The following is a 144,179-nucleotide window of genomic DNA, read 5'->3' on the forward strand; positions in this document are numbered from 1 at the left end:
AGTACCCTCATCTGGCTTCCATGGGCACCAGACATGCATGTGGTACACAGACATACTTGCATGCAAAATACTCAAATAAATACAAAATAAAAAAATCTTTAAAAATTACATTTATTTTAGTGTGTGTGGTGTGCATGCCATAGTGTGTGGGGTGGGAGTTGGTTCTCTTCTTGCACAGTGTGTCCTAGGGATTGAACTCAGGACATGAGGCTCAGTGGCCAAGAGCCAACTTTATTTGTTTGAATAGCAGATCAAAGAGACTTCTTCAGTAATTCATTATATCCACAACTGGAAGAGAACCATATAAAGAGGTTCAGTGTCACTCCCTCCCCCAGTTCATCTTTGGGGCCCTGGCATAAAGTTAGGTTTAATAAGAGAACAACTGGCATACATAATTGAGCAGCATTGACCAAGATACTCTCTTCTTTACCCATCTCTCCTACAGGTTGTCAGACCTTCAGCAGCTCTTCCAGGGAGAACAGTTCCTTCCCAGACAATAGCGGTGTATGGGCATGTGTGGCCTGCACTTCTGGGTCCTTGGAGTGTCTGTGTAGCTTGAACTGGGTCCTCTGGAAGAGCAACCTGTGCTCTTGCTGGGTGAGATTTGTCTCCAGCTTTCTTCAGCCATTTGCAGAGTCTCTGCCTTGGCAGAGCAGTCTCATGTTAGGTTTTTTTTCTCTCCAGTGGTAAGATGGAAGGACAGGACCATAATACCAGATGCTTTAAAAAATACAGATTCTGGAGCTTAGAGAGCTGGGGTTAAGAGCACTTGCTGCTCCTCCAGAGGACCCTGGTTCAGATCCAAGCACCAACATGGCAGCTGCCATTTGTGACTCCATTTACAGGGCATCTGGCCCCCTCTTCTAACCTCTTCAGGCACCAGGCACATAGGCACACACACCAGGCACATACATACTTACACATATAAAGTAAAAAAATAAACACATCTTTAGATAATAAAGATTCTTTCTAGTATTGACAGAGAGATGCTTTGAGGTGGGTTTCAGGTGCCAGACATGGGGGTGGAGGTGTCACTGTGACACCACGGAACAAAGAAATCCCTTGCATTTGTGGGCTTGACAGAGGAGGGCTCTGCACTTAGCATTCTAGTGAAAGTACTTTGTGGGATGTGAGATCATAACTCAGCAGGCATGGGACACACACCTTTAACCCCACCACAGGAAGAAATCTTTGTGACTTTGACGCCAGCCTGGTCTGCATATTAAGTTTTAGGCCAGCCAGGACCACATAGTGAAGCTATGTCCCTTTCTACTTTTCTACTTTCATGGCTTTGTTGTTGTTGTTGTTGTTGTTGTGTGTGTGTGTGTGTGTGAGAGAGAGACAGAGACACAGACAGAGACAGAGAGAGACTTAACACAGTGGCTATATCAATAATGAGAATGTCCTCCTTCTCAGCAACCATGAATTGCCTATAGCTCCTTTTCGAGGGGTGGTGCCTCATGAGCCTTCCACAGCAGGTGTTGACAGCCATAATTGTGTGCGTAATGACAACTGCTGTGAGTTCAAGAGTACTATGGTGGGGAGGATCTGAGAGAAGTTGGGGGGAGGGGAAAATATGATAAAAATATAATGTATGAATAATTTTAAAAGTTATTTTAAATGTTTAAAAATATTTATTTAAATTTTTAAAGTAATTGAAAACATTTTTAATAACAAAATATTTATGGAAAGAAAAGATTACAGCAGCCATGTTCCATGCTGTGCCAGCATTCTACAGCACTCCTCTGCTTCCTCTGGCTCTTACATTCTTTCTACTCCCTTGTCTTAGTTAGAGTTTTATTGCTGTGAATAGATGCCATCACCATGGCAACTCTCATAAAGGAAAGCATTTAATTGGGGCTGGCTTATAGTTCACAGGTTTAGTCCATTATCAGCAGGGTGGAAGTATGGTGGCACTCAGGCAGACATGGTGTTGGAAAGAAGTTGAGAGGTCTACATCTGGATCCACATGCAGCCAGAAGAGAGAGTGACACTGGGCCTGGCTTGAGCATTTGAAATCTCAGAGCCCACCCCCAGTGACATAGCTGTCAACTTGATACAAAACTAGAGTCACTTGAGAAGAGGGAACCTCAGCTGAATAATTGCTTCCATCAGATTGGTCTGTGGGTATTTCTTGATAATTGATGTGGGAGGGCCATGCCCACGGTGGGCAGTGTTATACCTAGGCAGGTGGACCTGGGCTACATCAGAAAGGTAGCTGAATACAAGGCTGCAGGAAGCCAGTAAGCAGTGTTCCTCTGCTGGATTCTGATTCAAGCTCTTGGCCTTGGCTTTTCTTGATGATGGCCTGTAACCTGTAAGACAAATAAACCCTTTCCTCACCTGTGATGACTGTTCTTGGTTGTCAACATCTGGAATTAACTAAAACCAAATTGATTGGGTACACCTGTGAGGGATTTTTCTTCATGAAGTCATTTTTGGGAATTAGTTGAAAGTGGAAAGACCCACCTTTAATCCAGATATTTTGAGATGGGAAGAGCCATCTTTAATCTTGGCCACACTTTCTGGTGGCAGCCTCTACAAAGAACGGGAGAAGGAAGATTTTGTTTTTTGCCTGCTTGCTCTCACTCACTCCTCTGTCGCGTTTCATTACCGGTCGCTGCAGCAAAAGAACAGCACTTATGACGTCACAAGTTGATTGGCTAATAAAATGAATTCTCAGGATGAGTCATACTTCTGGGTTTCTGGGGTTAGCAGAATTTCTTCTGAGAGTCTCATCAGCATTCTTTGAAACACCACTAGGTTTTCTTCTTGCCATTCATAACTCTGAGGCCTCAGCTGAAGGTTCCCATGCGATGTCTGAGGCCTCAGCTGCAGGAACACTTTTCCACTGCTGGTGGGAGTGCAAACTTGTACAGCCATTATGGAAATCAATATGGTGGTTCCTCAGAAAACTGGGAATCTATCTACTTTTGGCCCCAGCTATACCAATCCTGGGCATATACCCAAAGGACACTCCACCCTACCACAAGGACATTTGCTCAACTATGTCCATTGTGGCTTTATTAATAATAGCCAGAAACTGGAAACAACCTAGATGTCCCTCAACTGAAGAATGGATAAAGAAAATGTGGTACATTTACACAAAGGAGCTAGTTTTCAAATGCTCATAAAATTCTAACTTGAATTCAAGGAGCATCTTTTTGCTCCAGTACTCTAGTGATCTCCATTGTGATTTGCCAGTAGAGTTTGCCTAGATGTTCTCCATGACATTTTTCCTACCACTGATGCTCTTTGTGAGGTACTGTTTGCCCTCCCCATTACCTCAAGAGTAGGGCTGCTGCTTTTGGTAATCTGTTTTGGAATGCTCGCCTAGATTCAGGAGCTTCGTGCTTTTACAGTGAGGACTCTACCCACTGAGCCATCCCTCCAGACCCCAGGATATGGACTTTGACACATCAGACCTGCTTAGGCTAAAACACTTTAAATTATGCTACTCTTTTAAAAATTTATTTATTTATTTATTTATTTACTTGTTCATTTTGGCATCAGGGAGGAGAGCTTGGGCTTTGGGGTCACAGGTCAACTTGAGGGAATCAATGTTCTCTTTTCATCATATGGGTCCCCGGAATGGAACTCACTAGCCCTGGTGTTCTTATACTTAGGTGAAGAGTCCTACTTTGAGGATTTTCCCCTTCTTTTTCTGTCTTCTGCCTAGAAGAGATAGTAAGTCTTCATACACACCAGGTGTGTGTATGTGTGATCAAGATTTCAATGTCTGTGATCAGAAGTTCAAGACCAGCCTCAGCTACATAGTGAGCAAGAGGCCAGCCTGGGTTACATGAAACTAACAAACAGTCAAACATGGCTCGGGGAATGACCCAGTTATGTGCTTGCCATACAAGTCTGAGGACCTGGACTTGGTCACCAGTGCTCATATAATTTTAGGTTTATTTCCTATGGCTATGATGAAATATCCTGACAACTTGCAGGAGAAAGCATTTCCATGATTCACAGGGAAGTCTATGCAACAGGAACTGAAGCAGTAGTCATATACATCCACAGATGACAGCAGACAAGGGCCCTTGAGATGGCTGAGTGGGTAAAGGTACTTGCTGCCACGTCTAGTGGCCTGGTGCCTTTCTAAGGTGAAGCAATGATACTCAGAACCACCCAATTCCATTTTCCTATCATTAGTCTTCCCCAATCTGCCAAAACCCTGGGTGGCTCATTCCCTTGGAGTATTCTATCCAAGTTTGCTAGTGAAAACTGTCAGCAGTTTATTGCAAGCTGGGAGCTGGTAGTTCTCCAGTGACGGAGTCTTCACTGCCAGATGGAAAATATGTGATCCAGTTCCAAAATCTAGTATTAGCATTAAAGGTCATTTTTGTTGTTGCTGTTTTGTTTTGAGATTGAGTAGTGCACAGCCCAGGGTGGCTGAGGATAACCTTGAACTTCTGATGCTCCTGACTACATTGCATGAGTGCTAGGATCACAGTTATAGGTATATGCCACCAAATCTGGCTTTATGTGGTCCTGGGAATTAAATCCAGGGGCTTGTGCATGCTGGGTAAGCACTTCACTATCTAGTTATGACCTCAGCTTTGGGATCTATTTCCTCAAGCCACTTTTTGCACCAAACTCTCTTAGGTTGGATTGTCCAGGAAACAGATAGACATGAAGATTTCTGCGCAGATGATTATGAATGTGTGTTTTCCAACTTAACATCTGTAGAACTCTGGAGAAGGCATTGATGTAATCACAACAAAACCAAAGTGATTGTGGAGTGAGCGTATGTCGCCCATGGGCTCTCCTCATCCCTGTGTTGAATAGTCATCAGATTCGGGCCTGCAGGCTGTCCTCCAGGACATGTCCTTGGGGGAGGTGGCTCTATCTGCAGGAAGGCAATTCCCAGAGAGAAGGTATATGGGAGCTGTCACTCCCATCCTTCCCCGAAGCTGAGGGGTGATCTGGGTGATACACCAGCACTTACCTCAGGGATTATAAGGAAAATTGCAACAGAGGATTAAACTAAAAAGGGAGTGAGAAGGAGTCACTAGAGAGACTCCTACAGTAATGGACAATAGGAACAATTGTCCAAAAAGTAGATGCCAAAAGCCAGACATGGTGATGTACTCCTGCTGTCACAGTCTTTGAGAGACAGAGGCAGGAGGACAAGAAATTCCAGATTGTAATCAGTCTGGAGTACATGAAACACTATCTCAAAGCAAGACAAAAGTAGTCCTCAGGAAGAAGAGGGAGCACAGGGAACCATGGGAGTTATCTGCAGGGCACAGGAGGTTTTAATCCAATGGTATAACTTAAAATGAAAAGTTCCAGGCGGGCCCAGCCTGGTGGCTCACACCTGGAACGCCTGCTTCTGGGAAACTGATGCAGAAGAGTTACCAGGTAGAGGATAGCCTTGGCTACAAGTGAGGTCAAAGTTAGCCTGGGCTACAGGAAAATACCTGTCTCAGAAAGAAAGAAACAATAGGTCAGGACAAACACTTGAAGAACTCCAGGGCAGAAAGACCACAGAGTTTAATTTTCCTTCCTTCTTCCCTCCCTCCCTCCCTCCTCCCTCCTCCCTCCCTCCCCCTCCCTCCCTCCCTCCTCCCTCCCTCCCTCCCTCCCCTCCCTCCCTCCCTCCCTCCCTCCCTCCCTCCCTCCCTCCCTCCCTCCCTCCCTCCCTCCCTTCTTTCTTTCTTTCTTTCTTTCTTTCTTTCTTTCTTTCTTTCTTGGTTCTTTTGAGACAGGGTTTCTCTGTGTGGCCGTAGCTGACTTGGAACTTTATCTGTATACCAGGCTGGGCTTGAACTCAGAGCTCTACCTGCCTTTGCACCCCTGCCTCCACCCCAACTGCTGGGATTAAAAGGCTTGCACCACTACCACCACCACCACCACCACTGTTGCTAGGGGTTTTGACAGACTCTATGTAGCCTAGTCTATCTTTTTGTCCTTGAATTCCCAATGATCCTGCTTCCACCGTAGTGTGTGTGTGTGTGTGTGTGTGTGTGTGTGTGTGTTGGGGGTCTGGGGCTTGAGTTGGGGATTCAGCCCAAGGTCTCACATATACTTGCTGGACAAATGCTCTATCTCTGAGCTACACATCCAACCTCACATTTTTATAAAACAAAATTTATCGTGGTATGCCAAGGAAGTTTAATTGAAAAACACTTACCAGATGCAAGGGATTGAGCTATCATCGAAGTGTTGCAAATTGGAACTGTTAATCAGTCTGGAGCATCTAGACTTGTGATTATTTTAGAAAGAAAGATTGAGAAAAAAATTGGTGTTGGGAAGCATAAATCATTTCTTTTTTTAATGAAATGCCTCTTGGGCTTTCTTTTAATAACTTATTTATTTTTATTTTGTGTACATTTTTCCTTCATGTATGTCTGTGTAAGGGTGTTGGGTCCCATAGAACTGGAGTTACAGACAGTTGTGAGCCACCATGTGGTTGCTGGGAATTGAACCTAGGTTCTCTGGAAGAGCAGTCAGTGCTCTTAACCATTGAGCCATCTCTCCAGTCCCATAATAACTGTTTCTAAACAGCTTTAGGGTTTGTCATGAATGGTCTCTTGGCTACTTTGAGGTATATCAGCTCAATATATTAAGAAGATATGAAAAATGATGGCTTAAAAATGCTCAGATAACTTTGTGGGCAAGCACTGCTTTCTGAGGGCCTGTTATCACCATCCTCTTACCCACAGTTAAGAATGTATATGCTCCAGTTGTGTGAGGACTGCTTGGTGTACAATTAAAAACAAGCCAAAATAAGTCTGCTGGGTGTGGTGAAGCTCACCTTTAATCCCAGCAGAGGCAGGAGGATCTCCATGAATTCCAGGATACCTGGGCTTCATAGTGAGACCTTGTCTCAACAAAACCAAACAAAGAAACCAGGTGTCAGTGGTAGGAGGGCTCAGAAGAGACAGGAAACCCCCACCCCCAGAAGATGGGAAGGGAATAAACTTCCTATTTCATTTATTTTATACAAATGATAATTAGTTTTTAAAAAATGTATTTGGATGGTTTGCCTCCATGTATGTCTGTGTATCATGTGTGTGCCTGGTGTCCAAGAAGACCACTAGAGGCCTTGGAACCCTGGTACTGGAGTTAAAGATGGTTGTGAGCTACCATGTGGGTGCTGGGAATTGAACCCAGGTCCTCTTAACTTCTGAGCGATCTCTCCAGTCCCAACAACCTTTTAAAAAAGACTTTACTACATATGTACCTGATACCCACAGAGGCCAGAGGGTGGCTTCAGATGTCCTAGAAATAGAGTTATAGGCAGTTGTGAGCCACCATGCAGGTGCTGAGAACTGAACCCAAGTCCTCTGCAAGAGCAGCCAGTACTCTTAACCGCTGAGCCACCTCTCCAGCCACCCACCACTCCTTATTTGTTTGTTTGTTTGTTTATTTTTTGATGAACTTTTAATTCTCCTGCATCAGCCTGCTTAGTGCTAGAATTATAGGTGCCTAACTGACAATTTCTTTTAATAGGCTACTAATTATTGAGGTCTGTAGACACATATTAAAAGATACTCAGAGGGGCTTGCTGGAAAGAGGCTCAGTGGTTGAGAGTCCTTACTGCTTTTTTTGAGGACCAGTTTGGTTCCTGGTATCCCCATCAGACAGCTGACAGCTACCTGTAACCAGCTTTGATGCATCTAATGCTTTTTCTGGCCTCCATGGTCACTTGCTCTTGTGTACACATGTTCACAGACACAGACACAGCATTAAAAATAGAATACATCTTTAAAAGTATTATTCTTGGGTTGAGGAGATGGTTCAGTTGGCTAGCTGTGTCAGGATGAGAACCTCAGTTTTCAGACTTCATTTCTTATTGTCAGTGCCGACATAAGAGCCAGGCATGGAGTGTGTCTGTAACCCAACACTAGAAGGCAGAGACAAGACAATCCCTGGGCTTGCTGGCTGGCAAGTTTAGCCAGCTACTGAGCTCTGGGTTCGGTGAGAGAGTTCTCAAAAATATGTGGAGACTAAACTGAGGAAGATACCCAATATCAATGTGTCTGGCTTACACACATAAACACCACAGGACACAGACACACAGAGAAAAGTCTTGGAGATGTAAGTCATGGGTAGAACCTATGATTAGCAAGTTTGAGGCCCTGGTTTGATTCCCAAACAGCATGAAAAAAATTCTGGTCAGCAATGTATCTGTACAATACCTAATGATTCTAAGCACACGTCACTTCAGTTTGTTCATGTGCTGAATCTTGTGGCTGATTCCAACAAGGCCTAACTTCAACACACCGGGTGACTACAAACTGCTTTTTAAAAATTTATTGCTGTTTCTGAGACAGGGTCTTGCTCTGTAGTAGTGAAACTCACCATGTAGCTCAGGTTGACCTTGAACTTGCAGTAGTTTTCCTTCCTCTGACTCCCAAGTCCTAGGGTTGCAGGCACATGCCACTATACTTGGTCTAAATTGTCAGTGATATTGAGCAAAACAGATTATGTTTCCCTTTAAAATATATTCATGTATAAATAAGGGAAAATATGAATGATTTTCAATTCTGAAATGGGAACATAACCCCCCCCCAAGACAATTAATTCCAAGACTTGAGATGTTCATTTATGTTTTTACACTAAAATATATATATGGATCCAAACATATGGCCACTGCTTTTGAAAATACCTGAAGACTGCAATGTTTTGTTTTCAATTAGAATCTGGGCCATCTTGTGTGGAGACCATTGAGAGGCAGCTGGCTTTCTCAGGAGGGAATCCACATTTACTGAACTCATCAGGCTTCTCTGTAAAATCCAGACTCCAGTGCACGGGTTCACAGTGAGAACGGAATCTTTCCCAGACCTAAGACCTTCCATTAGCATCAGAACTGCATTGTCTCCCAGTAGGTGGACTTTATTTCTGGCTGTCTTCTACACCATAAAACAAGTTTCAATAATTTTGAAGTTTTTGTTTTCTTTTCTGTTTCCAGTCTACTTAGAGCTAGAATCAACCCCAAGGCTTTATGCATGCTAGGCAGACACTCTCCCAAATGAGCTTCATCCTGGAGGATGTGGAGGTTTAAGTTAGAAACCTCCCCTATAGGATCAGGCATTTGAACTCTTGGCCCCCATTTGATGGCATTCTTTGGGAGATGCTATGGAACCTTCAGGAGGCATGGCTTTGGAAGATGCATGTCACTATGGTCAGCCTTGCCTCATGCTGTCATCTCTGCTGCTCCCTCACCTTCCCCCCATGATGGGCTCTCTTTCTGGAACTGCAAGCCGAAACAAGCTTGCACTCCTGTATGTTGCCTTTGATTGTGGTGTTTTTTATCACAGCAATGGGTAAGTATCAACACACCAACCAAGGCTCAAAAATTTGGAAGGGTTAGGAGTGGTGGTTAAAGAGTTTGGTGTAGCCAGGCAGTGGTGGCGCATGCCTTTAATCCCAGCACTCGAGAGAGGCAGAGGCAGGTGGATCTCTGTGAGTTTGAGACCAGCCTGGTCTACAAGAGCTAGTTCCAGGACAGAGCTCCAAAGCCACAGAGAAACCCTGTCTCGGAAAAAAAAAAAGTTTGGTGTAATTTCAACAATTAGGAGGCTGAGGCTGGAGGATGGCTGGGAGTCAGAGGCTAGCTTGAGCTACATAGTGATTTTCAGGCTAACCAAGCCTACAGAGTAAGGCATTATCTCAAAGGAAAAAACTGAAAACTACAGGAAAGCAAGTTGTGATGGTTTGTTTTTGTCATCAACATTAACTAGGGTCATCTTTGAAGAGGAAGCTTCAACTGAGACAAAGGCTCCATGTGATTAGCCTGTAGACAAATGAGTGGTTTCTGCCTAATGAGCAATAGATATGGAAAGGGCCTAGGCCACTATGAACACTGTCACCCCTGGGCAGGCAGTCCTGGGCTGTCTATGAAAGCAGGCTGAGCAAGTTATGAAGAGCAAGCCAGTAAGCAGCAACCCCCACCCCCAAGGCCTGTGTTACAGTTCCTGCATTGGAGTCCCTCAGTGGTGGATGGCGATCAGGACATGTAAGCCAAATATACCCTTTCTTCCCTAAGTCGCTTTTGGTCATGGTGTTTATCACAACAACAGAAAGCAAGCCAGGTCACAAGTCAATGTGTTTCCTCCAGCTGAAATAGAACTGGGTTAGAAATAAGAGAAAGGGCTTTGAACAGCAACTCCAAACACCTACAAACTAATAACATGGTTTATACAAGTTGTGGGTCAAAGAAAGCAAGCTACTCATCCAGAAAGTTAGCTCCAGAGGTGAAGATAGCAATGTTGGTTTTACAGGCTGTTTCAGACCCTCTGGAGCATGAGGCTGCAGGACAGGGCAGAGTCATGGCCCCACAGCTGCTTCCAGGAGACATAAGTCAGTCACTGCATACAGTGAAGTGTGGCCTGAGGATGGGAGCAGAGCAGCCCTGGAGGCTAGTTGAAGATTACAGTGTTTCAGATGTTGCAGAACTTCCAAGCCCAACTTCTGCTCTAGGTGACTATGAGCAAACAGGTCATTCATCTGTGCAACAGCTGTGGATTTTGTCAAAATCCTTCACAGAGTACGAAGGTTCTGTGGGTTGTGTACCTGGGCAGCAAGGAGCTGGTTGTGGGTAGCTTTTGACATCAGGACGTAATCTGTTCCTTATGTAGGCAGTAACCTTCACAAACTTTCCTTTGCTAGGATCAGTCTGAACACATATATTTCCAATATCAAAATATGTGGCACTCTTGTATGCAAGTTCTTCATTTACAAAAGCCAGACAGTCTAAGAGCTTTCTGTGAACATCTTCTTTTGTGGAACATGCACACGATATTCAGGAGCCTGGCCTCTTCACTTACACTTTTGTTGAGGTCTATCTAGCCAGCTCAATGAACCAGACCTGAGGCATCTGTCCCAGTGTAGGGAGGTTAGGCTGTTGAAGCTCCTGATTCAGGCGACACCTGTGTGAAACCCTCTGACCTCTGCTGGAGAAGGCAGCAGCAGGTATTCTTCAGACTCTGGTCTTAGTCTAGGGTAGGCTCACTGACTCCTAGCTAAGTACCATCCTCCTTCAATTGGTATGTAAACTGCATCTCTGTTGTGTAGGACTGGCTGTACCACACTGTCAGGCTGAGCCTGACACCTAAGTGAAGGGTTAGCGTGGTTTTGTTTGTTTGTTTGTTTTTTAGAAACAGGGTTTTTCTGTGTAGCCTTGGCTATCCTGGAACTCACTCTGTAGACCAGTCTGGCCTAGAACTCATAGAGATCCACCTGCCTCTGCCTCCCAAGTGCTGGGACTAAAGGCATGCGCCACCGATGCCCAGTGTGAAGGATTATCTTCTATACCTTGGAGAACCTTCAAAAATTTGGGGGTTCTTTTGATGAACAATTTCCCCAGCTGTGTCCTGTGTTGAGGCAGGAATAGAAGGACGTTGAGGGAGTGAATGAGCATGGCCATGTCAAGTGCCTCAGGCCTGTGTGAAAGGCAAAGCTTTCCTGCTATGGGTCAAGCTCAAAATGATAAAGCCTTCCTAGAACCCAATTACAAGTGTTTACCAACAATTACCCAGTGTGAGGGAAAACTAGCAACTGCAGCTTCCTCCTGCCAGGTGTTGATAGCCAGAGGCTGCTCACCAACAGACACCTCCGGAGTTGTACCTAATAAACACATGGCTCCAGGTTAGTGCAGTAGTTCATGCCACTCCATCAGAGTTGTGCACAACCCACCTGACCCAGGTTTTCTGTGCACATGTCTGTAATTTCTTCATTTCTGTGACACCCCAGTCAGATTTCCAGACCTAAGTCATGTGGGATTTGGTGGGACATAAGGCCAGTGCATAGCTGATCTGCACCAAAACCCTTGGGTCCCACTGGCAACTGAGAAGTCACAGTTTGATGACCATGTGCCGTTGTGTGTAGCTGTAACTATAGGAAATTATTTACCTGAAACCCCAGAGTGGGAAGACCTCATGTTAAAGACCAGCTTAGGGTACATAGTGAAATGTTGTCCCATTTCTGTCTATCACCCCTTTGGGGGAAAAAAATAAACATAATGTCTTAGTGTTTTTATTGCTGCGATTAAACACAATGACCAAAAAGCAAGTAGGGGAGGAAAGGGTTTATTTGACTTACACTTCCACATCATAGTCCATCACTGAGGGAAGTCAGGGCAGGAACCTGGATGCAGAGGCCATGGAGGGGTGCTGCAGACTAGCTTGCTTCCCTTGGCTCAACCTGCTTGTTTTCTTTCCCTTCCTCCCTCCCATTCTCCCTCCCTCCCTCCCTTTCTTTCTTTCTTTCTTTTTTTTTTTTATTTTGTTTTTCAAGAAAGGGTTTCTCTGTGTAGCATTGGAGCCTCTGCTGGCACTTGCTCTGTAGACCAGGCTGGCCTCAAACTCACAGAGATCTGCCTGTCTCTGCCTCCCAAGTTCTGGGATTAATGGCGTGTGCCACCACTTCCTGGCTCAGTCTGCTTTATTATAGAACCCAGGACCAGCTTGGGCTTTTGAAACCTCAAAGTTCACCCCTAGTGACACACTTCCTCCAACAAGATCTTGCCTCCTAATCTTTTTAAAGAGTGCCATTCCCTATGCATTCAAATATATGAACTTCTGGGGGCCTATTCAAATCATCGAATTCTACTCCCTGGCCCCCATAGGGTTATAGCCACATCATAATGCAAAAATGCTTTCAGTCCAACTTCAAAAGTCCCCATAATCTGTAAGTCTCAATGCTTTTTAAATTCAAAGTCTCTTTTGAGACTCATGGCAATCTCTTAACTGTAACCCTCTTGTAAAATCAAAAAGCAGATCACACACTTCCAACATACAATGGCACAGGATATACATTACTATTCTAAAAGGGAGGAAAGGGAGCATAGTGAAGAAATACTGAACCAAAGCAAGAGCTAAAACCAGCTGGGAAAACTCTAAACTATATATCTCCATGTCTGATGTTAAAGAACTCTTCAGTTCTCCGACTCCTTTCAGCTTTGTTGATTGCAGCACAGCTCTCTCTTTTGGACTGGTTTCACATGCTTAACAGCAGCTCTCTTTGTCAGGTATCCCATGACTCTGTTACCTCCAACATCTTGGGACCTCCAGTGAAATACAGGCTTCACTTTCACAGCTTCACACAATGGCCTCTTTGGGCCTCCATACAGGGACATCTCTGGCCTCAGTGGCTTTCCTTAGTTATAGGGGAATATTCCATAGCACCTTTCTTCTACCCTTGACTCTCAATCCAGAGCCATGTGGTTGAAGCTGAAAAATTCTGCTGCTTGCTGGGCCTGGAACATGGCCCCCTCATTCAATTACATCTGCATTAGCTTTCTGTTGTAGATTGTTTCCTTCATGGCTTAAGTTTTTCTTTAATTGCTTTTCATAAGTTGGAACCTCAGCTGGGTTGGGTCTTGCCCTGAGGTTACCACCTCCTTTATTCCATTTAGCTTTTTTTTTTTTTTTTTTTTTTTTTTTTTTTTTTTTTTTTTGCTTTTACATTCTCGAGCACAGGACTTAGCTTCATTATACTTCCTGGGCCTCCTGTTCTCCTCAAACTGTATATTTTGTATTTTTCCATGCTCAGCTTTCTCCTTTTCATTATAGATCTACACAAAACTGGCTACTATCAATAAGCAATGTATTTTTATGTGTTTGAGAGAATGGGAAGTATGGGAATAGGGAACATAAAATAAAAAAAGAGACTGACCACTAATAACCACATGACACAGTCAACACTAGGCTGTCTTGAAATCTCCTTTGTCAACATCATTAATCCAAAACTCTTCAATTTTCCCCATACAGATTTTTTCTTTTTGGATAATGGCAAGAAACAGCCACATTCTTCACCAAAATATCACCAGAACAGTCTTTAGAACACTTACTAATATTCTTCTTCTCTGAAACCTCTTGAGACAGACCATCATAATCTGTATCACTCTCAGTCTTTCATGATCCTGATAGTCTGGACTATTAGGCCTGGCTTAAAGTGTTCAACTGTTTTCCTAACCCAAAGTCCACAATTCTACCAACAAGCAGCATGGTCAGACCTGTTGTAGCAATACCCCACTCCTGGTACCAACTTCTGCCTTAGTCTGTGAAGAGACACCATGACCATGACAACTCTTATAAAAGAAAGTATTTAACTGGGGCTTAGTTACAGTTTCAGAGGTACAGTATCAGCATGATGGGAAGCATGGTTATTGTGGAATATTAGTTTACTTATGTAAAGATGTATTATATTTGTTTACCTTCCTTGCCTAAGGCACCTGACTGGTCTAATAAAAAGCTAAATATCCAATAGTTTGGCAGGAGGTAGAGGCAAGATTCTGGGGCAAGAAGAATAATCAGGAGGAGGAATTCAGGTTTGAGGAAGAAAGAAAAGGAGCCAGTAGGAGTCAGCAGGTGCCAGGAGGAGCCAGCCAGATAGGGAGGAAACAGGAATGCAAGATGAATGGTACATCGATGAGGTAAATAAGCCTTGGGATAGCACATAGATGAATATTAATGGGACAATCTAAATTTTTAAGAAGCTAGCTAGAAACAAGCCTAAACTAAGGCTGAGTATTCATAATTAATAATAAGTCTCTGGGTCATGATTTAGGAGCTGGTGGCACACAGGCAGACAGGGTGCTGCAGAAGGAGCTAAGAGTACATGCAGATCCATAGGCATCAGGCAGAGAGAGACACTGGGTCTGGCTTGAGCATTTGAATCCCCAAAGTCCATCCCCAGGGCCACAGTTCTTCCTATAAGGCCACACCTTCTAATCCTTTCAAATAGTGCCACTCCCTAAGCATTTAAACACAGGAACCCAAGGAGCCTTCTTATTCAAACCACCACAGTCATCCAAGTAGAGAAGCCTCAACTGAAGGATTGTCTTGATCCGATGGACCATGGGGTATTGTCTTGAGTACTAATTGATGCAAGAGGGCCCAGTCCACTGTGGGTGGCACCATCCCTAGGTAGGTGCTCATGGGGTGTACAAGAAAGCTCACTAAGCATGAGTCTGGGAGCTATCCAGAGAACAAGCCAGCAAGCATCATTCCTCTGTGGTTCTTCTCTCTAGGTTCCTGTCTTAACTTCCCTCAATGATGAATTGTGGCCTGAACTATAAGTCAAACAAATCCTTTATTCCCTAAGTTGCTTTTGGTCAGGAAATAGTAACAGAATAAAGCTACAGCATTTTAGTTAAAGATCTCTAGGAGTTTATTATAGCAACAATGCAATTAAAAGGAGGTGTTGCAGGGCGATGGTGGCACACACTTTTAATCCCAGTACTCGGGAGGCAGAGGCAGGTGGACCTCTGTGAGTTCAAGACCAGCCTGGTCTATAAGAGCAAGTTCCAGGACAGCTTCCAAAGCCACAGAGAAACCCTGTCTTGAACCCCCCCAAAAAAGGGAGGTGTTGTTCGTCTTCTGTGGTATACAATAGATTAAAATAGTAACTAGAAATTTGACCAGCTAAATATTAAACATATAGCTGTTCAGGAATTCAACAAACCTTCTGGAATGTTCATATTTGTGATATGTATCTAAATACACCATAGAAAAGGTTAAATGTCACCTTTACTCAACAATGCTACCCATGTACAAACCTACTCAGTTCACTATTTCTTTCTCTAGAAGGAGAACACATCTTTTGAGATTCTCCATGGGCCCCATGGAAAATCTCACATTTAATTTGAGATCAGAAAGACAATATGGAATTTTGTTTCAGGGGCTGAGGAGATAGCTCAGCAGGCAAGAACACTTGTTTGAAAGCATGAGGACCTGAGTTCAAATCCTGCCCTACCTCAAAAGAACAAGGTGGAGAGTGATACAGCAGAACATCTGAAGCTCTCTCTGGCCTTTGCATGCTCTCTCTCTCTCTCTCTCTCTCTCTCTCTCTCTCTCTCTCTCTCTCTCTCTCTCCTTCTCTCTCTCTCTCCTCTCATGCAAGCACACACGCACATGCACACACGCATGCATGCACAAACACACAAACATACTCGCATGATTTTTTTTAATGTTTTTTGAGACAGGGTCTCTGTTTTTGCCTTTAGGAATCTTAACTACATACATTCCTTTTCAGTGCCACATAGACCCCAACACTGCATTTGCCTTTGTGACATGAAGTTGCAAGTATGTCAGCTTAACCTTTTGTTCAGTACTATGTCTTACTTGGAAATATCTTAGATATTTGTGGAACATCCATAATTTTATTTATTTATTTAGACAGGAGCTCACATATCCCAGGCTGGCCTCATCCCTCTGTGTGGCCAAGGATGCTTTGTGCTTGTAATTTCCTGACTTCACCTCTCCTGCAGAGCGTCACTGGCCTGTGCTGCCACACCTGGTTCAACCAGCACTTAGTTCAACTTGGCATAACATTATTGTTTCTGTTGTTCAACCATTGAGCTCTTCGTCTTTGTCTCTAAGATTTCAGCCGCTCAGCATTGCTGAGGATAGGGCTCAGGCCTGATGCACACTGCTGACTTACTGTCTCACCACTGTGACAGAATCCTGGACAAAACCAACTTGAGGAAGGAAGGCAGGGTTTACTTTGGCTCAGAGTTCAAGGGAGCAGTGTGTCCTGGTGGGGACATCATTGTGGCAGGATTGAGGCAGCTGGTCACATTGTGTCATACTCAGAAGGCAAAGGGAGAGGAACACTGGTGCTCACTCAACTTCTCCTTTTTCTTCAGTCCAGAAGTCAGCCCACAGCATGGTGCTGCCCACATTTATAGTGTCTTCTCACCTCCACTGACCTAATGTAAAATCTCCTTCACAGACATGCCTAGAGGTCTGTTTCCATGGTGATCCTAGATCTTAACATGTTAACAACCATGTTCACACATGGCAACAAAGAGCTCTACTACTTGAGAACACCCCAGTTGTTAGCAATTGATCTTGACTGTAACTTTTATCTTCCAGTTAAATTTATGACTTTGCAGTCTTAAACATATACAAGGCTTATGAGTAGTGAATCTGGGTAAAAGAAAGTTTTATACTTGATGTGGGCAGATCTACACACTGAGCCACATCTCCAGCTTTTGGTTTTCCTTTTGAGACAGATTCTAAGTTGACCAGGTCAACCTGGCATTTGTGATCCTTCCTCACCCTCCGCAGTAGGTGAGATTATACATCAGCAGGGCCAGGTGTCTTAGTTACTGTTCTATTGCTGTGAAGAGACATGATGATCAAAGCAGCTTATAAAAGAAAGCATTGAACTGGGAGTTTATGGTTTCAGAGGATGAGTCCATGACAATCCTAGTGGGAACATAGCAACATGCAGGCATGGTGCTAAAGCTTACATCCTAATCCACAAGCAAAGTAGTGGGGAAGAAAAAGGAGGGGTGGGAGACATAGAAGAAGAGGGAAAGATTGAGCCTGGGCTCTTGAAACCTCAAAGCCCACCCCCAGTGACACACCTCCCCCAACAAGGCCTCCTAATCCTTAGTCATCAGTTCCAACGAGCCTATGAATGGAGTGTTTATCTAATTATTCTTTATCAATAAAAACTCAGGATTCAGATATCAGGGTAAGTACCTGAAGGATCAGAGAAGTGACACAGAAGCCACCAGTGACTTCCTCCTTCTCTCCCCTTCTTCCATTCAAAAAGGCCAAGACCTTCTCTATGTCCTCACCCTACTACTTCCTGTGTCTATCCGTCCTCAGTTCTGCAAAACCTCTATGGCTAATTTTGGTCAGCTAGGAGTGAGCTCCACCCTCTGATTAAAAATGAACTTTATTGGCAGTCTCAGGAGTGTCAGAATGCAATCAAAATATTATACAACATTTCCCCTTTTTGGTCTAAATAACAAAGGAAGATTTTACCTCTAACATAGTAAAACTACATACAATAAGAACAAGTATCAGGTAGAAATTACATTTACAATGTCCAATCTTATAAATTTTGAGATAATATTTATGCATTAAGAAATGTTTTAAAGAGTAAAAATAAAACCAAAGGATTATGAGATTAGTGACAATAGAATAGTCCCTTAATTTTGTTTTTCCTTCTATGCCATACCAGGTGACTCTTCTGACATGAGGCAGAGATTTTGAATTTTCCTTTAACAAGCATTCTTGGGTTTAGAGAGGAAAGGTCCACACTCCAACTCAAAAAGCTAGCTTTAATTTTTAATTGAACTGAGACTACAACAAACATTTGCCTTAGATGTCTGTAGAGAACAGCAGAAACAAACATTTGGGAAGATTTATGAAATTTTATTTTGTTGGAAATGTGCTATACCAATAGGACAATTTTCTCTTTTTCTTGGGACATTTTCTCTGGATGATTCTCCCTTCTCCTTCAGATGTCTCATTTGTCTCAGGGCCTTTAGATTCCTTAGTTGAAAACTTCATTCTCCTGGAACGACAAAAACAAAACCCTGCCCCAACACTAACTTTGGAAAGTTTCCTTTTCGGCAGGTTATATCTAATCAAATGAAAGGCATTATAAGTCTTATAAGTTAATTGAGAATGAATGTCAAGCTGTTTGATGAACTATTGCCTCTTTTAACCAAGAGGTCTCGCCTGTTCGAATCTAATCTTTATCAGTTTTGATGATATCCATAGCTATTCTCCTATGGAAACAAAAGCAAAATATCTTCCCCAACATAACATATGTCCTGATTTCCATTTTGAGGTCAAGACATCTTTAATGTATACAGGCTGGTTTAATCCAGCAGGTTTTTCTAGCATCCAATAGCTCTTCGTAGCTGTCATTTCTTTCTCATTAACATTTAAAAATTTAAAGTTAATAAAGCATTGTATAACCTATATCTGGAAGTCCTTATTACCCGTTTCTGTTTATTAAGCATATCTTTTAAAGTGCAATTAGATCTTTCTATAACTTCTTGCCCTGTAGGACTGTGTGGTGTACTTTAATATTCTTTATGTTGTAATATTTTTCATTTTACTTATCAGTCATAATTGTACAGATATCCCCATGATGGCCTTAACTTTTAATAAATGTCTAATTATAGAATCAGTCTTTTTAGAACTCAAAGCAGTTGCCCACTGAAATTGTGAATATGTATCTATGGTATGGTGTACATATTTTAATTTTCCAAACTCTACAAAATGAAACACATTCATTTGCCAAATTTCCTTTCTCTGAGTACCCTTTGGGTTATCTCCTGCAGGTAGTGGAGTTTGGTTATACAAAGAACAAGTAGGACATTTTCTTATAATTTCCTTGGCTTGTTGTCAAGTGATAGAAAAATCTTTCTTCAAACCCTTGCTATTAACATGGTGTTTCTTATGAAATTCTGAGGCTTCTAAAGCCCATTTCCTTCCAACACTTGATCGATTTCATCATTAGTTTTTGCTGGGTAGACCTGTGTGGAATCTGATATGTGCAGGCAGAGTTTCTCTGTTTCTCAGCAGCCATTCCCAAAGAACCAATCGGAGTCTTATCATTAATTATAAATGCTTGACTGATAGCTCAGGCTGGTTATTAGCTTACTCTTACATTTTAAATCAACCCGTATTTCTTACCTACCCTCTGCCACATGCCTGTACCTTCTTCTAACATGACAAGTTTACCTTGCTTCTCTCTGAGTCTCTTGGGACTTCCCAAACTCTGTCTTCCACCCTGTTTCTTTTGTCTGTCTGTCACACCTATACCACCTGCCTAGCTACCAACCAGTCAGCTCTTTTATTAAACCAATCAGAAGGTGCCTTGGCAAAGACACATCTTCACAGTGTACAAAAAGTTTATTCTAAAACAGATATGTGTTATATACAAAGGATAATTTCTATTTTTGATTATTTCTTGTAATTGAATAAATAACAAAGTTAATTTTGAATCATCTGGAATAAGTTCAGCAGTTTCAATATGTAAAACAACTCCTTCTTTGTACTGAGAATCAGTAACTATATTGAGAGGTTCTGGGAAATATAATAGTAGCATGAGAATAGCATGAACAGAATCATAAGGGCTTAGAGCCATTTTACTTAAATTTCCTGACTTATAACTTGCCTTTCCTGATTTATTTGCATCAGTATAGAATGTAGGGGCTCCAGAAATTTGTGTTCCATATATATTGTGAGGAAGGATCCAATTAGTTATTTTTATAAACTGAAGTCTCTTGGTTTTGAGATATTTGTTGCTAATCTCTCCAAAAAAATTATCGCAAGCTCTTTACCAATGTTCATTTTCTGTTCATAATGAGGAAATGTCAGCACTAGTAAAAGGTACCACAATTTCTTCTGGGTCTATTCCTGCTAATTGATGAAGTCTTAATTTTCCTTTCAGAATCAATTCAGAAACCTTTTCTACCTGGGTCTTTAATTTTTTACTCTGTTTGTGTGATAAAAATATCCATTCTAAGATATTGTTTTCTCTCTGCATAGGAATTCCTGTAGGGGAATATGTAGAAGGTAAAATAACCAGAATACACTCAAGCTCTGGATCTAAGCAATCCACATGTTCATCCTGTCATTTCTTTCCTACCAAAGAAACTCTCTTCCAGCCTCAGCTGATAATTTTCTTGTACTATTTAATCCTTATCATCTTGTAATGTTTGAAATAAATTACTTAGTTCTTGAGTTGCCAATCCAATTGTGGTCCATAGCAAGTTAATGTCTCCCAGCAATTTTTGAAAATTTTTAAGAGTTTGTAATTGATCTCTCCTAATTTGTACTTTCTGTGGTTGATTTTTTTTGTAAACCTATCTTATATCTTAGATAATTAATAAAATATCCTCTTTATATTTTTTTTCAGGAGCAATTTGTAATCCTCATTAAGGCAAAATTTTTCATCTTTAAACATTTTCTCTAATGTGTCTGCATTTGAATCAGCTAGTAAGATATCACCCATATAATGGTAAATTATAGATTAAGGAAACTAATTATGAATTATTTTCCATGGTTGTTGTACAAAATATTGACACAAGGTAGGGCTGTTCAACATCCCTTGTGGAAGAACTTTCCACTGATACCATTTAACAGGCAGGGAATTATTGTAAGTAGGCATTGTGAAAGCACACTTTTCCTCTATCCTGTTCTTGTAAAGGCATACTGAAAAAGCAGTCTTTTAAATCAATCACTATAATAGGTCATTCTTTAGGTAATGAGAAAGCAAGGTAATGCAAGGCTGTAAAGAGCCCATTGGCTGGATCACGTTACTAATAGCTCTCAGATCTGTTACCATTCTCCATTTTCTCCAGATTCCTTTTTAATAACAAATATAGTATAATTCCAAGGACTGGTTGATTTTTCTATATGAAGAGCATTTAGCTGCTTCTGTACCAGCTGTTCTAACACCTGTGATTTTCTTTTCTTTTCTTTCTTTCTTTCCTTTTTTTTCTTTTCTGGTTTTTTTTTTTGAGACAGTGTTTCTCTGTAGCTTTGTATCCTGTCATGGAACTTGCTCTGTAGATCAGGCTAGCCTTGAACTCACAGAGATCTACCTGCCTCTGTCACCTGAGTGCTGGGATTAAGGCAGGTGCCACCACTGCTCAGCAATGTCTGTAATTTTTCTGATGTCAAAGGCCATTATTACACCCAGACAGGTTTGTCAATTAACAATTTTAAAGGTAGGGCTGTTGATACCTTTGATAGATCAGCAGCTGTTATGTTTTGTCTTTGTACAACCTGAATGGTCAGTTGCAATAAAATAAAAATAAATTTAAAAATCATTAAAATACAAATAATAATAATAATAATAATAATAATAATAATAATAATAATAAATTAAAATAAATTAAAACCCATCCTTGATAACACTTTTCAATATTTTTTTGGGGGGGAATCATACATTAGTCTATGGTTTGTTTCTGAGATTAGAGCAATTTTTTAAAAAGATTTATTTACTATGTATACAGTATTCTGCTTGCATGTATCCCTGTAGGCCAGAAGAGGGCAGAAGATCACATTACAGATGTTTGTGAGCCACCATGTGGTTGCTGGGAATTAAACTCAGGACCTCTGGAAGAGCAACCAGTGCTCTTCTTCTTTTTTTTTTTAAGATTTTATTTATTTACTATGTATACAGTATTTTGCTTGCATGTATCCCTACAGGCCAGAAGAGGGCACAAGATCTCATTATAGATGGTTGTGAGGCACCACATGGTTGCTGGGAATTGAACTCAGGACCTCTGGAAGAGCAGTCAGTGTTCTTAACCACTGAGCCATCTCTCCAGCCCAAGATTGAAGGAATATTAATCTAGGCATTCTATTGCTGTAACAAATCATGTCTCCATAAATTCATTGCTATATTAGCCACATATAGCTTTAATTTTCCTCTCTGTCCTCTGGCCCTATACACTTGTACCATCTTGTGCTTTGTTTTACCTAAGACAAAGTTCAATCCCTAGAAACTGAACATTTATCTCCTGAAGAGGCCAATTTGGATGCCAAGATTTTGGTGCAGTTATTGTTACATCTGTGTATATCAAACCCCTAATTTTAATGCCATTTATTTATATTTTTAACTTTGGTTTTTGATCATTTATAGAAGTTGGCCAAAATACTTGTTTTATGGTCTCTCTTCAAAATTTCATTTCATCAAATGAAACTGATCAATATAGCTGTTGGGTTTTTTTTCTATCCAGGGCACTGTCTTGACTCTTGGAGGAGTTTCCCCAATGATTGAACCAAATTTGACATGGGGCCTGTGAGAGGCCCCCTAAGGCATTTCTAATGGCAAAAGGTTACCTTGCCTATGGCATGTCAGTCTGTATTCATTAGTCCAATGTCAGCCTTTGCCAGACTTTCTGCATATCCCAGAAGGCTGAGTCCTTCTGTTTGGATTATTTCTAGAAAAAAAAAAAACATTGTTCTTAGGAATGCCTTGCCTACAATCACTTTTCAGATGGTGTGGTTTTCCACAATTAAAACATCTAACTTTTTGATTTTTCTTAAAATTTTTAGAAATCACTTCTCTATCCAAGTATCATCATAAGCGTGAGATCCAATGTCAAATGTATTTCTAATCCACTAACGACCTAATCATCCTTTTACATTCTGAGTTAGCATTTTCAAAAGCCAAAGATTCAATTAATATTTGTCTAACTTCAGGATCTTATATCATTCTATTTTCAGTTGAAGTCAATCTTTATTAAAGAAAAAAAAACAATAGTGAAGGCTTCTTTGGGGCCTTGTATAATTTTAGTAAATGACTTAGTCCTTTTTTCTGATTCTTCAACCCTGTCCCAAATATTCAAAGCTGCTGTACGACATAGGACCAAGGTGTGATCATCAAATGTAACTTGTCTTTGCAAACCAGCAAACTGGGCCTCATCAAGAAACTGTTCTTAGGAAATTTCCATACATTTAGCCCTACTTTGTTGTTCTATGAGCCTAGCTTCATTTCCCTACCATGTTTTCCATTATAACTCAGGACCAGATTCCAATACTGCAGTAACTTAGTCTTTCCAGTCTTGTGAAATAATTCTGTTCCAAATAGCCCGTGAATTTAACATCTGCTTTACAAAAGGTGAATGCATACCATATAATACTATGGCTTCCTTGAATCTCTTCAAATCTAACATTTCTATAGGATCCCATTTAACTGTTTCATAGTCTTGGGTGGTGGTCATTTTTGAATGGTAACTGGATAAATTAAGGTTGGGTTTCTACTAGCCTTGGGCCACTCTTTAGTTTCATAATGCAATGGTGCAGTAGGTTCTAATCTAAATGCTTCTGTGTGTGATGTTTTTATTAATTTCATTAGTAGGTCTTTCTAAGAATTGTACTTTGCCAGTCAGTTTTTCAATATTGACACCAATATCAAACGACCTTTTAAAGGATAAAACATGAATTACCAAATTGATAATGATTATAATTGACATTATGTCAATCGCAGCTAAGTTGATTATTTCTTCATTTAATTGCTCTATGTTTAAACCATCCATTGTGGAACTGTACAGAAACCTAATTCCCTCTATCATAATATTGTTCCCCATTCTTTTTTTTTTTTTTTTTTTTTTTTTTTTTTTTTTTTTTGGTTTTTCGAGACAGGGTTTCTCTGTGGCTTTGGAGCCTGTCCTGGAACTAGCTCTTGTAGACCAGGCCGGTCTCGAACTCACAGAGATCCGCCTGCCTCTGTTTCCCGAGTGCTGGGATTAAAGGAGTGCACCACCAACGCCCGGCTTGTTCCCCATTCTAATGTGGGAAAAAGCCTTTTAAAAACAACAAAAACAAAAACTAATTCCAACCCCCGCCTTAAGATTCCCAGGCATCTCATCAGACTGCTGACAGTAACAGTGAAGTGTGAGGCTGGCTGTCGCTGTGCAGCGTGGCTGAGCAGAAAACGCAGGCAGTGCACGGCTTGGCTGAGGGCCACTGCAGCTGACCTGGTGTGGCAGTGGCCTAAGGAGGGAGCCCACGGGAAGCCTGTAACTCATGGAGAGAGGGGGCCAGCCACCTGAAAAGTGGACATGGGGGACATGCAGAAGCACCTGCGGTGGAAAGTTAGGGCACGGTTGCCTGAAGGATAGAGTTGGCACGCAGTGGAGATGGGCAGCTAACTCTGGTGGCATTCAGAGCCCAGGTACCTGTGGAGTTTGAGGTTGGGGCCAAGCAGTAAGCTAGAGGCTGTTGTAGAGAGACTGCAACAGGAAAATCCTAGACTCACTCAGAGGGCCTGAGGTGAAGGAAGAAAAGCCAGTCAGTGTTGGCCCTATCAGCTTCAAAGCCGGAGAGAGTGGTTACCTCACGATTTGGTACCCCAAGTTGCATGCCAGATGAAGTGTTTATATAATTAATCTTTATCAATAAAAACTCGGGGTCAGATATCAGGGTAAGAACATGAATAATCGGAGAAGCAGCAGAGAAGTGACTAGTGACCACCTATCTATCACTCCTCGATTCAAAAAAGCCAAGAAGACCCTCTCTACACCCCACCCTATTACTTCCTGTGTCTCTCTACCCTCAGTCTTCCAAAACCTCTATGATTAATTTTGGTCAGCTAGTAGCTAGCTCCATTCTCTGATTCAAAACAAACTTTTTTGACAGTCTCAGGAGCATCAGAAAGTGATAAAAATATCACACAACATATGGGGCCATTCTCATTCAAACCACCACACCAGGCTAAATATAACTTTTACATCTATCAAAAGTATTCTAGAGCTGAGCTTGAAAAGTATTTTGTTTCCACAGGCAAAACTACTTCAGCTGTGACTCAAAACCAACAAGTCTTTTTGTGGCTTATCACTGATAAGTCTTGTGTGGTTTTGTCATGAACACAAGAAGTATCCCCAAAGCAGGTACAAAACATGCAATCCTCCTTAAAATCCAAAGTTTATCCAGAGATAGTCCAAGAATGCAAAGCCCTGAACATCAACAAAGCAAAGAAGGTGGGACAATGAAGACAAGCTTGCTGAGGTTGGCACGGTTGGATAGATGACTGGGTGGACTCCTGGCTGGCCTGAGAAGCCCGGAGAGGGTGTTCTCATGGCCACAAAGACATAAAGACCCCAAACAAGGTGAGAAGAGAACTTCATTCCTACTTCTTTTTTATGACAGGCCACACAAATGGAAGATACGAGGAATAAGAACTATTCTTTGGGCAGCAGGCCATCAACCAAATGTATCATAACAAAACTCCTGAGAGTCGCAATTTGAAGAATTGATTCTAACAAATGTTCTCCTGGCAATCCAAAATTAGAAAGGAATAGACAAGAAAAACTTTCCATCTTCCATCCTCATCAGCTTTCTGTTGCTGTGATAAAACAAGTGACCCAAAGAAACCTGGACTTGGCTGCCAGATAACAGTCCATCACCGAGGGAAACCAAGGCAGGAACTCAGAGTAGGAGCTTGAAGCAAAAACCAAGGGATGGTGCTTGCTGGCTTCTTCCAGGCTCTCTGCCAGTTATTTTTCTTCTATAACCCAGGCCCACTGGCTCAGGGATGGCAGTGAGATGGGCCCTCCTACATCAATTAACGACAGGGAAATGCCCCCACAGCCTTGTCCATAGGCCAGGCTCATGAACGAAATTCCTCTATTGAGGTTCCCTCTCCCCAGGTGCATCAACTTGACAGCTGAAGCTCATTACGACGCCTTTCTTTTTCAGTGGGGTGAAACAGAGATCTGGGACAGTGCTAAGAATTCTGCCATGCTGCCATGCTCACTCTGTAGAGGCTGGACTCATTGTAATCCTTGCTGGGGGTGGGGGGATCAAAGTTACAGTAATCCTCCTGCCCCAAGACTCCAAATATTGAGATTACAGATATGAGCTACCATGTCCTCCCTCTCGCTACTGGGGTTTGTAGTTTTTCAGGACCCCACCTGAAGACGTGGAGTAAGGAAGGTATTGTGGACTGTTGTCCTCCTAGCCCAACAGCCATTGCTGTCTTAGAGAAGTTGAGGTTAGTCCTAAGAGACCCCAAAATTAGATCTGTTAACTTTCCCACATAGGAGGGGGTGCACCACCAGATCCTCACCTGAGACCCCAGCTGTCTCCTCTATGCCTCCCTCACCGATATGAGTAACTCTACCCCAGCTGGGTGTGATTTGGAAAGCTGAGAGTACACAGAGAATGGGAAGTTAGCTGAAAAGGCTCCACCTATGCAGCTGGGGTGAGATTTCAGTGATATGGCCATCTGGGAGCCACTCACACTTCGGCCGGTAACCCTTCCCCATTCTCCTATACAAAGCCACACGAACTCATTGATTCACCAAGCTAGAGTAGAATGGAATCCTTTGCTGCTGCTGGCACCCTATCGGAGGTGACCAGGTATTCATTTGCCCTTCTCCAGGAGAAATTCAGGCAACAAGGGGTGCCTCAGGCTTTCAGGATCCCATCTCTGTTGCCAGAAACTGCAAGGCAGAAAAATTCCACTTCTGCCCTTTGAGTGTCCCTGCTGGGTCTAAGATTAAACAGAGATGACAGAGATTAGCAGGAGAAAAGTATAAGACAAATTTTATGTGACATGGGAGCCAAAAGAAAGAAAGAAAGAAAAAAACCCAACTCTGAAGACCAAAACAAAGAGTTACTGTAGGTCATGTATGTAATGTCTTGATCAAAGGTAAATGAGCTGTGAATATGTGATGAGGCACTGGGGCTGGGCAGTTGGAAGGCCAGGGCAGTTATCAGGGCTTGTGTGTGCAGAATTCCTTCCACCCCGCTTCCTTTCCTCCAGAGCAGGGATGCTACTCTTTTCCAGGGCCAGAGTGCATCTTTCACAGAGGGTGGTTGGCTTCTGCTTTTAACCAACAGCACTGAAGGTCAAAGTGATTTTTTAAATTGGTGTCTAACTTGTAATGGCCTATTATTATTACTATTATTATTATTGTGAGGAGGAGGGGCTGCCAAAGCACTCCTGTGGAGGTCAGAGGGCATATTTGGAAGTTGGTTTCTCCTTGATCTCAGGTCTCCAGGCTTGCTCAGCAAGCCTCTTTACTTATGAGCCATCTCTCGAACTTTTAAAAGGGGGTTAAAAAAGGCATAGATATAACATATATATATATATATATATATATATATATATATATCCTTATTTACTTTGAGACAGAGTCTCTCTCTGTGTAGCCCTGGCTGTTCTGAAATTTTCTCAGCAGGTTAGGCTGGCCTCAAAGCTACAGAAACCCACCTGCTTCTGAGGACTGGGACTAAAGGCCTGCACCTCCTGGCAGCATAAATATTTTCAAATTTTATTTAATTTTATGTGTATGTGTATGGGTGTTTGAGCATACTGTGTGCCCCATGTGTGTAGAGATAAAGTTTTTAAAAATTAGTGAAACTTGGGGCTGGAGAGATGGCTCAGCAGTTAAGAGCACTGACTGCTCTTCCAGAGGATCTAGGTTCAATTCCCAGCACCCACGTGGTGACACACAATCGTCTTTAACTCCAGTTCCAGGAGTTTCAATGTCCCCTTCTCGCCTCTGTGGGTACTGCATATGTATGGTGCACAAACATATACTCAACTCCCCTACCCCAACACACACATAAGTAAAAAAATGAAGGAAATAATAAAAAAAAGAGTGGAACTTGCAGAGAAATGACTCACTGTGTAAAGACACCTGCCACCAAGCCAGATGGCCTGAGTTCGGTCTCTGGGACCCACATGATGGGAGCTTGACTCCTGCAAGTTGTTTTGTGCCCTTCACCTGTGCACTCTCCCAACACAATAACGCACTCAAAGACATAATAAGTAAATGCAAAACAAAATTTGGGATTAGCTTTAGCAACAGGGCCACTTGACTTACGGTTGTATGGACTAAAAAAATAAACAGAAAGCATCAAGAAGAGCATTGATCTGAAGGAAGTATAACACGGAGAAAATTTGTTTCTGAAAACAAATCTGTGGCTTTGTGGACAGATCACATGGTGCTGCTGGGGACCCCTCTGACGCCACAAGGACTCGTAAGTCTCTTGGATAGTCTTACATTTGTGTTTGATGTATCTGGAGATGTTTGTGCCATAACAAAGATGTGGTTGGTGGCAGATGCCTTTAAGTCTAGCACTTGGGCAGCAGAGGCAGGAGGCAGGCAGATCTCTGAGTTTGAGACCAGCCTGGTCTACATAGTGAGCTCCACACCAGCCAGGGCTACATAGTGAGACCCTGTCTTTACATGAAGGATTTGGCATGGATAATGGGCACATTACCCTTTTGGAAAAGCTGGAGAAGGGATATTGTGAACATACTTTAAAAAAAAAACATATATATGTATGCATGTGTGTATATGTGTGTGCACATGTGTCCATGCATGTGCATGTGTGTACATATGTGATGTGGGTTCTAGGGACTGAACTCAGGTCATAGGGCCTCTGAACAGTAAGTCCTTTAACTGTTGAGCCCCCTCGTCAGCCTGAACACATGTTCTTTTCAAGCAGGTTAGTTGAGGAAAGCAGTTACACAGGCAAGGATCAAATACTGATGTCCCTAAAGCTCTCTGTGACTGAGCACTCCTGGAAGCCTTGTCCTCATAGGGGCCTGGGAACCCCCCGTTTCGAGACCACTGGGATAAAGGAAGAAAAGGGCAGATCTGCCTTAAGAATATATTGCCACCTAGTGGTGACTCCTCAAGTCATAGACACAAGGACCTAAAAGTTCCCTTGACCTTTGGAAGGACAAGTGTGGGAAGGACATTTGAAGGTTCAGCTCCTTGTATCAAAATGCCCATCGCTGAAATGATATGAGACCCATTTCTGAAAAAAGTCCTCCGGGTTATGATGTGTTATTCCCACAGACGAAGCCATGGAGGATAAGCGAGGGTTAATTAATCCACAATTCTGTTTTTATTTATTCATTCAAAATCCATCTAGTAAGCATTATTACAGAACCAGCACTATCCTAGGCTTCAAGCAGGGGCTTGGTTCGTGGGTGAATTAAAAACGCCTGAGATGCCTGTTCTTAAATCAATCATAGTCCGATGGCACTGAATTGTGAAAGGTGGAAGCAGGGTTTTATCACAACCACTAAAACAGGACAGTAAACACAGATGTCAGAGGAGGTCAGACATGGAGAAAGTTGATTTCCAAGCAAAATGACTCACTGGGTGACAATGTCAGCTGAAAGAAGGGCTTGCTCTTCCCTCCCCTCTGACTCTGCTACTTGTAACCTGCTGCGGCTTGGAAAGCAGAGAAGGTACCTTGTATTTATTGTGAAGGTAAGTGGCCCCAGTCCCGGCAGCTCCCTGGTGAGGGGGGTTAGGTACCAGTACTAGTGAGGGCTACATGTATGTCGCCCTGTGCTGAGCCATGGCAGCTGAGTTAGCTGGTGCATGCTGTGTGGCAGCCTCATGGCAGAACAGTTGTACTGTAGTGAACAGAACTTCCGGAAGTGCTCTGTGTTATCACAGCTGTCTCCCTTCCCAGCCTTGTATTAGGCCCTCCCTCCTTGAGCAGGACACTGTAGAAATGAGGGGCACTTTTTGTTTGATTTTTGCTTTTCTGTTTCCTGAGCATTCCCAGCTCCTGACTCAAGTTGCTCTGGTAGCTCTATGTGACCCTGTCTGTACACGAATTCCTTCGAATTCATCTCAGATTTCCTTCTCCATTCCTCATCCGTGCTATCTACACGCTCTTAGCTGGTGTCCTGCAGACAGACATGTCTCTAGGAGAAGTGACACTTTAGTGTTCAGAGTACTTCTAATGACATTACTGGGAGCTGGGCATGGTGGCACACACCCATACCAGTACCCAGAAGTAAGAGGCAATGGATTTCTGTGAGTTTGAGGTCAGGTTGGTCTATACAAAGAGTTCTAGGCCAGCCATGATTATATAGGAAGACTCTGCCTCAAAAAAAAAAAAAAATCAACAAAACAAAATAACTCTTCTTCACAAAACAACAAACAACATAGAAACAAACAAAAACACCCACTATATTTACCTTCCCTCTCCCTACTGGGATGTGAGCTTCATGAGGACAGGTGTTGTGCTGGTTTACTGAATCAGACTTGAAATGAGGTTAAGTGCTCAATAAATATTTGTGAATGAACTTCGTGAAAATCCTTCCCATGCCTCATACGGCCAATCTTAATAAGCACAGCCACTCTGGCCCAGTTTTCCTAAACAGATTCCAACTGTTTCACTTGGCAGCTCATGAGGGCTGCTACTGTCTTGGTTCCAGAAATGGATGTGAAGGCACAAGCTCAGGGCCCACGCTTCTCTGGGACTGGAAGTGAGGTATGGATGAGGTGCACAAGGCTGGGACTTCTAACCGATGAGGCCAAGCTGAACATGCCTATAAGTGCCAAAGGTGGAAACAGCTCAGCAGAAAAGTGACTGTCTCAGATTGAAATACCTACCCCATATGTTGACCTGGCTATGATAACTCACAGTTAACCTTATAGAAGATGTTGGAGAACTACTCCCTCCCTTTTTTTTTTAACTAGGTTATATATAGCTAGGAGATATATATATATATATATATATATATATATATATCGCTTTGGCTGTCCTGGAACTTAATACATAGACCAGGCTGCCTTCAAATCCAGAGATCCAGCTGTCTCTGTCTCCCAAGTGCTGGGATTAAAGGTGTGCACCACCACAACAGCATATCTTGTTTTTGTCTTAAAGGATACAGAAAAAAATTTACAAATGAAATAAACATAATGTTTGGAATTTACTTCAGGATAATCTTGGTGGAGAGAGTAGCTAGAAAAGTAAAGTGAAGCTGACTACTGTGAAGACTGCTTGTATGCACATAGAAATTCGTTATATGAATGCTTATTTTATGTGTTAAAAGTTTTCAATAATGGGTCAGAATGAAAACATTAAGAGAAAAGGGAAAACATAGTATTTCTCCTGGTCTTCAATATATCAGACCCAAAGCTAATACCTAAATTTCAGGAGGCATGTTTACAAAAATGTATATCTGGCGTTCCAGATCTGAATCTTGGCAGTTGGAGGCTTTCGAGAGGATTCATCCCCTCTGACAGCCGGGAATCGCACAGTACATCAGGGGCCCTGGGCTTTGTCCTGCTCCATCTACACAATCCAGACCACAGAAATAGGCTGAAAACAACGGGCTTCATCTACTTTAGAATGCTCTTGTACAACTCGATTTCCAAGAAGAAATTTGGATTCAGGACAGTTTTTTTTTTTCAGCCCGGCCTAAAAAAACAAAAAACCAATTTTTGGCTCCAGTTCTAGCATCTCAAAACGACGAGTAGCAAAATTCCTGAGAGCAATTAGATTTTTATTGAATGGAGGCAAAGAATGCAATTATCCAGCATAGAGCAGTTGCTACACAGTGGGATTTTCTGCAATGAGGGAAGAGCTGTGTGTCCAGCCACATATGGCTACTGACTTGAAATGTGTTGATGTGATTAGGAGACAGAATGCCTGTAACCCAGGAGTTCAGTAGAGGCAGAGCATCGTGAGTCCAAGGCCAACTTGAGCCACATGAGCCTCTGCTTCCAACTAACAGGAGCAACTGCATTTTTTTTTTTTAATTAATTCAAGTTAGGGAACAAGCTTGTTTCACATGTAAGTCCCTTCTCCCTCTCCCTCCCCTCAGCCCCATCCCTCCTCCCTCACCCCCAACCTTCCCCCCACCCCATCCCCCATTTCCCCAACTGCATTTTTTATAAAACTTTATTTAAATTAGAAACAATCTTATTTTACATATCAATCCTAGTTCCCTCTCCCTCCCATCCTTCCATGCCCCCCACCAACCCCACATTCCACCCCCCATCCACTCCCCAGAGAGAGTGAGACCCTTCCATGAGGGACCATCAAAATCTGTCATTTGGGGCAGGGCCTAGGCCCTCCCCTGTGTGTCTAGGCTGAGAGAGTGTCCCTCCATGGGGAATAGGCTCCCGAAGTCCATTCGTACACTAGGAATAAATACTGGTTCCACTGCGCCAGAGGCCCCATAGACTTCCCAGGCCTCCTAACTGACACCCACATTCAGGGGGCTTAGTTTGGTCCTATGCTGGTTCCCCAGCTGTCAGACTTGGGTCTGTGAGCTCCCACTCGCTCAGGTCAGCTGGGAGCGACTGCATTTTAAGTTTCGCTTAATTTAATTTTATCTTAAATTTTTGTTGTTATTTGATTTGTTTTGAGGCAGCGTCTCACTTTGTAGCCTTGGCTGCTCTGGCACTCACTATATAGAGCAGGCTGGTTTCAAACACACCCCCACAGGCCGTTAGTTGACTGTTGTATATGACCGTTGTGTATGACTGTGGTGTGCATGGCACGGTGCATACATGGAGGTCAGTTGACAACTTCGTATGTCAGTGCTCATCTTGAAACAAGGTATTTTGAGCTTGTCTCTACCTGCCATCTTCCCTAGAAGGGACTACAGATGTGTGGGTGCTCTGTATGTGGGTTCTGGGGATTTGAACTTTGATCCTTACACTTGCATATCAAGTACCTTACCCAAGGAGTCATTTCTGCAGCTCCAATTTTAGTTTTTGTTGTTCTTGTTGTTTTAAGAGTAAAGCCATTCTTTTTTCATTTTTTAAAAAAAGATTTATTTATTACATATACAGTATTCTGTTTGCATGTTTGCCAGCACACCAGAAGACGGCATCAGATACTATTATAGATGGTTGTAAGCCACCATGTGGTTGCTGGGAATTGAATTCATACCCCTGGAAGAGCAGTCTTACATAAACAAACAGATCCAACCCTTTCAAAACAAAGCTTGTGTGGGTTTTGCCCATGCTGTAGGAAGACCTTATCTATTCCACTCCCGCCCCCCACTTGCTTTCCCCCCTTCTTTCTTATTTCTCCCCTCTGTTTCCTTCCTTTCATGGTAAGGATACAGTCAGGGCTTAATGCATGCTAGACCATGGCCTTATTGAACCACATCTCCTGCCTATTTGTTTGTTTGCAGTCTTTTTTGAGACAAATTTTCACTTTGTAGCCAAAGCTGTCCTAGAACTCAGCCTATAGCACAAGCTAACCTCAAATTTGCAGTGTTCCTCCTTCCACAGGCTCCAGGGTGTTGGGATTATAGGCATAGCTCCCCTCCCTCTCTCATAGGCCCAATACAAACTGTAGTGTCCCTCTGACAGCCCAGTGCTTGTTCCACTGTGTCATCAGGGGAATAGAGCCCCCAGCCTGGGTGGAAACTCTTTGGTCAAGCATCCATCCTACCTCAGGTTTCCAAGGCTCTCCCCTGATTGGTTCTTATTTTTTCCTTATTTGCTTACTAGCTTTAGCCAATCAAGGACTGTGGGGGCCTACATCAGCCCCTTCGGCTTTATCAGCTGGCTTCCTGTTCCTCAGAGGAAGATAGCCTCAGAAGCCACTGTTCCAGCCAGGGAAAACCTGCCATTCTCCAGTCTGAGAACCAAGAGTTCTCCCAGTCCCTGACTCTCAGTCCCTGACTCATTCTTCAGAGACCCCTCCTGTTTGGCATCTCGATGCCACCAAGAGCTCAGAGCCATGGCACCCAGGGACAGCTCTTCTTGTGGCGTCCCATACCTATCAAAGGGCTCAGACCTCTCTCAGTTGGTGTCCTGAGTTTCTGAGAGCTGAGACCGGGAAGAACTGAAAGCTTGGTGCCTCAGGAGTTGTCATCCTCTAGTGAACAACACCCCTGTAGTGCTGGCGAGATGGCTCAGCAGGTGAAGGTACCTGCAGCCGTGCTGACAACCTGACTTCAACCTCTGGGACTCTCAGAAGTCCTCTGACCTCCACACATGCACTGTGGTACATGTGTGCATACACAAACACAGCACATTAAAACAAACAAACAAACAAAAAAAAAACGTAACCCAAACCCTTTCTGTTTGTTCACCCTTCACTGCTCACTTCATTCGTGGAGTGGAGAGCAAGACAAGAGCCCCACTCTCAGAGCAGTCACTTTCCCATGCTAACAGCGGCCTTTGAGTCAGCCATGCTTCTGTAAGTGACCACTCACTGCTAGTGAACTCACTGGCTCCTGGAGGAAACTCAGGAGAAATGGCTTCTTTTGTCTAACATCAGTGCCCTGCTGTGTTGAGTAGATGTTCTATTCATGTTACCCCAGGAAAGGCCATAACACTGCCAGTGAGCACAAGCCACAAATAAGGCCACAAACAGTCAATCTGGAAGGACAGTAGGATGACAGCTTGAACTGGTTTAAACAAAAAGGTGAAAATATGGCTAGAGATGTAGTTTAGTGATGGCATGCTCATCTAGCATGTGACCCCCCCAACACTGAACTAATACCCACAGGAGAAAAAGCATTGCTCAAGTAACCACACCTCCAGTTGGGAAGAGGTGGTACTGGCTTTAGGGGTTTGGGGACACACATTGCCATCAAGATTTCTTCTGGTCTTAGCCTCGCATCCTCTCAAGGTGACAATGGCTCTCTGAACTCATCTGCTTGTAGCTTCCAACCAGGATGAAGGTACCAGCTCCCTTCTAGCTTCAAGTCAAGAATGATCCCAGGGAAAGGATATGATTGGCCTGATTTGGGTAATGTGCTCATCCTTGGACCACTAGTGGCCAAGCTATGAGGTTTGGTACCCATCCTTCAACCAATCAAGGGATCTGGACCAATTAAAAATACAGTTGGAACTGACAAAATAGATCTGTGGGAAAAGGGCTCTTGTTACCAAGGCTGATGATTGACTTCACTCCTTGGGATTCACATAGTGGAAGGCGAGAACTGACTCCTGAAAGTTGTCCTCTGACCTCTCATGCTCACCACTGTGGTAAACATGCAAACACAAAAACATGGACGTACACACACATACACACACACACACACACACACACACACACACACACACACACACACGCTATAAGAGAATATAGGAGAAACTTATATTCATTATACTGTCTACAAGCTTTCTCAGCAGAGGTCTGTGTCCATTATGTTCCATCCTGGTGTATAGCAGCACAAAACAAGTACATGTTAAATGAATAGCAAAATGAATTAGCACAGCAAAAGCAATTATGTTCATTGTGTTTCTTCTTTCTGTCTTTACTTTTGGTTTTTTGAGATAGGGTTTCTCTGTGTGACAGTCTGGCTGCCCTGGAACTCATTTTGTAGATCAACCTGACCTCAACTTCTACCTGCTTCTCTCTGCCTCCCAAGTGCTGGGATTAAAGGTGTGTGCATATGACCAATGCATCCAAACAGGAAGATTAATGAATTCACAGAGGCTTTCTCTGACTGTACAAGTGAGAAGTTACTAAGGCATTTAGTCACTCACCCAGCCTTCTTTTTAAAAAATAGGGTCTATCTGTATTTCCCAGCCTGGCCTCAAACTAAGGAATCTCCTGTCTCCTGAGAGTTAGGGTTACAGGTGTACACCACAATGCCCGACCTGTGTTAGGGTTACAGGTGTACACCAGCATGCCTGACCTGTTTCATTCTGTAAACAATATTATTGTATGATGTTTAGGTGCATATGTGCCGCGATGTGCATTGAGAGGCCTATGGACAACTTTGGGTATCAAAGTCAAATCCTCAGGCCTATTCAGCAAGTGCCTTTCCTTGACAAGTCGTCTCAACAGCCCTGGCGAGTGTTTTTAAATTTATTCAATGGTGGAACCCCTTCTCTGAATCGAAGTAAATGTTCAAAGGGACACACCTGGGAAACATCAAATTGTGTATTCTGGGGGAGGAGAATCAGGCAGCCCTTTGGCATTTGTGGTAAGAGCAACCACAACCCCTGGGATGGTGGGGAGGAATTCAATAGTCTGAAGACTCAAAGAGCATCTGTTGATAAACATAACAGCCAATTAATATTAGACTCTTAATAATAACACAGCCTAGTGATCTATAGAGACTTAATAGTCCCTGTTAGTGATTTCTTGAAAACTCTTCATTGTGTATCACTGAACAGTTTTATAAACTCGCCAAATGGCTTTAGAAACTGAGTGACATGGCACACTGACATCCCAGCACTCAGGACATTAAGACAGGAGGCTCAAAAGTTCTAGGCCCAGCCTGGGCTCTCTAGAGAGATCCTGTCTCAACCCAGACAAACCCTGCTTTAGAAGATATCTCTAAAATAGTTCTTGGGAAAATCTGAGAGCACTTCCGCAATGCTGACATACAAGACTTTAAATAGAGGCATTTTTCTTTTGCATATAACCAATGCATCCAAACAGGAAGATTAATGAATTCACAGAGGCTTTCTCTGACTGTACAAGTGAGAAGTTACTAAGGCATTTAGTCACTCTGGGTACAAAGAGCTTCCAGATTAGAAGTCTGGATGAGTTGAGATCTTGGTTTTAATTCCACCTCTGCTCCTAAGCATTCCAGTCTTAGGAAGTTTCTAAGCAGGGACTACTTGCTGAAAGCAATAGGACCGAATGGAAAAGACTGGAAGGTTCTTCCAGCTGGGCTAGTCCATGGTGCTTATCTGGAAGCACTTTCAGCATCTACAAATGGCATAAATGGTGCTGAACATGAAGACCTGCTTAACGTGATCGATTATCGAATAGCCTGGTACAGATGCTAAAGTGAGGTTCAAATGCCATGAACTTAAATCATGGTTGTCCTTCAGCTGAGTGACTCAGAAGACTCTCACAGGCTTGAGTAAAGTGCCCTGATCCTCCATGTGCCTGTGAGAAGGAAACTGAAATCCAGTGAGGATGCCCTGAAATTAGTCTGAGCCACCCTTAGCAACTGCTGGTCATAGTAGGACCCACTCAACCTTAGTGTGAGTCTCTTAAACTCCCAGTACTCAATTTCCCTGCATACATTTCCCGGGGCTGCTTATCTTGCAAAACTAAGCACTGTGTAACAGATGTATGAGACACAGCTAATTTGACAGGAGGGAGAGGAAATCAACCTTTCAAGGTCTCTGAAGTCCTGAGACCAGAAAGCAAAGGATGAAGTCCTTGTTTTCCTTCAGTTTCAGTTTTCTTTTCCTGAACTTGTCTCTTCAGAACTGGCATGTAGAGATGCTCACAAACAACACAAGGACAATACTAGGCTGTGAGAAAGGTCACAGCCCTTGCTGCCAACAGACACAGCCTAGCTGGCTGCTTTAGTGGAAATTTACAAATGATAAAGGTGTACTGTCACTTTAAGAGCTGTCCTCACTTGGGGACTTCAAACTGTGGAGTAACCCTTGTAGCAAAGAAGTGCTCAATTCTTATCCTCTCTGGAAAGAGAACTATTGATCAAGCTTGTTTAAAGTTAATAGTTAATTCTGCACACTGTTGCAGTTTACTTTTGAGACCACAGACATTTCAGTACTTCTACATTGTCAGATTTCATTTTTTTTTTTTTTTTTTTTTTTTACTGTTGTGAAATCCCAGCTATGCTTATTAGCCCAAGCCCTACCTGTCAAGCCTAAAATTCTAGGAATTGTTTCTGTTTTTCTCCTGATTATGAGATTTAGTGTGCGTGTTATGGAAAACACAAATCTAATGACTGTTTTGAAAAAAATCTAGGCAAAGGGTCATGACAACAATTCACTACTTAGCACAACTCTAAACAAATCTCCAGAGAGAAGCTTAGTGATGCAATGATTCCGGCTCATTGTCAGCAAATAAACACCAGGCAGCTACAGACATGTTTAATTAATTCCTGCACTCTCCTCAAATACAAATTAGCAAAAAGTAGCATTTTGTGACTGGGAGGTAATTGCCCACGTGGCAGGGCAGGGATTCAGCTGTATAATTTAAGTATGGGTTTACATACCGAACCTAAGAGACTGAATACTCATTTGGAAATGAACATTTTATTTTACAGAAAAAGCAAGAGCCAGAGTAAATATTGGCAAGGGAGACACAAGTAACAGTAGGAGCTATACTGCTCCCCTGCAGGGACAAGACATCTGAAGAGCTTCACAGGGGATGCTCAGGCACCCTGGGAACACAATATCTTAGTTAGGGTTTTTACTGCTGTGAAGAGACACCATGACTATAAAGGAAACTCTTACAAAGGATAACATTTAATTGAGGTAGAGGCTTACAGTTCAGAGTCATGATGGTGGGGGGTGTGGAGGTGTGCAGGCAGACCTGGTGCTGGAGAAGGAGCTGAGAGTCCAACACCTGGATCTGTAGGCAGCAGGGAGAGAGACACTGGGCCAGGGCTGGGCTTTTGAGAACTCGAAGCCCACCTCCAGTGACACACTTCCAACAAGGCCACACCTACTCCAACAAGGCCACACACACACACACACACACACACACACACACACACACACACACACCTCCTAATCCTTCTCAAGTTGTGCCATTCCCTGATGACTAAGCATTCAAATATAAGCCTGTGGGGCCATTCTTATTCAAACCACCACAGATGGTAGAGATACAGACCCCCTAGACCTGCTAAACAAAAACCTGAGTGGCGCTTGTAGCCTGTTTTAACAAGCGGTGCCAAGTGAGTATGATGCCTGCTGAAGTTGAAGACTCTGTTCCAGCAGTGGGTATGGAAAAAATAGACAATTTTCTCCTTGTTTTTTAGTTTGTTTGAATTAGGGTTTTACTCTGTATCCCAGCTAGACTGGAAGAATTAGGGCCTTACACTGTATCCCAGCTAGACTGGAACTCACTGTGTAGTCCAGGTTGGTCTCAAACACACTGATCGTCCTGCATCAGCCTCCAAAGTAGACAGTTTTGTTATATTTGGCAAGATGGTTGGTGGTTCCGAATGACAGAGTACAGGTTTGAACCACCTCATCCAGCAGTTTTTCATTTTTGTGTCTTCATTTTTTAATGTAGAAGTATATATTATATATATATATATATATATATATATTATGAAAAGTAGTGGACATAGGAGTAGACTGTGTCTTGTGTAGCAGAGGATGACCTTGAATTCTGATTCTCTACTTCCTGAGTTCCGGGTTACAGAATGTGCCACTACATCTGGATTATGTGGTACCTAGGGTTTTGTGTGTTCAGGATGAGCACTCCAGCAACTGAGCTACATCCCCACTCTGAATGTTAGTCTTTTCTATTTTGCAACCCCAGAAATAATCAGTATTATTTCTGTAATTTTTGAGATTGCTAAAGTGCTTTCTAAAAAGTTTGCATCTCCTAAGATTTCTACTAATAATGGCTGCAGTTGTTCATTTTCCCAATTGTTTGCCAATACTGAGTATTTGCATTGTTTTAAATCTTTGTTAATCTCACAGATGAGAACACTTTAGTCTCTAGGCTTTTTCTATTTTGCTATGGCCAATATCCTTCCCAGCAGCCAGTACCCTGTTGCTCCCTGCTCCACCTTCAATGCTGGGGATGGAATCTAAGGCCTCATGCATGCTACAGGAGCTCTCTATCACCATACCACACTCTCAGCCCTGATGCTGCTCCCTGCCCCTTTTTGTTTTTTGAGACAGGGTTTCTTTGTGTAGCCCTGGTTGTCCTGGAACTTGCTCTGTGGACCAGGCTGACCTCAAATTCAAGAGATCCACTTGCCTCTGTCTCATGATTAAAAGCATGTGTCCCTACCACCAGGCCCTAATGCTGCTCTTAAAGAGAAAACTAGTGGGTTCGTTTCTGTGTTTTAGGACCATAGTTCTGATAGCAATATGGGGAAAAGGCTGACAGAACAACTAGTGAATTCATCATATAGCTAGAAAAACCATTATAACATTCCAGGCAAGAAGTGGCAAGTGCCTTACTTAGTGCTGGAGGCGTGTGCACAAATAGGAATGGATGCAGAGTTATACAATTATGCAATTGAGAAAGTTGGTATCAAGAAGGTGAAAGGCAAGGAAGCACTAAAGATTGGTCTCTGGCGTGGGCAGCTGAGTGGATTCTGCAAATTCATGACCATGATGAACCCTGCCTTCTTCCCTGCTAACGGGAGGCAGTTCTCATTCTTTCTTGCTTCCATCACTATTGTGTTCATCAGTTTCCAGTATTTTCTCTTTCCACATTATTGTGTGGGGTGTGTGTGTGTAGAGGGTGCACACCACATGGCATGTGTGGAAGTCAGAGGACTACCTATGGGAGCTGGTTCTCTTCTTCCACCATGTGTGTCCCAGAATCAATTTCAGATGGTCAGGTTTGGCCTTTACCCTCTCAGCTACTCCAGAGTCCTCAGTGTTGCCAACTTTGTGTGATTTCTACTTTCCCACGGGAGTCTTCATCCTAGAGTCTTTTCAAGATGCTCTTTCCTCAATCATTACACACCCAACTCTCTCCTTTATAACCTCCCTTGCTTCTAGTTCCCCCACCCCTTTCCCCATGGCAGTCCCATGGAGTCAAAACATAATCCAGTATGTAGCTGAGCTTGGATCCTAGTTGACACTCTGGAACTGTGTACCACCATGCCTGGTTTAGTCCATTTTTTAACAATCACCCATTGTGGATTAATAAATTCACTTATTTAATGTTTATTGAGAGCTTTGAACACACCAAGCACAATTCTAGAGGCGGAGAAGAAAACTCAGCAAATAAGAAAGGCAGTATCTCTCCTTCCTCAAAGCTCAACCTCTCCAGGACTTGCTGATGTCATCATTTCTCTGGAATTTTCCTTCAGAAGGTTGACACTGATTTCAACAATGTCAACCCCAAGAGTCCTTTCTTGGTGATCTTGACCTAGCTGTCTCTTTCCTTAACTTCCTTTGCTCTGAACACCTCTACCCCTTGTTTTCCTTCTTATTCCCTGAAAGATATCACTTCTGCTCCTTTCCTTCATTTTCCCAAAGACTAGCTCTCAGCCATGGAGTCCTAATTTGTATTCTACTTATTTGGGTATACATATTAGTTAGTATACTATTTTGTTTTCAAAAGTGTGCTCCATGGAACAGACATGTTTTGGGTCATTTCTAGATGTTATATAAAGTTTCAGAAGGTTCTGTGACCACATGCTCTTGGGAAATGGGTAAACACTGGGCTTGTCTATGTCAGAACATCTTAGAGAAACAGAGATGACAATGAGAATTAGGTTCTGCCTTGGAAGAAATAACATAGTCTGGAGAATAGTCTGTGTCCTGTTCTAAGTTGTATGAAACTGATTTTCCAGCTTTACCTGGCTATCCTGGCTAGTTTTATGTCAACTTGACATAAGCTAGAGTCTTTGGAGAGGGAGCCTCAGTAGAGAAAATGCCTCCATAAGACCATGCTATAGACAAACTTATAGAGCAAGTTCTTAATTAGTGATTAATGGGGAGGGCCCAGTAGAGGGTGGGTGGGGCCATCCTTGGGCTGGTGGTTCTGGGTTCTGTAAGAAGCAGGCTGAGCTGAGCAAGCCATGAGAGCAAGCCAGTAAGCAGCACCCCTCCATGGCCTCTGCATCAGTTCCTGCCTCCAGGTTCCTGCCCTGTTGGAGAGTCTCTATCCTGACTTCCTTTGATGATGAACAGTGATGTGAAGCTGTAAACTGTTTCCTCCCCAATTTTCTTTTGGTTATGGTGTTTCATCACAGCAATAGTAATCTTAAATAGGATACTTACCCTGAGTGACTCTGTTTTACAAACGGAAAGTTGCCTCTGATTTGTCAGCAAATACTGAAGTTGAGCAAATCAGTATCTTGTCACATAGATGCTACCACCCCCAAGGCACAGACAGATGAATTTATTCTGCAAGCAAAGAAGTACTGCCTACATGCATTCCAATTGTGACTATACTAATACACAAGAGTGTGTTAAAGCTGTATCAGAAGGGTTGGGTGTATAACTTTGTTAGCAGACTGCTTGCCTGGCATGCAGGAATCCCTGGAAATGATCTTCAGCATCACATAAACCCATCACTTGGGAGGGAGAGCTCAAGGCCGTTCCCAGCCACACATGAGTTCTAGAACAGTCTGAATATGATAAGAGAGAGGGGGGAGGGGAGGGGAGGAGAGAGGAAGGGGGAGGAGAGAAGAGGAGGAGGAGGGGGAAAGAGGGGAGAGAGAGAGAGAGAGAGAGAGAGAGAGAGAGAGAGAGAGAGAGAGAGAGAGAGAGAGAGACAGAAAAACCAGAAAAAACGGAACAGCTAGGGATTGAACCTAGGTAACCTTGAGCATGCCAAATACTCTACCACTGAGTTACAACCCCTGCCCTCAGGCCCATGAACTTACCTAACAAGACAGATCAAGGAGACAGAACTCTTACCTGGACCCCCCAAAGGAAGTATGATTAACACTGTCTTGACAATGGCCCCACCAACCGGTCAAGGGTCCAAGAGGCAGGGATGTCCCAACTGTCTGGGGGCAGGAGGGGCTTCAGATTAATGCAGTCCCACACTTCACCTGTTTGACGCTGCCCATACCTAGCTAATTTGTATTTTGAAGGACTTCTGAAGAACACACTTCAGGAAACAATAATTAGACAAAAGAGCTCTCTGAGAGTCGAGACCTTATCATATCTATTTGTTCATGTGTTCCCTAGGGAACTCTGAAGAATAGTTTGGTCCCAGCGGTATTTGATACATTGGAGAAGCTAGAGATTAAGCTGAACAATATAGTAAAAGTCTTAGGGGTCAGGCAAGTGTGAACTGTGTTTAGTTTGGTTGTGTGATAAGGAAGGAGGAGGAAAACTATGTCAGCAAATTGGATACAATTCCTGAATGACACGAACTACCAAAGCCATAGACAGCTTCAGTAGACTTACACAAGTGAATAGACCAAATTTCAATTTTAGATTGGGCCTGGAAGCATAAGCCTGTAAACCCACACTAAGGAGGCAGAGAGACAGGAGGAATATAGATTTGGGGCCAGACTGGGATGCACAAAAAGTTCAAATTCAGGTGAAGACACATAGTGTGAGTCTCTCTCTCTCTCTGTCTCTCTCTCTGTCTCTGTCTCTGTCTCTCTCTCTCTCTATATATATATAGTTATAGTTATAGTTATAGATATATAGATATAGATATCACAAATAATAAAAGCCCAGAGACAGATATTGGGGTTCAAGCTGAAAATCAGAGAATCAAAGCAGCCAGGCCACCAGAGAGCTCTCACCTCTATCAATTCTCAGACTGAAAGGGCAATCCACAGAACCTCAGACTGCATCTCCAGACTGCCATGCTCCTCACCAAATCTCACACAGCTCCTGAGACTGCACTGAGCTCCTTATGTTCTCTAAAGTTCTGGGATTAAAGGTGTGAGCTGTGTTTCTCTTTTAGGCTGATTCTCTCTCATGTAGCCCAGGGTGACCTCAAACTCACAGAGATCCATCTGCCTCTATCTCCTGAGTCCTGAGATTAAAGGTGTGTACCACTACTGCCCAGCTTCTATGGCTGTGGATAGCTTTGCATTCTGATTTCCAGGCAAATTTTTTATTAGATCACAAACAATAAATCACAAAAGAAAAGAAAAGAAAAGGAAAGAAAAGAAAAGAAAAGAAAAGAAAAGAAAAGAAAAGAAAATCCTGGGCCTAGATGGCTTTCTAGTCAAATTTAACAAAGTTACAGTTAGGTACTATCCAATGTAATTGTTAAGAAATTCATAACTACTGGGTCAGAAATGGACTGCTGATGAAGGTTAGGGAAGGACACATCTGGGAGGGACTAAATTCCTTGTAAAAGGAAGGATGTTGCTGAGCCACCTGCATCACCTGCATTCCTTACAAGGACTAGAGTGAGGTTGGCTCTGGATCCATTTGACATGGGTTCTTTGACATTTACAGTGTGATCAGACATTGACTTTAGTGTTGTTGTTGGGCTCTGTGTGTGTGTGTGTGTGTGTGTGTGTGTGTGTGTGTGTGTGTGTGTGTGTGTGTTTGATGTAGAGGACTGAATGCAGGCCCTCAAGCTTGCTAGGCAAGCACCCTACCTAACACCCCCTTCTCTCCTCTCTCTCTTTTGCCCTCTTCCTCATCTCCTCCTATTTTTCCTTCCTCTCCCCCTCTCTTTTCTTCTTGCCTTGTAGACCAGGCTGGTGTTGAACTTGTGGTAATCCTCCTGCCTCCTCACCTACTGGGATCACAACTATTCCTGGTCCCTGGTCCTTTTCTACTTCATTTTGAGATAGTCTCTTTGTTGTCTAGGTTGGCCTTAAATTTGTGATCCTCCTACCTCAGCCTCCTGGGTAGCTAGAACTGTAGCTTTGTAGTCTAATTCTTTTGAGCAGAAATGGGGTATGAGGAAGTTATCAATATCCCAAGTCACCAAATCTCCAGCAAAAGGAACTTAAAGCTATCTGTCTGTGTAGAGATTAGCTTTAAGGTGTGTTATATGAAATGGGCTCAGGAAATAGGAGTTCTTCACTCTGACTAAATCAGGTCAAGCCTGCATTCATAATCCTTAGAATCAGAGCTACTCAGAAAAATGTGAATGAAGTTCGCTTCAAATGACAGCTAAAACTGTCACCCAATACTGTCTTAATACTACAGAACTTCCAACTGAGCTTTCCGCCAATAGTCATTTTTATCACATTTTACAGCAATGTGATCATAGGTACATTCCCTGTTAAATCTAGACAGTCTGCAGATGCCATTGGGCTGTCAACATGCTCAAGTAGAACTTCTGATTCTCGGGTGGCGGCATCCACACTCTTCCCTCCACACTCTTCCCATCTGGTCCTTTATGCTTGAAGACCTTTTTGTGGGTGGGGGGAGGAAGGATAGGCGACTTCCAAATGGGCTTTAGTGTCTTATAAAAATGGCTCAACTAGTGAGGTAAAGGGTCCAGGAGCTTGCTGACAAGTCTGATAATATGAGTTCCATCCCTCGAACTCACATGATAGAAAGAGAGAACTGACGTCCACTAGCGTCCTCTGATCTCCACAGATATGCCACCATATGCATGTGTGTACATACACAAAAATAAATAAATGCAGTAATTAAAATAAATTTGTAATGACTCACAATGGGTTGGTATTTAACCGGGTGGTGGAGTGCTTGCCTTGATGCGCAAGGCCCTGACTTCAATTCTCAGTACAGTATACCAAGCAACTAGAACCACACCAACCAGGAAAAGAGGCCCACAGAGATGCTCTGCCCCCTGCCACGTGAGGATACACTGAGAAGGTGAATTCTATCAGTCTATGAATCTGGCTCTCACCAGGCACTGCATCTGCCAACGCCATTCTTAGCTTTCCTATCCTCCAGCGCTATCAGAAAGTAATTTGCTTTTTTCTTCTTTTCTTTTTTTAGTGTGTGTGCATGCCTATGGAGGCTGGAAGGGGTTGGATTCCGTGAAACTGGAGTTGCAGGAGGTTGCGAGCTGCTGTGTGGGTGCTGGGAACCAAATTCAGGTCTTCTTAAAATTTAAGTTTTAAGAGCTAGTTTGGAACAAGCCTAAATTAAGGCCAAGCTTTCATAATTAATAAAAAGGCTCCATGTTGTTATTCGGGAGCTAGCAGCCCAAAGAAAGACCTGTTATCCTTGTTTCTGTATGTGTATGGAAGTTAGGCACAGGGACATGTGTGTATGCATGTGCAGGTCAGAGGACAGCTTTTAAGTGTTAGTTCTTTCCTCCTTCTATGGGATTGAGGACTGAACTAAGCTGTCAGACTTTAAGGCCAGCACCTTGAGCCCCTAAGCCATCTGGTCATCCCACAGATGAATTTTGACACAGGTGTAAAAGCAGTTCAATGTGGAGAGCAAGCCTTATAAACCAATGGATATCTACAGACAAAAACAATGAAGTCACACCTTATGTGAGTCCTAGCTCAAACTGTATCATGGATGTAAATACAACATATTAAATTCTTAAGAATAAAATGAGAGAGAATATTTTAGATCTAAAATCTAAGGTGGGACAAAGACTTTTTTTTTTTTTTTTTTTTTTTTTTTTTTTTTTTTGGCTTTTCGAGACAGGGTTTCTTTGTATTGTTTTGGAACCTGTCCTGGAACTCACTCTGTAGACCAAGCTGGCCTCGAACTCACAGAGATCCACCTGCCTCTGCCTCCCGAGTGCTGGGATTAAAGGTGTGTGCCACCAACACCCCCCGACAAAGACTTTTAAAATCAAAAATATATAAGATGAAAGATGAAAATGCTACACTGTAGAAAATGTTGTGAAGTTAAAAGAGTAAGTTACAGATTGGGAAAAAATATTTGTAAAACACAAATTACATAAAATAATAATATCTAGAATATATCAAGAATATTCAAAACTCAACAATACAAAAGCAAATCCAATCAGCATATGAGTAAAAGACACCCTACCAAAGAGGATGAATATACACACAAGCAAATATTTAAAAGATTTCAGCCTTACCAGTCATTAGGGAAAAGTGAATTAAAACGACAGAGAGTGGCAGGGAAGATGGCTCAGCTGGTAAAGACACTTGCTGCTGCCAACCTTGATGACTTAAGTTAATTCACTGGCCCCACATGGTGGAAGGGGAGGGCCCACTCCTTTCAGTTGTCCTCTGACCTCCACACATGTTGCAGCACAACCACATGTACACACATACTAACAAACATGTAATAATAATAATAATAATAATAAATGTTTTCTAAACTACAGTAAGATATTTCTATATATCAGAATGGCTGAAATGAAAAATAGCGACATTAACAAATACTGTCAGACAAATCACATATGGTGGTGTGATGCAAGATGGGTTATTCACTCTAAAAAACAGCTTGGCAGTCTCTTAAAAACTACACAGGCCACTACTGAAGACTGAATTAGTGATTTAAGAAAAAAGGAACTTCCTGAAAAGAAAACATTAGGCACAGATGGTTTTACCACTGAATTCTACCAGACATTTAAAGAAGGAACAATAGCAAATTTTCACAAATACCTCAAGAAACACTTCCCAATTCATTTTTGAGGCCATTAGACATCAGTACATAGTCTTTAAATAGTCAAACACACCTTCAAACAGAAAAGTGCTAACACTTGTTTCCTTGTTTTGACAAACTTTCAGATAAAATTTAACTTAAAATAAAGCCCTGTAAGATTTTGCTGAATAACTCATAACCACAATGGTTACTATAATATTTAATATGCTATATTACACATAAGCAGTGTGACTTTGGTACCTTACAGTTCTCCTACAGCAATGGGTTTATATTGGTCTCCTAAGCACTGGGATTCCAGGAATGTGCTGCCATAGCTTGCATAGGCTGTTTCTTTTATGGGTTTTCTGTTTGACTTTTAGACAGCCTTGCTACATAGGTTAGGTTGGCCTAACAGATGATGACACCAGCCTCCCAAGTCCTGGCGTAAGAAGCATGCTACTACACTCCAACTCCTTGATGAGATTTGTCATGAAGAACATTCTGTGTGGGTTTAAATTTAAATTTTTTTGCAGATTTTTTATTTGAATTAGAAACAAGATTGTTTTACATGATAATCCCAGTTCCCTTCTCCCTCCTGTCCTCCCCTACCACTCCCCCCAACTAAAACTCTACCTATCACATATCCTTTCTGCAACCCCTGGATGGTGAGGCCTTCCATAGGTGTCATCAGAGTCTATCGTATCTTTTGGTACAGGGCCTAGGCCCACCCCCATGTGTCTTGGTTCAGGGAGTATCCCTCTATGAGGAATGGGCTCCCAAAGTCCACACCTATGTGGGACTAGGGATAAGTACTGAACTACTACAGGAGGTCCCATAGATTTCAGAGGTTTCCTCACTGAAACCCATGTTCCTGGGGTCTGGATCAGTCCCATGCTGGTGTCCCAGCTATCAGTCTGGGGAGCAAGAGCTCCCCGATGATCAGGTCAGCTGTTTCTGTGGGTTTAACCACCCTGGTCTGGACCCCCTTGCTCTTCACTCGTCCTTCTCTGCATCTGGATTCCAGTTCAGTTCAGTGATTAGTTGTGGGTGTCTGCTTCTACTTCCACCAGCTGCTGGATGCGGGCTATCGGGTGGCATATAAGTCAGTCATCAATCTCATTATCAGGGAAGGCATTTAAGGTAGCCTCTCCTCTGTTGCTTAGATTGTTAGCTGGTGTCATCTTTGTAGATCTCCAGACATTTCCTAGTGCCTGATTTCTCTGTAAACCTAAAATGTCTCCCTCTATTATGGTATCTCCATTCTTGTTATCTTCTATTCTTCACCTGACTCAACCTTTCTGCTCTCTCATGTCTCTGCATCCCTCCTCTTCTCCCCTTCTCATTCTCCTAGCTCCCTTCCCCCTCTTCCCGTGTTCCCAATTTGCTCAGGGGATCTTGTCCCTTTCCCCTTCTCCAGTGGACCATGTATGTCTCTCTTAGGGTCCTCCTTGTTTACTAGCTTCTCTGGCAGTGTGGATTGTAGGCTGGTAATCCTTTACTCTATGTCTAAAATCCGAATATGAGTGAGTACATAACCATGTTTGTCTTTTTGTGATTTGGTTACCTTGCTCAGAATGGTTTCTTATAGTTCCATCCATTTTCCTGCAAATTTCAAGATTCCATTGTTTTTTTCTGCTGAGTACTACTCCATTGTGTAAATGTACATTTTCTCTATCCATTCTTCGGTTGAGGGGCATCTAGGTTGCTTCCAGTTTCTGGCTATTACAAATAGTGCTGCTATGAACATCGTTGTATGTTCTTGTTGTATGAATGTGCTTCTTTTGGGTATATGCCTCAGAGTGAAATAGCTGGATCTTGTGGTAGACTGATTCCCATTTTCTTGAGGAGTAGCCGTACTGATTCTGTCAGAATGGCCAAAATTAAATTTAAATTTATTTTGTGTATATGTGTATGCTGTGTTCCAGGAGGCTGTCTCATCAGTCTAACATGTTTTTTTTTTTTTTTTGAGAGACAGATGGATAACCAGTGTTCATTCCTCAGTGGGTAACCTAGGAACCGTATCGCCTTGGCCAAGTCACCTTACGCTCACCAAAGCATGGGTTTTCTCTCTGTACAATGATGACATAGGAGATTTCAGAATTCTGACAGCTCCAATAATGAATGGCATATATCCAGTCTACACTTTTAAAAATTCACCCTTTATTACTAAGTATGATAAAAATAAATGCCCTGGTTCTAATTTTACATCGTGGCTTCTCAAATAGAAGTTCACAAATCCATCCGTTAGTCATCGTTTCCTCAAGCCCTCAGTTGTGATATCAGAGCCAGAGAGAAGAAATACCCAGAGCATTTTATCTCCTTAACCTGCCATTCAGAATTTCCACCATGCCCTTGTCAGCTGACAGGCATGACTTCTCTCTCCCCGGCTGCCAAAGGGACAAGAAGGAACCTTCAGTGAGAGTATCGAGTTACAAACTCTCACAGATACACATGGCAACATCTAGAATTCTTCTGTTAACAATGCTATGGAGCTGAAGCAGGCGAAGTTTTGTTTCCCTTGGATCTCTCAAATCTGAAGACCTGGCTTTGCTTTTATTTCATTGGCACACACCAGCCAATGAATACACTGGCTATAGACAAGGAAAAAAACAAAAACAAAAGACAACCAAAATGACAGTGGCTTCAGGTCATTTGTTGAAGAAAAATATTCCCTGGAGTTTTTTTTCTTCAGTATCTTTCAGGGTCCCAAAGAGAATTCCAAAAACACCAACACCCCCATTTTCTTGTCAAACCTTGGTCTTAAAGGTTATTAGGTCGAGAGTGTACTGCAATTAACAGGTAGCTCATGGACTGTTGCTTAAAGATAGTTTAAAATTAGTGCAACGTATGACGAATTAGTCGAAAAAATGTTTATAGTATTCTAGTAGCCTGGAGTAGCGGTGCACTAACGCCTATGATCCCAGTATTTGGAAGGCGTTTAAAGCCAGGCTGGGTTTCATCAGGAGCTCACCCCCCTCATCCATCCGAACAGGTTCACAGCCAAGGCAACTCCAGGCCACGACGCCTCGCCTCCCTGGCCAGGGCTGCAAGAAGCTGGGGTTGTCAGCCAAGAGCTCAGGGAGCTTCACCTCCAAACGACACAGAAGAGAAAGCGAGCTGGAGCAGGCGCTGAGGACTGGGGGCGGGGCCGATGGGCGGGGTTTGGAGCGAGGGGTGGGGAGGAGAAGGGGCGGGGCGGCGTGGGGAGGGCTTCAGTCTAGCCTGGAGTAGACCAGCTTCAGTTCCTCTCCTCACAGCCTAGCTTGTTCTCTACCCTGGCTGCCATCTAGGATGAGTGGCTGGCTCAGACCCTAGTGTCAGCGCCCTAATCCCCACCGGGCCAGGCACCGGTGCTGTGTTGTGCGGGCACGCTCTCTGGAAGTTTCTACATCCAGAAACTTCCACCATCGAAACAGTCTGGGACAAAATACGAATATATTTGGGTCGTGGTAAGTAAAGTATTCCTAGGACCCAACTTAAAATATATCTTTGTGGTTAAGAAGCTAGTTACCTTTAGGTTTATTTTTTTTATAAAATCAGATTGATTCATAAAAATACATATGTGATAAAAATACAAAATGTGACATGTGTCACATTCTGACGAGTGTCAGAATTACAGAAAGCTTAAGCTAGGGCAGTTCCGTGAGCAACAGGACACTGAACACCAGGAAACAAACTGCTTGTTACATGACATCGCTCAGCTCCGTCCACGTAATGTTTTCTTCAGAGCCTATACCATTTTTCTAGTTTGTGAACCATCATAATTGAACTTTTCCACTTTAGTTAAATTTGCCTTGTGACATCTACCCCAATGCTAGACCAGAGTTAATAACCAAAAGGGAAAGAAAAAACTTTTTAAAAACTTACATAATTGCCTATATAAAGTGTACTTAAGCTTCTGTAGCTGCAGCATGTTTGGCTTACTCTTCCTGGGAAAATAACAACATTTAGGACATAGACATTCCCTAGAGAAAATGGATGAATGGGGGGAAAACTGTAATCAGGATGGTAAATTTAGCATTTAATAATTACGTGACTGAAAGTGAAGTAGAATGTGAAAAACGCTCAGAACTTCCTTATGTTAAATTTGGCAGGAAAGAGCATTTAAAGATGGCTGAAAAGAGAGAATTCCCTTTATTCAATCAATGAACATCAAAGAAATAAAAATTAAAGAGTCTTCATAATTCCTACTCTGAGAAAGACTATCGTGGATTTATTAACATATCTATTCCTCTGGGTTGTGTTTAGAATTGGTTTTTCTCTGGGGAGGGGTTGTCTGGGATTGAGCACAGGGCATCAAATTTGCTAAGTGACAGTTCTTTCACTGAGCTATACATCCAGCCACTGAGACCTTTATAGCAGAAGTTCTCAACCTGTGGTTGACCCTTTGGAGGTCAAATGACCCTTCCACAGGGGTTGCCTAAGACTATCAGAAAAAAACAAATGCAAACATTATGATTCAAATTATAGTTATGAGGTAGTAACAAAAATGTTATGGTTGGGGTCACCACAGCATTGCAGCATTAGGAAGGCTGAAAACCACTGTTGTATAAAAAACGCAGTTTTCATATTCTGGAGGTGGTGAGTGAGCGGTTGTCACTTGGGCTGGAATGCAGGGTACACCACTTAGTCATGTCACCTGGGGAAGCTGTTTTACTTTATCTCAATTTCCCATGCTGCAATTGATTCGGGGTTATGTCTGACCAGCTGTCAATGGGAATGTCAAGTAAGTCTCTAAAAATCTATTATCATCATTATATCATCATCATCATCATCATCATCATCACTACTGCTTCTGTGTGTGTGTGTGTGCATACGCACTTGAGTGTGGATGGTGTATGTGGGCATGCTGCCACATATATGTAGAAATCAGAGGATAACTTTGGTGTCTCCTTCCACCTTTATGTGGGTTCTGGGGATCAAACTCAGATCTCCAGGCTTGCACAGCAAGCACCTCCCTAAGGCATCTCACCTGAGATTTTTAAATGTGGGAGGCTTTTGTGCATGGTTTGGAACCTATAAGTTGTTTGAATTTTAATGTATTTTGGCTGTCCATCTGAAATTAATTACATTTAACTTGCCCAGTGATTCCCCCCTACTGTGTGGGGCCTGTGATTGTGGTCTCCTTCTATATGTGGGCTCTGGGATTGAATTCAGGTTGTCCTAATGCTAAGCCGTCTTGCTGGTCCTATTACAGTTAGGAATTTTAAACCTACTTGTTAAACATTTAACCAAATTTCTCCAATTTATTTATAAATCTATCAAGTTTATATTAAAACACTTTCATTCTTTGACAAATGCACAGTGAGTTTACTAGTTTACTATGTTAAAATTTACATTTACATACTTATATGGTAGGATTTTCTTAAGCATTGCATGTTAGTCAGAATAAGGTACAGAAAAAGCAAATCAAATTCCTTTTATATTTAAATTGTTTTTAATTTCAGTTATTTAATTTCTCAAAAAAATATGAAATTCACACATGGTTTTATATCTGATTGCCTCTGACTCTTCACATGCCTAAGAAGTCAGACTATAATCATGTGAGCTTCTTTTCTTTTTTGTTTGGTTTTTTGTTTTTCGAGACAGGGTTTCTCTGTGTAGCTTTGGAGCCTATCCTGGCGCTTGCTCTGGAGACCAGGCTGGCCTCGAACTCACAGAGATCTGCCTGTGTCTGCCTCCTGAGTGCTGGGATTAAAGATGCCTGCCACCAACTCCTGGCTCATGTGAGCTTCTTATCCCAGCCCTGAAAGCTTAGTGTAGTCTCCAGAGTACTAAAACTGAGTTGGAGTGAGTACATACTTCCTCAGACTGGGACAAAACACCTGTGATAATCAACTTGAAAAGAGAAAAGGCTCATTCTGGCTCACAGTTTCAGAGGAGTCTATCCACGGTCACAATTATTCCTCTGGGCCTGTGACGTCACATCACATCACACCACGTCACATCATCATGTGGAGCATGTGCTGGGGAAAGCCTGCTACCTCATTGTAGTTGGTAAGTAAAGAGAAAAGGAGAGCAAGATGGTCTCATTGGGGGTACCAATGTCACCTTCGAGGGCATCCCTGGTTAAGTCATTAATTGTCTATTAGGCCCTCCCTCTTAATCTACCACCTCTTTATAGCACCAAGTTGAGGACCAGATCTTCAACACATGAGCCTGGGGTGGGGGGGGTGCTCCAGACTCCAGCTGTAGCAGAGGTCCCCCAGCCTGCTAAGTTTTAACTTCTGCCTCTGTCACTGACTATTTCTTTGAGCAGGCTAGGTTCTGCTTTGTGTTCTGTTTTTTTTTTTAAAGATTTTATTTATTTATTTATTATGTATACAACATTCTGCTTCCATATATATATCTGCACACCAGAAAAGGGCACCAGATCTCATAATGGATGGTTGTGAGCCACCATGTGGTTGCTGGGAATTGAACTCAGGACCTCTGGAAGAGCAGTCAGTGCTCTTAACCTCTGAGCCATCTCTCCAGCCCCGTGTTCTGGTTTTTATCTGGAGAGGTGCAACAGTGTTGGTAGCTTTCCCTGGCAGGGTGTCTCCCAGGCATCACTAATCCTCCGCAGTCTGGCCAGCCCATGTGCCTAACCAAGGGCTGTTCAATGATCAGAAAGACTCGGATTGGTCAAATGCTAAGAATTACAATTACATATGATTTAAAGTGTCAACACTTTAAAATGCATTAAATTCTTTAAAACATAAAATATCCTAGCTCCCTGTATACAGAAGAGCACAATGTAGTATAGGTTTTGTTATTAGATCTTAGTAAGCATAATAAGTTCTTTTACATTATACTGATTTCTTCATTGTAGCCATTTGGAGTTAGATTCATTTTCCAATAGAGGGAGATGGATTTATTTTGGGACTGTTAGTTTGATGTTATATGCTGTCTTGGTTAGGGTTTTTACTACTGTGATGAAATGCAATTACCAAAAGCAATCCAAGGAGGAAAGGGTTAATTTGACTTACATATCCTGAATCATGGTCTATTGAAAGAACTCAAATAGGTCAGGAACTCAAGGCAGGAACCTGAAGGCAGGAGCTGATGCAGAGGTCATGGATGGGTGCAGCTTACTGGCCTGCTCCACATGGCTTGCACAGTCTGCTTTCTTATAGAACCCAGGACTGCCAGCCCAGAGATGGCCCCACCCATAACAGGCAAACCTTCCCCCATCAATCTCTAATTAAGAAAATGCCCTACAGGCTTGCTTACAGTCCAATCTTAGAGAGGCAATTTCTCAAATTAGGCTTCCTTCTCTCAGATGACTCCAGTTTGTGTCAAGTTAACATAAAACTAGCTAGCACATGTGTTCAGGATTGTCAACAACTTTAAGGACTACTGGGCAAAGATTCCTCCTGTGAGGGCATGAAGTAAGTGACAGTGTGCTGAGGTTTGCCTGCCTTTCAATGGGAATCCAAAGTTTGTGCAATTCAGCTATAATTTATTTTCACAATGGGGCATTAACCTGTCTCCCTAGGAATCCCGAGGAATCCTACAGATTTTATCTTTGTCTCATTTATAGAGACTGCTTTCAAAATTTCCTTGTCTGCAGTGAGAGGATGGAGTTCACATCTGGAGAGTTCAGCTAATCTCTGCTTATTTAAAGTTAATTAAATTCTTCAACTCTTTTGTATTTTGTTTTCTCATCTACCTAATAAAAAGATTAGTGATATGGAATTAGGATAAGCCTTCAATCTTTGGTGAGTAACGTGAACATTTAAAAGGTGATAATATTGCCAGATGTTGGCGCACGCCTTCAATCCCAGCACTCGGGAGGCAGAGGCAGGAGGATCTCTGTGAGTTCAAGGCCAGCCTGGTCTCCAGAGCGAGTGCCAGGATAGGCTCCAAAGCTACACAGAGAAACCCTTTCTCAAAAAACCAAAAAACAAAACAAAACAAAACAAAAAAGGTGATAATATTGCCCAATAACTCTTTAGTTTCCTAATGCACACTTCCATCGTTGGTGTGGTGGAGACAGAAAGGCCAGAATGGAGTTCCTCAAATGGGGGCTGGCAAGGTAGGTCAGCTAGTTAAGGTACTTGCAGCAAAGCCTGATGACCTGAATGTGATCTCCCATGCCCCACCTGATGGAAGGAGGGAGGAAATTGACTCCAGCAAGTTGTTCTCTGACATTTATGCATTTATGGGCCATTCTCCCATCGCCACTAAATCTTACTTCCTCTTTTTTTTTTTTTTTTTTTTTTTTTTTTTTGGTTGAGAGCCTAGCTTTTAACAGCTGAGCCATTGTAACATGAGGTTTTCTGCCCAGTTCCGCAGCTGCCTCAGAGCCCCAAATAAACACTCATACACTATATTAGTTATGAATACTGTTGGCCTTTGACTAAGGTTTCTTATTTCTTATTTGCTAGTTCAGTCTTAATTATTAACCGATTTCTAATCATGTATTTCTATGTGGCCTTGTCTTACTGGAGAAAAGGTCGGGGCCTCTTACTCCATTGGGGTCTACATTGCATCCTCTCAGCGTCTCAGCAGAGAAGAGAGGAGAAGAGAGCCATTTCCTGTTTGTTCTTGCTTATATACTGTTACTGCCTGCTATGTCAGTTCCTGGCTGGATCATATGGCAACTTCTCTTTACTACATTTCCCAGAATTCTCAACTCCTAGTCCCCCCTATCTTGCTTCCCTATTGGCCAACAGTGCTTTATTCATCAACCAATAAGAGAAACATGTACTCAGAAGGCTTTTCCCCTTCAAGCCATTTCTCCAGACCATGATGTAAAAAACAAGAATTCCTCACACAGAATGAAGAGTGTCACTCCAGGTGGTAGGATCATAAACCCAAGTTACTGTTCACAGCCCTGTTCCTCTCTTCAAATAAGATGATGATTTGAACTGAGTTTGGGCCAGGGACTTAGTACTCCTATAGGATGGCAGATTTAGATTTAAGGAATCGAGGCTCATATTGTTCATCTAGTATTGTGACCAATTTTTTGTGGCTACACTTTTCAACATCTTTGTATATCAGTAGATTTCTATTTTTTAATGACTATAGAATATTAGAAGAATGTTCAATAATTTATGTAAAGAATTCCTATTTCTGGAGCCGGGTGTTGGTGGCGCACGCCTTTAGTCCCAGCACCCGGGAGGCAGAGGCAGGCGGATCTCTGTGAGTTTGAGACCAGCCTGGTCTACAAGAGCTAGTTCCAGGACAGCCTCCAAAGCCACAGAGAAACCCTGTCTTGAAAAACAAACAAACAAACAAACAAACAAAAACAAACAAAAAAAGAATTCCTATTTCTGAATGTTTAGATTATTTGACAGAAAGAATAACACACCAAAAAAAATGTCCTTGTTGCCAAATATTTGTTTCTGTGTAATCATTTTCCCAGCACACATTACTTGGAGTGGATTCACACTGTGTCAACAGGTGCTGACATTTTCAGGGTTGTGGTCTGGATTCCGTATTGCTCTCTAGGGAGGTGGCTGCAGCATGTGTTATCCAGCACCCTTAGAATGGGGCTGCTATAATAGTCCACATCTTCCTGCTGGTAACAGACCTTCTCATGACCTGTGCTAGTAAGTTTCACTCTTGAATACTCTTTTCTTTGCTCACCTATGAAAAGAATGTATGCAAATTCTCAAAGTCCAAATGTGAAGAAACGTGTAATGTAGAAAGTAAGGGTGCCTGGACCCTCATTATTCAGAAAGAACAGTATTAGTCTGTAAACACTTAGATATATTGCCTTTTAGCTTTTCCTATGGAGACACTAATATATACTATAGGATAATTATGCATTAATACTTTACAACCTCATACTTTCTCCTTCATCTCTTCTGTTTTCCTTTTCCTTTGCCCTCCCTACCCCTTCCTTCCTTCCTTCCTTCCTTCCTTCCTTCCTTCCTTCCTTCCTTCTATTCTTTTTGTTTTCTGAGCAGGCTCTCACTATGTAGCCCAGGCTGGTCTCAGCTCATCATGTATCCCAGGCTATCCTTGAATTTATGGCACTCCTCCCCATTACTGGGACTATAGACTCTATCACCACTTGCAGCTTTGTTTGTCTTCAACAACATGTCTTAGATATGTTTGTCAATATAACTAGATCCCCCCCCTGTCTTTTGCCTACTTGTTTTTCCTTTTTTCTGAGTTGGCCCTTTATATCCTAAGCTTACCTTTATAACCATATAATTAATTATATATAGATAACTTCTTATTAATGTTGCTAAATGTATATATATTAAAGATATAACCCTTCTGGTGTATTTATGAAGCTATTTTATATAGTTGTTTTGTTACATGTGTCTTAGTCAGTATTCTATTGCTGTGAAGAGACACCAGGACTACAGCAACTCTTGCAAATGAAAGCATTTAATTGGGACTTGCTTACAGTTGCAGAGTTTTCATCTATTGTTATCATGGTAGGGAGCATGGCAGATGTCATGCTGGAGGAGTAGCTGAGAGCTACATCCTGATCCACAGGAAGGGAGAGAGAGAGAGAGCGGGTAATGGCATAAGTGAAGGAAGAAGTGTCCACGAGCACATGGTCATAGCTGAGATTACCAAAGGAGGGTACTGAGTGATATCCATTTGCCAGATTGCATTTGGTAAGATACCTCAGGGGTTTACCCCATTTCTGTTAAGGGGTCCTAAGGGTGCAAGGGAGGTACAAGTTGCACAGGACCAGATGCTTGCATTGAGCAATGGGAAGTTCAGGACAGAGTTTAGGTAAGCTCTGAGAGGACAAGTGGAATTGTTGGTGGAGGGCCCTAGCTTGTTCCAAGATGTCAATATTATCGACCTTGATCATGGCATCAGTCAGTTTGTTGCCTAAGGCAAGGATACCACGAAATTTAGAGTGAGACCGAGAATGGGACACACACACACCAGGGGTGGTCCTGCTGTTCCAAAGCGTCCTGAAGTGACCTCATGGCGACATGTAAAGGGCTATGGACTCCTTAATGTGAGAAAAAGACAATATACAGCCACCTGGACAGCATATTGGCTGTCAGAATAGATGTTGATGGGGTTCTCATTGGCATTGTATAAAAACCTTAAGCAGTGCCAATAGTTCACCCATCTGTACCTAGCCCAGGTTAGGGACAATGTGTGTTACATCTTTGGTGTCCATTCATTGGATAAGGATGCCATATGTGTCTTTATTGGAGTCTGAGAAGGCCAGGGTTGCTAGGGGGATAGGCAAAGAACAGGGAGTGTTGAAATGTCTTATTTCAATGGGGACTGAAGACAAAGTGGTAATCCTTTTGTCCTGTGGGGGAGGGATGGTTATCAAAAGCATCAGAGAATCCAGAAACCACTTCCTGAAAGCCGATTGAGTCCTGCCCAAAGGGTTGGGAATAATGGAGAGACAACGAGAGAAAAATCTTACCAGGCTCCTGGTTATAGGTTCTATGGGCTAATATTCCAGCTTTGAAGCTGAGGCAAAAGGTTTGTTCAAATTTAGAGGTGATTTTATGAAGGTTGGAGAAGTGTATCCACATCAGAGGTTCAGATTGCCACATGGCTCCCAAGAAGCTGGTTAGTGTCCACAGAAGAATGGCCAGTAGGGGCCTCTTAGTACCATGTCAACCCAGAGAGGAAGTGGATAGCAGAGAAACAATTTTATTAACAAGAATAATAGCTTTGGGCTTTTAACTGAATTTTTGTGGAGGGGCATGGAGGGCCCTCCAACAGAGAAAAAAGATGGCACATCTCCTGATTTGGGATTGGGAGGAACGGTTTAAGCCAATTGACCTTGTCACATAGTTGCTGGAGCTCTGCCAGTGAATATTGGGTTTGGCAGGCTAATTTGAATGAAAGTGGGTGGTATTTGTTTGGCAATAGAGAAGCCCAAAAATGCAAAGAGGGGGGGAACACACTGGATCTTTTCCAGGGTGAACTGCAGGTCTAAGGATCCTAGGTCATTCAGGGGAGCATGGCATGTCCTTCTTAGGTAGTGAGCGTCAGGGTGAGCAATGACAATGTCATTCATGTAATGGACAAGCAGGTTATCCCAGGATGTTTTGAAGTGCCTCTGAAACACATGATTGGTAGATAGTGGGACTATTTTTCATGCCTTGAGGTAGCACTGTCCATTAATATCTCTGGGCAGGTTTATACATGTTGGGGTCCCAAACCTTAAAGGCAAAGTGGCATCTACTGGGGGTGAAAGGGGCATTTGGAAGAAACAGTCCTTAACTTCTACCACAGCACAAGGTATGAGGGGAAGTATGGCACTAGGGTGTGTCAGGCCAGGCTTTGTGGTCCCATCTTTTACATTTGGTCATTAATGGCATGCAGTTCTTGGAGGAGTTGGTAATGGCCTGACTTCTTTTGAATGACAAAAATGGGGGCATTTTGTCTACTGGTGGATGGCTCTGATTGTTTTTTGGCTAACTTCTTAAGTGCTGATAATTTGGGTTCAATGATGGGCCATTGCTCCAGCCAGACATCATCATTAGAGAGCTACAAGAGGGGTACAGGGTCTGGTAGTTTTTGCATGGCCTCTAGGTGGGCAGTAGCCTCTAGAATTGGGGGTGTTGTTCTGTTGAAGAAGGCATGACATCTATTCTGAGAGGCCTGTTTTGTCATGGGTCATGATGTTATTGAAAATACATGGTCATCTGTGGTTAGGACGGCCCCCATTTCTTTCAAAATGTCCCTTCCCCAAACGTTATGAGGGACATTAGCTACTATGGGGGAAAAGGAGCCCTGGTTACCATCAAGATCCTTCCAGTGGATCAGCCATATGGTGGATCAGGAGTCCTGTCGTCTGCCCATCCCATTGATGGAGGGGTCAGGCTGGAATTTCCAGTGGGAGAACCAGAGAGCTTCAGTCTCTGTGAGGATGGTAACATCCACTCCTATGTCCATCAACCCTTTAACAGCTTGTCCATCCAGATATATGGTCATCATAGGGAAGTAGGGGAAAACAAGCAGGGTCCCCAGCACCTTGGGAATGGGATCACTGCCTCTTATTGGTAGGGCTGAGGGATGCTTCAGTGGGAGGGTTTTTTTGTTGTTGTTTTTTGTTTTTGTTTTTGTTTTGTTTTTGCTTTGGAGCCTGTCCTAAAACTTGATCTATAGACCAGGCTGACCTTGAACTCACAGAGATCCACCTGCCTCTGCCTCCCTAGTGCTGGGATTAACACCCGGCTCCATTGGGAGTTTAAAGGAGCAGGGTTGTCCAAAGACTGTGAATGGCAGTCCTTAGCCCAATGGAAGCCTTTGTTGCATCTGGGACAGAGTGTCTTGGGACAGCATGTCTTTAGACACCAGTTAGGGCAGTCATGCAAAGGGCTGGCTTGTCAGTCCCAACAGGATTGGTCTGGCAGGGCAAAAGGGTCCCATTGGTCAGAAGACCATTGCCTGTCTGACAATATGGTGTTGATGGAGCCAGTCAGGGCAGCAATAGGGCCAGCACCAGGGTCAAGGCGCTAGTGACCAGGACCCATTTATGGATCTCATCATTATGCACAGCAGCCACTGCATTCTGGGTAGGGAATTAAACCCCTCCATGTCAATTGTTCAATCAACACTTCCTGGGTTGGGCTTGGATCTACCCTACATTCTACTGCCTCAGCGACCCATGGGAGGAAGTCGGTAAACGACTCCCCAGATTGCTGGACAAGGTTGCAGAAATAAGCAGAAGGGTCATGGTGAGTGCATGCCTTAAGGGTCCTAAAAGTCAGGTCTGAGACCTGCTGGAAATAGGCATATTGGGACACTAGATCAATATATTGGCCATACCCAGTGAGCATGTCTAGGGTGATGTCAAGCCCATAGTACAGGTTAAGATGGGCTTGTGCCTCCGTCTGGTCATCATAGGCAGAGCACCATAGGCAGTTAAGAAAGACTGAAGGTTCCAAAATAGCCTTAAGAAGATGGTACCAGTCATAGTGTGTTTGTAGTTGCACAGCCCATTGGCAAAAGATTTGTTCAAAGTAGGGCGAGTCTGGGCCAGATGGGCCAGTTTTATCCACAGCCTTGTGGATAAGAGAAAGTTCAGTGAGGGGTGTGGGCACCCATGGTTGGTTGGCTGTGTTTGATCCCATGTTAACCGGGAAGACCATGGTTGGACACCATGCGGCATGTGGGGTGCCAGGACAGAAGCTGTAACACAGGCTTGGGGAGGAGTGGGGGGAAGGGATACCATGGGCTGGACGTTGGGGTAAGCAGGGGGTCAGAATTCCTGCCATGGGTACTAGGGTTGAGGAGTGAAGGCAGGAAAGGGAAGTAGAAGGGATCAAATGATGTGGTTTGGGAGGCACTGCTTGTCATAAATGGTCTGACTCCTCATCTGAAGAGTAAGCCTTGGACATAGGTGATATCGAGGTAATAGAGAGGTTAACACTGGCCTGCTCCTGACAATGCTTGTTGTGGGTGGGCAGCCATCACTTCCTCTGGAGAAGAGGATTTGAATCTGGCAATGATGGCTAATAGGATGGGGACAAAGGAAACAGGGGGGCTCACTCCTGAGCTGACTTCATGCTTCTGGGCAAGAAAGATTGCACTCATCCAAAGGTCAGGCTCCCACATGTTTTCGGGAGAAATCCAGGGGGCCAGCACCACAGCGTCATCCCCAAATCCTCCTGATCTTAACCTTAAGGCCCCTGGTGACTAGTGTTGCTTTTAATGCCCTCACCTGAGGCTCCATACAGTGGGAGGATAAGTTCCCCATTCTCTTAATGACAGGAGACGTAGACACGAACAAAGTCTAAAATAGACAAAGATAGACTCAAACAAAAACAGCAAGTGTGTTGAATGCGAACAAAACAGGAAGTACGTCAGACCTCAGTGTAGTAGATATTCCAAGCTAATGCACGAGGGGTACCAGACAGACACAAAGGAAAAGAAAGAAAAGAAGGAAGGCCCCTGTGCTCACCTTCACGAGGATCAAAGACATGAAGCACACAGGGGCCAAATCATTGAACAAGTTACTGAAGAGGGGCCACCAAAGCACACCTCAAACTGGAAGACGAATCCAAAAGGATGCTCAGAGAGAAAGCAAAGTTCACTGAGATATGATCAGCTGTTACAGGCATTCTTCCTGCCAGCCTGGTCCCAGAGCTGAGTCAACCCCAAATGAACACACAGACGCTATATTAGTTATAATACTGTTGGCTGTTGGCTTGGGCTTCTTATTAGCTAGTTCTATCTTTTTTTTTTAATTTATGCATCTGTTTAGTTGGTTTTTTGTTGTTTGCTTTGTTTTGTTTTTTTCTAAAGATTTTTATTTATTATTTATTTATTTATTATGTGTACAACATTCTGCTTCCATGTATGTCTGCACACCAGAAGAGGGCACCAGATCTCATAACGGATGGTTGTGAGCCACCATGTGGTTGCTGGGAATTGAACTCAGGACCTCTGGAAGAGCAGCCAGTGCTCTTAACCTTTGAGCCATCTCTCCAACCCCCGGCTATCTCTGTTTTAATTATTAACTCATTTCTATCGATCTGTGTATTGCCACGAGGCTGTGGCTTGCCCAGTAATGAGAGGCATGGTATTACTCCTCTGGCATCCTACATGTTGACTGACTCTACCTATGTTTCCCAGAATCCTCCACCTTTCCTAGTCCCACCTATCTTGCTTCCCTATTGGCCAACAGTGCTTTATTCATCAACCAATAAGACAAACATATGTACAGAAGACATGCCCCCATCAGTCAGCCAACACACTGCCAGTAACAAACGGCAAAGATCAGGGCCCCCCAAAACAGCCAAGGCAATTAAAAAAAATCACCCTGATTCAAGGGAGGGTTGAGGCCCATGCCAGCACAGGAGCCCCATGTTGGGGTGCCAGATGTTGCGGGTGACCCTACTCAGACACCTCTTGGGGGGCGGGGTGAGAAGATGCAGAGTCAACAACATGAGTAGCAGAGCAAGCTGCAGACTCATTTATTAAGGAAGTTAGGCCTGCCTTTATACCCCCTCCAAAGGTTCCATTGGCTCAGGTAGCTGACTCTGCTGTGTTGTCTTTCCTCACTGGTGCCTCTGGTCAGGTGCCTCTTCATCAGCAGTCTCTGGGCATGGAGGCAGGCTTGGCTCAGGGAGGAAGTGCCTGCTGCACATGCTCAAGCAGGCTGGTTTGAGCAGGGTGACTAGGGTTTGGGTAAACTGGCTAGTGTATTCTCCTACAATACACCACAGCTTACTAATTTAGTTTTAAAAGTACGACACTATGTTAGGCATAATGGTGCATGCCCTTAATCCCAGCACTTAGGAGGCAGAGCCAGACAGGTCTCTGTGAGTCTGTGGCCAGCCTGGTTTACATGGCAAGTTCCAGGACTACATAGTGAGACCATGTTTCAAAAAATGTTAACATAGAATCAATTTTGATTGCTAAAATATTTCTTGGTCCCTTAAAATTGTAGCCAAATGAGTGCTTTACTTTGCTCTTCCCAGTCCTGGCCCTGCCTAAGGCTCCAGCAAGGTTTGTATCCAAGTTCATAGAAGATAAAGTCTTTGTTATATTCAGTTAGGTGGGGGAACCTGAAAAAAAAAAAGAGCTCATTTAAGCATTCTGCCTTCCATGCAGCACAGAATTTTTGTCTGGTTGCTGCTTAATCATGTGTGTGTGTTGTGTTTCTGTGTTGGTGTGTTTGCAGGTGTATATATGCATCTGTGTGTGGAGGACAGAGGTCAACCTCAGCTTTCATTCCCAAGAAGCTATCCACCTGGTGTTTTGAGGCAGAGTCTCACTGGGATCTGGGACTTGACAATCAGGCTAGATTGGCAGGAGGGGCCTCCCATCTCCATGTACTGAGTACTAGGGATACAAGTGCAAGTGCATGCCATCATGCCTGGCTGGATGTGACCTCCTTGGTACTAGGGATGCAGGTGTGCCATGTTGCCTGGCTGATGTGAGCGCTGATGATGGGTCTTCATGCTGTGCAGCAAGCACTTTACCGACTGAGTCTTCTGCCCAGCTAGCTCCTGTTTGCTCCGTTTGTGGTTCTGGAGAGCTAACCCATGGGCGTGCCGGTCAAATGCTCAACTACTAAGCTGCATCCCCAGCCCTGCTTAGAATTTTTCTGTTTTGCTTTCCTGAAATAATTTCATCAGTAATAATAATAATGTTTTGTGTATAATGTATGTATGCTAAAATAAGAAGCATTACTTAGTAAAAAAGAAGTTATATAAATATTATCATTTTGGGGGACCAGATATTGATAATAATCTTGTCTGTGTACTTCAAATCAGTAAGCAACACTTTGTATTTCTAAAAATCATTTGCACTTAGAAGATAGGACAGTAACTTAAAACAGGAGACTCCAGCAAACTGCACTGGGCACTATGAAATAATTTTGCCCAATTTATCACCTGTATTTAAAAGATGTTTGCTCTTGTTGAAGTGAAAAACAACAGCTGTCCTTCAAGCAAAACTCAAGCTGTGCTGGGCCTGGAATTATGGATCAGCAGTTAAGAGCATGCTTTGCTCTTGCAGAGGACCTGGGTTCAGTTCCCAACACACGTGGTGTCTCATAACCATCCATAACTCATAACTCCAGTTCCAGGGTATCTGGTGCCCTCTTCTGACCTCAATAGGCACCAGGCAGACATGTTGTACACAGACATACATGCAGGCAAAACACTTACACATATAAAGTAAAACAAATAAATCTCAAAACAAAAACCCTGACGTGTGCTGCCTTATGATAACACATAGTTATTGCTGTCATTACAAGATATCATGAACTTGGTGACGACAGTCACTCAAATTTATTATCTTATAGTTCAGTTCAGAGGTCAGAAATCCAAAACAGTCTCAATGAGCTAACATAATGGGCTAATTATTGCCACACCCCTTTCTGGAGGCTCCAGGGGAAGCTCCTTGCCTGTTTCACTTCTTAGAGGCCACCTGCATTCCTTGGTTTATTCCTCCAGCAACCATTATTGTGTACATTGCTTCTGTAGGTATTGCCTGACTTCCCTGCCTCCCTCTTTTACATATAAGAGCACGTGCTACATTAGCCCCCTCACCCCCCAATCCAGGACAAGCTCTCTTAGCTTCACATACCTGCAAAATACCTTTTACCATGTAAGTTAATATACTGAAAAATTTCAGTACTAGGTTACAGATATCTTTGGTTACTTTGCCTGTCACAAACACCGTCCCCAATATATTTCTGATACAGAAACCAAAATTGGCATTGTGTATCAGTGAAGAAATGGAGAAAGGACTCTTCTGCTGCTTTTGTTGTGTTTTGATGCTGAGGTCTGAGACCACGGCCTTCGATGTGCTGAACACATGCTCTCTATTGCTAAGTTACACCCCAGCCACTCAGTTTCCTTTAAATAGGCTTTGTCAGTGGGACGTGACATTGCATCCTAGAACCCCAGCATTCTGGAGGCTTGAGCCAGGGGGATAAAGAGTTCCAAGCCTACATAGTGACTACAAAGTGAAATTTTGTCACAAACAAACAGAAACAGAACAAAGTCAAATTTGGACAAGTGCTAAACTATTTGAAGACAAACTCTTTGTTTCTTTGGCGTCAGGGGAGGTTTTAACTCTAAATGGTGCTGAGCCCTTCCCAGAGTTCTATGCAGTATAGATACGCAGTGGTCCCCCATCTATCAGGAGCGTGGCAGTGCTCAGCCATCAACATGTGTGTTCACTCCCTCATGGTGGGGGGGGGTGCTAAACCAGCTCACAGAGAATAATCAGACATTTGTGTTTTACACGTACAAGATTCTTCTCGAACACCCAGATCCCATCTGGTCTAATGGTGCTCACACGTAACAGTTGTAATCAGCTTGAGTGTCTCATGTTAGCCCTTAGCTGACTTGAGTCAGAAAATTAGAGAGGCAAAAAGAAAAGCTTGAGGCAGGTAAATTGATAGAACTAAAAAAAAAAAAAAAAAAAAAACTCAGGGAAAAATAGTGTATCTCATTTATGTGCTACAGTCAATTGAAACAATTTGAATAAATGTTGAGTTCTAGTCAAAAAAGGAAGGTGTGAAAAGGTGCTTTAAATAGACTCTGCAATTCATTTTAGCTTCATATATTTTACTTATGGGTTCATTTTGAGATGGGCTTTCCCTGTGGAACCTGCATATGCACTGGTAGCCCAGGCTAGCTTCAAACTCTCAGCAATCCTGCCTCTATCCACAGTGTACTGGTATTGTGGGCATGCCCAACCATGGAAGGGCAGTGGCTGTTCCTGCCTAATCAGTAGCAGAGTAGTGTTTACTGCTTAGCAGGCTTCCAGGCTACCTGGGTAACAGGCTTCAGTCAGAGCTAATGGGCAGGCAGAGGACACCTGCTCACCTGCAGACCTGTCTTCCATCTTGGGCTGAGCAGCAATGAACTTATTGGTTAGTGTGGTCTATTCACTCTGAAAGTTCTCCTTGGTCACAGCCTTTTCAGTGGCAGCCTGTTCTTCCTTTGCAGTTTCTTTAGTAACTCTGAAGATATAGAGATGGTCCATGGCTTCCCCACAGTTCACCTGAGATGGTACCACTCACCTGCAGAACTTCTCTGGCCAACATCCATCACTTCTGTCTTAGTTACTTTTCTATTGCTGGGATAAAACACCATGACCAAGCAACTGATAAAATAAAGCATTTAATTGGGCTTCTGGTTTCAGAGGGTTTGAGCCCATGATGGTGCAGCCCAGGCAGGGTGGCAGGAATGGCTGAGAGCTTTCCTCCTAATCCAGAGCAGGAAGCAGAGAGGAAACTCTGGAACCACAAAGCCCATCCCTAGTGTCACCTTTATCAAATGCACACCTCCTAGCCCTTCCCAAACAGTGTCACAAACTGGGGACCAAGCAGGTATGTGATTCCTTTAGGATTCCTTGTAAGATTAACTTTCAAGATTAACAGCAGAATGATTGATTCTTTCTTGGCAGCCATGGTAGGCTGTCTGCCAGCAAGGGAGTTGGCTATGAAGAGACACTTTCTGTCTGCTCATGTCCTGTTATTCTGCAGTTACTTAGACGTAAGAGTATGTGGGATATTGGGATGACTTTGTTTTTAATTATGTAACAGAGATGAAAAGAATGTTACTTGTACTCTGTAGAAATTTAGCAAAATCGCTATATAGGATAGAGATTAGAATGAACAGATGTCTTTTTAGAAGTACCTTAACCATGAAGAATCCTTGTGGAAAACAATGACTGTCTTGTTTGGGGGGGGGTCTTGTTCAAACTATGTACACTTTTATGTCAATCACCCAGCTTTGCCTAGTCAAAGGCAGGGTCAGTCCCCCAAGTTACTCCTTTGCAGAAAAATTCCAGACCTGGATCCAACAGCCAAAAGCCTATGCTGCTCTGTATGACAACTAAAGACTTACAGCCACTTCCCCAGCAAAACTATGAAGACCACTGGAACCTATAGTAACCCGTCTGGAAATGGGTTCTTTTATTTTAACCGTCACAGAGACCATTTAGATAATACTTTCAGTTATAATTTGTCCTTATGAGGTCTAAAAACAATTTGCCTTCTACCAAATTCTAAATAAAAAATAAACTTAACCAAACAGGTTTCAAAATAACTTTTTATTATCCCTTTGTTTAGAGGAAGTCGTTTTACAATGACTACTCTCAGTAATTAACCACCCATGTCTCCTGGTGAATTAGATAGAGAGGTGTTTTAAAGTGTAAAGTTTATGTGAGGATATGAAAGCTTAAGATGTGAGGATCTGAGAGAATGTTTTAGGGTCTAAGAAAGTGTTTTAAGGTATGTAAATGAAAGTTATTAAGGTGTGTAAATGTAAGTTATGAATGTCTGAGAAGGAAAAAGCTTAAGTGGTAATAAGAAGAAAGTAACTTGAGATGTATAAAAAAATGAAACATTTCAGATTTTTCTCTTGCTATTCTTCTGTTATATTAAGACTAAAAAAGTTCATCATCTCAGCATTAATCAATGAAATTCTGATAAGCTACTAGCTACTCTGGCAGAGTGCCACTATTATCATCATAGTCACAAGCTTGGGAACCAGCGTAGGACCAAACCAGGCCCCCTGAACGTGGGTGTCAGCTAGGAGGCCTGCACAGTCTATGGGGCCTCAGGCAGTGGAACCAGTATTTATCCCTAGTGCACAAATGGACTTTGGGAGCCTGTTCCACAGAGGGATGGTCTCTCAACCTATATACACGGGGAGGGCCTAGGTCCTGCCCCAAATGATGTGACAGACTTTGATGATTCCCCCGTGGAAGGCCTCCCCTCCCTGGGGAGCAGAAAGGGGATGGGATAGGGAGTCGGTGGGGGGCAGGGGAGGAAGAGGAAACTGGGATTGATATGTAAAATAAGGTTGTTTTTAATTTAAGTAAAAATTTACTAAAAAAAAAAACAAAAAAATTTCCTTTGCTTGTTTTCTAAATATAAATTAAAAATGTTTCCCATTGGGCTAAAAACATCTGTCTAATCTATAGACATCCAGTCTCCTAATAAAAGAAAGAATGTTAATGCTTTTAACCAAAATCATTTTTAGATTTCCAAACTCTACTATGACTCAAAGACATGAGTCTGCTGCCTCTTCTACAACACAGATTTCAACACGGACCACAAACAATAGTCATGCTGACATATCTGAAATTTTGCCTCTTATAAAAGGTTCTTATAAACTTCAGGAAATCAACTTGAATCCACCATGTCTCATAGGTGGACTCCAGATAAGTGCTATCAATCAACAGCCTGTTTCCCCACCTGCCTATTCCTCAGGGGGGTGTGACCTCTTCCCCTTTCCCTGGTTTTGGGACACCCTCTTCCATCTGCCAGGACCCTGGACCTTAAAATTTCAAATGTAGGGGCTGGAGAGATGGCTCAGTGGTTAGGAGCACTGACTGCTCTTCCAGAGGACCCGGGTTCAATTCCCAGCACCCACAGGGCAGCTAACAACTGTCTGTAACTCCAAGTTCTGACAGCCTCACACAAGCATACATGAAGGCAAAACACTATTGAAAAATGTAAATAAATAAATTAATTTAAAAAATTTCAAATGTATGCCGAAGACAAAATTCCCACCTTAGAGTTCCTTAGCTTTGTTGCTGCCCATTGGTATGCATTTGTTCCAGCAGATTTCTAATCAATTAAAGGTTTCAGACAGCTCCCACTGCTGCCTGCATGTCCTCAGCCACAGATGGTCCTGCAAAGCCTGGACAACAAATGAAATGGTCTGTTCTTCCTAGACTTGGCCAACATTCCAATCCTTTTGGTCCCCACCTATAACCTAATGTCAGCAGGAAATAGCCATGGACAATTTCAACACCCCTTGTCACTCATTTGTTACCAGCAGAAAGGCTTAGATGTTAAGTTCCAAATCCTGGACATATGACTGAGGGGCCTGTTCATCACATTGAAGCTGGACCTGACTGTCAAGTTACCCCAACTTCTCTCAGTCCCTACCTGCCACAGGATATGGTCTGCATACCCCACCCTCTGCCCTGAACTTTCCAGCCCAGTGGCTGGACTGCCCTTAAAAATATTTTATTACTAATTGTATAAATTCTTCCCAGTATTTTTAATCTGGTGTGAAGATTTGCTATGAGCACATTGAAACAGGCTGCTACTGCCCTCTCATAGCCAAACTGGTTTATTAATTGCTTTGATTATGAGTTTGAGATCTGTGTCAGCTCAGCTACAACTTTGGTTCAGCGGGCACACACTGATAATCAGGTGAACTCTTTATCTAGAACTGTTTCATTAACATTTGATTAGTCAAGAAGAAATTGATTGAGTATTGGCAGATAAAATAAATGCTCTAGAGAAAGCCACTCTTTACATGAGGACTTAATTTCAGAATATTAAGACATGCTTGGCAACACTATAAATTTGTGTTACTCCTCTGTCTAACTAAGTAAATCAAAGATGTTCTGTGATCAAGTACAGCTACACCCTCAAGGTGTTTGGAATAGTTCTCACCTTGCTATCAGTAGGGATGTTCTTCATTCTCAGATTGGTGCTGTTAGGCATCCTAGGCTGCAGATATCCTCTACAAAAGAGATGCCTAGTTACTTCACCCATTAATCAAAATTTTTATTCAAAATAACTCTTTATGGATCTTTCTTATTAATCTGGGAGTCATTGGAGAATTAATTATTCTACTTCTGATTCTTCCAGTCATCTTCAGGCTTTTTTTGTTGTTGTTTTTTGTTTTTCGAGACAGGGTTTCTCTGTGTAGCTTTGGAGCCTATCCTGGCACTCGCTCTGGAGACCAGGCTGGCCTCAAACTCACAGAGATCTGCCTGCCTTTGCCTCGTGAGTGCTGGGATTAAAGGCGTGAGCCACCAACGCCCAGCTTCATCTTCAGACTTTTGATTATCCACACTGTGCCCTGCCCAAAGAGAGATTCACCTGCCAATTTAATAAAAAGGGAGGATTGCTGGTGGCCATGTCAGAGGAGTGTGTAAGTGTCTTTCCTTAACCCCCTCAGACAGAAAAAGTCTTAGCTTGCACCGATGCCATGGATTCCTTTCAAAGTCTGTGCTGCTGGAGGCTGACCCCACCACAGACGGCAAGTGCATCAGTCACCAGAAGATGAATCTCCCAAAAAGGCTGCCTGGATCTGATGGAAGAAGAGCCCAGGAGTAATGACATCAGCAGTCTGAGGGGCTCTAGTGGCAGTGGTCGTCTTCAGCACAGCCCATTGGCCGGTGTTCCCGGGGCTGGTGACACTGGCATCCTTAGGGTTCTCAAAGGCAGCAATGACTGAAGCTGCCAGGAGAAGCTTCTTCTGGTCCTCTTGAGAGCTGTGATGTAGATAGCATGACTTGCCTTTCAGTGAACGTACTGCACTGTTTGGAAATCTCTTTGATGCTGCCCGAATAGCCAGTTCAAGGACTGTGAAGCTATCCTCCATTTGCAGGACATCAAGTGTTCTGATAACTGGGTGAAATGTTCCCTTTAAGTTAACAGTTGAACCAAACACAAAGCGTATGGAACCTTTCCTTGGGTGGCACCCAAAGGCTAGACTATGTAATTCTCACAATTCCTTTGGCAGGACTGGAGGTCCTTTATATAAAAAGCCAACGGGCCAGCAAGGTGCCTCAGTGGCACTTGCCACCAAGCCTGATGACCTGGTTTGATCCAGGGGGCCCATATGGTGGAAGGAAAAAGCTGATTCTTACAGGTCATCCTACAAGCTGTACATGTGTTGCACACAATAAATAATAAATAATAAATGTATTTTTTAAAAATATGAAAGGCAAAGCACAGAGTACTTGTCATGAAGGCTCTTGTCTACTCTAGAATTTTATGATTTCAGGTGACAGCCAATACCTGGCCAGGGAGGAGGCAGTCAGAAGTGCTGTGTACTGTAGTGTTCTTTATTTTTCTGACCTTTGCTACTACTACCACTCTATTTTGAATCCAACACATTACCAGTGATTATATACCTCACATGCCCAGGGCAATTAACAGTGAGGCTGGGTAGCACACGCATGTAATCCCAGTAGTCTGAAGTAAGACAATCATAGGCTCAAGGCTAGCCTGAGCTACACAATGAGACCCTGTCTCAAAAAAAAAAAAAAAACACAACAAAAACAAATAAAGTAGGTAGAAAGGGCTATAGACTATAGCGTTGTCAGATGCATTCCTTACAAACAGAATAGGATCTAGTTCATAATAATTTAATGTAACCAGCAATTAATGAGCAGCTGTAGTGTGCCCAGCACTGTGGTGCTATATCATCATGAGAAATTATTTTCTATTTCAGGAGGTATCTGGGGAGCAATTTGGCAGGAGCTAAATTAAAACTTGCTAGTAAGTAAAGGTTTTGATAAATTCCCTCCCACAGACTAATAGAAGCTCTCATGAAAGTGCTCAAAGGCATTCTAAAGGATGCTCAGGGCCAGAGAGATGGCTCAGGAGTTAAGAGCACTTGTTGCTCTTGCAGAGGACCAGGGTTCAGTTCCCAGAGCCCACTTGGTAGCTTACAACCACCCATTATTCCAATTCCAGAGGATCCAATGCCCTCATCTGACATCTACAAGTACTGCACACACCCTGCACATACACACATGCAGGCAAAACACTCATATGCATAAGATAAAATTTAAAAATCTAGTTTTGGAAGATGCTTGCTTTCAAAGATGCTTCTGTATTGTTTGTAATAGTAAAACACCGGAAATGACCTCAGTGTCCATTAACAGATTCAGGGGAGCCTACATATACCAACATGAAAAGATGCCGAGGTGTAGTGTTAGACAACAAAAGCATCCTTTGACAGTAATTGTTTCTTTTTTTTACATATATACCAAGCATGCACCCACGCTGGTTGAAGGCTTATGTAACAAACTGATAGTAAAAGGCAAGGCTGTGGGGGGGGGGTTTGTATGTGTGGACTCATCACAGGGCTGGAGAGATGGCTAGGTGTTTAAGAACATTGTCTGCTCCTACAGCAGAGCACTTGAGCAGCTGGCATGCTAGGTAAAGCTACCTGCCACATTGTGGATACAGCATTTTCCCAGAGTTGGGGCGGTAAATATGCCAGCATGAGACTAGGCTCTCAAGGAACCAAGTGTCAGAGCCAGCTGGGAGAGCTGTGCAGCAGCTGGTGTGGCCATTTAAGGTTTGTCTCATGGTCAGCAAATGCTGTAGATATGGAGAAAGCCAGGTCCAGACTCAAACGCCTCTAAAAAATTACAGTGTGCTTTAAAGGTGCTTAGATGTGAAAGGGAAAAAAAAGAAAAATTCAATAGTTAAAAAAATAAAGCAAAGTCTTTAAAGAGAGAGCATTGTAATAAAATATATAAGCCACATAAAGGGAAGTACACAGGGTGTCTGGATCCTGTATGCTGCTTTGTTGACTTTGAATTTTTTAATGCTACTGTATAAAAAAATAGCCCCTGAGAGACATTGGATTGTGGAAACTGCTAAATTAAAACAACCTATATATTTTAAGAATGTCATAACCTCAAAATGGAAGTCAGAAAATATATTGTGTTAGGGGTGAGGCTATGTCTTCATTTCCACAGGAAACAAAAAGTTATGGTTCTCTTCAAAATTAATGAAGACCAGATTTGATTGGTGGAGAACTGAAAATCTTGGCTACAGACATAAGAAAGACCCAAGAAAGACTACAGGACAGGTGATGTATATGCCGATCCCTCTACATGGGAACAGCTCTGATACTGGATGAGACACGATAAATGTTGTTGACTATAGAGTCCTCATGACTTATTATTACATGCCATCCTTTCATATAGCGGAGATAGAGGTTTGGTGATACAGTGCAAATGGACTTATAAAGTTGACAGATGCCTTTTACCTGCTCAAACATAGAAGAAAAAATCTTTAGCTGACTTGTACACACTGCACATTCCATTGTGCTAATGCAGATACATAGGGTACCTTTAAAGTTTGTGCTTTCAGAATAAAAACAGGACCAGAAACCAATACAAACAAGTAGCCCAATTGATCCAGCCTCTTAGAATGCCTCTGTTAAAGTTTCCTCAGAATTCTTCAAACAGAACAACTTCAAAGCTGCTAGCTGAGATGGTCCAGCCTCACTATCAAGCTAAGGCTTCAGACAAGCCCTACACTTTCCCATCACACCAAGACTGGACAATAGCTAGCTCTCCCAGGACCTAACCATTATTCCAGTTTTCTCAGGATCCACTAAAGATGCTGACACCCCCAGACAACAGGAAGACGTCTAGAGAACATGACAGCCACATTCCCAAGAGGTGTTGTGGTTGGTTTTTGCTCATTTGGTGGGTTATGGATGTTTGTGATTGTTTAGGGGCATCACTTACAAGTTTTTACTGGTCATGGTCAGGAAAAAAGCTGGACAAAGGAAATTATATTTAGAAATCTCTTTCTGAAGGAAAAAGGGGGGATATAGCATAGAAATGATGGGCCAAAGGGTGGATAGCTGAGTCTACTTTTTAACAACCACTAATTTCAAATACTTTACATAGGTGTGGATTTTGTATATTGATACAAATTTAAGGCTATTTTGTTATGTTGTATATATACAATCTTGTTTAAGGTATTGTACCTATGCAAGCTCATCCTGCTCTAAAGAAATATAGTTGGTCTTAACGACCATTAATTTTACTGAACTGATATGTAATTGGCCATATAGTTTACCAATCAGAGCTTCACTGTTAATCCAATCAGAATGAGAATTAAAAACCCAGTCATTGCTAACAGCAGAGTAGTCGACCAGGGGACCAGAGAACAGAGACTGGTACCAATTATCTGATTTATGTCTTTGTCTTTTGCATGTTTTTTTTTCTACCCTGGTAAGATTGTCTCTAGTTACTCATGATCAATTAGCATAGAAAAATAGGTCTCTTCCGAAGCTAGACATAGTTTCCTTTATCTCATGAGAAGTTAAAATCTAAACCTCCCTAAATTTGTAGGAGTATTTCTGTAAGGGAATCTAACTGTTGTTTTAATTCAGAAATAGAAACTTTTAATACTTCTAGATCCTGATCAACTTGTCTACTTAGTTTGAAAAGCATTAGAAGAGGGGCATTTAGTCAAACCATTAGTACATGCCCACCAAGTGGTCTCAGAGGCCCTGGAATAAGGCTGTTGTTCATATTAATTAATCCACAAAGCAGAGCAGCAGGCATCAGAATAAGGGGAAGTACCTAGGTTAAAGGATTTGGACATTAGGCAAGTTTTAGCCCATTATGAGCCCTCTAACATTAATTTAGTCACAGTGAGTTTTGTCAGTCAGTGGGCTGGCAATCTGATTAGTCAGTATGAGGGCCAGGTGTCTAAGAATAACCAGCAATCCTGGCTGATTTCTGGCTAGGAATGATTAACTTTATTCCCAGGGTTCTTTCTTGTGGTGTACAATCTGAGTCTCCAGGTTTTCTCTGGTTTCCCAAAGGCCAGACTCTTTCTTATAGCATTTCCAGAGTTTAATTTATGACTATTGGATTATATTTTCTTATTGTTTATTTCTTGGGAGGGGGCTTTCTTTTTATATATTCATCTGTGTGTTTTTAGGAAGTCTCGGTTTCACAACTTCAATTTTTGCAATGAAAACTCTCTTGTTCCTGGCAACCAGGGACCCAGACACTGGGCCTGCATTGAACTGTAAACTCTATTCCTACCTCAGAAGATCAACTCCCACATCTTCCCTTTCTCCAGTACAACCAGACACTTAAAGTGGGCATTTGTGGGCAAGATGGAATAAGGGCTGCTGCTCTGTAGTCCCACTAGCTAGTATCTTCCCTGTATCTGTCTTCCTCAGTTCCAAGTCCCAGGCCTGAGGACAGTGGTGGGTGGGGGAGCTGGCACGTATTTATAGCAAACAATAAGACTCAGGAGGAGAAATTGATGCACAGAGGAGATACAGAAGAAGCAGGATGGGGGTGAGATACGTCTGCTCCTGGCAGCACCAATCTACTTCAAAAAAGGATGATGGGCATGAAAGAACCTCCATATGGAGTTTGCTTTTATTGTAGTAAAGTTAGCCACTGAGCAAGAAACTGCCCTTGCTTTTACTGCTGACAGTATTCTGTCCTGCAGTTGGATTTTCTTTTACTCTAGCCCCACTTTGGAATGTCAAAATGTTGTTGGTGTTTTGTTTTTGTTTTTACTCTTTGGCTATTTGCTCTTGGGGGCCTTCCGCCCAGTTCCCAAATAAATCACACACAAATCTTGTTCTTACTTATAAATTCCCGGCCTTAGCTTGGCTTGTTTCTTACCAGTTTTTCTTAGCTTAAATTATCCCAACTACCTTTTGCCCCTGGGCTTTTCCTTTTCTTACTTCTGTGTATCTTCCACTCTTACTTGGTGGCTTGACAGGTGGCTGGGTGGCTGACCCCTGACATTTCCTTCGCCTCCCAGATTTCTCTTCCTATTTATTCTCTCTGCCTGCCAACCCTGCCTATCCTTTCTCCTGCCTTTCTATTGGCCACTCAGATCTTTATTAGACCATCAGGTGTTTTGGACAGGCAAAGAATCATAGCTTCACAGGGAAACAAATGTAACATAAAAGAATGCAATACATCTTTGCATTATTAAGCAAATGTTCCACAGAATAAACAAATGTGACACACCTTAAGACAACATTCTACAGCACTGTCCAAACCGGACCAGCAGGACACAAAAAACAACTGTTGAACTTTGCCAAGACAAGGTAAGACATTTCTTCAAAATTCCTTCTTCACAGAAAAGTCTGCCAGATATTTTAGGCCAGCAGGCTGAAGATGGATGCCCCAGTGTTACAGAGGAACCTTGGGTGACTATTCAGGAAGCCAGATGTCTCTGTTGTTTTTATAGTTTTGGAAGTTGTTTGATCTGCACATCCTGTTTAATAGGGTAATATTATATCCTTCTTGCGTCTCTGATGAGGATTGAAGACTAGACAGTATAAAGTTTTCCTTGTTACCAAATTCAGACAAAAAAAAAAAACCGTACATCATTGATATAAAGTTTATAATGCTGAGAAGCATAAAAACTCAAGTTGTTTATCTAAGATGTTTTTAGGTCTAAGAAGACATCTTTAGGATGGTAATATAAGTTATGATAAAATTGGTTTAGGTTTGGACTCACTAAGATAGGCTAGATAATATAGTACCTTCTCCAAATATGCCAAATATAAATAGACTGGACACTGTAAATGTAATTCTTGCCTGATAATTGTTCTTATTGTATAGTTTTACTATATTAGATTTAAAAACCTTTCCTTTTTGTTTAGACAAAAGGGGGAAATGTTGCGGGATATTTGACACTGTATGGAGATGCATTGTTGTGATTGGTGTAATAAAAAGCGAAATGGCCAATACCTAGGCAGGAGGGATAGATGGGACTTCCAGAGAGAGAAAGTAGGAGGAGGAGAGGAGACACGGAGAAACAGGAGGTGCAAGATGGAAGAGAGTAACTCCTTGTGATAGAAAATAAATTAATATAAATGGGTTAATTTAAGTTATAAGAGCTAGTTCGGAACAAGCCTAAGCTACAGGCTGAACTTTCATAATTAATAAGTCTCCATGTCATTATTGGGGAGCTGGTTGGTGGGACAGAGAAAGACTCATTACACACACGTGTGTGCGTGTGCACGTGCGCACACATGCACAGACACACAAATAAAATAAAAATAATATGTTTTCCAAGACCTTTAATGGGTATGGTCTCTATTCTTGCCATTTCCAGAACAGCTAGAGGCCGTGAACATTTGGTTTTCCCTGCCTCCTCCTGATTGAACTTCAATTTCACCTGCAGGACAGCAGCCTGTGCACAAGTGTGCTGATGTGTTTACACACACCTCTCAGGGAAGTCATGTGCCTGTTTAGTTTTCTGAAGAGCCTAGCAGGTCACCTCTAAAAACAACCTTGCTCAGTGTCAGAGCTTCTGGGACATGGGGTTGCATTCCCCACATGCTTTCTGCAGTTTGTGCCCTAAGCTGGGCATATCTGGCCATATCCAGTTCCCGCAAAGGACTTGGATCAGAGCACAGGGAAGCAGCTGCCAAATTGTCCAGCTCCAGAGTACATTTAATAGTGGATACTGAGGAAGCTCTTTTAAAAGTGGTGTGGGTCTTTTCCTGTGACTACCATTGTAAGTGATGCTGGAATTTAAATATGTTTATAAGCAGCTTATAGTTCTTCTGTGACTTTCCAAAGGAAATACTGAGATGTTCGAGACCAGCGCCCATACTATGGTCATTTGAGTTGGCCACAGACAAATGTAGGATTCTGAGCAGCCCCTGTCTGCTTTGCAAGGGCCAGGTACTCCTATTGAATGGCTGGGGCCACACTCCATTTGCCCCTGACTTTCACCCCAGTCACTCTTTGTGATTGTACTCTCCAATGTTTTGCGCAGGGCTCAGAATACTCTGTAGGAGACCTTTGAAAGCTTGTCTATAGAAACTGCTGAAGGGATGTAAAGCACACTCCTCTGATCCTAGCACATGGGAGGTGGGGCAAGAGGACTGAGGGCAGAGTGTCCTCTGTCACAGTGAGTTTGAGACCAGATTGGGCTAGGTGAGACTCTGTCTCAAAAAAGAAAGAAAGGGAGGGGGGAAGAGGAGGAGGAGGAGGAAGAAGATGATGATGATGATGATGATGATGATATGAGCAGTGCTCTGCTGTCAGAAGATTGATCTTTGCTGGGGTAGAGCTCTGTGGTGAAGCACTTGGACTCAGTCTCAGTCTCCCAGGCCAGAAAAGACAAAGATTAACCTGGCATCAGATAGACCAATGGGAAAGGGAAATAGGGGGTTAACTTTGTTTATTTTCTCTTTTTCTTTTGAGAAAGGGTCTCACTGTGTAGCCCTGGCTGTTCTGGAACTCGCTCTGTAGACCAGGCTGGCCTCAAACTCACAGAGATCTGCCTGCCTCTGCCTCTCAAGTGCTGGAATTAAAGATTCGTGCTGTGGTGTTAAGCCTGGGAGATTAGTTTCAAGTCAGAAATAATGGAAACCCAAATTTAGTCCTGAGCAGGAGGGAAGTGATAGGTTCATGGTAAAGAAGACAACGAGCCCTAACAAGGTAGCACAGCCTGGAAAGGCAGCGGCCAGCCAGCCTGGCGACCTGAGTCCAGAACACACTCCCGCAAGTTGACTGCTGACCTTCACATGTGCACCGTGTGCGCTATGGGACCCTCACACATACATAAAATAAATAAATGTAAATTTTTAAAAAGACTTGAATCTTTGGAAATTGATGCTTCTTAGATCCAGGGTACAGAAGAGTTGTTGAAATCCCAGGACATTCTGATTCAGTCAGGAAATCTAGTAGTGATACTACAAAAGTAACATATTTCACTGGGCTCCAAATTCATTGTTATCTTCCCTTTTTTTTTTTTCCTTTTTAAATTTCTCTTTCGTTTTTTGAACCCAAGGCCTTGCACATGCCAAGCAAGCACTCTACCACTAGGCTTTATGGCAGCCTTGCGTGCAAACCCCTGTGAGATTTGCACAACAATGTTACAGAGCATAGCTTAGTGCCTCACACATAATAAGTGCTTGGTGAGTTTTATAAGCTGAAAGGGAAAGCAGCACCAGGAACAGCAGAACATTTCTACTATTTCATACAACTGTAATAGCTGACAGGCAGCCTTGAGGACATAGAAATGTATAAGGTTGGACCCATCCAGGCCAAATGGGGAGAATGGGCAGATACTCACACTGATGCAAATCTGAGTAATCAAAGGGTCCGAGAGGGGTTGCCAAGGAGAAGGGACCAAGTTGGACTTTGAAGACTGACGGTGAGTGAGCAGTGGGCCCAGGACCCCAGGCTTCCTAGATTCCAGACAACCTTGCCCCTTCATCAATGGTCACTGCTAGATAACAAACTCCAGTTTTCCTGAAGAGCTTTGGAGGCACCAGGAGACCAACTTGGCTCACATTAGTCAGGGACAATTAAAAGTATTCTCAAATAAAATTACAAGCCTGCAAATAATTAAGAAAGTCCTCATTTTGCAAACATCAAGACAGAGGGCATTCAGGCATGGGGGATCAGGAGTTCAAGGTCATTCTTGGTAGCAAATGGAGATCCTACCTCAAAAAAAAAAAAAGTAAAGCAAACAAGTAAACTCTTCTTTCCCCTTAACTGCTTTATCAAATGAAAACCAGAGGTGTCACAACAAAATGTAAGTCACTTTGGCACCAACAGTGCTGGCTTTCTTGCTAAATAACACAAGCAGAGAGGACTTTTGGCACTAAGATTCAATCAGAACTCTGAGCAATCCAAGCTTAATTCCAGTTAGTAAATAATGGTTACAGGAAGAAAGGCGTGTAGTCCAGTTTAACCAAGGAGACATCAATGGTGATTTAGGCTCTTTTGGTGCCAATGAAGGCATTTGTGTAGGATCAAGATCGTCACAGGGAGGGAAACCCATTGCAGATTTGGCATATGTTATGAAAGAACAAACTGAAAGATAGAATATTCCCAAAGACGTTCCCCTTAAGGTAATGAAGGCTATTTTGACTTAATTATGACCAGAAATGATATTAAAAGAATAAAACCAGGTGGGGATGTAGCTCTGTGATATTATATTGGCCTAAAATGTACAAAGTCCTGAATTCAATTCCCACTACTGGAAAAGGAAACAAAATAAGAATGAGCAAACGAGCTGGAGAGATGGCTCAGAGGCTAAGAACACTGACTATTCTTCCAAAGGTGCTGAGTTCAATTCCCAGCTCACAACCATCTGTAATGAGATCTGGTGCCCTCTTCTGGCCTGCAGGCAGAAGACTAAGTCTTTAAAAAAAAAAAAAAAAAAAAAAAAAAAAGGAATGAGCAAAATGAGCAAACAAGTAAAACACAGCAAAAATTTCCCAAACACTCTGATAGTAGGAGCAGAACTACTCAAGCCTCCCAGGGAGCTCTTCGTATTCTTCATTTATCTTCCATTCATTTAAGAAAGTAACTTACTACATATCCTACTTCATGCTGGCATTATGTGTCAGGAGTTGCATATATTGTAATGGACTAAATAAATATGTAAGTGTGGTGCACACCTGCATTTCTAACTGTTGAGTTCAAAGGCTGAGACCTCCTGCCTCAAGAAACAAAACAAGCAACAACTATTTAAAAGAAAAAACACATAAGGAGGACCCTAAGAGAGACATACATGGTCCCCCGGAGAAGGGGAAAGGGATAAGATCTCCTGAGCTAATTGGGAGGGTGAGGGAGGGGGAGACAGAGTTAGGAGAAAGAGAAGGGGAGAAGAGGAGGGGAGAGGAGGGCATGAGAGAGCAAGAAGATCGAGTCAGGGGAAGAATAGAGGAGAGCAAGAAAAGAGATAAAGAGCAAGAAAAGAGATAATAGAGGGAGCCAGCATAGTTTTAAAGAGAATCTGACACTAGGGAAATGCCCAGAGATCTACAAGGATGACCCCAACTAACAATCTAAGCAATAGTGGAGAAGCTACCTTAAATGACCTTCTCCAATAATGAAATTGATGTCTACCTTATATGCCACCCTAGAGCCTTCATCAAGTAGCTGAGGGAAGCAGAAGCAGACACCCACAGCTAAACACTGAGCTGAACCCTGGAATCCAGTTGCAGAGAGTGAGGAGTGATGAGCAAAGGGGTCAAGACCAGGCTGGAAAAACCCACAGAAACAGCTGACCTGAACAAGGGGTTGCTCATGGACCCCAGATAGATTACTGGGAAACCAGCATAGGACTGTTCCAGACCCTCTGAATGTGGGTGTCAGTTTGGAGGTCTGGTTTAATCTATGGGGCCTCTGGTAGTGAGTCAGTATTTATCCATAGCACACAAATGGACTTTGGGATCCCATCCCACATGGAGGGATACTCTCTCAGCCTAGACACATGGGGGAGGGTCTAGGCCCTGCTCCAAATGATATGACAGACTTTGAAGATCCCCCCTTGGAAGACCTCACCCTCCCTGGGGAACAGAAAAGGGGATGGGATAGCGGGTGGGGGGAGGCAGGGGGGAAGGGAAGGGAGAGGGAACTGGGATTGACATGTAAAACAAGCTTGTTTCTAATTTAAATTTAAAATTTTTTCTAAGAAAGAAAAAAACACACACATGTGTCTCCTCATGGAGCTGGAGGAAGACAATAGACAGAAAAGCAGGTATGTCATCACATTACACATTTTTATTTGCCTATTTAATAAAGAAATATTTAATTTTTGTTGAGAACATCCCAGACAAGGAGGAACAGCACGTGGCAGAGACCAGGTCCTAGAGGTTGCAAGATGGTTAGTGTGTCTATGGAGGAAGATGAGTACCCAGAGGAGACCAAGAGGGAGCCCCAGGATGGGAAGAGCAAGCCTGGGAAGTATTGGTCATGAAAGCCTCAGAAAAGAGCATTTCGAGAGGAGGACATGAATAAGAATGAGATGTTAGTAACGCAGGACTGAAAAACATCCCCTGGATCTCCCCTGTAGGTCACTAGAGAGAGATCACACCGGAATGAGGACCAGAAGCCAGATGGAATGGTCTAGAGTGAGTAGAAGATAAGGAAATGAGGGAAGCAAGAGATTGATTAGAAATTGCCTCTGGGGATTAAGACTGAGTGGAAGACAAAGGCCCACATGCCCAGGTCGGAGGAGACAACTTGGACCCACCCCGCACCAGTCAGGCTCTATTATGTCAGCAAATAGAGGGTAGGGTATGGAAGAGAGAGAGACCGAATGCTTCGTGTCCTGTGGAGAGAGGCATATCTGAAGAGGTGAAGGTGGTGAGGAGTGGGCTGAGGCGGGTGACCCACTTGCCACCTGGAGCTATGGTGATGTCCCACCTGGTCTGCTGCCAAGGAACATGTCTGTGCCTGTGGCCCTGCCATGATCTATGCTGATGTCTGTAGCACCTGTTACCACCAAAGGCCTAGAGGATAGGGCTGCAAAGAGTTGACCCTGCCCCTCACTGGCTGCAACACTAGGGAGACCCCTCACTGGCTGAAACACTCAAGAAAGCGGGCCCTGCACCTCATATGCCATGTGGTGGCATGATCAAGGGAGAGATGCCCCCCTCCCATCACCACCTGTGGCAGGTGGGAGAGCTGACCCTGAGGTCATGACAGCAAGAGAGCTGTTCCTGCCTCTCACCAGCTGCAGCACTCAGCAGAGTGGCCCCTGTGCCCTGCCTGGGCAACAGAATAGAGCTGGCCTTGGTGGTATAGGTGCTATTGAGCCATCCCTGCCCCTTTTGAGCTAGCCAGGGAGGTGCTGGAGAGCTCCCCCTGGAAGTGAGGATATGGGAGAGCTGGTGGGCTGACCAACAGCAACCACCCAGACCCAGAATCAGGGTGTGGTGGTTTGAAAGACAATGACCCCCAAAGGAGTGGCACTATTAAAAGGTGTGGCCTTGTTGGAGGAATTGTGTCACTGAGGAGGTAGGCTTTGAGGTCTCATATATGTTCAAGCTATTCCCAGTGAGACAGAACACTTCCTGATGCCTGTAAGATATAGGCATCTCAGCTGCTTCTCCAGCATCATGTCTGGCTGCTTACCCCCATGTCCCACCATGATGATAATGGACTGGACCTCTGAACTGTAAGCAAACCACCTCAATTAGATGTTTTCATTTATAAGAGTTGATGTGGTCATGGTGTCTCTTCATAGCAATAGAAACCCTAACTAAGACACAGGGCTATGAGTTGGCCACCCCAATATCCACCCAATCTACGATCTGCTGGAGCACATGAAGGGGCTGGTCCTGCAGACCCAAAGCTGCAGATCTCCATGAGACAGGACAACAGAATATCCAAGAGGAGTCCCAGTGAGGGTCCAGTACCGATAGTGAAGCAGAAACCAGAGGCCTCAAGCCAGACCAATGACTCAGTGCAACAAACACTTGCAAGTAAGATGTATGGACTAAAGTGTGTACTGTGTGGCTCTCTGTGTCACACTACAGCTTTCATGATGAGATTTTTCTTTCTTTTGTTTATATTGTTTTATCATGTGGGATATGTTGCAAGGACACAGGATGGACGTGAAGGGATAGAGACATGAGTGGGGTCAAGATGCATGATGTACAATCTACAAAGAACCAATACAAAGTTAGTTAATTTAAAAAAAAAGGCTGGATGGTGGTGGCACACCCCTTTGATCCCAGCACTTGTGTGTGGATAGACGTTTCTGTCCCACCTAGTCCTGCTGCTGTTCAGTCCCAAATAAACACACAGAGGCTTATATTAATTTGAAACTATGTTTGAACAATGGCTCAGGCTTCTTATTGGCTAGCTCTCTCTTAATTACTAACCCATTTCTATTCATCTGTGAATCTCCACATGGTCATGGCTTACCAGTGATGCCTGAGCCTCTTGCTTTCATGGCAACTACATGGCATCTCTCGAGAGACTCTTCTCTGAGTTTCTCTTTCCAGCCTTCTCCTAGTCTGGTAGCTCTGCCTATACTTCTTGCCTGATTACATCCTGACTGTCCATTGGTCAAAACAGCTTTATTCATCAACCAATAAGAGAAACAGATATTCACAGCATGCAGGAGGACATCCCCCATCACTTGGGAGACAGAAGCAGGCAGATCTCTGTGACTTCAAGGCCAGCCTGGTTTACAAAGTGAGTTCCCAGGTCACCCAGGACTGTTACACAGAGAAACCCTGTCTCAAAAGAGAGAAGGGGGGGAAAGAGGGAGAGAGGGGGAGAGAGAGAGGGAGAAAGAGAGGAGAGAGGAAGAAAGAGAGAGGGGAGAGAGAGAGAGGGGAGAGAGAGAGGAGAGAGAGAGAGAGAGAGAGAGAGAGAGAGAGAGAGAGAGAGAGAAGAAATTGCATCTGGGGCAGTGTAGTTCTATAATGGAACACTCACTAAGCAAGTCATTAGATTAGATCCCTAGCAAAAAGAAGACAGAGACAACTCCAGTAAGGCACATACAAGGGACTCTGACCTCAGTTCCTTACCTATAGGTCTAGTTTCTGACATTAAAACATGACAAAGGATGACATTTGAGACAGGTGCAGTGGCTGTGACATCATCACATCCTGCTTTCTGGTCTCACCCTCAGTATGAGATGGCTCAGTGAGTGCAGGATGGCTGCTCACTGTCTAGTCAGTGCTTCAGGTAGGAAAAGGAAGAAATGTCCCAAGAGTGTCGTGGCATATTATTTGTCATTTATTAATGTTTGCCTGAGGATTCAGAAAGCAAAGTCAGCCACAAGCCATAGAAGCGAGGCACACACCTTTAATCCTAGGACTCAGGATTAAGAGGTAGACGGATCTCTTTGGGTCCAAGGCCACCCAGATCTACACAAGATTAATCCAGTCTCCAAGAGAAACGGCTCACACAAAGATGATCTCAGCTCCTGGGATCACACGCCTTTAATCCCAGCACTAGGGAGGTATATAAGACAGGAGCAAGGTCTCAGTAGCAGACATTCATTCTCCAGCCACATTGAGAATAGGAAGACATTGAAGTCTTAGGATTCCCCAGCTCCACTGAGGAGAGGTTACAGTCTGAGGCTTGTGGAGACAGGATCAGCCTATTCAGCCTGAGGTAGAGGTAAGAAGCTGATGGCCAGCTGTTTTGCTTTTCTGATCTTCAGCTTGAAGCTTGAACCCCAATATCTGTCTCTGAGTCTTTTATTTTTCTTGTTACACAGGAGAAAGATTAAGACCTCTGGAGGAAAGCAGCGGCTCCCTGCAAGTCTCCAGGTGACTCCATGTACATTATTGGCCACAGGGAATTCGACTTTTGGCTAGACCCTAGGATGGCTTGAATAAAAATGGCCCCCACAGGCTCATATTTTTGAATGCTTGGTCAACAGGAAATGTCTCTATTTGAAAGAATTAGGAGGTGTGGCCTTCTTGGGGTGGGTGTGGCCTTGTTGGAGGACATATGTCACAGCGGGTGGGCTTTGAGAAGCCCAAGCTAGGCCCAGTGTGCCTCTTCTCCTGCTGCCTGTGGATCTGGATATAGAACTCTCAACTACTTACTTCTCCAGTGCCATGTCTGCCTGCACGCCACCATGTTCCCCACCGTGATAATAGTGGACTAAACCTCTGAAACTGTAAGCCAGCCCCAATTAAATGCTTTCCTTTATATGAGTTGCTGTATCTCTTCATAGCAATAGAACACTGACTAAGACAGACCCATTGCTACACTAATAATTAGAATTCAGTTTCTGGCTGTGTTGGTGGTGCACGCCTTTAATCCCAGCACTTGGGAGGCAGAGGCAGACAGATCTCTGTGAGTTCGAAGCTAGAGAGTGAGTTCCAGGACAGGCTCCAAAGCAATACATAGAAACCCTGTCTTGAAAAACCAAAAAACAAAAAAACAACAACAACAAAAATCAGTTCCTGGGACTGGAGAGATGGCTCAGCAGTTAAGAGCACTTCCTGAGGACTGGGTTAAATTCTCAGCACCCACCATGGCAGTTCATAATTATATGTAGCTCCAGTTCCAGGGGATCTGACACCCTCACACAGACATACATGCAGACAAAACACCAGTGCACAGAAAATAAAAACAAATACGTTATTAGAATTCAGCTTTTGTTAAAGGAAAGGGAGATAAAGCCAAGCCTAGTGACACAGGCCTGTAATCATAACTAGTTGGTAGACTGAGGTAAGAGGATAAGTTCATGGCCAGCCTAGAAAACATAGTGAGACCCTGTCAAGGTAAAAAGTAAAGGGAGGACTGGGGCTCTAGGTCAGTGATGCTTGTTATCCTGGCATGTGCAGGACTCTGAGTTTGATCCCAGTATGCTGAGGAAAGAGAAGGGGAGAGGGAGGGAAGACCAGCAGGTACGGGTATGTAAACAATAACAAACTGCCTAGGGCTGAAGGCAAAGGTCAGTTAGTGAGTTGCCCAACACTCCTGGTTAGATGTCCCAGAAGTGCATAAAACTAGGTGTGTCAGTGAACCCTGTAATCTCAGTAGCGCTGGAGAGGTAGAGGCAAGAGGATCAAGTTCAAGTCTGCTTTGTACCAGAACAGAGAGCAGGTCTAGGCCAGCCAGGTCTACACAGCAAGACCCTGTCTCTAAAACAAACAAAAAAATGGCAAAAGTTGGAGGCCAGTTTGGGATAAAAGAGACCCTATCATAAAAAAATTCAATCAAGCAAACAAAAGTGTCCATAAATGGAAGGAGAGAAATGACTTGGTAGTTGGAAGAATGTATGGAATTGAGTGACTCAAAAATTAGCTATGGGAGCAGGACGTTGGTGGTGCATGCCTTTAATCCCAGCACTCGGGAGGCAGAAGCAGGTGGATCTCTGTGAGTTCGAGGCTGTCCCACGCGATCGTCTCGCCAGCAAGAACGACACAGGACACTCGGATCCTTCTGCAGTAAAGCTTTAATGCATCTTGAGAGAGAGATGATCAGCTTCCGATTAGGGAGACCCCGAGCCAAGAATCCCGTCCCCTTATAAAGGCTCATAAGCTCCGAGCAGTGCGTGTACAGCTGGGATAGGTGGAGGACTCATCACCCTATATGACGCAAGACTAGGCAAGTGGAAAAACACTGGGCACATGAGAACCAACGTTGTTTACTTGATCCGGCAGCGGATGTCAGCACCATCTTGTAATGGCGAATGTGAGTGCGGCTCCTCACAGGAGGCCATCCTGGTGCCAGGATAGGCTCCAAAGCTACACAGAGAAACCCTGTCTCTAAAAACCAAAAAAAAAAAAAAAAAAAAAAAAAATTAGCAATGGATAGCTGGGTGGTGGTGGTGCTCACCTTTAATCCCAGCACTTGGGAGGCAGATACAGGTGGATCTCTGTGAGTTGTAGGCCACCCTGGTCTACAGAGTTATTCCTAGGACAGCCAAAGCTATTACACAAGAAACCCTATCTGGAGAAACAAAACACAAAACAGCAACAATAATAAAACAATAGCAATGGTCCAGCAGGATTCCTCCGTGGGTAAGGCAATTGCCACCAAGTTTGATGATTTGATGCCTGGAAGCTCATGGTAGAGGTGGAAGGAGAGAATCAACTCCCATGCTTTGTCTCCTGATCTCACACCTGTTTTGTGGCACATTGGTGCTACACACATACACACAATAAATAAACAAATGTGATAAATTGGGAATGACTAGAATTTAGCACTTGACAAAGCAAGAATCTGATGAGAGCTGTGTACAGGTGCAGTCAATGCTCTTCACTCTGAGCCAACTCTCCAGTTTTTTTCAGAGTGAAGGGTAGCCCGTGGTATGAGCTCAGCAGTCACTTGAAGGTGTTTGCCAAAGAAAGCACTTGCACGCAAACACATTACATGCTGATACACAAATGCTCAAAGACGATTTTTCTGGTAATATTTTCGAGTCAGAAGCAATCCAAATGCCTCTCCATGGCTGAAAGGATATCATGGAATAGGCTTTAGGAACAAAGGGAATGAAGAAACTGTTTATGCCCACGACAGAGGTAAATCTCAAAGTAACTGTGTTGGTACCAAAGCAGCCCACAGTGGTAATGCTAGTGACCTAAATGTCCTAGACAGGAGTACTTTGGCACGCAAATAAAGGCCTAAAGGTGGGTTGCACCATGGTCCCATGACTAAGATGGGATGGTTTAATCCTTTAGGTGTATTCCAAGGATTGGTGTAGCCGGATCATATAGTTGTTCTATTTTTAGTTTTAAAGGGCCCTTTGTATTGGTCTACACAATATGCCCGGGAAAATTTTGATGTCTCAACCTTAGACCACCAGAACCCAAATCTCTAGGAACAAAGCATGAATATCTAGATACACAAGTGTTTTCAAGCCCCCTGGGTTATACTCATGTGCAATTTGAGCTGAAACTCTTAGCATTAGTTATTGGATAAACTTTCGTAGGGAGACAGAAACAGACATCTATTCACCCTCTTCCTATAGGGCACCAACAACACACCAAGTAATGATACCCAAGGCAAGCTTAGTGAGTCAATGGATTTTTGGGGCTTGCTCAGTAGCAAGGGTGACCTCCCAAACATCTGCACCACCAAATGTTCCAGACAAGCATAGATGGTAACCTCCCGCCTCAAAGCTGCATAAATAGGACCCCCCACCCCACCCCACCCCTGCCATTTATGTCCGGTATACTCTAGCACCTCTCAATACCAAGACCACATGCAGCTGGGGCAGGGGAGGGGGAGGCACAAAAGGAGTGTGCCTTAGTTAAGGTTTCTATTGCTGTGAAGAGACACCATGACCACAGCAACTCTCATTAAGGAAAACATTTAATTGGGGTGACTCACTTATAGTTTCAGAGGTTTAATCCATTATCCTCATGGTGGGACATGGCGGCATGCAGGCAGACATGGTGCTGGAGAAGGAGCTGAGAGTCCTTGCAGACAACAGGAAGTGGTCTGTCTCACTGGGTAATATCTTAAGCATATACGAGACCTCAAAACCCACCTCCACAGTGACACACTTCCTCCAATAAGACCACACCTACTCCATCAAGGCCACACTCCTAATAGTACCACTTCCTTTGGGGGTCGTTTTCTTTCAAACCATCACAGGTAAGTAGTGAGAATCTCATATGAGTCTAATGATCCTCTCTGCTCTCTTTCTCTGAGGGACCATCAGCTGTCCTGACTGAGTTGATACTTCTTGCCGATAATTGCAACTCCTCTCGTTAGGATGGTTCAGTCAGCTTGACAGGATCGAACCTCTCCCATGAGGTGGGGGACTGTCTCGATTAGGGTTGCCTCTGGGTATGCCTGAAGTGTGAAGATTCACCCGAAATTCCAACCAGCATCTTCCAGCCTTGACCCAGATGTAAGGAGATCCGAGGGGACCTGGTTTTTGTCTTCTTGCTTTCACCTCTCACCAATGAGTGCATCTCTCCTGCTGCTGCTGCTGCTGAGGCACCTGCCCCCCTTTGCTGACGTCACAACCCAGCCTCTTTAGCCTTCCAATATAGCTCTCTAGCAACCCTGGGGCCTCCGTGCCAGACATTCATCCACATGGACTGCTTATGGTTCTCAGGTTTCCTGCCACTGTTGGACTAGCCAGATCATATCACCAGTCTATTAACCTCTCTCTAATATTTGTATTAGTTGTATCTGTTCTGTTCCTATAGAGAACCCTGCACAATACATGGTTATGGCTACTTTTTGTTTGGGGGATAGTGCTCCAAAACACTAGGCTACTTGACATATATTAACTTCCTACATCTTTACAATAACTGGAGAAAGCAGTCTTATTATCCACATTTATAAGTAAGCTAACATTCAGAGCAGTTGAATATTTAGCTGGCAATAAATTAGGGTCATAATTCAAGCCCTTACCTTATCAGTTCCAATCTGAATGTGTCTGTATGAGAAACAAACTCCTTCTTTCCTTCCTTCTTCTCTCCCTTCCTTCCTTCCTTTCTTTGTATGTATGAGTTGTATTCATTTGTGTGTATGGTGTGTGTGAGAGAGTGTATGTATGTGGGAGTGATGTGTGTGTGTGTGTGTGTGTGTGTGTGTGTGTGTGATGTGTGTGTGTGTGTATGATATGTGTATGTGTGTATATGGGAGTGTGTGTGAGTGTTTATATGTGTGTGTATGTGGGAGTGATTGTGTATGTGTGAGTGTGTATATGTGTGTGTGTGTGTATGTGGGAATGATTGTATATGTGTGTGTAGAGGGAGTGTGTTTATGTGTGTGTGTGTGTGTGGGAGTGATTGTGTATGTGTGAGTGTGTATGTGTGTGTGTGTGTGTGTGTGTGTGTGTGTGTGTGTATGTGGGAGTGATTGTGTATGTGTGTATATGTGTGTGTGTATGTGGGAGTATGTATATGTGTGTATTTGTGTGTGTGTGTGAGTATGTATATGTGTGTGTGGTGTATGTGTGAGTGTGTGTGTGTGTGTGTGTGTGTGTGTGTGTGTGTGTGTGTGTGTATGTGTGTGTGTAGATGTGCTTTTTCCATAGCACACATGTGAAGGTCAGAAGACAACTTTGAGTGTCATTCCTCATCTTCCACCTTGTTTGAGACAGGGTCTCTTTGCTGTTCACTACACCAGGTTAGCTCTCTCATGAGCTTCAAAGGTTATCTAGGGGCTGGAGAGATGGCTCAGTGGTTAAGAGCACTGCCTGCTCTTCCAAAGGTCCAGAGCAACCACATGACTGCTCACAACCATCTGTAATGAGATTTGGTGTCCGCTTCTGGCCTGCAGACATACATGCAGACAGAACACTGTACACATAATAAATAAATCTAAAAAAAACCAAAGGATTATATGGTCTCTGCCTCCCATCTAGCTATAGGAGTGTTGGGATTGCAGATACAACCACCATTTGCCTGTCTTTTGTGGGCTCTGGGGATTCAAACCCAGGCCCTCATACTCTTACGGCCGGCAAATGTTGTACCAACTGAGCCCTCTCCCCAGCCACAACAATAACCTTTCAGTTCAAACTTTGGAAGCTAGTGAGCACAGTGAGAGGAACTAAGTAGTCCACAAGTTGATGAGTCACCAAGAAGACAGGTGCAGGAAGGTGTTTTTGGTGGAGTCATGGGCACATTAGCATAGTCCCTAATGCATCGAGGATGGAAATCAACTCAAGACCTTACATTCTAACGTTCTTGAAAGGTTTCTGTTCAATTCCAGCCTCTACTAGAAAAGTATTTTTCTGCATATATCTAAACAACTTGGTATCACAAATCAGAAAGTGTCAGCACATGAACCCTCCCCTGTGATTTGCAGCAGCAAGGAGACCCTTGCCACCTGCTCTTGAACTCCCCAGACTCTAGACCATAGGCCAAATAAGCCACAGGCTAAATAGTTCTTTATAAATTAAAAAAAAAAAAAAGAGGTGGGGGCAAGGTGCTTAGTGTTTTGATTGGGAACATGAGGTAATCTTTGTCTTCAGGGTTTCTTTGCAGTCATCTACTTAAATAACCTTTGGGGGTACCCTAAAATTACACCCCCTGCTTCAGCTTAGGGATTTGTAATCAGACACTAAAGTGGGGAGAAGGCACTAGCATAGGTTGATGAGAACACTTTTTTTTTTTTCTTCAGCATTTTTAGCCTTTATATTTCTTCTCCTATCTGTTCTCCTATCAAAGGGAACAAAGGAAACAAATAAAGCCCTCACAGGACAAGAACTATTATCCAGAAGGATTTGGGGCCACCAACTGGTATAAGGCACACTGTCCTACTGAGAGACAGCAGGTGACAGCTGGCCCTATCTGGCTCTTCATTGTCTTCCTCCTTCAGACCAGCCTGAGGGCTAACTGCACTGCTGGGTGTGAGGGTGCACGCCTTTAATCCCACCCTGGGGAGTTTGAGGCAGGAGGATCTCTGTGAGTTTGAGGTCAGCCTGGTCTACAGAGTGAATTCCAGGACAACCAGGGATATGTAGACAGATCCTGTCTCAAAACAACACATGGACTAACTACACTGAAACAGGGAAGCATCGAAATTATTGAAACAATTGCTATAGGGATAAACATTTTTGCTGAAGATTCTCTATGTGGAAAAATAGCTTAATAGAAAAAAAGAAACAACATATCGCCTAGCTAATTAAAAAAGAATTGATAGCTTCTGTCTTAAAGACAAACTTCAATTCAGATACAGCTCTCATTGCTTTACAGTAAACACTTAAAATTTCCCTTTATCCCATTGATAACTCTTGAGATCAATTTAAAGAGTCCATTTTGTAGAGAACTTAGTTACCTGCAAATTCACACAGTGATGGTGACAGCAAAGTCACATTCAAACCTCTCTGAGGTTTTTCATCAATCTCTGTATAGATAAATCATCTGAGTAGCTCTTTAATAGGATGTGTGGGGCCACAGAGGTATAAGCCTAGGGTCGGGGAAGGGTTTTGTTTTTGTCTCTTCAGTAAAATAAAGGCATCCAAGCTAAGGAATCAGAACACCACAGGACAAATAAGACATGTAAAGAAAAAGGCGAACCATCCATTTAAAAAAAAAAAAAAAAAAGTCCTAAGAAAAGGAGTAATTTGGCTTATATTAGTGTATCACATCCCCAACAGGATAAAATTTCATAAATCTTCCCAAATGTTTGTTTCTGTTTTTCTCTACAAACACATAATGTAAATTGTCTTTTTGAGTCCCAGTTCAATTAGAATTAAAGCTGACTTTGGAGTTGGAGTGTGGCTCTCTCTTCTCTAAACCCAAGCATGTTTGTTAAAGTAAAAGCCAAAATCTCTGTCTCATGCTAGAAGAATCACCTAATAGGGGACAGAAGAAATACGAAAATAGCTTTTCCAATCCGCCATCCATGGTGGAACCACCGCCAAGATGCAGATTTTCATGAAGACCCTTACAGGGAAAAACCATCACCCTCGAGGTTGAATCCTTGGACACTATAAAAAATGTAAAGGCCAAGATCCAGGATAAGGAAGAGGCTGATCTTTGCTGGAAAGCAACTGGAAGATGGCCATACTTTGTGGACTACAACATTCAAAAGGAGTCCACCCTTCATCTTGTGTTGAGACTTAGTGGTGGTGGGAAGAAGAGGAAGAAGTCTTACACCACTCCCAAGAAGAATAAGCATAAGAGAAAGAAGGTTAAGTTGTCTGTGATGAAGTATTAAAAGGTGGATGAAAATGGCAAAATTAGTCGCCTTCGTCGAGAGTGTCCATCTGATGAGTGTGATGCTGGAGTTTTCATGGCTAGCCATTTTGATAGACTGTGGCAAGTGTTGTCTGACTTACTGCTTCAACAAACCAGAAGACAAGTAGTTGTGTATGCATAAATAAAAAGACAAGAACTGAAAAAAGAACAAACAAAAAAAGAGAAATATGAAAATAAAAGAATTATTGTATTTCCACTAATCTCATAATTCTATGGTTTTATTTTGACTCATTGAAGATTTTCTTGAGGTATAAATATTATCTAAAAATTTATAAGATTGATATATATATATATATATATATATATTAAACTTTCTTGTCATGATATTAATGGTCATATAGATTACTAATTAAGCTAGAAAAGGGGTTCATCTAGCTTCTTGTACGTGATTTTGGATTGAGTCTCTATCAGGTAACTAGGAATTAAGTTTTGTACTCTGGATGTACGTAACAAATATTGATCCTTTAACCTTTTTTGAGATCTGCTGCAGATGACACTTAAAATATTTAAGTTTTCTGCAGTGAACCATGACCATGCCTAACAGTGACCTTTGAAGTCTCCAAAAGGAAGATGGGTCCCCACAATGACAATTCCACCAGGACTGTGACAATGCCACTAAGCTGAAAACACCACCTAAAGATTGGCTTTGGACTACAAACTGTTTAGAACCATTTGAGGAGGCTATCTAAAATGATCCAGCCTCACAGACTACTCTAGTCAGGATTGAGACAAGTCCTGCCCTTTTCCATCATGCAGAGACTGAACAACAAATGATACAGCTACTTTTCTCAGGATTTGACAATTAACCCAGATTTTGCTTTTCAGGATACCCTAAAGATTCCATCACTCCCAGGAAGTAACTTGAAGAACATGGTACTCACATTCCCAAGAGGTGGGGAGGGTGATTTTTCGTTGTTCAGTGGTTATGGATATTTGCCATTATTTAGGAATATTGGTTATTAGTGATAGTCATGAAAAAATGAACAAAAGAAATTAGATTCAGGGTTCTTGTTTTGAAAAGAAAAAATGGGGGTTTTGGAATAGGATAAAAAGGTAGGTTATTGAATCTACTTTTAAACTCCCCCCAAAAAAACTACTAGTTTTAAATATTTTATATTGGTTTGGATTTTTATATATTGATACAACGTTGAGATTATTTTTTGTTGGAACATACTATACATACATTTCAAATCTTCTTCAAGGTATGGTACCTATGCAACTCATTTAACAAGGTAATGCAAATATTTAGCCCCTGAAAGTTATTATTACCAACTATTTAAGATTTAGGAGAAACTGCTGGACAGCCTACCCAAGCCTCAGTCACCCTGCCTAGGTGCCCAGGCCAGCCCACATAAGTATGTGCAGCAGGCAGGCACTTCATCCCTGAGCCTGCCTCTACACCTAGAGACTGCTGATGAAGAGACAGCTGACCGAGAGACACCAATGAGGAAAGGACAACGCAGCAGAGTCAGCCACCTGAGCCAGTGGGACCTTGGGAGGGGGTATAAAGGCAGGCCTAACTTCCTTCATAAATGAGTCTGCAGCATGCTCTTGCTACTCTTTTGACTTCCAGTGCCTGCATTGTTGGTGCTGTGTCTTTTCATCCCCTCCCCAAGGGGTGTCTGAGCAGGGTCACCTGCAACATCTGGCACCTAGATGTGAGGCTCATGGACCCCACTTGAATAGGGTGTATTCTTTTTTCCATCTTCGTGGCTGTTTTATGGGCCTTATTCTTTGCCTATTGTTGCTGGCGGTGCATCGGCAGATCCTACCTCGGTGCACTTTTGCTTTCTTTATGAGCACCCTTTTGGACTCCACTTCGAGGCGTGTTTCATTGCCCTCTCTTTGGTGACTTGTTTAGTGAGTTGGCGTGTTTCATGTCCTTGGTCCTTGTGAAGGTGAGCATGGGGACCTTCTTTCTTTTTCTTTGTGTCTGTCTGGTACCCCTGGTGCATTAGCTAGGAATATCAACTAAGGTCTGACACACTTCCTATTTTTGTTTGTGTCTGACACACTCCTGTTTTTGTTCAAGTCTGTCTACATCTCCTGTCATTAAGAGAATGGGGAACTTACCCTCCCACTGTAAGGAGCCTCTGGTGAGGGCATTAAAATCAATATTGGTCACCAGGGGCCTTAAGGTTAAGACCGACAATCAGGAGGATTTGGGGGATGAGGCCATGGTGTTGGCACCCTGGATTTCTCCCGAAAACATGTGGGAGCCTGACCTCTGGATATGTGTGCTCTTTCTTGCCCAAAAGCATGAAGTCAGCTCAGGATTGAGTCCTTCTGTTTCCTTTGTCCCCATCCTATTAGCCATCATTGCCAGATTCAAATCCTCTTCTCCAGAGGAAGTGATGGCTGCCCACCCACATCAAGCATTGTCAGGAGCAGGCCAGTGTTACCTCTCTATTACCTTGATGTCACCCATGGCCGAGGCCCCTTACACATCAGGTGAGGAGTCAGACCACTTATTCCAAGCAGTGCCTCTCAAGCCATGGTGTTTAACCCCTCCAACCCCCCCCCCTTCTGGCCTTCACTCCTCCACCCCAGTACTCATGGCAGGAATTTTGAACCTCTGCTTGCCCCAACGTCCACCCCACAGCACCCCTTCCCCCGACTGCTCCCCCAGCCTGTGTTACAGCATCTGTCCTGGCACCCCACATGCTGCATGGTGTCCAACCATTGCCTTCCCTGTTAATGTGGGATCAAACACAGCCAACCAACCATGGGTGCTCATACCCCTTACTGACCTTTCTCTTATCCACAAGGCTGTTAATGAATCTGGCCCAGACTCACCCTACTTTGAACAAGTCCTTCACCAATAGGCAACAAGTGCTCTTAACCACTGAGCCATCTCTCAAGCCCCACAAAGAGAAATTTTATTCAACTATAAAGAAAAATGAAATTAAGAAATTTTCAGTAAAATGACTGAGCTAGAAAACATAGCACTAAGTGAGATGATAACTCAGGTTCAGAAAGACAGTGACTTTGTTTTCTCTCTCATGTATGGATCCTAACATGGAATTTTTAGAGCTGTGTTTTTAATTAAGAGTGCCTGTATAGCCCCAGGAAGCTAGAAAGGGCCCATGGGAGGGGCTTAAGAGATGGTAGAATACATGTGATGTAAATAAAAGTGGGGGAAATACTGGAAGGGGCTAAAAGTTTAAGCAGGTGTGGGCTATCAGGGAACAGGGGCGAGGAGGTGGTGAGTATGTTAACTACTATGTTAATCCACATGGAAACCCACCTGCTGTGTAAGATAACTTAAAAAATGTTTAAGGCCTTTGAGCACAAGTACCCTTCATGGGTGGGCTATACCCCTGTCCACCCCCACCCCACTCAGAAGACATGAGTTATCAAGTAAAAATCTCAGTGCCAAGTGAGGGATACCACCTTATGAGGTCAGGGAGGCACCAGAGGTCCCCAAACAACACAGGCCATTCATTGCTACTGCTCTGGTTTTCTTACCATAACTAAAACCCTTAATGCTGAAGACACGACACACTTTGATTTTAAGGTATAGAGAAATCAAGCTAGAACTGACCTGGAAGCTTCTGTCCTGCTAGCTAGCTTTCATAGTGCTAGTAGGTGCTGTGCAGGTCACTGAGAGAGAAAGTAATCAATGGTATTAGCCAGTGAACCCTGAATGCTACAATAATTGCCTGTCGAGCAAGGCAGGTGGAATAGTGCATGGCGATTATTGGGACAGCCCACCATTCTCTGATTGGGTCTGAGGCCTGCTCCGCAGGAGGGACTTCATGCTGGTACTATACATCTGATCAAAAGCTCATGGCTTGGGGGGTGACTGTTGAATGCACAGCCCTAAATGTTGCATTTATATGCACCACAACATCAAGGCTCAGGGAAGACTGGAAAAGAAGGGCAGGAAGAATACAAGAACCAGAGGATGGGCAAGAGTGCTGTTCATACCTTCTGGACGTGAAATGGCCTTGTGTTCATAAAGTCACATACAACCTCAGCCAAAATCAAACCAATAAGACAGGCAGCATCCCAGCAAGCAACATGGACTGGACTCAACAGGTTACAAAAAGAACAAGAAAGAGTGAGACAGAAAGGACGTGAAGGTTGAAGGGGAGGGGACAGGGTATGGGGTGAGTAAGGGCAATGAGTACATGTGGGAAATGGAGAGTAAAATAAAGGGTGTTGCTGTTTTGAGACAGGGTCTCGCTCCATAGCCCTCGCTGTCCTGGAACTCACTCTGCAGACCAGGCTGGCATCACACTCACAGAGCTCTGTCTGCCTATGCTTCCAAAGTGCCAGGATTAAAGACATATGCCACCATACCTAGCATAAAAGACATTGTAAGAGATTATTTTATAACAAAAGAAAAAAACTAAACTTTTGACCTTCTGCCCATTTACTCTTCCTCCTCTCTCTGCTCTAGTTCCCACATGATTAGGTTCAGATCTTGGACTTACTTTCTCGCATTCCACACAGAATCCATAGACTACATAGACATACCTCAAGCTGGCTGCTTCTCATTTCCTCCTCCTTTGTCATCAAGTCCAAACGTCACCCCTTGCTCTAATTATCTAAAACACTAATTTTATCCATGCCCTCCTCAGTTCCTTTTGAACTGAATGAAGTCACACTTGTAAAGTATAGGTTACAGCATGTCAGTTCTCTACCAAAACCCTGCTTGGCTTCCGTTTAATCAGAATAAAGGCAGACGGTGCTGAACTGCGGCTGTAAACCCTTGTGATTTGTCTCTGCAACCACCACCTCCACCAGCTATCATTGTATTTCCTGTTGCTCTCCCCTGGCTCACCCAACTCTATCCACAATGGTGTCACCAGTAGTCAATAGTCACTGTGTGAATGGTGCCTCCAGCTTCTTGGAATTTTGTTCAAGAATGAGATAAAAGCCCACCCAGACTGCAAAGCCATGAGGAAACATTATTCAAAGCAAAACAATGGAGGAGATCAAATTACACTTGCAAGGAAACAGTGGGCCACATGAGTGAAGATCCCCAAGGGCCCTGATTACTGTTTGGGGCTTTCCTTTATGGGGTTCAAGAGTAACAGTTTTGTTACTGGGTGTGGAATTTGGATGGTTCTCCATTTTTTTATTGCCAGATTAATACAATCATTTTTCTACTGCAATGTCCCCTTACATGAAGCATCTGAGTTTAATCATATGTATATCCAAGTATGTCTAGGCATAAGATGGTGAATAAGGGGTTCTTCCTGAAATTCACTTTGCCTTACTGAGCACACACCCAAAAATCAAGTCAGGCTGGATTTTTCTCCTAGCCTCAGGCTAGATTGTGTTGGGAACGTGTTTGAGTAGAGCTGTCCAAGTTTATAGTCACCATCGGAGGAGAGGCTTATCCTACTGTTCTGAGAGGAATGTAGCCTGTCCTATGTTGCTGATTTGCTGCTCAGAGAAGAGTGTGTGTGTGTGTGTGTGTGTGTGTGTGTGTGTGTGTGTGTGTGTGTGTGTGTGTGTACCTAAAGAAGCTGTGCATTATTAGAAGAGGAGGATGTGCATAATCCAAACCAAGTAGACCCAGGTTACTAAATTATTTCCCATGTTTGCCTGCCTCAACAGTGCTTTCTCAACCATACTGTATATTGCAAGCACAAACTCACAGCCGCTCTGGTTATCTGCACAATGCCATGCCATTGACACTCTAATGTGGATGAAGGAGTTTGTGAGGTTCCACTCTTAGGATCATCCTTCTAGGATCCTCCAGATATTCATAGGTAATATGGTAATGTGTTTCAATTGAGGACTTTCCAAATTGTCCTATACAAAATAATTACTCTCATCTCTGTCCCCTTACTTACTCTGGTTCTTCTTCAGAATATTATTCTAAAATTCATTATTTTGAAATTAAGATATTTATTTGAAATTATAAGAAATGATAAAGAGTTCCTGGGTACCATTTACATAACTATAATAAATGTCACAACTAAGACACTGAGATCAATACAGCCAAGGCCCAGCACATTTCCACCACTGCATCTCCACAGGCCTTCATTGTAAACAGAAGTTTCTGTCCTGCCCAGTCCTACAGCCCTTTAGTCCCAAATAAATTCACAGTGGCTCATATTAATTATAAATCATTTGGCCTATTGCTCAGTCTTATTACTAACAAGCTCTTACAACTTAAATTAATCCATAATTCTTATCTGTGTTTAGCCACACGACTTACTTGGTACCTTTTCTCAATAAGGCATTCTCATCTTGCTTCCTCTGCATCTGGCTGGCAACTGTGTCTCTGCATTCCTCTTCCCAGAATTCTCCTAGTCTAGTAGCCCCACCTATGCTTCCTGCCTGGCTACTGTCCAGTCAGCATTTTATTAAACCAATACGAATGACAAATCTTTACAGTGAATGAAAGCATTATCCCACATCACTTTGAAGGGACCAGCTCCCCTTTCGGCAGCTATGACAGTAACACATTCTTGCCCTGACCTTGTCTTGGTCACTAGGAGGTCAGATGCCTGCCTCATGGCAAGGAACCAATCAGAAGTTAGTTGGTGGTGCTATGCTTTACAGCTCTGGGTGTGCTTTTAGGACAAGTGCACAGTAATGATGCGCAGAGCATAGCAACGGCCTATGGGCCATAACAACCAGTTGCCCAATCAACACAGGGCAAACCCTCCAAGCCTGGAGGCACACCAATCCTGAGCCTGTGCGTACCCCTAGACCCTCCCCTTATGCTACCCTATAAGATCTCTATGCAGTGGCTTCGCAGCGTCTTTCCTGTCTTTCCTAGCCATCTGCCATGGTGGATGGATGAAAGGCCGGAGCTAACATGGGGTTAGTTTGTTAAACAACTGCAATAAAGCCTCTTATGTGTTGCATCAACTGGCCTGGACATTGAGTTCTTGGGGGACCGGCTGGATAGGGGAGACTCATCACCTCGAGGGTCTTTCAACTTCAGGACACTGGGGCAATCAGTTTTCCACAACTGTAACAGATACCTGAGAGTTGGCTTGTAGGAAGGTTTATTTTAGCTTGCAATTTTAAGCTAAGTTCCTATGATCTCCTTCCACAGCCTGCTCCAATGACAAGACCTTTAAGGAGGCTACACTTCTTAACGTTTCTTCTACCTCCCAACACAGTGGTGCTAGGACTGAGTCTTTAACACACTGGTATTTGGAGAACAACCCAGATCTAGATGAAAGCATTGTCCTTTTTTGCTGTTTTCTTTTTGAGGCCCATTCTTTCTCTACAGCCTGGGTGTTTTGGAGTTGGTGATCTAACTGCCTCAGCCTCACGAGTGCTGGAATTACAGGTGTGCACCACCACACCAGGCATTATAGAAACGCTCTTATGTCCACACCAACTTCCCTCCATCACCTCCTTCTCAACCCCTGAGAACCTGCCGCCTGGCCTTCATTCCCATCATTTTGTGGATGTTATGTAATCATTCAGAATTAACCTTTTAGTTCCTTTTTTTAAACTTCACATGTGTATGCTTTGACCATACCCCATTAATCATCTTTCCCCCTTCCAGATAAATCCCTCTTCCCAACAATGCCTCTCCTTGCTGTGGAACAAGCTTTGCACGCTGTAAATATGTATTGCTCTCATTGTTAATAAAAAGCTGATTGGCCAGTGGCTAGGCAGGATTTCTGGGGCAGAGAGAATGCTGGGAAGAATGAGGGCAGAGTTGGCAGAGTCACGAGAGACTCAGAAAGAAGCAAGATGAATGTGCCATGTTGAAACAAAGTACCGCCACATGGCAGAGGGCAGATAAGAGATAGGAGTTCATTTAAGATGTTAAGAGTTAGCTAGTAACCAGCCCGAGTTATCAGACGAGCATCTATAGTTAATAATACGTCTCTGAATGGTTGTTTAGGATCAGCTGCCAAGACACAGAGAAACTCCACCTACTTCTATCTCCTACTTTGCCTTGTGTCTGTGTGCAAGTGAGGCCCCTGCTGCATCTAATTCACTTTTCTAGCATAAGCTCAAGCATGGGGTTATACATCACTGAAGAATATATTTCCCCCTCCTCCAGCAGCCATTAGTTCACTGTCTGTGGCTCCTTGGAGGGACGGGACCTTATGAATGCCTCCATCATCAACAATGGAAAGTTGATGGGCCTTGATTTTTTTGTGCAGGAACCACTGATGCTAAGAAGCTAGGGGTACAATGGTGTTTCACAGCCCTCTTTCCCATCCTCTGGCTCTTAAAGCTTTCCTTGTACTCACCACACTTTGTATTTTGGAGGAAGCAATGGAAATGTTCCACTTAATGCTGAGCACCTAATAGTCACTTACTCTCCACCCTTTGGCCAGTTATGAGTCTCTATATTAGCTACCAGCCACTGTAAAATGAAGTGTCTCTGCCTAAGGCTAAGAGAAGCACTTATATATGGATATAAATATAAGCACTTAGAAAGCTAACACTAAGGCTGGAGAGATGGCTCAGAGGTTAAGAACACTAGACTGCTCTTCCAGAGGTCCTGAGTTCAATTCCCAGCAACCACATGGTGGCTCACAACCATCTTTCATAAGATCTGGTGCCCCCTTCTGGTGTGAAGGCAAATATGCAGACAGAACACTGTATATGTAATAAAAATAAATAAATAAATTTTAAAAAAGAAAGCTAACACTATGTCCATTTAGCAAAAACAACAGTAACAGGTTCCCCCTTGGACCTATGAACTACCCACCATGGATTTTGACTGGGTATAATTTCCTTGTGGCATTTCCTGCCACAAGACATAACACATTCATTTGTCTATAGACTAAGTTCCCAGTGAGTAAGGATTGTTTTGTTCATTATACCTATAGCATGAGGTACAGTGGGTTTTTTTGGTTTTGGCTTTGGTTTTGTTGTTGTTGTTGTTGTTGTTAGTTTTGTTTTTCGTTTTGACTGAGAGGTCTTACTACGTAACCCTAATGACCTGGAACTCACTATGCAGAACAGGCTGGGCTTGAATTTAGAGATCCACTTATTTCTGCCTCCTAAGAGCTGAGATTAAAGATGTGCTCCCCTATGCTCACTGAAGTTTGGAGTCTTTACGACTATAAATGAAGCATGCTTACATTTCCAATATCATCTTTCACTTTGTCTTGCCGAATATGGCAAAACTGTCTACTCTGGAGGCTGATGCAGGACCATCACAGTGTGTTTGAAATCAACCTGGACTACACAGTGAGTTCCAGTCTAGCTGGAATACATAGTGAGATCCTAATTCAAACAAACAAACAAGGAGAAGATTGTCTATTTTTTCCACACTCTTCAACTTCAGCAGGCATCATATTCACTTGGCACTGCTTGTTAAAACAGGCTGCAAGCGCCACTCAGGTTTTTGCTTAGTGGGTCTAGGGGTCTGTATTTCTACCATCTGTGGTGGTTTGAATAAGAATGGCTCCCAGAGGCCCATATTTGAATGCTTAGTCATCAGGGAATGGTACAACTTGAGAAGGATTAGGAGGTGTGTGTGTGTGTGTGTGTGTGTGTGTGTGTGTGTGTGTGTGTGTGGCCTTGTTGGAGTAGGTGTGGCCTTGTTGGAAGTGTGTCACTGGAGGTGGGCTTCGAGTTCTCAAAAGCCCAGCCCTGGCCCAGTGTCTCTCTCCCTGCTGCCTACAGATCCAGGTGTTGGACTCTCAGCTCCTTCTCCAGCACCAGGTCTGCCTGCACACCTCCACACCCCCCACCATCATGACTGAAACTGTAAGCCACTGCCTCAATTAAATGTTTTCTTTATAATAGTTACCTTGGTCATGGTGTCTCTTCACAGGAACAGTACAATAATTAAGACACCATCGGAGAGTATTTAACTTTCAGTCCCCTTCTCATCTCAGAGCATGGTGTTCCATGGCACACTGTGCTTTACATCACCTATGACAAGGTATTGTGACATTCTTTTGATTATTAGAGAGGGGGAGGAAGGGGCAGGGAGGAAGGAGAGGGAGAGTAAGAAAGTGCCCTGCGGCACTCTGTGTATGTGGGTGTTAGAGGACAATTCTGGGGATCAGTGCTCTCTGACCTTCGTGTGGGTTCAGGGCACCGAGTTTGGATCACCAGGCTTGTGTGGCACCTTTACTCTGTCACAGTCTTGAGTGTTTCTCATCTACCACATAGTATAGAGTCTGACAAACAGGCACTCAGTTTACCTTACTGAAAAGTTCATTAATTCTCACACTTTTAAGATTCAGTGAAACAACATTCAGTAAAGCCAGTCATGGGCTGGACATAAGGAAATACTTCTACATAGAGATGCAGCGTAGAAACATGAAGGAAGGATTTCTTCGTTGATGGGTTTAAGAAAAAATGTAACAGGGCAAGAGAGATGGTGCCTCTTACTCTTGCAGAGGACCCAGATTCAGTTTCCAGTGCCCACTTCAGGCAGCTTACAACAGCATATAACTTCAGAGGGTCTGATACTCTCTTCTGGCCTCTGTAGACACCTGCACTCATGCAGTGCATATAAACTTACACAGGCGCACACACAGATGTGCACATACATGCAAATTATCCTTTTTTAAAAGAAATTGTACAGTAAAAAATTTAAAGACCCACTGAAAAGTTTTATTTAAAACTGCACTCTTTAAAACCAAAATGTCACAATGAAATAATGACAGACTACAAAGGTCCGGAATGCAAGCTGGTAAGGAACTTTATCCATTACTTTCAATAATTACTTTACAGTCTGTATTTTCTTCTTCTGAAACTCTGTTCTTTGCCTTTAGACTAAACAGTCCAAACCACAGAGCTATCTGACATAAGCAGGACTTCAAAGAAACTCTTAGCAGACTCCAGAGAGCTGGCTGGGCAAACTGAGTGCCTATTAAAATTTAAACATGTTGCTTGACTAGGTCAACCAGTCATTATCTAAATTCTGAAAAATCTATCCACCTCTAAAAATCTAAAATTTTTCTTAAGTTCATGACAATCTTACTTGGCAGCCAAATCTGACCTGAACAGGTGTGTGGCTGTTTATAGGCCTTACTGATTTTAGTTATGGCTTATACTAATTTTTACTTGACACTAGTATTTTTATTGAACATGATGGTCCATCTCCATTGAGATGCTACAGTATGTGGCATGTGTCTTTTATGATGTCTAAACCCCCAGCAATTTTGTTCTTAAATACATCTGGTAAAACAGGATTTGAGAAAGAACCATGTGCTCATATTAAGAATGAAGTGCCAATTTCCTTTCTATTTTATGTCTATTCCAGTGCAGATACTTATTCAATTGTGTCTTCTGTTTATCATCTTACAACTGTAGAGCTGTCCTCTTGAAAATGGATTTCTTCATTATGTTGTTTGCTTGGTTAGGTTTTTTTGTTACCTACTTGCTTTATGAGACAGAGCCTGTCTTTGTAGTACAAGTTGACCTTGAACTGTCAACCTTCCTGCCTCTGCGTTGGGGTGCTGCAGTTACAGACATGAATCACCATGCTTGGCTCAGCATCATGTATTGGGATGTAAATGCTCTTACTCATATGTGAGACTTTCTTTTTAAGTTGGGTTCCAGGACATGCTATACGTCTTTGAGACCCTGTGGCTCACTGAAATCAGATGAGTCACTGTCATCCTCCTATGAATCATCACCAGAACTAAGTTACAGAGCTCAGAGAGCTAACGGGAAACCGTATTCTGATGTCACATTGACAAGCCATCGACGTCTGGCTGTCTCTCTGACGAAAGGAGAATTTTTATGGATGAAGATGTTCAGGGGGGTATGTAAGCAGAAACTACTGCAAAGGGGAAAAGCCCAACACATATTTGAGTGAATTAAATAAATGTTTTGGATGCATGTGAAGAAACTGCTACTGGAAAACTTGTCAAACTAAGCAGCATTTGGGGTTTTAAAACAGAGGTTGTTCAGGCTGGCTTGAGTTTGAAGACTGTGTATTTGGAGCGATGGGGACGTTTGGGCAGCTCCCTCAAAGACTTCTGTGTTCCACCTGCATGTGACAGATGGTTGCTAAGTCTCAAACCCGGAACAAACGGCTGAGGCGCTTATTTAACATATCAAAACGGACCTGGCCACCAGTTCTTTCTCCCAGCATCCCTCAGTCCTACCTGCTACAGGGTATGGCTGGTATTCCCTGCCCTCTAATCCCGAATTCTCCAACCCAGAGGCTGGGCTGCCCCTCCCCCAGCTGCCCTTCTCTATGTAATCCAGACATTTTGGTTACTTGCTCACTTTTTACCTTTTGCCCTCCTGGCTGCTGCACCTGGTTCTCCCTTCTCCCCCACCCTCCTCGCATGGTTCAGGGTCATGTCCACTCTGGGCTCTCCCAGACGTCCCTGCCTCTGGCTATGCTCTCCCACACATCTGCAATAAACTCTCTCCTCCACCATGCCCAGGAGCACTCATGTCCTTCCTTTTTCTCTTTTTTGTTCAGCTAGCACATTCAAGGCTCTGAATTCGATCAGAAATAAATAAAATAAATAAAATGAAGAAATAAAATGAAGTTACGTGATATTCATTTTCCCAGATCTAGAATGTTAATGCAATTCTGTGGTGTTTAGTATTGTCAGCTGACAGAACCTGAAATACCCAGGAGACAAGACTTTGTCTGCTAGGAAGTTTCTACACTGAGCTATTGAGGTGGAAGAAGCTGATCTAAATGTGGGCAGCACCATTTCAAGCTGGGTTTCTGAACTAAAAGGAAGAAAGCAGACCTAGCCCCAGAATTCATTCACATTTCTCTGCTTCCTGAATACAGATTCGATGTAACCTCACACTCCTGCTGCAAGCCTTCACCTCCATGATGGACTGTGTACTAACACTAAAAAAAAAGGAAATCCTTTATCCCTTAAATTGCTTTTGTCAGGCATCTTGTCATGGCAATGAAGAAAGGAACTAGACAGAAAGCTGGTGTCACCGCTCCAGAGGGAGTGGGACCTGGGAGAATGAAGCCAAAAAATGAGGCAGACAAAAGTCTCAGGCAATAGCCAATTTATTCAGAGCATCAGACAGTTTATACTCTGGGGGTCTGAAGACTCACATGAGTGAAGTGTACACTCACAAGGACAATCCACACGTGGCAAACTGTTTTTCCAGAGAAGCATAAAAACAAATAACAATTAGCCACTTGTAATGAATAATTCGAAGTAAACTCACTCCTATCTGCTACACCTGGGAGGAGCACGGAAACACATTCCAAGAATAATTCCATGGTTTGAGGCACTAAGGTCATCAGACTCCCACAGAATTCTCCCACAACTCCATTCCTGGACCATGTCCAACAAGCTGGCACTTAGGAGTGGAGCTGTGGCTGTGGCCAACACGATCATGAGGTTCTTAGGCCGATGTACACCGTTTGTGGGAGGAATGTAGGAGAGTCCAGAGCTTTGCTCTAGCAGATCTCTAGAACCCTGTAAGCAGAACTTATTGGGGGCATTTTCATGGAATCTGGAAGAACAGAATGCCAAGAGAAATGTGACAGTGGAGACCCAGCTCACGAGGTTTCTGAGGATTAGGACTACATCTGCCCATGTCCTGAGAACTTGAGGGACACAAACTCAAAAGCAACTGACTACTATTTTTGGTAGAAGAAATTTCAAAACAAGCTTGCATTCATGCTGTGTCATGGGTACTGTTTGCTGCTCTTGTCTGGATCTTCAGTTAGAGAGAGCAAAATCTGGAGCAAGTGTGAGCAAGTTTACAATTACAAACATGCTATGTCTGAAAGCGCCATAATTGTTACAGAGATTAGTGCACCTGGAGCTCTGCACTGGGACAGGAGGGAGGGTGCCCTGAGGGCAGCAGCGGAGGATTCCACCTTATCGATGCAAAGTTGGACTGAATGACTTTTGCATTATGAGATGCTCATGAGTCAGTGGCCACAAGGGTTGAAAAGTCATGACATGCCGGGCGTTGGTGGCGCACGCCTTTAATCCCAGCACTTGGGAGGCAGAGGCAGGTGGATCTCTGTGAGTTTGAGACCAGCCTGGTCTACAAGAGCTAGTTCCAGGACAGCCTCCAAAGCCACAGAGAAACCCTGTCTCGAAAAACCAAAAAAAAAAAAAAAAAGTCATGACATAAAAGTTATATGCTTGGGGGCTGGAGAGATGGTTCAGTGGTTGAAAGCACTGGCTGTCCAATTCCAAGCACCCACATGGCAGCTCATACCTGTCTGTAACTCTGACACCCTCATACAGATATACATGTAGGCAAAACACAAATGCACATAAATAAAAAAAAATTAAGAAGTTATATGTTTGGTTGTCAAGTTGACAAGGGATAAACTTGTGATGGTTAATATTGTCAACTTGAAAGAGACAAGCTCTGGACATGTCAGGGATTTTCTAGCCTGAGTTAAGAATAATTAGGGAAACACACCTGAAATATGGCAGCACCATTCCATGGGCTGAGGGCCCAGACTGAATAAAAGGAAGAAAGGAAGCTGAGACAGCATTCATGTCTCTGCTTCCTGGTTGAGAATGTCATGTGACCAGCTGCCTCACACTCCTACTGCATGTCTTCCCCACCACAGATGGACTGTATCCCTTCAAAATAATAATTTTAATACTAGTTAAGTAATTTTTATTATTTATATAATTATGTGAATTAAATTAGTATATTTATATTATATAAATAGAAATTAAATAAATTATACAAATAAAAATTTAAAAAACAAACAATAAAAATAAAAACAAAATAATCCAAAAAAAAAAAAAAATACAACCTGAAATAAGCCTTTCTTCCCTAGGTTGTCTCCCTTCAGGTATTTCATCGAAGCAAAGAGAAAAGTAGTTAATACAAATTCCAATCAAACTTACAACTCTTGGGTTCCACCGTGGAGCTCTGGCTGTCCTGGAACTCATTATATAGACCAGGCTGGCCTCGAACTCACAGAGATCCACCTGCCTCCTGAGTGCTGCTTCCCAGGTGAAGTGCTGCCACTGGCAAGTTCTTCAGACTGTTACCCAGGGAGTCACACCACTGAAACTTTAAAAAATAAAGGTAGATTAAACAGGGCCAGTGAGGTTTTTTGTTTGGGCTTTTTTTTTTTTTTTTTTTTTTTTTTTTTTTTGAGACAAGGTTTCTCTGTGTAGCCCTGTCCGTCCATCCTAGAACTTGCTCTGTAGACGAGGCTGGCCTCGAACTCAGAGATCTGCCTTCCTCTGCCTCCTGAGTGCTGGGGTTAAAAGCATGTGCCACCACCTTCTGGCTAAGGCAGCATTTTCAGTCAGTAGATAAGACTGAATATCCATTAAATAAATGGCATGTATGCTAGATTCTTCCCTTTTTCTTTCTTTTTGTTTTTGTTTTGGCAATACTGAGCACCATATCTGGGGGCTCAAAGATTCTAGGCAATGTGCTTCATCATAGAACTACATCTTTAGTCCCTTTTTGCTCCTTTTAATTTTTTTATTGTTGTTTTGTTTTTCAAGACAGGGTTTCTCTGTGTAGCTTTGGAACCTGTCCTAGAACTGGCTCTGTACACCAGGCTGGCCTTGGACTCACGGAGATCCTCCTTCCTCTGCTGGGATTAAAGGTCTGTGAGGCCGCCACCAGCCAGCTAATCTTGCTCCTTTTAAGTATACTTCAAATGGAGTAAATTGTATGCGTGCACAACTATATTAAAACCCCTGCAACTGTACAAGGAGATGTAGCAAGTTAAGCAGGAAGATAAGGTGGAGACAGAAGGCTGATAGCTATGTCTACACAAAAGTTAATACCCTCCTTCACAAACTAAACCTTATTGACTATCTTAAAAGATAAATTTTATAACCAAGCATTTTTTGCAATATTTAAATAAAACTAAATGTTGCTAGCATACAAAAGCACTGTAGATTTTAAAAATGTGAATATCTCAAATTTAAAATAAACAGAAATTATAAGCCAACAAATCACAAAGAACCAGTAAATATATGGAAAGCATTCAGTTTTATACTTAGCTAACAAAATATTAATTTATACAAGAGCCTTTTAAAAGACTGATTAGTAATGGAATGAGGTACACACTCTCACACAGCATTCTAATTGGGAAAATGCACTTTAATAAAAACACTTCTAGGGAGACATTTAACATTCAGAATCTTACAGATGTGAGTTCCCTTGCTCTAGCAACCTATTACTGCTTGTAGAAGTGAAAAACTGCAAATACCCTTAAAAGTCCACTAACAAAGGATTCTTTAAACAATTAAAATAGACAAAACAACCATTTAAAATGTTTGTAAGACCTGGAGAAACATGCACCAAATGCCTCTTTGTGTATATCCGAAAAGTCTGCATTTACATAGATAGCAGTGTGGCAATGCTTTTTCTCATGGGTTCAGTTTGTTGCCCCACCCAAGTGAACAGGTCCACCCTAGGTAGCCCAGGCTAAACCTGATCCTACCTCAGCCTCCCAAATGTACGGACTACTCCGCTCCATTGTTCCGCCTCCCTTCCCTCCGTGGTTTTTGAGACAACAGTCTCACTACGTAGCCCAGGCTGGATTTAGAATTCACTGCAATCCTCCTGCCTCAACCACGCCAGACTTTTTTTTTTTAATCGCTTAGCTATTTTTGATATAATTGTGTACTGTTGGGATGCTGCTTGCATAACAAACCGGATTTTATTTATTTATTTTTTAATGCAGTACTCTTAGGACGAGGCGACGGGAAGAACTAATAGCCTGCGGAGGAAGAAGCGTTGCCTGAGCCATTCCGGTGCAGGAAAGGCGGAGGGCTCCGAGCCTCGCCACCGGAAACACGCCCCCATGCCGGGGGATCGTGGGCCGCGAGCAGACGGAGGCCGTGAGCGCCGAGGGAGGGCCGGTTAGCCTTCCGGGGAAGAGCGACCCCGCTTCCCGCTCGCAGGAGCGCGGCCCGCGCCGTGTTTGCGCGGAGATGTGTGAGAAGAACGTGGGGATACACGGGGAACAGCCCTCCCGCTCGGGCGTGCCGGGCGGGCGGCGCGCGTGCGCGCGCGTGCCCAGGCCAACGAGGCGGACTGCGGGCCTAGAGCGGCCTCTTTAGCGGACTGTGCGCGTGCGCAGACGCGGTCCGGGCCGACGCGCTCTTCGCCCGGTCGGGGACAGTTGCGTGTCCCACGGCTGAATTGTGGGGGTGGGGGGGAGTGACTGGTGTGACGTCACTGGGCGCATCCGGGCCCTCGCTCTGATAGGCCCCGGGGGCCAGGGAGGCGAGGTCCAGTCCTGCAGAAGGCTCGGGTTAGCCCTTGAGGAAGGGCCAGGGGCTCCCCAGCCAGACCCCTCTTTTCCCAGCAGTCACTCTGCTGGAAAACCAAATAGGGCCCAGTCAAGCTCTGTTTGGGATGAAGGTTGATAACCAGTTCTGGAATGGTTACTGTTTGGACCCTGAGGCTTTAGTCGGACGTTTGAGTAGAAGTACTGGTAGAATTACTTTTGAGTTAGGACTTACTATGTAACCCACGTTGGCCAGGGACTGGGCCTGCTATCAACTCCAGTTTCTTGAGTGCAGAATTACTGTCCGGCTGAAGTGAGATAGGGAGGCTTGGTTTATGAATGTAGAATGTAGGCATTGTCTGTGCCTTGTGGTGTTAGGTGTTAGCTCAGTGACAGAGCTGTCTATAGCCATGTTAAAAACCCAGTGTTCAATCCCCAACAGGAAAAAAAAAAAATGAAGTAAAGCAATATAAATGTATTGTTTTCATTGACTAAGAAACTTCGTAGGGATTAATTGGTAAGTTGACGTAAAACTAAATTGTTTATAATTTCAGACACCAGACAAGAATCACAAAGTTTGGGGAGAATAAAACTTCAGAAGGCCTGGAAGCCACATAAGACTTGAGGTCAGACATTTCCAAACCAACTAGTTAAAGAATGAACGAAGGAAAACAAAATCAAGAGGATGCTCATTTGTGAAATGCTTATGTCCTTGTCTGGTTACATAAATTACGTAACCGATAGAAACGTAGTGCTTAAATTATGTTTACCTATTTAGCCATAATGAGGACTTTAAGATCTCTTATGTGTAGACATCAGAACCTTTAACTGCATCATTCTTTAGTTTTTTAATGAGAAATTACAGAAAACGAGTCCTGTCAGCTAATGTGTATTTTAAGCACCAGCCTTTAAATTTCAGGTTTTGCCAGGTGGAGAGATGGCTCAGTGGTTAGGACTGCTTCCTCTTACAGAGGACCAGTTTGGTTACTGGCACTCACAAATGGCAGCTCAAAACCACAGTTACACTAGTTCCAGGGCAGTCACACTCATGTGTTCAAACACACATACACATTTTTTTGAGATTATGAGGGTTACTTTCCTAAAATTGTTAAAAAACAAACAAACAAACAATAATGGTGTATTTACTTATAAAGAGGGTGGGTGAAATTGCCTAGTGGGAAAAGGCCTTGCTGCTGAGCTTCACACCTGAGTTCAATCCCCAGGTTCCATGTGGTGGAGTGAGAGAAGCAACTCAAGAAGCTTGTCCTCTGCCATCCACCCCCTCATACACATAGTGAATAAAAAGTAACAGGAAAAAATACAGAAATATAAGAAAGTACTTGTTAAGCAGCAATCATGAATCCCTCTGTCCAGAGTTAGCATCTATTAATATCTTAGTGTTATCCGGTTTTTTATCGTATTTTTATTAATATTGAATCAGTAAAAGGCATATTTGACAGAGGAACGGAAGCCAACCTGTTTGGAGGTTAGGATTATGAGGGCCTCACTTGATTATCAATTGGATTATCATCAAACAAGCATTTGTTGCTTTTTGGAAAAAACAAATCCAAGCCCTAAAACCAAAATTTTTTTTTCAATCAGGAAAACCAAAGATACTGAAAAGAAAGGAATATATTATGAACATTTTTCATGTTAGTCTATAGTTATACCATTGATTTTAAAGTAATTCTTTAGCATTCATTTCTATGCACATATGTGTGTGTGCATCAGAGAACAACTTTTAGGAGTTGATTCTGTCCTTCCACTGTGCAGATTCTGGATCCTGGACTTGGGTCACTTGTCAGGCTTGATGGCAAATGCCTGGCCTGCTGAGCCATTTCACCAGCCAAAATTCATAATTTAAAAACGAATACACTTCAAAGGAGATTTTGGTTCAGCTTGAGACATTAAACAGGGGTTTGTTTCCTGTGAAAGCTATCTGAACTGAGAAAATACAAATGTCCTCAAGCCCCAAGAGAGGGAGAAAGAGACATCGGTGGATGAGAGATGTTAAAGTAGTCTTGCTAGAAGAAAGAAAGGGAATCAAAGCAGAGGGCAAGAGTGTAGATGGATTTTTCTTTGGGCTGCCAGCTCACAAATAACAACACGGAGACTTATTAATTATGAAAGTTCAACTTTAGCTGAGGCTTGTCACAATAGCTCTTATAACTTAAATTAACCCATATTTTTAAATCTATGTTCTGTAGTGAACATATCTCTCTTTATTGCCCATGCTGCTTCCTCATTGTCTGGCTGGCGACTCCATCTTCTTCCTAGACTTTTCTCTCTGCCCATAAGTTCCACCTGTACTTCCTGCCTCGCTATTGGCCATACAGCTCGTTATTACGCCATTCACAGCAACACAGCCTCACAGTGTACAGATATCCCATAACACAAGGGGTTGTCAGACGTATTTAGGCTGAGTATGGTGGAATTGGCCTGTGCAACCAAGCTACTCTGGAGGTTGAGGCAAAAGGATGATGAATTCAAGTCCAGTTGGACAACTTAGATCCTGTGTAAAAATAGAGTCAGCGGCCCATTGATGGAGTTCATTAGCAGAGCACTTATCTATTATGTGCAAGGCCATGTATTAATTTCCCAGCACATCAGAGAAGAGTGAGGATAGCAGTTTATACTTTACAACCCCAGAAATGCTCATAAATTGGAGGAACCACATCAGGGGAAGGGTATGGAAGGGAAGACCAGGGGTTTAATTGAAAGTCTGTACTTTGAGACTTAGATTTCTGGTTTCAATCACCCCCAGTTCTGTGAGAAAGAAGATACATTTGGTGGGGAAGTTAAATTAGAGCGCCTGGGTTTTAAAACAAAAACTGATCAAATAGAAGTCTGTGTGCTGGCTGGTGAGGCTAACCCTTTTCCTATTGACTACTCTTAGGAGCACTCAGTAACCACCCAGAACAGCCAGAGAAGAATCCACACCTCAAGGTGCCATTTTCAAGTGTTTGGCAACATGACCTGGTCCCTGCATTGATCCATTTTGCACTATCTTTAAGTGGTAAACTTAAGTAGTAAACCAGATAGCTCATGCAGCCCCCTACATAGGCCTCACAGCTTTCTGTAGGCCCTGCCTTTGGAAAATTAGATGAAACCTCCTTCTCCCTGGGCTCAGGAGTGACATCTTAGAAATTACTAAATTGCTTTCAGAGTCACTCTTTCCTTTTCTCTGCTGCATGTAGTGGGATCCTCTCATCTGGCTGGTGAGACCAGTCGGATTCACTCTGTGTGGTTTCATGTCCCACGCCCAACTCAGTCTGAAATGTTAGATTGAAAGTTCCAGAAATAAATGATTGGTAAGTTGTAAATTATGCACCATTCTGCATAGCATGGCAGAATCTCGTGCCTTCTGCCCCATCCTTCACAAGCTGTGAATCATCCCTTAATCCAGCACATCTACGGAGCAGATGCTGTTTTCCCTTAGTTAGCCATGTTACTCAACCAGGCCATTTGCCTACCTCCCAGTCTTCCAATTACTCAATTTACAATGTTTGCCATCTTACTTTTTTTTTTTTTTTTTTTTTTTTTTTTTTTTTTTTTTTTTTTTTTAGACAAGGACTCACTAAGTAGCCCAGGGTAACCTAGAACTTTCAATCTGCTTGCTTCTATCTCCTGAGTGCTGGAATGACAGGCATGTGTGATATGCTTTCATACCTGACTTTAAGCAAGTCACCAAAAGAGTGCAATGAGGGCTTCTTCAGGTTTGCCCCAGTCTTGTTTCTGTCTGGGTTATCACATCAGCTGTTAAGGCATCATAGTGCTTGTATTTAAGAAGTACTTAACAGAGGCCCCAGTGTTCATGAGTAGTAATTCTGACAATTTGAATACACCAAAGAGAAGCCATGACGTGCTTCCTTGAAGGGATAAGGTAAAAACCTGTGGCTTTGTAAGGACAGAAAAACACTGTGCCAAAGTTACTAAAGTACAGACCTTTTATCTGAAATTATAAAGGCTAGTCATGGTGGGCCATGCAGAGCATCGAACTACTTGGGAAGTGGAGGCAGGAGGATTGAGAATTCAAGGTCATCCTTCCCTACATAGGAAGTTCTAGCTGGGGCTGCGTTAGGCCCTGTCTTGGAAAAATAAACAGAAGGAAATAGAATTTTGTGGTAGTTTCACTGTCTCCTTGAACTACAAAGTGATTGCCACAGTTCATGACAAGTTGCTTAGTCATTCACCTCATTTGATCTTGTCTTAATGGTGTTATATCACTTCATATCACAAGGTGGGTGAGTGCAATGCAGGCAATTATTTTAGAGAGACCAGCATGGCCATACCATCCTGAATGCACCCCCCCCCATATACATCTTGTCTGATCTCAGAAGTTAAGCAGGCCCTGGGCCTGGTTAGCACTTGGACAAGAGAGGTCATGATCACATACCTTTTGCCGGGTTGTATAGAGTTGAACTTGCCTTATTTTATTATTATTAATCTTACACTGCCTACTGTATGCCCTTATCATAGGCATGTCTGATAGGGAAAACATAGTACTTGCTGGTCTGGTACTCAGGCATCAGTGAGGGGGGTCCTGAACAGATCCCTGCCCCTAGACAGGTGGAGACTACCAAGTGTGCCAGCATGGAGACTTGTCCAGGTTGTCCCCAGCAGTGATGCTGTCAGTATGAGTCAGTAAGAGAGGTAAGGCCACTGCCTAAGTTCCAGGAATCAAAGCACTGCCATGTCTCATGGAGAAAAAGTCACAGGAGCCATATCTAAAGCCAGATTGTTTGGGTAATCCTTCACTTACAAAATTAGGAAACACTAGTATCATTCCACCTTTAGCACAGGTCAGCTATTCTGGTCCTCAGTTGTCTTTGGAGCCTTTTCCCTTAGTTCTGTCACTAGCAACTAAGTTTGTTCACATTTTTCTGTTTAAGTTTCCAAAATCAGGAAGAGTCCTATTGTTTCACCAAGCATGGTGGCTCGTACCTGTAACCCCATGCTCACTCAGGAGGCAGGGCAGGGGATCTCTGCAAATTCAAGACAGCCAAGGCTACATAGCAAGACCCTGCTGCCAAAGACATCCAACAAACCAAACAAATGAAACCTAAGTACAAGCGTTTGTTTGTTTGTTTGTTTTTTAATTTATTTTTGTGCATTGGTGTGAAGGTGTCCGATCCTTTGGGATCAGAGTTACAATTGTTAGCTACCATGTGGGTGCTAAGAATTGAACCCAGGTCCTCTGGAAAAGCAGCCAGTGCTCTTAACTTCTGAGCCATCTCTCCAGCCCCTAAATGCAAGCATTTATAATGCTAACTAGGTCTGAGCATTAATTTCATGTTCAAGTTTCCATCTAGGAACTAATTATTCCAAAATTTAAAATTATTATTGTGGGAGGGAGCATGAGTGCCCTTTCAGAGTAATTTCCTCACTTGTGCAACAGGTATTTTTTACTGTTGAGCCATTTCTCCAGCCCAGAACCTCTTTTAGAAGGTGTCTAGACTTTTTAGGACTCAAGGAAAATCCTTGAGTCTCCATGCTGCTTAAACTGTGTCTCTCATCTTTTTGTTTTCTTTGTGCCAAGGTCTTGCTGTATAGCCCAGGCTGTTCTTGAAGTCAGGGTCCTCCCACTTCAGCCTCCCAAATACTGAGAGTAGAGGAGTAAGTGTGCTGCATACTAGCCTCTTTCTGCTGTTCGTGACCCAAGTGCCCATCGGGAGAGGAAACACTTGCCAAATCCAAAGGACCTAAAACCACAGGTTTATTTCTCACTCACTCACGCTACACTGGGACACTGGGACCCTTGGTTGCCATGGCAGAGAAACTCATAGTAAAGCCACGCAGAACTGGAAGAAGTTGTCTCGTTTCACTGGTCAAAGATAATCATGCGGGTTCAGCAAAATGGATGTTTTAGTCATGTTCTCTGGAGGAACAGAACCAAGGGTTGTATATCTGAATGGATAAGGTGAGCTTTAAAATAGCATCGATGGACAGAGCACACCTGAGACACCAAGAACTCAGTATTTGGTCTTTGAGGTTGGGCGCTTCAACAGTCCCGGAATAGCTGTCTCTCATTAGGGGTGGAGGTGCGCTGCCTGATGGTCACTTAGCCACCAGGTCAGCCTCAGTAATTGCAATATGGTGCCGGGAGCTCGGATGGCTCTGGGACAGACACTGGTCCCTATGCCACAATGAAAGCTTGTAAATACTGGTTCTACTTGTTATCAACAGCCACAGCAGCAGCAGCAGCAACAGGGCTTATCAGCTTGGTGACAAGAGGGAGGCAAGGCCAGCAAAAGTGGAGAGTAAACTCCCATTTGAAATATTCTTTATCTGGCCTGCTACCTGAAGGTGCTGCCCACAATCTGGGTAGGTGGGCGGTCCTTACCTTATCAATCAGGACATTTCTTCAGGTGAGGCTCCCTACTCAAGTGAGTAACTTGTAATTTGTAGCAAATTGACTTTAAAACCAACCATAATAATGGGGATATGTAGTATTTATATAGAGGCAGCACCAACAATGAGTCAGTGCAACTAGAGGGCAATATCTTAAATTGCTTTGACAAAATTATTTACTGCCCACCTTCAGCATAGAGAGCAAATAAAATGAAATAATAGTGAATAGTACTGTGAACATCGTTGTATGAACGCAAGAGTATGGTTTGAGGTTATATTAGGATATTAAAGGGAAGTAAAGGCATTAGGTATTGATTAACTTATGATCTGCAATGAACATATCTATTATCATAGCAAAACTGTCTATGGACACACTTTAGTTAGAAGTTTACTCTCAGTAGAGTTTTTCTGTGTTTTATTTATCTCTGAGAAAGTGGTGGTACTAGAGGCTGAATGCAGGGCCTTACCCATGCTAGGTGAGTGCTCTGCCACTGACCCACATGCCCAGTCCTAGGACTTCTCTCATTTCATCCTGGAACGTCGGCTTTATAAGTGCTGAATACTTCTGGTGTTAATGTTAGTTGAATCTTGTGGACATTGTGTGTGTGTGTGTGTGTGTGTGTGTGTGTGTGTGTGTGTGTGTGTGTGTGTCTGGGGGGGGGAGTGTCTTCCAGCTATGTAGCAGCCATCTAGTTATAGAGTTCTAGAGACTCCATTGTATGTATTTAGAGGTCATTTCTAATCTGCTTACCTAATCAGACATTCTATTCCTCATGTCACATGAAGTGCTAGTTCTAAAAAATATCACTACCTGGTGCTTCACTGGCCAGAGGCTAATAGGCTCAAATTGGAGCCAATAAGTTATAAGAGGGGGTGGAAGAGGTAACCCCTAAGCCATCTCCCCAGAAACAGTGGTGGGCTTTTTCTTAAGAAGCCATGAAGGTAGAAAGCAGCAAAGTATTTTTTAAAGTGCTGAAAGAAATAAAAAGCCCAGCTCACTTCAGAACTCTGCATACAGCATAGACATCCTTTAGAATTGAGGTGAAGTAAAATACTCCCTCAAGAATGGAAAGCGACTGTTGCCCAAGACATGCTCTGAAAATCTCTCAAGAAAGTGTTAAGCAAAGGAGAAATGCCAAAGTGAGAAGATAGAACTAAATTAGGGAGGAGGGGACAGCAACAGCAATGGTGAACATACAGTAAATTCACAATTCTCTCAAAAGCAAAAATACAGGGTCTGATAGGGTATTGACGATGCTATATGCTCAGAAGGTCCGTACAGGGAATGAACTCTTCACATTCAGCTTACAGTGGTCATACATGCTTCTAAGTAGATAGTGAAAAGTAATATTTATTGTGATCCCTCCGGGAACCACTAGAAGTAGACAGAGGTGTGGTAAAATGTCAACAGTTGCAGTGAACACTAAAAAGCTCAAAGAACAGAAGGCAAGATAAGAGAAACAGAAATGAATGAACTCAAACCAAAAACAAATGGTAAAATGGTTGGCCTTAGCCCAAATATATCAACAATAATATTAAATTACCATGTAACTGACCTCAGTATCATATAATTGACTTCAGTGTACCAACTAAATACCCCATGACCATATGTGCTGCTTAATAAAAACATACTTCAAATATGACATAGAAATTAAGTAGGAAAATATGTAATATGCAAACTCACATGAAAAGAAAATGTAAATAACTATGTGAGTATTAAAGTAGACTTCAGATAGAGAAAGAGACAGGATGAAGTTCAGGCCTGCAGGTGTAGCTCATGGCAAGGCTGCTCTAGTTTGATTGTTGCAACAGATTATGAGTATGAGGGCAAATTCAGAAGAATAAAGGAGTTTGTTCATTAAGAATTATGATTGTGGACTGGAGAGATGGCTCAGCGGTTAAGAGCACTAACTGCTCTTCCTGAGGTCCTGAGTTCAGTTCCTGGCAACCACATGGCATGCAGGCAGAAGACTGTATACATAAATAAATAAATCTTAAAAACAAAAAGAATTATGATTATTAGCTGTGTGTCTTTAATCCCAACATTCAGGAGGTAGGAGAAAGCAGATCTCTGTGAATTTGAGTCCAGCCTGGTCTACAGAGTAACTTTCAGGGCAGCCAGAACAACATAATAGACCTTATCTAGAGAGACCTTATCTCAGAAAACCAAAACAAGGGAAAAAAAACTGAATTCTGATTGTTGTGTGGGCAAGATAGTTCAAGGGGTAAAGGCTCCCCTGCCAAGCCCGACATCCTGAGTTCAATCCCCAGGACCAGTTCCTGAAAGTTGTCCTCTGATCTGTATATGTGTGCTGTACATACACTCACACCCATACACGATAGAGAGATAGATGATAGATAGATAGATAGATAGATAGATAGATAGATAGATAGATAGATAGATAGACAGACAGCACAAATTCTAATTGTTCTTAGTAATAAAAACTCAGAGTCAGATATAGGGGGTTAATGCTGAAGATCAGAGAAGCAAAGCAGCCAGCCACTAGAGAGTTTTTACCCTACTGCATCCTCAGACTGCTTACACTACACTGTTTCTCAGACTGAACTGCTCCTCAAACTGCATCTCTCTCTTGTCTCCTCCCGCCTTATATTCCTCTCTCCACCCAGCCATATCACTCCTGCCTCGACCTCCTTAGTGATGGGATTAAAGATGTGTGATCCCAAGTGCTGGGATCACCTTTGTGTGAGCTGTTTCTCTTTTAGATGGATTCAATCTTGTGTAGCCCAGCGTGGCCTTGAGCTCACAGAGATCTGGCTGCCTCTGTCTCTCTCTTCAGCTGCTGGGATTAAAGGTGTGTACCACCACTGCCTGGCCTCTCTGGCTAACTAATGTGGCAACCTTTGCACTCTGATCTTCAGGTAAGCTTTATTTGTTAGATCATAAACAAAATATCACCAAATAAATAAATGTAATTTTAAATTTTAAAACATGATTGTTTATACATTTAACAATAGAACTTAAGTTTTCATGTTAAGAAGCCTAGAAGGTTGGGTGTGGAAGGAATATGTAACCCTAGTGCGAGGGAGGTAAAAGCCAGCCTGGTTCTGCAAGCTCAAGGCCAGCCCAAGTTAGGTGAGATCTAGGATGCACAAGCAAAATGGGGAAAACAATAAAGAATATGAAAATAAGTAAAATTTAAAACCAGAGAAAAAAATCCAAGAGAGTATCTTTTCGTAACAATAAAATTGTTAAACTTTTAGCAAGACTGACGAAACAAAAGAGAGATGACACAGTTACCAGCATTCAGGCTAAAAGCAGGATATTGCTGTCTTCTGTCACATACTTCACAGACAGTACAAGAATATGAGAAAATAATCTATAAATTATATAAACCTAAATTTTGTTATATAATATAATATGATCAAAACTGAATAAAGTCAACAATGTATATGGAAGGGGCTAATTCCCTACAAACTCCCAAATAAAAGAGGGTTGAATAGGGATGAAGAAAGGAGGTCATTGTTACCCTGATACCCAAAGCAAAGTCATTACAATAATACTACAGCTGTTGTCCTTCATTAGTATAAGCAAAACCTCCAACACACTATTAATAAGTTGAATATTCATTCAGGTATGCATATATGTATGTGTGTATATATAACATATACACATGTATACATATGCTACATCATGGCCAAGCAATGTTTACTTCAGAAGTGTAAGACTGGTTTAATATTTGAAAATCAATATAATGTGTTATTTTTTTAAAGATTCTTTTTTTTAAGGTTTTACTTATTTATTATGTATACAATCTTCTGCCTGCATGCCAGCAGAGGGCACCAGATCTCATTCAAGGTGGTTTGTGAGCCACCATGTGGTTGCTAGAAATTGAACTCAGGACCTCTGGAAGAAGAGTCAGTGCTCTTAACCACTGAGCCATCTCTCCTGCCCCCTACAATCTGTTATTTTAACAGCCTAAAGAAGGAAGACATGAACATGTTGGCTGTCTTAGGGTTTCTATTGTTGTGAAGAGACACCATGACCACAACAACTCTTATAAAGGAAAACATTTAATTGGGGTACTCACTTACAGTTAAGAGGTTCAATCCATTATCATCATGGTAGAACATGACAACATGCAGGCAGACATGGTGCTAGAGACATAGCTGAGAGTCCTACATCTTGCAGGCAACAGGAAGTGGTCTGAGTATCACACTGAGAGAAGCTTGAGCAAAAGAGACCTCAAAGCCTGCCCCCATAGTGACACACTTCCTCCAACAAGGCCACATCTACTTCAACAAGGCTATATATACACTTCCTAATAGTGTCACTCCCTTTGGGGTCCATTTTCTTTTAAACCACCACAGTTGGCTGATAAAGAACATTTCTAAAAATCAAATGTCCATGAAAAATAAATTTCACCAATCTAGGAGTTAAAGGGTCTTTCCTCAACAAGATAAAGGACCTAGTCAAAACCTATAGCTAAAATTACAAGTGATCAAAGGCTGGATGCTTCCCCTAAGACTGTACCTTCCTTAAGATTGCAATTAAGGCCAGACTGTGCACTCTCACTATGTCTGATCCATATAGTACAGGAAGTTTAGCCAGTGGAAGTAGGAAAAGTGGGGAGGGGCATAATATAGATTGGAAAGGAAGAAGAAAACAAAACACAAGCAGATAAAACTCTTGCATATGTGGAAATGATACTTCTGTCCACACAGAAAATCCAAGGGATCTGTCTAAAACAAATCTAGAACTGGCAAATTCAGTATGTTAAAAAACATAACTCGTAACATAAAACATCAGCTGCAGTTCTGGGGAGATGACTGTTGACAAGGTGACTGTTGTGCAAGCATGAGCACCTGAGTTTCATTGTCAGCACCCACATAAATGTCAAACATGGTGGCAAGCATCACAGAGCTGGAGAGGTCCAGCTGGAAGAGCAGGACCCTGAGAGCTCAGTAGCCAGGTAGTCTTACCAAATCAGCGAGCCCCAGATTCAGTGATGGACCCGGTCTCAAAACACAAGGTGGATGAGAGTGCTTAGTGCTCTCGCAGAGGACCTGGGTTCAATTCCCACATGGCAGCTCACAGCCGTCTGATTCTACTTACAGCGGATCTCATGCTGTCCTCTACAGGAACACAGGCACACACATGGTGCACAATACACAAGATAAAGCCAAAGAATTCTTGTTAATAAAAGGTGTGACCCAGTGTGAGGGGACATACCTTTAATCCCAGCACACAGGAGACAGAAGCAAGCAGATCTGTTATGTAGCCAGAGCTACATAACAAGACTCTATCCAAAAAATACATATACATGTATGTGTATATATAAATGTATAATAAAGTGGGAATGATAGAAGACCTCTGACCTCCACACACACGTGCACATACAGGTACATGCAGAAACATGAGCATGTATACATGTGTACACCACATAAACACAGTTATTTTATATACTAATAGTGAATTAAAAACCAAAATGTAAAATATTTATAATAGCTTCCCCCAAAAGCAAACTATTTAGGCAAAAATTTATCTTAAAGGGTTCATTGCTCTAAAGTGTCAGGTAGTTTTTCTCTGTGTTTCTTATCCAAATGTGTGTGTTTAACATTATACTGCATTTACATTTTAATGCACTTTTTACTCTACTTTGATACTCATCAGAGTTGTTGTCCGAAGGGCTTCCCAATATTCCATCATACAGAAATCAGTATAATGTGAGGTTTTAAAATAAGCCTGTGCCGGGCGTTCGTTGAGCACGCCTTTAATCCCAGCACTCAGGAGGCAGAGGCAGGCGGATCTCTGTGAGTTCGAGACCAGCCTGGTCTCTAGAGCGAGTGCCAGGATAGGCTCCAAAGCTACACAGAGAAACCCTGTCTCGAAAAACCAAAAAAAAAAAAAAAAAAAAAAAAAACAACCAAGCCTGCATTCAAATTCCAGTTCCCCTAGTGTGTCCTGAGGCAGTTAACTTTGCTCAGCCTCCAGCCTCCACCATCAGTAAAATACCAAATATTCAGGGTTTTTAGAATTAAATATTTTAAATGACTGGTAGTATATCAACAAAGTGCATTAATTAATTTCATGATTTTAATTCTTAATTTTGAACAATTAAGATAATCTCTTGACAGAGTCTTTGCTGGAGTCCTTAGATTATTGAATGATACTCTTTTTTGTTTTCAGGATATTTTAACCGTTAGGCTTTTAGTCCTGAAACCATTGTTTTCAAATTTATGTGGGGTGATTAAAAGCCTTGGCAAATTGACTTCACAGCCCAATTTGTAAACAGAATGTCAATTTATTAAAAGACAGAGGTGTCAATGTGCTGCTTACTTAGATGTGTGATCTATGTTAAACTCTACACTGTCCACCTCTTTCCATTTGTACTGACCATGGCTGTAAAGTAATCCAGAATCCAGCAGCCAAGAGCCCACAGAAGAGGGAGGTGTGGACAGCAGGGAGGCCAGGTTGGAAACTCAGCAACTGGGACTGGAGGTTGCCAGACTTACAAGTCCTCTCCAGTCATCTCCAGGATGAGAGGAAGGAAGGGCAGGGAGAAGACTCATTGCCTCTGTGGTGAGTTTGAGGTGTAGGGAGTGTTGGGAGATTGAGAAGGTTGATTGTAACAAAAAACCCTGCTTCTGTGGTATGGCTTCTACTGTATAGCTGAATTGTGACACACAAACACAAGAAACAGGTTTCTAAGGGTTCCTTATGGAAAATCAAGACCAGCTGTATCCACCAGCATCCAGTAAACGATCCTCTCAAAGTGGATACATAAGGAAAGTTCAATGAAGGGGCTTTTTATTTAAAGAAGTGATCTATATAAAATGGAAAGGGGTGCCATGCACCCCTCAAGGGAGTTATTCCCAACTTTACACTTAAAAGGGCTAAGAAACTCTGGAGAGAGAACTATGTTCTGGAAGCCACCAAGTGAGCTATAGCTTTTGGCAGGGAAAGAACCAGCTTATGGCTATGTGACAAGGAGGGAACCAGAGAAATAGATGTTCTTTCCCCATTTTCTTACCAATTTCTTTCCAGGACTGCACTCTCAAGAAAAAAAATAGTGGGTACTTACCCAGTGGGCAAAGATGCACAAGGACACAGTCTCTGTGGACCCTCCTTAGGACAGAGGAGAATGGAGAAGGCTTCAGGGGTGAATCTGATGGATTGTTTATGGTATGTAAGAAGCTCATTGTCTTAATTGAAGAGCATTCACAGGCCTACATGTTTTTACTTGTTTTTGCCGGTCACATTTTGGATGTTGGGCTTGCTCTCCTGTTGAATCACACACAGAGTCTTGGCTACTGCTCAGGGTTAGAATGTGTACTCTGCATGCACAAGCTCTGGTGTTCCCTAGGCAGACCCTTCCAAGAGTGACTGGTTATCCTTATAGAGATTCAAGGAGAATCAATGTATATGGGTGACCATCTGAGTGACACAGGGAGGAGTGAGGAAGTCCCTAGCTCCTGGGACACACCCTCCCCACCTGCACCAAATCCCATACCCCTTGAGAAGGTCAGTGTTTAACCATCTCAAGCTTCTGAGCTGCTTGCTACTCCAACCAGATCCAGACAAGGGCAGCTGAGCCAGAGCGAATAACTGGGGCCAAGTCCACATGTGGAACTCATTCCTATAGCGAGAGCTACCAGGCATTTAGTTGTAAATATAAGGAGCCCAAAACATCCCAAGAGCAGATAGGATCATAGTCCTGGGAGGCAGCACTTCCCTGACTAGAGAAAGTGGCTGAGCATGAAGCCAACCCCCTTGCTGGTGTCTGAATGTGTTCCTCACATCTGTGCCAAAATATTGAGAGATGAAAACTTCACAGGCGATTTGAGGGCTAGGGGAATAGCTCAAAGGTAGTGCATGCTGAAGACGCCAGGCACAGCCTGCTCAATGGTAGTGTGTGCTCAAGGTGCCAGGCACAGCCTGCTCAGTGGTAGTGTATGCTCAAGGTGCCAGGCACAGCCTGCTCAGTGGTAGTGTGTGCTCAAGGTGCCCGGTACAGCCTGCTCAATGGTAGTGTGTGCTCAAGGTGCCAGGCACAGCCTGCTCAGTAGTGGTGCATTCTCAACCTGCAACACAAGACAGAAAAAAATTTTAAATGATTAGATTGTAGATTGTTATTTGGAGGATGGACTCATTGTCAAGATAGTGAGTTTGTTATAAAAGTTCAGTCCCCTGCAGCTGTCTCATGGGATGTCTTTTGTCATGTAAGCAGAGCAAGAAAACCCTTACCAGATACTAATGACATGCTCTTAGACTCCCTAGTCTCTAGAACTGCAGTTCTTTTTTTTAATATTTATTTATTTATTTTTATTATGTATACAGTGTTCTGCCCAGGCCAGAAGAGGGTACCAGGTCGCATTTCAGATGGTTGTGAGTCACCATGTGGTTGCTGGGAATTGAACTCAGGACCTCTGGAAGAACAGCCAGTGCTCTTAACCTCTGAGCCACCTCTCCAGCCCAGAACTGCAGTTCTTAACCTGTGAGGGTTGTGTATCAGATATGCTGCTTATCAGGTATTTCCATTATGATTCATAACAGTAGCAGAATTAGTTATGAATTAGTTTTTTAGTTGGGATCACCACAACATGAGGGACTATATTAAAGGGTCACAGCATTAGGAAGGTTGAGAACCACTGGCCTAGACCATGAGTCAAATGATTTCCTGGATATTATAAATTAATTCATTGTAATTTATTATAAACTAGTCTCTGGTATTCTGACAGACTGATACTAGCTGAAGGAGTTATCATTCGACTTCATTCTGCCCAGCTAGGTAAAGCCTTATTCAAATTTCAATTGGCATCTAACTTCCAGAAAATTATTAAAATGAGCACAAATGAAAGAGAAACTCCATTGGCAGCTGTCTGTCACCTTTTACTTTTCAACAATATTTTGCCACTGGCAGAGTAAGGGGTATGATTCTTTTGTGCAAAGTGAGTTTTGGCATAAAGAATTGAATTATAGAGGAAGTGGTATACTCCTGATTCATTTATTTCCTGCTAATTAATGTTTCTTAGTTCATTTTTTGTTGCTGTAAAAGAATACCACAAACTGGGAAATTTATGAAGTTTAGAGATGTGTCTCTTACAGGTGAAGGGACTGAGAAGTCCACCATGAAGATGCTGATGTCTAGGGAGGTCTTCCTGCTGAGAAGTCCAACACGGAGATGCTAATGTGAAGAGATGGCCTTCTTGCTGCACACACTATACAAAGAGGCATCACATGGGGGAGGGGGATGCCTGAGGGCAGCTCTCTGAGGCCACTAATCTCAGACTGGTGGATTTCTTTGAGTCCATGGCCAGCCATGAATATGGTCTCCATGGTGAGTTTCAGACTAGCCAAGACTACATAGTGAGACATCATCTGAAAAATAAATAAATAAAAATTAAAATAAAAAAATGGTGATTGACATTCAGAACAAATTATTTTACCTGTAGCTAAATATAGCAATGCCACCCTTTCCATTCTGAATTTTCATTTCTTTTCTGTTTCTGAACTGGCAAAGAGACAAAAGGCATTGTACTCGATGAAATTAGAGCATGAGCCAAGAAATATTAAAAGTTCCTTTTATATTGCCACCACGTTAATAAAATTTTAAATTAATAGCAGATTCTGCTATTTTAAAAAGCGTTAGCTACTATGTCCTTATTTAGGTGGTATTAAATTACAGTTTCCCTGAGCTCACAGTAGCTCCATGGAGATGACAAAATGCAGTTCAAACACAATCCAGTTCCTTTCCTCTCCAGTGTGTGAGATCTGTTTCCATGGAAATCTCATGTTGACCAGGAATTGCAAGAATACTTATTATATGCACACATATCTCAGAAGCAAACCCTTTTGGTGAATAACTATGATTTAATTTTAATCATTCCATTAAAATTGTTCAAATAATAGAAAAGAAATCTCTATTCTTCTAAAGCAGAGACCATTCTGCAATTTCCCTCAGCTCAATGTATTAATTTAATAGAATTGGAGATTACAGGGACTTTAATTTGCCTTTTGATGAAAGCAAAATTAAATTTTAATCATTTAGGTAAATTTATTCAGTCCAAAAAGATTAAGGACTTAGTCTGTTGGGATGTGGAAAGGAACATAGAGATGTATGCCAGGATCCACGATGAGAAACAGGCTGCAGCAGTAAAGCTAACGGTTGCTATGCTCTGGAATGAGAGAAAGGAGAAAAAAACCAAGGGATTCTGGATTTGAACAGGGTTTGGCAGATGAGAAGGTGAGAAGGTCTTGGCCTGGTGAGGGCAGGTGTGTAAGCAACAGCTCAGAGGCAGGAAAGAAAGCTGAAGTCATACTTGCAGAATGGTAAATTATGTTGGCTGAGTTGTGAAGAGAACTATGGGAGATGACAAGCTGGGCTGTGGCTAGGCTTGTGTACCCACCTGAATGTATTCTTGCAGTCAGTTACTTCTAGAAAACAGAGTAAGGCAATTGTGATGGCGAGTACCTCTGAGAACAGATCTTAAGAGGTGCTGGACTTGCTCTTGCTTGTGTGCTCAGTGCTCTTGCTTTAGGAACACCAGCTGCTGTACTGTAGGATATTCAACCTTGGACACGGCTTCTCCAGCCCTGGTAGGCCTCCTGATGGCCAGTGTATCTTCTTCATTGCAATCTCACTTCTCCGCCTAAACAGATCTCATGATCCAGACTGTGAGGAACCTTGAGTAACAATGCATTTTAATCTAATCAGCCTTGTGGTATTTGATATGCAGAAATGCACAGGATAGGTGGAGTGAGAATGGACAAGGTCATGGTGGTGGGTGGTGCGGGGAGGGCCATAAGTTAGTTCTGGAAGGGAAGAATGGGGACCAGAAGGTTTCAGATGCACATATAAACTGAAACCAGATGTTCCTGCTTCGTTCAGCACTGGAGGAAATCCAGGCCTCAGTGCCTGATTTGCCCTGAGACTGGTCATTTAGGCTCCGCTGAGCTCAGAGACTCCAGAAAAGTAGGAAAAATGGAAGAGCTACTGTGAGATATTACACAGAAAGTCAGCTAGAATCAAGTCAGGGACACTCACTGCTATCTTCCGCAGTTCTTAGCGCCCTGGGAGAGGAAACTGAGAAAGAGTTGTGCTTGCCCTGCACTGGAAAGAGCTCTCCGGTCAGATAGGAAAGGTCAGAACAGAGGATTCTGAGATGCTAGCATGGGAGTGGCTTCTAGACACCTATACAGGACAGTAGGGCACATGACTGCATGCAAGAGATAGACGGGACAGTGGGACATGTGACTGGCTGTGTGAAACACCGAGATCGGACAATAGGGTACAAGACAGGTTGAGCCGAGGATATGGATGGGTTGAACTTCTGAAGCAATTGCAATCTGGGTAACACATGCCACGTTTTAGTCATGTAAGGTGATAAACTTGGGATACTCATGGTAGTTTGTGCATTTTTATTTATCCCTGTAGCATCTAGCGCTCAGCTTCATGGGACTTTGTGCATTTGTTGGATCAGTGCATAAAACATTCTTTTGTGTGTTTCCCATTCCGCTTGTTTCCTCCTTCACAATGAGCATCTGATTGAGGCCAAAGGTCTGCCCCTTTCCGGTCATCATCTGTGTTCCACCCATGTCTCTAAGAGCCAGGGTCTCAGGCATTTTTAAGTAGTAGTACATTATTATCAAAAGAGGGACTATGTCTGATTGTGTCAAAATAATAAACCTAATTATGCCTACATGAAGCAACCCTGAAATCAACCTTGAATGATTTCAGTCTGAAACAAAACAAAACAGGACAACGGTAGGGAGAGTATGTAAGGAGAGAGAGAGAGAGAGAGAGACTGTCTCCTGGAGCATGGAGAATCAGAGGCCTCCATCCAGAGAACCCTAATGAAGCTTAGACAAATGAAAGCCTGGAAGGGTATATGGATTCTGAGATTTACTGGTACAAATGATTGTTATGTTTAGGGGTTTGCTTTTTGTTGTTGTTTTTTTGGGGGGTTGTTTTTGTTTTTATTTGTTCTTTGTTTTTTTGTTTGTTTGTTTGTTTGTTTGAGACAGGGTTTCTCTGTGTAGCTCTGGCTGTCCTAGAACTCCATCTGTACACTGGGCTGACATCAAACTTGGAGATCTGCCTGCCTCTGCTTCCCAAGTGCTGGAATTAAAGTTGTTTGCCACTACCCCCCTGGATTATTTTCTTTTTAATTTGGTGCATTCTTCTTTCATTGTTTACCTTGGAGGGTGGAGAAAGATCTGTTAAAGTCTGATACAATGACTAAGGAGAAAATAAAAAACGAAAAGACACCAGTAAGCCATTGAACAGAGTCATCAATTGCAATGCTATATAGAGGTAGGCTTCTCATTTTGTCTGCTTTCAAACACTCCTCTTTTTCAGGCTGGTCTTGCTATGCAGCCCAGGCCAGTCTTGAACTCCTCTTTCACCTGCAGGCCAAGTTCTTGAGATTAAAGGAATGTGCCATCATGGAATATGTGCCCTTCTGTTTATATACAGTCATATAACAGCCCCCTCTCATCTAATGCACTGATGGGTTAAAGTATGGTGGGGCTAAAGTGATGGTTCAGGGGCTGAGAGCACTTACTGCTATTGCAGAAAAACGGGGTTCAGCTCCCAGCACCCACATGGTAGCCTACAACCACCTTTAACTCCATTTTGAGGGATCTGATGCCCTCTTCTAACCTCCGCTGGCATTTCACACACTTGATGCCATACTCTCACACACATATACATGTTAAATAAATATTTTTAAAATCATGGTGTGGTGATAGAGCCAAGCTCTATGGTTGTTTTTATTGGCATTTGCTATTTTTGTTGATAAGTTTATAAACTTACTTCTTATTAAAGTAAGGGGTAACAAAAATGAAAATACTGATACCATTGATACCGTTTTCTTATATCTAGCATAGTCAGCTGCCCAAGAGGAACAGAACGGAGCAGTAGTCAGAAGCTCAATATAAATGAAATATAACAACACATCTAAAATGCTGGATCAAGGCTGGAGGGATAGCTCAGCAGTTCAGAGCATTGGTTACTCTTCCAGGGGAGCTAGATTCAATTCCCAGCACTCACATGGCAGCTCACAACTGTCTGTGACTCCAAGACCTGACACAATCACCCAGACACACATACAGGCAAAACACCAATCCACATAAAGTAAAAAGAAAAACTAAACATACTATTTGATTCACCAATTTTACCTCTACTTTTACTGTTCAAAAAAATCAATACAAAATAACATTCGAGGGCACAAAGACATATATATATATATATATATATTATATATATATATATATGTATATATATATATCATGCATATATATATAAGATAATTAGTAGTGCATTGTTGAGAACAGCAAAATATTGAAAACAATACAAATACCCATAAATATAGCACAGTGGTATTCATGCATCGGGTTATTACCTAGTCTTTTAAAAAGAATAGGTGAGGCCAGATGGTGGTGGCACATGCCTTTAATTCCAGCACTTGGAAGGCAGAGGCAGGTGGATCTCTGTCAGTTTGAGGCCAGTCTGGTTTACAGAGAGTGCCAGGACAGGCTCCAAAGCTATGCAAAGAAACCTTGTCTCAAAAAAAAAAAGAAAGAAAGAAGAAAGAAAGAAAAGAAAGAAAGAAAGAAAGAAAGAAAGAAAGAAAGAAAAGGATGGAGGCCAGGCATGGAGGAACATGCCAGGAATCCCAGCACTTGGGAAGCTGCAGCAGAAGGGTCATGAGTTCCAGACAACACTAGGGATACATAGTGAAAGCCCATCTCAAAAATCAGAGCTAGAAAGATGGCTCAGTGGTTCTGAGTCCTGGCTGCTGCTCTTGTAGAGGACCTGATTTTGAGTATGGTAGTTTATAATCTCCTGTAACTCCAGTCTCAGGGAATCCAATGCCCTCTTCTGGCCTCTGTGGGCCCAGGCACACATACAATGTATAAACATAATACAAAGCTAAACACTCACACATATAAGATAAGATATAGTTAAATAGTTAAATTAGAAACCAACACACAGGCACACACACTCATGCATGCATGTGCATACACACACACTAAAATGAATGGAAAGATGCCTATGGTAAATTGTTCAGTGGAAAAAGCAGATTATAATAGAATTCCATTTGTAAATCAAAGTCTACAAGTTAATAAGGAAGGCCAAGCTGGGTGTGGTGGTGCATGCCTCTGATTCCAGCACTGGGAGGCAGAGGCTGCCAGATTTCTATGCATTTGAGTCCATCCTGATCACCATATTGAGTTCCAGACTGCATAGTGAGACAAAAATCACAACAAAATATTAGAGAAAATAGCTGGAAAGTGGTTGCACACACCTTTAATCCCAGCACTTGGGAGGCAGAGGCAAATTAATCTCAGTGAGTTTGAGACCAGTCTGGTCTACAAAGAGAGTTTCTGGACAGTCAAGACTGTTACACAGAGAAACCCTATCATATATACATACATACATATGTTAGACCCCCGGAAAACTCAGGCCTCCGGGGTCCCAGCCCAGGACCGTGGTCACCCCAATCACCAGGCAGATTTGAAAACTTACTGCAAACTGCATGAGGCTTTATTGTTGTTTAACAAGCTAACCCCATGTTAACTCGGGTCTTTCACCCACCCGCCATGGCGGACGGCCAGCAAAGACACTTCAAACTGTCTACATAGAGATATTATAGGGCAGCATAAGGGGCGTGTCTAGGGGTATGCACAGGCTCAGGATTGGTGTGGCTCCAGGCTTGGAGGGTTTGCCCTGTGTTGATTGGCCAACTGGTTTGTTATGGCCCATAGGCCCTCCCAGGGTGGTTGCTATGCTCTGCGCATCATTGCTGTGCACTTGTCCGTAAAGCACACCCAGAGCTGTAAAGCATAGCGCCACCAGCTAACTTCTGATTGGTTCCTTGCCACGAGGCAGGCACCTAACCTCTAGTGACTAAGGCAAGGCAGGAAAAGCACGTGTCCAGCTGTTATGGCTGCCAAAATGGGGAGCTGGTCCCTTCACATACATGCATACATACATACATATATACATACATGTAAATAGATATATATGAGAAACTATATGGCAATAGATAGCTATGATTTATCATTTTTATTAAAATATCATGGGATTATTTTAGTTTACATGACATGATCTTTCTAAAGTGTCACATTATACTTAGTTTTTTTTTTTTTTTTTTGGTTTTTGGTTTTTGGAGACAGGGTTTCTCTGTGGCTTTGGAGCCTATCTGGCATCACTCTGTAGACCAGGCTGGTCTCGAACTCACAGAGATCTGCCTGCCTCTGCCTCCTGAGTGCTGGGATTAAAGGCGTGTACCACCAACACCCAGCTAAAAATTTTTTTTTTGAGACAGAAAGGGTTTCTTTAGTATCCCTGACTGTCCTGGAACTCACTGTATAGACCAGGCTGGCCTCTAACTTAGAGATCGAACTGCTTCTGCCTACAGAGTTCTGGAATTAAAGGCATCGTGCCACCACTGCCCAGCTATATTTAGATTTTTTAAATACAAAAATATTAATCATTTACTCTGTGATTTCAAGGCCATTCTAGTCTCCATAGTTTGTTCAAGACAGCCAAAGCTACATAGAAAGACTCTGTCTTGGGCTGGAGAGATGGCTCAGAGCTTAAGAGCACTGACTGCTCTTCCAAGGGTCCTGAGTTCAATTCCCAGCAACCACAACCATCCCTGGTGCCCTCTTCTGCTGTGCAGATATACATGGAAGCAGAATGTTGTATACATAATAAGTAAACAAAATCTTTTTTTAAAAAAGACTCTGTCTCTAAATGAACAAACAAAAAATAAAGATTTTGTGTAATTTTTAGATGCTAAGATTATCAGTGAAAATTTATGAAATTTAGTTCCATGTGTAACTATAAGTTGAGTCCTCAAAGTTATCAACAAACCCAGTCTTAACCACACTCCAGGGGTGGTCCGAAGCGGGATGGCTCTTATCTCTCACTGTGGAGGTGAGTGATTTCAGGAGGCGCTGGTGTATGTCCGTCCATCAGAAGACACTCAAGTGTTTGCAACTCTCTTCTTGTTCTCTAGCACTGGCTGGGGTATCTGAGAAAAGGCAGTAACAAAAGATAACAAGTAACCCCTCCTCTGCTGCCTGTGTCCCTTCTAGTTTAGTTACCCAAACTAACTGTAAGTCTATCTCATACCGGGTGCATCCACACTGTAAATCAGTAAAATTGCCTTACTCCTCAATTTGTTGACTTAACAATATTATCATCATCATTATAATTCCATTTTTTTTTTTTTTTTGGTTTTTCGAGACAGGGTTTCCCTGTGGCTTTGGAGGCTGTCCTGGAACTAGCTCTTGTAGACCAGGCTGGTCTGGAACTCACAGAGAGCCTCCCGAGTGCTGGGATTAAAGGCGTGCGCCACCACCGCCCGGCTTATAATTCTTATTATCATTTGGGCTTATTATCAATAGGGCTTAAAGCCAGAGCTTGCACATGGCAGAAAGGCTCTCTCTGCCACTGAACTCTATCCACATCCTCTTGAATATTGGTAGGAATTATAAAGATACTGGAGGAAGAAAGAGAGGGGAAAAGGGAGAGAGAGACTGATTTTCTCAAAATTTCAGTTATGTTATATGAACAGGATGTAGGATCTCTTTCCTTCAGTATCTTCATCACATATATAGAGAAGCAGGAGAATTAAGCAAACCTGCATTTTCCCATAGATATGTAGGGAAGAAAATGCTGGGGTCAATTTTGTATATCAGCTAAACTACTAATGGTGTCCTAGATAAAAACAGAAATCAGACCAGGAATAGTGGCCAATGCCACTACTACTCAGCTACTCAGATTTAGGCAAGATTGCTTGAGCCACATGACATGTTCAAGGCCAGCTCAGATAATGTAGTGACAATCCCATCTAAAAACAAAACCAGGCCAGTGAAAAGTTGTAGATGTTTTAACTCTTGTACCAAATCCAACAACATTCCACAAGAAAATAGACCATGGTTTTCTTCGTCTTCTTGATACTAGATGATGTTTGTTTGTCTTATACAGTTTTCATCCCGGGAGACATTATAGTGTAAATCATGACACTTGTCTTGAGTGAACTCTAGATCTGTTTGTCCTGCAGTGGGGCTCAGTGTCATATGAAGGACAGACTGCTCAAACACATACAAACTAAGGTTCTGCAAGAGAAGGCACAGGAAACCTTCTGGCTTTGATGGATGCATGGTAAGTGAGCATTCCAGCAAAAGATAATCCTTGTGCTTTTATTAGAAAACAAAGCCTAAAGAGCAGGGCTTAACCATCCCTGTCCAGTGTTCGCACGCGGCACTGTGTCAGGGTGTCTGGGCTTAGGTACCAAGAAAGCCAGCTACCTGTGCCTGGCCTCCTCGCATGGCATGTCACAGCCTGTCCTGCAGCGGGGGAGAATCCACCTGTGCTATGACAAGCTGGATTTGGGAGAAATAGGAAGATCCTTGGTTTCAGATGAGTCATTGTCCTGGTGCCCTACAGTTGTCTTTGGGAACCTCTGAAGACTCTTTAGGACTCTTGTACGACTCTCATTTTATGACGATTTAAACAAAATTTAAATATTTTAAAGGTTGGCATTCAATTAAAATTGTTAAATATTCTCCCTTCTGAGTCTTCTGGTGGAGAAGCGTTCTCTCTGCCATTTTTGGTACTTATTTACTGCCACCTGCTGGAGATAAAAACAAGTGCGGATGAACACTTCTCTAAGGAGGCAACCTGCTCTGCAACCATGGAAATCACACTTTAGGCTTGGAGGCGACTCCCCTCCTGCTCCCGAGGACTGATGAATGCGATGCCGTGTGAACTCGGGAGAAGTGGGTTTTCTGACCATGCAGTGACTGTGCTGTGTATCCTGCAGTTTGCACCTATCAGACTGGGGATCGAGATGGGCGGGGCGTGGACGAGAGCCGGGCGAGCCTCCGCTCTAGATTCTGTTTCCGCTGACTGCCCAGGCAAGGAAGGGTCTTTGACATGGCTGTATACTGTGTGGACGGGTTAGGCTTGTGACTTGAGGCACAAGGTGAGATGTATATAAACAGGAAATTTGAAAACTCGTTCAGACCAGGTCGCTGCTATGGCTCCCAGGGAAGTAGCCAATTGTATTTGGGGGATTACCTTCTTTGCGGTTCTCCGCTCCCATCAGCTCTAGTGCAGGTAAACATGCTGTCTGCCTTGTAACTCTCTCCTCATCCTAAGACTCTCTCCACCGCCATCTTGCCAACCTCCCCTCCATTCTCATGCATTCACAGGTACTGTGACCTTAGTTAGAAATCCTTCAGTTGTCTTTGGACTCCAAACGTTCATAAATTCATGCGGCCACTCACATAGGAATTTTTTTTGGAGTTCCTGATTCTTCAGGCCTCCACCTTCCTGCTTAGGAGGGGGCTAGCCAGCTTGGCAGGAAGACATCCATGGGCCCGCCCTGGCCCCGGGGCAGTGGTCCATTGTGATGAGCACATATGTGGTGGAGAAATGGGAGAAAAAGAAGCAGAACATGTGCTGTGCAAAGAGGGAGAACAGAAGGAGTGAGTGGGTGACGAGTAGGCTGATGCTGGAGACCTGTTTGCTACCTGGGGCCACAGTGATGTCCCAGCTGGGCTGCTGCCAAGGGCCAAGTCTGGGTCCCTGGTCCTACAGCAACCAGGGTCTGAGTCGATGTCCATGGCTCCTGTTACCATCAAAGGCCATGCAGACACCCAAAATCTGGGGCCTGTGCCAATTTGAGAGGTCTGGGCCTGTACTACCACCTGGGGCAATGGTGACTTCTGGACCCAACTGCTGCCAAGGACCATGGTTCTGTGGCTGGGATCTGCCCTGAAGTCTGAGACCTATATTGCCACCAAAAGTTACATAGAAGGGTTGGAGCGTCAAGCTGAGAGGCCTTGGTGGTGGTGTCGGGGGGGGGGGGGGGGGGGGGGGGGGGAACAGGGAGGGGAGGGGGGCAATCCTGCCACCAGAACCATCCCAACCTGAGTGGCCAATACTTTCACCCAGAGCCAGGATATAGTCCAGGCCCAAGCTGCTGCCAAGGGCCCTGTCTGGGTCCATGGTCCAGCTGCAACTGGGGTCTGTGTTGATGTCTGTGGCCATGTTACCTCAGAGGGCCATAGGAACCATGTGAGATGAACTCAGAGGGCCATGCTGAGCCCGCCCCACCCTTCACTGGCTCAGGGAAAGCTGGCTTTGCCTCTCGATGGGCACTGCAGCAAGAAAATTGGCTCAACCCTCAAAGGAGAGTTGGTCCCTGTGCTTGGGAGAGATGGCCTATCAACTGAGACTGTGGCCCCAGTGGCCTGGACTAAGCAGCTCAGTTACTACCCAGGCCCACATCCAAGCTTTGGTTTGACCTGCCCTAATACCTACCCCATCTAGACCTGCTGGAGCTCCTGAAGGGACTGGTCCTGTGGAACAATAACCACAGGATCTCCATGACTTGGGGGAGCTAGCGGATATCCCAGAGGAGTTCTGGTGAGGATCCAGTGATGATGTTGAAGGGACCAGCTTCCCTTTTGGCAGCCATAATGAGCCAAACACATGCTTCTATGACCTTGTCCTAGACACTAGAAAGTCAGATGCCTGCCTCGTGAGAAGGAACCAATCAGAAGTTAGCTGGTGGCGCTATGCTTTACGACCCTGGGTGTGCTTTACGGACAAGTGCACAGCAATGATGTAGAGAGCATAGCAACCACCCTGGGAGGGCCTATGGGCCATAACAACCAGTTGACCAATCAACACAGGGCAAACCCTCCAAGCCTGGAGGCACACCAATTGTGAGCCTGTGCGTACCCCTAGACATTCCCCTTACGCTGTCCTATAAGATCTCTTGGGAGCCCCTAGGAGCCGTCTTTTGCTAGCCATCCGCCATGGTGGGTGGGTGAAAGACCCGAGCTAACATGGGGTTAGCTCGTTAAATTACAATAAAGCCTTGTGCAGTTTGCAGCAAGCTCTCGAATCCGCCTAGTGATTGGGGTGACCGCGAACGTGGCCTGGGACCCCGGATACTTGAGTTTTCGGGGGTCTAACAATGGTGTACCAGAAACCAGAAGCCTTGAACATTTGCTAGTAAAGCTGAGTGAACAAAAGGGTATACTATGTGACACACCGAGGTTCCCAGTGCCACCAGGACAAATGAAGAGGTGTTGGAGAGGCAGGAAAGATGGAAGAGAAAAGGTTTTTTTTTTTTTTTTTTTTTTTTTTGGTTTGTTCTTGTTTTTGTTTGCTTGCTTGCTTTGTTTTGTTTTGATTTTTTTTCATTTTCTTTTGTGGGGAGGGCTCTGCATGGGTCAAGGGGAGGGTATGGGGGGGACCGGGAGGTGAGAGGAATTGGAGAGTGTGCATGATGTGAAACTCCCAAAGAATCAATAAGGAAGTTAAATTTAAACATAAAAAAAATAAATGTGACTGTACAGTGATTCAGTGTTGCCCAATGTGGCCCAATTTAAATATTCACCATTGTCCCCATGAAAGAAGTTGTATTTGAATAAACAAATATGATCTCAGTACTTGGAATCAGACACTTTTAATCCCAGGACTCAAGAGAGGTATTTAAGACAGGAACAGGGTCTCAGAGCCAGCATTCATTCATTCTCCAGCACATTGGGAATACAGTGGCATTCTGAGAGTAGTCTCTAACCATGTTGAGAGCACAGCAGTCTGAGTGAATCTGAGGAGCAGCAGAGTTAGGAGCAGTTTGAGGATGGCCCCTTTGGTCTGAGCTGAGGTAGAAGCTAAGAGCTAGTGACTGGCTGCTCTGGATCTTTTATCGTGCAACATATACACACACACACACACACACACACACACACACACACACACACACACACATTCATATTCTCTGTGTAGCCTAGGCTGGCCTTAGTTCAAGATCCTTCTCCCTCAGCCTTGTGAGCCTTGGGCTTATAGGCGTATGTAATATCATACCCCTTGAGTTTCTCTCTTCTTTTTAATAGTGTTAAATAGTGGAACGTGAGGCCTGTGTGTGCAGGGGAAGCAGTTCTTCATCCCCAGTCCTGGAAAATAACAGTTCATGGGTAGAGATCTGGCTCTGCTGGTAGATTGCTTGTCAGATATGCATGCAGCCCTGAGCTTGATGCCAGCACTGCATCAGCCAAATGTGGTAAGGCACACCTAAAATCCCAGAACCTGAAGAGGTAGAGGTTGGAGTTCCAGAAGTTCAAGGCTATCCTTTGCTTGTAGTGAGTTCAAGGCCAGCCCAAGATTCATGAGTCCCTGTCTCAAAAGAAAAGAGAAGGAAGGAAACAGTTCTTATTGTTATATTTGAAAATAGTAATTGCCTGCAATAGACTAAAGGTTTGTGTCATCCACTCCCCCTATGTCAGTCCTATGCTAGAATCCTAAAGCCTCGAATGATAAGATCTGAAGGTAGGGACATTGGGAGGTCACCAGGGTAAAGTTTTTATGAATGGAATCGATTTTTTTTTTTTTTTTTTACAAAAGGAACCCAAAGAGCTTCTGACATCCATGCAAACCTAGCAACCCGAATTCAGTCCCTGGAACCCACGAAAAGGTGAAAGAAGAAAACTTACTCCATACAGTTGTCATCTGACCTCCACACAAGCACCACATATACACAACCACACACACACACATCATTCACACACTATAAGGATTCAGGCATTATGCTGGCCTGCCCCTGTCACCTGGCAGAATGCACTCAGGCAGTACCCTGGTCAGCCCAGGGTTCCATGACTACTAGCCTAGACGCAGGTGCAAAGGACCCTTTAAAAGAAAGACCCCACTCACTTATACTCTCTTTCCTGCTCTTCCCCTGGGGCAGACAGGACTTTTCCTGTCTCCCTCTTCTCTTCTGTCCTCTCTGTCTCTGTGTCTCTTTACCTCCTTTCTCTTTCCTCCCCCTTCCCTCCCTTTCTAATAAAACTTCTCACTAAGTTCTTTCTGCCTGGCATGTTTGTTCCCCCACCTGCCAAGGTTCCTCTCAAGCTTTATCATAACACACACATAGAAAAACAGCCTAGTGTAGACAGCAGCTTAGTGGTAGAGGGCTTGCCTTGCAAGCCAAGGCCCTGGCTTTGGTCCTCAGCTCAGGGTGAAAACAAAAGAAAGAAAAGCATAGACTACATTTCACAGATTCTCTTAATAGTGTTAGTAGGAAACTTAGAAAAGGGACAATGAGAGGCTTCCAGGACTAAAACACATCTTTATATTTTAGATTTATTTTTATTGTACTTGTGTGTTCATGTAGGTATGCATGTATGTATGTTCATTGTGTGTGTACCTGGTGCTCACAGAGGCTAGATGATGGCGCTGGATTCCCTGGAACTGGAATTACAGATGATTGTGCATAACGAGATTTCCTGCCCAGTTCCGAAGCCGCCTTGCCCCGAATGAACACACAGATGCTATATTAATTATGAAACTGTTGGCCAGTGGCTTGGGCTTCTTATTGGCTAGCTCTGTTTTTTGTTTTTGTTTTGTTTTTTTGGTTTTTCGAGACATGTTTCTCTGTGTAGCTTTGGAGCCTATTCTGGCACTCGCTCTGGAGACCAGGCTGGCCTCGAACTCACAGAAATTCGCCTGCCTCTGCCTCCTGAGTGCTGGGATTAAAGGCGTGTGCCACCAACACCCGGCTGGCTAGCTCTGTCTTAATTATTAACCCATAACTACTAATCTATGTATTTCTACATGGTCTTATCTTAGAGAACGCCTGACTCAGGTCCACTCTTCCAGGGACATGACAACTCCTCCTTGCCTACACTTCCCAGAATTCTCTTCGGCTGGTAGCCCTGCCTATTCTTCTGCCTGACAGTGCCAAACAGTGCTTTATTCATTAACCAATAATAGAAACATATATTCCTATCAATTGTGAGCCACATGTTGGTGCTGGGAAACAAACCCAGGTGCTTTGGAAGAGCACCTGGTGCTTGGAACTTCTCTAAGCCATCTCTCCAGTCCCTATCTTTACATTTTTAAAACAAGATAAAAACCACAAACTTATGCCTTTCTCATAATTCTTCATTTTGAAATAAACTAATTCAAAACACAGAAAGCTTATCCTGGAATCCCTCCTGCCCCACACAGCCTCTGTGCCTTCAGAGATGGGCTGATTCCCAGTGCCAGGGGTTTCTCCCACTCTTCCCAATGATTCCCGGAGACCAATGAGTATGAGCCTGCAGAAGTAATGGTTCCTCCTGGAGACCTGCTTCAGCAGGGGGTTCAGGTCCCAAAGAGGATGTGTGGAGTGAGCAGGAGACACAGACATGACAGGCAGTCTGAGGGTGAATCAAGATAGCTGCCAGCAGAGTTTAACTGAGAAAAGACTACACCTGGGGAATCTAGCATTGATCTTGACAACAGGCGCCAGTTCCTCTTGCTAGCGATAAGAAGGAGGACTGCTTTATCAAGCAGGAACTTTCCTCAAGCTCCCAAGGAAATGGAGTCCCTGGGGAAAGGCCTTCTGGGAAGCAGACACTATCTATACTATACTTTCTTCGTCTTACTATGAGCCTGTTCCCCTCATAACACGCCCCAAAGAAGTTCCTGATGTCTTACTCATTTACTTACTTTTCCCATTATACGATACCATTCTGATTTCTCTACACTTATTTACTGAACTCTTTCTTTAATGACCTCAGACTCTGGATCTGAATTGTGGGTATTTCATCTTTGGGACCAGGTATATCTAGTAAATCTCTAACTTTACTGTTCTTGGTGTGATTAGGAGGGGCACAATGGAATTCCTGGTTCTATGGTGGCAGGAAATTTTCCCCCAAAGAATTATTTTGTCTAGAGAAGCTACCGTTGTACACATTTTCATACTTTACCAAAACCCATACAAAATTTCTCAAAGGGAAAGCCATTAATATTGATAATCATTAAAAATGAAGGGAAAAAGGTGCTGGAGAAGTGTAGTCTGCAATGTTAAAATGCTGCAACTTTGTCAAGCATCAATGGTCACCATGTGGTCTACACCAATTTCTAACTAAACACTAAAGTTGGAAATATTAGTTAACTGTTCTACATCCCGATGTGCTCATCTCTGAGACAGGGATGATACTGTCCTTTGTGTCCAATAGAATTGAGGTAAACCTGCTTTTGTATTTTGCAGATAGAGTATGTTACCATCCAGGCAGGCAAACACAAACCTGGCTCCGCTCCTTGGGGACCTGGCACACATGGCAGGCAGTACCCTGGCTCTGTATATAGGTTCAAAGGTCCCTTTAAGAGGCAAGTTCTGCCTACTTCTGCTCTCTTTCTGCCATTTCTCTCTCTGAGAAGGCAGCCTTCTCTGTCTGTCTGTCTGTCTGTCTCTCACTCTCTCTCTCTCTCTCTCCTCTCTTCCATTCCCTTACTCCCTTACCTTCCCCCAATAAACTTGCCACATAAGCTCTGCCTTATGTATTTGTCTCTCACCTGCCATGGAACTCGCTACAGGTCCATTTATGCCATATTCATAACAGTATATTCCGAACATGGTATCATGTCAAAAGAGATTGTTAAGGAAGCTCACTCTGAGTTCAAGGCCAGCCTGAACTTCAGAATGAGTTCCAGATCAGCATGGTCTTGAGTGAGACCCTGCCAGAGAGAAGGGAGAGTGGGAGAGAAGGAAAAGGAGAAAGGGGAATTAACAGTTGAGGAACTTGAAACAGTTCCTGTGAACTGTGAATATCTGTGAATTATGGAACTCCTTTTGTTTTTGGTTTTTTGAGAAAGGGTTTTTCCATGTATCCCTGGCTGTCCTGGAACTTGCTTTGTACACCAGGCTGGCCTTGGACTCAGAGATCCACATGCCTCTGCCTTCTGAGTGCTGGGATTAAAGGCATGCGCCACCAACGCCCAGCCTGTTTGTTATTTTTTAAAATAACTCTTTATTGATTTTTTTGGGGGGGGATTTCACATCATGAACCCCAGTTCTACTCAACTCCCAGTCCCTCCATATCTGCCTCTTACCACTGTAGCATATCCCTCCAAACCAATTAAAAGAAAAAAAACCAACCCACCTCAGTCCTCCATCTTTCCAACGCCTCTTCATTCATCCTGGTGGCATTGGGTGTTACACGCTATACCTGTAGTCAGAGCTTCCCTATCCAGCAGCTGCTCTCAATTAAACACAGTGAGACTTACATTAATCATAAGTGCTCATAGTAATATCTCAGGCTAATTGTTAACTAGATCTTACATTTTAAGTTAACCCATATTCCTTATTTATTCTCTGCCATGTGGCAGTATCTTTATCAGCATGGCACGTTCACCTCATGTTCCCTCTGCATCTGGCTGGTGACTCCAGACTCCACCCTCCTTCCTCCCAGCATTCTCCTAGTCTGTCTCTCTTGCCTAACCTTATTCTGTTCAGCTCTTGGCCAGTCAGCTTCTTTATTAAACCAATCACAGAATGTAAATGAATATTTTACAGCACTATACCCTTTTGTCCAATCAACCCCATCCACAAAAATGTTCATTGCAACGAGTCACTGGTCTGGTTCAGGGCCTCTGGCACACCATTGTCACTGGGCCCTCACCAAAACTCCTCTCAGATATCCTGCTGTTGCCCTGAGTCATGGAGATCCTGTGGTTATCATTCTGCAGGACCAGTCCCTTCATGTGCTTGTCAGACCTTGTCTTAGTCACTAAGAGGTCAGATGCCTGCCTCATGGCAAGGAACCAATCAGAAATTAGCTGGTGGCGCTATGCTTTACAGCTCTGGGTGTGCTTTTAGGACAAGTGCACAGCAATGATGCGCAGAGCATAGCAGCCACCCTGGGAGGGCCTATGGGCCATAACAACCAGTTGACCAATCAACACAGGGCAAGCCCTCCAAGCCTGGAGGCACACCAATCCTGAGCCTGTGCATACCCCTAGACACTCCCCTTACGCTGCCCTACAAGATCTCTATGCAGCCCCTTTGAGCTGTCTTTCCTAGTCATCTGCCATGGTGGGTGAATGAAAGACCCAAGTTAACATGGGGTTAGCTCGTTAAACAACAATAAAGCCTCATGCTATTTGCATCAAGCTTTTGACTCTGCATGGTGATTGGGGTGGCCGCCGTCCTGGGCTAAGGTCCTGGAGGCTTGAGCTTTCCAGGGGGTCTGTCTTACATTAGCATCAGAAGCCATGATGGGAACTGTTTTTTCTTTTTTTCTTTTTTTTTTTTATTACTGTTTCAAATGTATGGTTCAGCTAAGTGACAGGTGAAAGGAAAAGTATTGACTCAGGATCCCAAAGTCCAAGTTCTCAGCACAAAGGAGATTTATTTGCCCCACAGGGACAGAAAGTAGGGAATAAAAGACCACGACAGGAGATAGAGGATGAGGGAGAAAGAGAAGGGAACAAGGGAAAGCAGGCAGGGATATTTGTCCTGGAGGGACAAAAGACTGCCTCTGGATAGAGAAGAGATAGATGTGGCCCACAGGCAAAGGACAGTTTAAAAAGGTAAAATGGGAAACCCCATCTTAGGATGAGGTGTTTAATTTTCTTATTTTTTTTCTCCTCCCAAGACAGGGTTTCTCTGTGCATCCCTGGCTGCTCTGGCACTTACTCTGTAGACCAGGCTGGCCTAGAGCTCACAGAGATCAGCCTGCCACTGCCTCTCAGTGCTGGGATTAAAGGCGTGCGCCACCACCGCCCAGTGAGTTGTTTAATTTAATTGGGCGTGTTAATTAGATGAGCCGGAGGGAGCTTTTAATTGCTGGACTTCAATACTTTGATAGCTGGACCTTGGTGGTCAGCCTCAGGAGAAAGAAGTGGCCAAATGAGGGACTGGACCTTGATGGTTAGCTTTAGGAATGTTATCTAACAGTGGTTTATCAAGGCAGAGGGAATGGGGGAGAAGGGCAAGGCCTGTCAGAGCCACATGCATGAGTGGGCTAGTGTCCCTTCCTTAGGCACTTTCAATTAATAGCACAATGAATGCACACATTTGTTGATTTCATTTCACCAGTGTTTACTGGACAAGCACTGTGTTTGGCACCCGGTAGCCGTCTGTCCCTTGTGGCATTACAGCTGTTGGGGATGCTGCAGCCCTTGAACATCTGGGTGTTTGTAGATTCACTGTAGAGGCAGTTTGTGAGTAATGCCAGAACCCCAGTCTCATTGTGGTATCTCTAGGCTTCATTTCCAAACCAAACCCACTAGTTTGGTTACATTATTACTCACTAGACTTTTTATCAAATTACTTTAGCCAGTTTTTTCAAAATTGATATGTTCTGAAGAAAGAAGTAAGTGTTCAGCACTGTGGAGCTGCTCAGAGAATACAGACTCTGAAGGGAGAAATCACAGGGCACTAAGCCTTCCTCAGGGCGCAGGTGTTGCAACCATTCTTTTGAAAGAGCCATCACTGCGTCAATAACCAGATTGGAGTTTTGTTTTAAAAAGTGAAGTTATATTTTTAGCTTTAGCTTAAGAATCTAGAATTACTTTACAATAAGCAGTCATCAGATGTGGCTGTCACTGTCATTGAGAATGTTCATTTAGACATCAAGGGAAGGGGGACTTAGCAGTGCTTCCAGATCAAATAAAGAATTCCTGGTCTTGAAATTTTTATACTAATTCTGAGCGATCAGTTTTCATGCAGAGTGACCCGTCGTTCTTATTTAAAAGTGGGTCTAGGGAATGGAAGAAGGTGTTATGAGTAATTGATATTAAAAGCTCATGTTATGTGTGTGTGTGTATGTGTGTGTGTGTGTGTGTGTCATGTCTTTTTCACATGAAAGGACTTTTTGCTTTCCATGATTATTTGAAAGAATCAAATCTCTCATTTGTCAGATGTAATTACTACCTAAGTTATCTCAGATGATTGTCACATTCTTTTGTGGAAATTCAATTTTGTAACGTTGTAGAATTAGTCTAGATGAGGTAGCAGTGTGCGCTCTCTTCAGGAGAGCTTGCTAACTGAAGCATTAGCAGTCCTCCTGGAAGTATGCAAGCTAACGAAGTAACAAAGACCCAACGGACAAAAACCAAGCCCATTCTTGACACCACTGGAATCTCAATTTAAGACTATCAGTAGGCAAAGAAAAAGGCAGAAAGAGAAAGCAGCTCGAGAAAGGGGCTTCTGTTCAATTGCATGTTTTGTTTTGTCAGTCACCTGCATTGCATACATCACACAAGGTTTGGAAGTTGTGAGATGTTTCTGTTTGGTGTGTGTCTCTCCTCTCACTACTTGAAAATGAGAAGAAGAAATGAGAGCTCCT

The 144,179-nt window shown here is 43.1% G+C and overlaps 1 long non-coding RNA gene and 1 pseudogene across 1 annotated transcript; one reads left to right on the top strand and one right to left on the bottom strand.

Moving 5' to 3' along the window:
- Positions 1-17,851: 17,851 nt before the first annotated feature.
- Positions 17,852-109,533, bottom strand: LOC107978183. Its single transcript, XR_003479654.2, has 4 exons — positions 108,926-109,533; positions 107,361-107,529; positions 22,569-22,669; positions 17,852-18,273 (listed from the first exon to the last, which is right to left on the bottom strand). It is a non-coding gene; the product is annotated as an uncharacterized LOC107978183 (long non-coding RNA).
- On the top strand, positions 92,296-92,740 carry LOC100768140 (annotated as a pseudogene).
- Positions 109,534-144,179: the final 34,646 nt, after the last annotated feature.

Source organism: Cricetulus griseus, assembly GCF_003668045.3.
Source record: "Cricetulus griseus strain 17A/GY chromosome 1 unlocalized genomic scaffold, alternate assembly CriGri-PICRH-1.0 chr1_1, whole genome shotgun sequence".
Taxonomy (NCBI): Eukaryota; Metazoa; Chordata; class Mammalia; order Rodentia; family Cricetidae; genus Cricetulus; species Cricetulus griseus.